Below are 144,179 nucleotides of genomic sequence, written 5' to 3'. Positions count from 1 at the left end.
TGTTATACAAGGTTTGCATTACTTTGTCATGACAATTTTATTATTTTAAGAATGTATAAAATCAATATCCTATATATAAATCACTCCAAACCCACCCCCCAATGAAAACACTGGGATTTTCTTGTGTTAGAACACTACTAATAATGTGGTGCAAAGCTTTGTATTTTGTGAAAAAAATAAAATCACAATTATTTAGTGCAAAAGTTGGAGTCTACAAGGTGTACGCTTGAATAATAATTAATGGGTGATAAAAATTACTTTTCTCACATCCAATCATCTCTCCTAGCATCTGAATCCTAACGTTAATATTCACTCTTCATGATGCTTGTAGAGCTTGTTTACCCCCTTTCCTCCCGCCTTTCCTCCCTTTTCCCCCCGAGGCCCCAGCCTTGTAGCAAATCAGAAGGTGCAGCAAACATTTTAGTCCTGCTTATTAAGGGAAGGAATGGTGCTATCTAATCAATAGGCTCCTTTAGATTGAGTAAGACTTTGGCAATTATGTTTTTAATCTCCTTCCCTTTGTCCCTTAGGCCTCTCATGTGGTCTTTAGTGTTTTTCCCAAATGTCTTGGCTGGAATTCCTACCTTCCCAAATTGCCTGTGGTCTTAACGTTGCATCTTGGTCTGAGACTATCCAGTAGATCAGGAAGCAGAGCGCTAATTGAATAGAATACTGAAGTGGTTTGGCCTTTGGAGAGTAGCATGAGTCATGCTTCAGAACATGCCTAAAATGTTGTGTCAGGACTGGCAAAGGAACAGCTGAATTTCAAAATTAAAATAGCAGTCACAGCTGTCAGTGGAGGCAGGTCACAGGTAAAATTCCAAGGATTCAGAAGTCCTCTAAGCAAGTGGAAATGGGCGCTCTTTCCCCTACCTCAGGCTGTCTCAAAGATGAGACACCCTTTATTTTCCTATTTTCCAGTCTTCATCAAAGCCTGCATACTGCTTTCCCTCCCTTTTGATTGTCCTTAAACATATACAAAATAAGCGATGATGGCAGATTTGCAACATTCGCTCATGTGTGTAACTGATCATCTGACAGATGTTCCTGGATGCTCCCACAAAATTAGGCTCTTCATTTACGGCCTGTGTACCCCCTTCTGCCCAATGGGCCCATTGTTGCTTCTGGCACAGTGCTCCTAGGTCCTCCCTGCCCTGGCTAAACAGCCCCTTCCTCTTTTCATCTACCCCCAGCTAAATTTTACTGCCACATCTAGTTTTATTATTTTCCCCAAATCTTTGGTTATACCACTCCAGAAATTACCTGAGCAGAACTTTCAAAGAAGGTGACTTGTAGGGAGAAAGGAAAAGTCAGTAATGGTGGGCTGCATTTCTGCTGAGGATAAAGTTCAAGGACAGATGAAAATTTGGAAAGAATGGCCCAGGAAAGGAAGGAGAAAGGACTTCAGAGAATAGGAAGAATAAGAAAATGCTATGTACGTGTCCACTGCATTGGGTGACATGAACTTATCAAGAAAAATGAATATAGTGAAATTCCTATACGTGGTATAAGAATTTTAATGTCTTTTCTATGTTAAGATAAAATATGTACATTATTCATTTTAGATGCCTTTCTATATGTATGTGTTTATATGTAGGGATATTGTGTGTATGTGTGTGCGCGCACATACAAGAGAGCATATCTTAGCAGTGTTTCACCCACTGCGGACAATCAGATGCCTTGCTGTGGACGTAGGAATGAGGAGGTGACCTTTGTGGAGCAGTGGTCCTAGTGGGCTGCCTGAGCCTGCAGGAAACTCCACGTCCTGAGAGCTGCTGTAGTTACCAAAAGCCAAACTATGCCCAACAATTCAACTTCTGGAATGATTAGTGTTGTCAGGTAGCCTCATCATGAGAGGTTTTAGAAGATCATGAGCAGTTTTTAAAGTCTGTGCTGTGGACAGAAAGGAGGCATGAATGGATGCGGCACAAGAGGGTAGGATTTTGTTTGAATTGTAAATTGGAAAAGAGCAATTTGGAAAGCGAGGTGCCTGAGAGCCTAAGGGAACCAAGAAGATGTATCTTTTTTTTTTTTAAGAGATATCTTTTTATTTATTTATTTATTTATTTATTTATTTATGGCTGTGTTGGGTCTTCGTTTCTCTGCGAGGGCTTTCTCTAGTTGCAGCAAGCGGGGGCCACTCTTCATCGTGGTGTGTGGGCCTCTCACTGTCACGGCCTCTCTTGTTGCAGAGCACAAGCTCCAGATGCGCAGGCTCAGTAGTTGTGGCTCACGGGCTCTAGAGCACAGGCTCAGTAGTTGTGGCTCACGGGCCTAGTTGCTCCACGGCATGTGGGATCTTCCCAGACCAGAGCTCGAACCTGTGTCCCCTGCATTGGCAGGCAGACTCTCAACCACTGCACCACCAGGGAAGCCCTAGAAGATGTATCTTAATCTCTGTGAATCTTAGTTTACCTGTAAAAACATTTGAAGTATCTCTGATGTTTCTTCCAACTCTTGTGTCATATTTGTAAGAGCTTCAATTTGAACAAAACAACTAGGAAGGAGCAGAAGTAGCTCTAAGCTTGGTCATGTGATTGAAATAACATTTGAGGGAGATTCTCAGTGTCCAGTGAATGGGAGGACAGAGATAGGTTAGTGATGGAGAAACCAGCCAAGCAACTACAAAGTGGTTAGTTAAGCCAGATGTGTGCCCAAGACAAGGAAGAAAAAACAGATGGGCCAGATCTGATAAATATTGCAGAGGGAGAGCCAAAGAGATTAGAAAAACTCAATATGACTCACGAATGAGTCTGTGGAACTGAAAGGTGACAGATGCTAGTGGTTGTGACATCAGAATGTGGGGTGCCATGGACTGAGCGGGAGGTTGGAGAGTAGGCAGCTCTTAGGGGACGTCGTGGATGAGACGGAAAAGGGGGAAGTAAGGTCTGGGGTCTTTTGCCATGAATGAGGAAAGAGAAGGTATGGTAGTGGAAGGGCAGAATGGAGCCTGTGGTGGGTGTCACATAACGGCAACGTGAAGAATTCAATCTGGGAGAAAGAAAATGTCTCTCAAAGTGCCTCACTGTCACTGTGTGGTTTCAACTGCTTTTCTCATTTCGGACCCACAGTCTTGCCTTGACCCCTCGTGTCTGTGTTCCAGGTTCCTGACTGGTTCCTGATTCAGGCTCTCCACTCCATCCTCATGAATCATTACTCCCCATGGTGTCTGCCCAGTGCCATCCAGAGTTTGGGAAAGGTCTAGAGATGATGGTAAGGGGCCCAAAGAACAAGGCCCTTCTATGGAGTCTGGCTGCAGGTCCCTGGAGAGGGTGCAGCCTTGCAATGGGATTGACTCCTCAGGTGAGCTGGTCTTTGGATGGTGAGAGGAGGGGCAGAAGTTCCAAGGGTGTAGCAGAAGCTGGTGTGTCCTGGAGCAGGGGCAGGGAGGCTGCAGTGATTGTGCTAGGGCTCCAGTCTTAGTTCATGAATCGCCAAGGGGTTCCCTCCCGGACTGCCGTAGTCTCCTGATTGGTCTCTTCCACTCCACGCTCTCCCTGCTCATTCATCACCCCTGCTACTGACCAACACATTTAAAAACACAGCTTCAATTTGTGTCACAGCCCTCCTCTACTCCCAAGTCTAAATTCCTTAAACCAACTTCCAGGATTTCAGGGATTTTACCCGACTCCATCTACTCAAGCCCCACCAGCTGGATACCATGACCAGCACCCGCTCGTCCAGACACAAGCCTTTGCACTTGCTGTGCCTCTTTCCGCTCACACATCTGTCGTCTACTCATGCTCGAGACACGTATTAAGAGTACTGGTTCTGGGCTTCCCTGGTGGCGCAGTGGTTGAGAGTCCGCCTGCCGATGTAGGGGACATGGGTTCATGCCCCGGTCCGGGAGGATCCCACATGCCGCAGAGCGGCTGGGCCCGTGAGCCATGGCCGCTGAGCCTGCGCGTCCGGAGCCTGTGCTCCGCAACGGGAGAGGCCACGACAGTGAGAGGCCCGAGTACCGCAAAGAAAAAAAAAAAAAAAGTACTGGTTCTTTTTTTACCAACACAAAACAAAACAGACAAATGAGTTCAGGTAGAACTGAGAGGAATAAGCTCATCGAATCATTTTAATATTTATTAAGCGCTGGCTAGATTGCGAAGTGGGTTCCTGGAACAACCGGGGTGAAGAAGCCCATTCTCGCCTGCATCTGGATCTCAGAACTTCCTATCCTGAGTAAGCCTCTGAGCCACAGCCAAGCTGTTATGTTTTCTCTCAGCCTAAAGGTCAAAATTAGTTCACCCACCTCCACTGATTGGGCAAGTTGTGGGGGCTCAGCCCTCTTCAGCCTCCTGCACAGACTTTGATGTTTTTGAGTAACGTGGAGGAAGGACTTCATCTGGGAGCCTGGAAAACTGCATCCCAGTTCTGGCTCTACCACCACTAGCCATCTTAGCCAAGTGCTTTCACCTCACTGGGCATTTGTTTTTTCATCTGTAAAGTGAGGAGTTGAATTGGGAATTGAAGGCCCCTTTTCTTTTGAATTCTATGATAATGGTAATTAGAATCAGGGTTAGGGTTTAGCCCAGGGTATGGCAGACCCGGCAGACTGCAATTCTAGTATATTGGTTTAAGTTGTGTAAGTTTTGGGGAGCCGGCTTAGATTCTACTTTTGATCGTGACTGTATGCCCTTGAGTGAGGCCCCTTGTTTATGATTCTACCTTCCTCACTTGCAAGAGGAGATGGTATCACTTGCAATCAATGAAGCTAGCCAGAAAGGCTGAGTATCATATTTGCTGAGTGCTTCAGCATTTTTAGGGGAAAGAGATAAAGTTTTAATGATGTTCTTTCCCACTATATTTCAAGCCAATTTTTAAAGTGCTTTTCCTAGTGTTAACCTTTGGAAGATGTAAACATCTTGATTGTGGTATCCAAATATGGAACCCACTTTCTTTGTTTCCTACAATGAAATATCAGAAAGGAAAATAGGTGACTGATGAAAATGTAAATAGTAAGTTATTTATTTCTTTCTCTCTAAAACAAAAAATCTGAAAATCTGAATCCAATTATTTTGAGGAGCCAGTTACCATCAATGGGTCAATTACCTTGATTGACTCCGTATTGTGTAATCAAACTTTCCATAAGATTTCTGTGTTCTTAGTGACCCTGAGTGTGGGCTGCTGGAGTTGTTTGGTGGACTTTGTGCAGAGGCCAGGATGAACTGGGGTGGGGGAATTATGCTGACAGTGTTTATTGTCTGTGACTTGGTTGGGTAGTATACTTGTTTCCTGCAACTTGATTGGTCTTATCTGACTGGTGATGGAATTATCTATAGTAAAGAACCACTCCAGATTTTTCAATCAGTAGATGGATTCTCTAAGGCACTGTATCATGAAGAAAGGAATGTAAGAAGTAGCTCTGCATTGCTCTAGGGGAAAATGTGAATGATTTCTTAGCATTGTAATGAGCTAATTGTAAACACTAATTAGAATTTATATTCTAAAGAATGGAAGAGCCGGGAAGATGGCGGAAGAGTAAGACGCGGAGATCACCTTCCTCCCCACAGATACACCAGAAATACATCTACGCGTGGAACAACTCCTACGGAGCACCTACTGAACGCTGGCAGAAGACCTCAGACCTCCCAAAAGGCAAGGAACCCCCCACGTACCTGGTTAGGGCAAAAGAAAAAACTAAACAGAGACAAAAGGATAGGGACGGGTCCTGCACCAGCGGGAGAGAGCTGTGAAGGAGGAAAAGTGTCCACACACTAGGAAGCCCCTTCGCGGGTGGAGACTTCGGGAGGCGGAGTGGGGGAGCTTGGGAGCCGCGGAGGAGAGCACAGCAACAGGGGTGCGGAGGGCAAAGCGGACAGATTCCAGCGCAGAGGATCGGGCCGACCGGAACTCACCAGCCGAGAGGCTTTTCTGCTCGCCCGCCGGGGCGGGCGGGACTGGGAGCTGAGGCTCCGGCTTTTGTTGGAGCGCCGGGAGAGGACTGAGGTTGGCGGCGTGAACACAGCCTGCAGGGCGTTAGTGCACCGCGGCTAGCCGGGAGAGAGTCCGGGGAAAAGTCTGGACCTGCCGAAGAGGTCCCTCTTTGTTTCCTGGTGCACGAGGAGAGGGGATTAAGAACGCTGCTTGAGAGAGCTCCAGGGACGGGCGCGAGCCGCGGCTAAAAGTGCGGAGCCCAGAGACAGACATGAGACGCTAAGGCCGCTGCTGCCGCCACCAGGAGGCCTGTGTGCGAACACAGGTCACTAGCCACACGCCCTTCCGGGGAGCCTGTGCAGCCCGCCACTGCCAGGGTCCCGGGATCCAGGGACAACTCGCCCGGGAGATCGCACGGCGCGCCTCAGGCTGCAACGTCACGCCGGCCTCTGCCGCTGCAGGCCCGCCCCACACTCCGTGACCCTCCCTACCCCCCGGCCTGAGTGAGCCAGAGCCTCCAAATCAGCGGCTCATTTAACCCCGTCCTGTCTGAGCAAAGAACAGACGCCCTCCGGCGACCTACACGCACAGGCGGGGCCAAATCCAAAGCTGAGCCCCTGGGAGCTGTGAGAACAAAGAAGAGAAAGGGAAATCTCTCCCAGCAGCCTCAGAAGCAGCGGATTAAAGCTCCACAATCAACTTGATATACCCTGCATCTGTGGAATACCTGAATAGTCAACGAATCATCCCAAATTAAGGAGCCCTGTGGATGAAAGGCTCTTGGTGCTGCAGCCAGGAGTCAGTGCTGTGCCTCTGAGGTGGGAGAGCCAACTTCAGGACACTGGTCCACAAGAGGCCTCCCAGCTGCACATAATATCAAACAGCAAAAATCTCCGAGAGATCTCCATCTCAACGCCAGCACCCATCTCAACGCCAGCACCCAGCTTCATCTCAACGCCAGCACCCAGCTTCACTCAACGACCAGCAAGCTACAGTGCTGGACATCCTATGCCAAACAACTAGCAAGACAGGAACACAACCCCACCCATTAGCAGAGAGGCTGCCCAAAATCATAATAAGTCTACAGACACCCCAAAACACACCACCAGACGTGGACCTGCCCACCAGAAAGACAAGATCCAGCCTCATCCACCAGAACACAGGCACTAGTACCCTCCACCAGGAAGCCGACACAACCCACTGAACCAACCTTAGCCACTGGGGACAGACACAAAAAACAACAGGAACTACGAACCTTCAGCCTGCAAAAAAGGAGACCACAAACACAGTAAGATAAGCAAAATGAAAAGACAGAAAAACACACAGCAGATGAAGGAGCAAGATAAAAACCCACCAGACCTAACAAATGAAGAGGAAATAGGCAGTCTACCGGAAAAAGAATTCAGAATAATGATAGTAAGGTTGATCCGAAATCTTGGAGATAGAATGGACAATAGAATGGACAAAATGCAAGAATCAGTTAACAAGGACCTAGAAGAACTAAAGATGAAACAAGCAACGATGAACAACACAATAAATGAAATTAAAAGTACTCTAGATGGGATCAATAGCAGAATAACTGAGGCAGAAGAACGGATAAGTGACCTGGAAGATAAAATAGTGGAAATAACTACTGCAGAGCAGAATAAAGAAAAAAGAATGAAAAGAACTGAGGACAGTCTCAGAGACCTCTGGGACAACATTAAACGCACCAACATTCGAATTATAGGGGTTCCAGAAGAAGAAGAGAAAAAGAAAGGGACTGAGAAAATATTTGAAGACATTATAGTTGAAAACTTCCCTAATATGGGAAAGGAAATAGTTAATCAAGTCCAGGAAGCACAGAGAGTCCCATACAGGATAAATCCAAGGAGAAATACGCCAAGACACATATTAATCAAACTGTCAAAAATTAAATACAAAGAAAACATATTAAAAGCAGCAAGGGAAAAACAACAAATAACACACAAGGGAATCCCCATAAGGTTAACAGCTGATCTTTCAGCAGAAACTCTGCAAGCCAGAAGGGAGTGGCAGGACATATTTAAAGTGATGACACGGAAAAACCTACAACCAAGATTACTCTACCCAGCAAGGATCTCACTCAGATTCAATGGAGAAATTAAAAACTTTACAGACAAGCAAAAGCTAAGAGAATTCAGCACCACCAAACCAGCTTTACAACAAACGCTAAAGGAACTTCTCTAGGCAGGAAACACAAGAGAAGGAAAAGACCTACAATAACAAACCCAAAACAATTAAGAAAATGGTCACAGGAACATACATCTAGATAATTACCTTAAATGTAAACTGATTAAATGTTCCCACTAAAAGACACAGACTGGCTGAATGGATACAAAAACAAGACCCATATATTTGCTGTCTACAAGAGACCCACTTCAGACCTAGAGACACATACAGACTGAAAGTAAGGGGATGGAAAAAGGTATTTCATGCAAATGGAAACCAAAAGAAAGCTGGAGTAGCAATTCTCATATAAGTTATATATATATATATATATATATATATATGTAGTTTGCTTGAGTGCAGTGTTTTTTGTTTTCTGTACTGAATTCATTAGCATGGGTCGGTATAAAATTTAGCATAGGTCAATATGTAATTTGTAAACTAATAAGGTCTTAAAAGTGAGGAATTAAGTCTTTTAAATTTAATTATTTATTGTAAAGAGCAGAATAGCATACATAAACAGGTGCCTAAGGAAAACTTGTATTCTAATATGGAACTCTCATGAACACCTTTTTTTTTCTTCTAACGGTATGATAGTAGGCCATTTGATTATTTTTATGGCTTTAACTTTACAACAATGAAATATTCGTAAATTTTAAAAAGTATTTTTCTTTATTTGATGCGGGTGGGATACTGGAGAAATGAAAGGTCAAACATCTATTGAGGAATCCATACTTGTCTATATATTGTGTACTTTTATTTCAAGAACTGATTTAAAATTCCTAAAAGGATGCTATAATAAGTTATTATGCCATTTTACAGACTGAATTAAGTGAATTTCAGGGAGGTATGAAACTTGCCTAAGGCTATCCAGCTACCAAGCGGTAGAAGTGAGAATTAAATCCAGGTATACCTATAAAAAAAAAAATAAAAAAAAAATAAAAAAAATAAAAAAAAAGAAGGCGAGGGCAGCACCAGGGTATGGGGTTGTTAGTTTTATAGGGGTGAGTAATTTCATATGCTGATGAGTGGGAGGAGTATTCCAGCTATTTTGGGGAAGGGGTGGGGATTTCTAGGAATTGAGCCACCGCCCACTTTTTGACCTTTATGGTCATCCTTGGAACTGTCGTGGCACCTGTGGGTGTGTCGCTTAGCTTGCTGATGTGTTACAATGAGTGTATACTGAGGCTCAAGGTCTAGTGGAAGTAGACTCGTCCGCCATCTTGGACCTATTTTGTTCTAATCAGTTTATGTTGTGTCCTCGGGCTATGTAATTCTTTTAAAGGTTGTGCCCTGCCCCCTTTCCTCCTGTTTCATATTGAATATATAATATTTACCAGAAAAAAAAAAAATCAATATAAATTTTATTATTTCACCTATCTTTCCTTCTATAGAACTATTTTAACAAATATAATTTATTCTTTATTTAATGATTAGATTAGATTAGCTTCTCCAAAAAGCAGCCCTTGAGACAAGGATTTCAGTGTGAGTACTTCATCTGAGAGATGATTCCAAGAATTACTGGTGGGAGAATGGAAAATAGAGACAGAAAAAGAAAGTCAGTTTAGGGTGTGTAATTGAGCAGATGTGTACTGTAAGCAACTGAGGTTTGATTCTTCTGGAGACTTTTAAAAATTGGTAATAGGACTTAAAGTTCTAAGAGTATTTAAGAATCCTGAGGGACCATTGTAACATTTGCTACAATGATTGAGGATATTTTAATATTATTCAGTTTCTTTGTACTTAATAATAGCAATTATTCAATAAATCAGTTGATTTAGAAACTTCAAAAAAAAAAAAAAAAGAATGGAAGAGAAAATGGATGTGACATTATGTTAGTTTTTTTCTTTAAAAATGACTAAAAGGAAAACTTTCATAACCTGGGACCATTCTTTTTAGAAAGGGACCTCAGGTTTTTATTAAAAATGCGAAGCCAGAAGGAAGATGTTTACACTTCATTGTCTGTCCCTTTCATGACTCTCCAATCATTAGTTTCAACTCTTGAATATCCTTATCCCGGATCTAACCAAATATGTACATTTTTGGTGCTTAACCAATGCTTCAGAGACCTGCTGGAAAATCATTCAATCCTGTGTAATTGGAGCCGTCACAAATTCATGATCTCGGTCATGAATAAATAAAAAACATTTATTCTGTAGGTACCAGACACCATGCAAGGCAGAGGATATAGACAGTGAACAACGCTGTTGGGGGCCTTGCCCACAGAGAGCTGGACGGGAGTAGAGAGGTAAGGAACAGGAAAGCATATGGTATGTCAAGCGACTCTGTAGGGCGTGCTTTCCCTCTTCGATCCCAGATCTCGCATAGTGTTTCACACATAGTGATTCACACAATCAAAAAACATTTCACCAGCACTTACTATGTACCAGGATTTATTTCAGGCTTTGGAGATACATCAGGGAACAGGCAGGCAAGGAAGTCTGCTACCTTAGAACTTACATTCTAGCAGCTGGAAAATGGCAGTAAACAAGTCTGAAGAAAAGAAATAAATATACAAGGTAATTTCAGGTAGTCAAAAGTGCTAAGAAAGAAATAAAAGACAGGGGAGATTTGGGGCATTTTAGAAAGTCCACTCTGTGGAGGTGACCCTTGCACTAAGACCAGGCAGAATCTGCAAGTATTGTGAAGAGTATTCTAGGCAGAGGAAAACAGCAGGTGCAAATTCCCTGAGGTGGGGATACTTTGGTGTGTTCAATAAAAAGGCAGCCAGTGTGACTGGGGCACTGTTAGGAGGAGGAGAGAGATAAGACATGGGGAGAGATAAATAGGCAGCAGACCACATTGGGCCTTTAGGCCATTGTGAAATGGTTGGCTTCTCATCATGCTTAGAATAAACATTCCAGGTTTTAAGCAATCCTGGTGAGAAATGAGGGGGGCTCATGAAGGCTTTCAAACATTTTTTTTACTACAGTCCACAAGAAGAAACATATTTTTTATGGTAACTCATTACATAAACACATATTCATAAACAAAAATTTCATGAGACAATACTCTTACCATGAGTGATGCATCCTGAGATTTTCTATTCGATTTCACTGTAAAAGAAGAAATACTGGTTGTTTGTTACCTATTAAACTGATTTCATAACTCACCAGTGGGTTGCAACTCACAGTTTGCAAAATGCTGGTTCAGACTAAAGTGCTGACAGTAGAGAAGGAGAGAAAAGAACATATTCAGGATGTATTTTTTTTTAATTAATTTATTTTTATTTTTGTCTGCGTTGGGTCTTTGTTGCTGCACGTAGGCTTTCTCTAGTTGCGCTGAGCGGGGGCTACTCTTCGTTGTGGTGCGTGGGCTTCTCATAGCAGTGGCTTCTCTTGTTGCAGAGCACGGGCTCTAGGTGCGTGGGCTTCAGTAGTTGTGGCACGTGGGCTCAGTAGTTGTGGCTCGTGGGCTGTAGAGTGCAGGCTCAGTAGTTGTGGCACACGGGCTTTGTTGCTCCTTGGCATGTGGGATCCTCCCAGACCAGGGCTCGAACCCGTGTCTTCTGCGTTGGCAGGCAGATTCTTAACCACTGCGCCACCAGGGAAGACCTCAAGGTTTATTTTAGAAGCAGAGTTGACAGTGGTCATTGATAGACTTGAGGGAAAGTAAAGGGAAAAGCCTGATAAATGATGATTTTCTATGATTTTGGCTTGAACAAATGGGAGAATGGTAGTCCTGTATCATAAGATGGGGAAGACCAAGGAAGGAACATGTTTGAGGAGTAGAGGGGAAATCGAGAAATCTTCACTTAAACACTTCAAAAAACTCTGATTGTAAATGTTCTTGTGCATAAAGATCTGCAATATTAATTGCTCAAATTACAAGCTGACAATAAAACAATCTTTTTATGTAAACTCTTAAAATTAAAAACACTTTTTAAATGTTAATTTTATTTTTATCATAGAAATAAAATCTGCTTACTAAACTAAACATGAAAGAAATGTGATCCATGGTCTACCCACAAAAAAATGACCATGGTTAATTTTTTAATGTTTCCTTAATGTAATTTTCTCCATGCGTATTTTTTTGGTCATTGTCTAATCTTTCATAAAGATAATTGTTTAGGATTGGCATTATATAAGCAGTTTAGAGATAATCAATGGTTTTGGAGGCAGAGAAATTTATGATCATTGATGTTTAATGAGTAGCCTTACTTTTGTAATAAAATCATTTTAATGAGGAACCCAATATTCACTCCAATGTTTTTTCAAACTTTAAAAATCCATATACATGATCACATCATAATTTATAACCAGTTTTGGATATGTGCCGATATTTGCACATCTATACTCATCCTTCCGTATCCTCAGGGGACTGGTTCCAGGACCCGCTTCAGATACCAAAATCTGAGGATGCTCATGTCCCTTATATAAAATGGCATAGTATTTGCATATAACCTACAGACACCCTCCCATATACTTTAAATCATCTATTACTCATAGTACCTAATACAATGTAAATGCTATGTAAATAGTTGCTGGCCCACAGGCAAATTCAAGTTTTGCTTTTGGGGACTTTCTGGAATCCTTTTTTCTATATATTTTCAGGCTGCAGTTGGTTGGATCCACAGATGCGGCACCTGTGGATATGAAGGGCCGACTACTACTTCACACACTCTCCAACATCCATCTTTGTTCCCACTGAGAATCCTGGCTACACAGGCTTCCAAATTTTTCAATTATAAAATAATTAAATATGCTTGTCTGAATTACCTGTGCTCTTTCTGGCCTCTTTCACTTCCCATCTGATGCATCCCTTAAAAAACTACATGCTTGGGACTTCCCTGGTGGCACAGTGGTTAAGACCCCGCCTGCCAATGCAGGGGACACAGGTTTGAGCCCTGGTCTGGGAAGATCCCACATGCCAAGGAGCAACAAGTCCATGTGCCACAACTACTGAGCCTGCGCTCTAGAGCCTGCATGCCACAACTACTGAGCCCACACGCCACAACTACTGAAGCCCGGGCGCCCTAGAGCCTGTGCTCTGCAAGAAGAGAAACCACTGCAACGAGAAGCCCACGCACAGCAACTAGAGAAAGCCCACGTGCAGCAACGAAGACCAATGCAGCCAAAAATAAATAATAAATAAATAAATTTTAAAAAGCTACATGCTTCTCAGCCTCCTCCAAGGCTCCATTCCTCTATGACACGTGATTACATCAAGCCCAGCTGGGCTTTCATACAACAAAGTGTATTTCACAGTTCTCATAAGACTGTCAGATACTGTGGTTGTGGTCATCTGAAATCCACAAAAATATTTTCTCTCAGACTCAACCGTCTGTGAAGCGTTGTCCTAGGCTTTATATAAACCAATATGAGGGCGAACAAGGCCTCTGCCCTCAAGGGGCTTATAATCTGATCTCATTGCCAAGCAGCTTTTTGAAAAGAAATTTTTTGTTTTAGAGCAATTTAACATTTACTTTAAAATTATGAAGATAATACAGAGTGCCCATATACGCCAAACCGTTTCCCCTATTATTAACTTTCATATTAGTATGGTGCATAATTTTACAGTCAGTTTAAATCATATCATTGATAAAATTTTGAATTCTGACCTTTTCACATTACAGAATATCCTAAACATTGTTTCCACTTAAAATGAACATAAATGTTGGCCAGATACTCTAGATATTACCTGTGCCAGCCACTCCCTTTATTAGACGAGGAAACAGAGGCATGGAGAGATCTTACGTGTTTTGGCAAAGGCCAGAGCAGTGTATAAAACCACAGCTGCAGGTCCTTCAGTGTCACGTGGCTGCTCCTCACCTCGCAGGGAGAAGACGTGAGGATGTAGGGGATACTTCGTGCATTCCTTCAACCAAGTCACTGAGTGCCCACGGAGTATCAGAGATTATTCAGGCGGTGGGGAAAAGGTAACAAAGCTGTTCAATCCCTACCCTCCAGGAGCTGACGTTGTAAACATCTTCGAATTGAGATCACAGGGTACGAGGATATTGAGTGTCTGCTTTACTTCAGTCAAGTGGCCAGGGGAAAAGTGTACTGGGAAATGGAAGCCGAACATAATTTCAGAGGGTTTGTGTGGTAGGATGACTAATGGTCCCCCAAAGACGTCCATGTCCTAATCCCTGGAATCTGTGAATGTGTTACCTTACATGGCAAAAGGGACTTTGCAGATGTGATTAAGGCTCTTGATTATCCAGGTGGGCCCAATGTAATCACAAAAGTCCTTCTAATGGAGGGAAAGAGAGAGGCATGAGAATCAGAGAAGGGACAAGAGATGCAGCTGGCAGTGATGGGCCTCACCGGCTGGAGGCCAGGAGATGAGGAACATGGGCAGCCTCTAGAGGCTGGAAAAGGCAGAAAACAGACCCCCCCTAGAGCCTCCAGGCCTAGGCAGGAAGGCAGGCCTGCCAAAGCTTTGATTTTAGCTCTTTAAGACCCATTCTAGACTCTGACCTCCAGAACTATAAGAGAACAAATTGTGTTGCTTTAAGCCCTATATTTGTGGTAATTTGTTACAGCATCAATAGAAACTAATACAGTTGCTAACTTGGCTATGTAGAGGCTACTTTTTATACAAAGAAAGGTTATTAAGATTATAGATTATTAGACTCTAAGTTTCATCTCTGCTCTATCTAATCCAATAACCTCATCTTTATAATGGAAAATAATGATGAGAAAAAAAAGTATTACCAAACATTTATTTATTCAAACTGATTATATAACTTTTGATTAGAAACTATAATGTAGGGCTTCCCTGGTGGCGCAGCGGTTGAGAGTCCACCTGCCGATGCAGGGGACACGGGTTCATGCCCCGGTCCGGGAAGATCCCACACGCCGCAGAGCAGCTGAACCCGTGAGCCATGGCCGCTGAGCCTGCGCGTCCGGAGCCTGTGCTCCGCAACGGGAGAGGCCACAACAGTGAGAGGCCCGCGTACCGCAAAAAAAAAGAAAAAAAGAAAAAAAGAAACTATAATGTAGCAGCACGATTCATAATAGCCTTAAACTGGAAACAACCCAAATGTCATCAATAATAGAATGGAAAACCAACTGTTATATATTCCCATAATGGAATATTACACAGCAATGAGAATGTATGAACTACAATTACAAGCAAATATGGATGAATTACATGAACTCATGCTATTTTTGAGCAAAAGAAGTTCAATACAAATAGTGAATACCATATGATTCTGTTTACATAAAGTTCAAAAACAGGCAAAAGTGATCTGTGATGTTAAAAGTTACATTGATCCCAATCTGTTACTGAAACTCTAACACCTCTGTGAAAATTATATAATTCAAACTTACAGCAATAGTTTCAAAAATATATATCAAAAACATGACAGTTGTAATCATTGTATCCAAAACAAATATCAAAAAATATTGACAAGACAAATGGTTAACATGGTAAGGTGCAAAAGTATTAAATGATGAGCGAAATTTAAAAAAAACAGTTACACTGGAGAAGGGTGAGGGTAATGACGAGGCAGGGCAGGATGGAGGCTCCTGGGACGCTGGCCATGTTCTGTTTCTTGATCTCAGTGCTGGTTACATGAATGAGTTTGCTTTGTGAAACCTCATATGATTTGTACAAACTTCTGTATGCTGCACATCAATGAAAAGATTACTCAAAATAAAACTATATGAGTGTGTGGCCCCAATGGTTGTTTTAACATTGGGGTTGTGGCCCCAATGGTTGTTTAGCTTGATATAAAGACTAAGAGCCTTTAGAGGGAAAATAATGAGCAAACTCCGCCTCTGGGCCCTTCTTGGATTCATTGCCCAAAAACAAAGCCAACAGCCCTCCCTGGCTTTAGAATATTAGATTTAAGATTTGTCCTAAAACATTTGAAACACTTGCTTTTTGCTGCACTTATTAAACTCTCTCCCCAACTTCCCCCAGAACACTTTATTTCCAAGCTGGTGTTTAAAAATATTATTTAATTATTGGTAAGTAGGCTGGAAGGAAAGTCTTTAATAAGTTAATGATAAATAACAATTGCCTAATTATGATTCTGTGGAAGAACGAGGCTTTCTGGTGTGCTTGGAATTTTATCTACTCTGGGCACCCCTTATTTTGAGCAGGCTGCTGGTGGAATGCTAAGCCTGGAGTCTGACTAAATGACCCTTCACGCTCAGTATCGTGGGGGAAGAATTTGTACAAGGCTGTTGAGTTCATTTAAAGAATGGTGAACAATTTAAATTTAAATACTAAACCATCTGTAAATTAAATGGTTTAAATAATAAGCATTTAAATAATAGATACCCTTTAGATGCCATGGAAAAAGATAATTTCCTATAACAAATATGATTTCTAAGATGTGTGGTCCTGACATAATTTTTGATTGCCTGTAAGAATCAAAATTTTGTAGTTAATAGTTGAATATCTTGGGGGAACTTCTTGCTCTTCAGCAAACATTAAGGAGAACGGCAATTAAATTTAAGTAAGTCTTTACCCCTCCAGGCTAGTGTTCCTTGTTTATTCTGTTCTTGAGGTTGCTGCAGTGTGAGTGCTTCCAACATTCTCTTATCTTTGCTAAGGAGGAGGAGAGCCAGTGTTTGGAATTCTCGAAGTACTTATAGCAACAAGACTATTTCTGCACAAGGTTCATTATCAAATGCCATTGTGACCTCCAACATTAATTTTACCTAAAGCTGAAAGAAATTTTGGAGGGTGCTTGTAATTTTATGTCACAATTTTAAGGGAGCCCAAATCCTAAAGTTGAATATGGACTTAATGCAGTTTATTTTTGGTAACTAACTTCCTACCAAAAAAAAAAAAAAGAAATGAGTGAAAGTTGGTGCTCAATTCTGGTGGAGAATACTAACAACAACAAGGGCAACAACCACATCACCTTAAAAACATAAATCAAAAGAAAATAATATATAAAAACCACAGTGCTATCTGGGTAGCTAAAAAAGAGAAAATATCGATGCCCTTAATTTTAATTCAAAGCTGGCAACATTTTTATGTCAAATTAGTCAAGTAATAAAAAATATGATTTAATGTACTACTTTATCCATACTAGTACTTACGTTAAAAAATTAGTTGGGAGAAATTTGTGACAATGATGTGAGATATTAGAGAACAAAGGAGACAAACGAATACAGGAACATATCATGGACTGCATAAAATTTATACATTTTAATTTAAAAAATATTTTCCTATCTTCTCCTCATTGTTAAAGTCCTAAAATACTCATCGATAATCTAGTGTAAGAGCTTTTGAAATAAGATTGATTTCCTTCCTTCTATCCTTTCTCTCCTTCAACAGTGAATGAGGTATAGTACCTGACTCAGGTTCTTCTCAATTTGCATACAAAATATCAAGGATTTTATTCAAATGCAGATTTTCATTCAGTAGGTCTGGGGTTGATCCTGGGTTGGTCCTGGGGTTGATTAGAATCTGTGCTTCTAATAAGCTTCTAGGTGATGCCAATGCTGTTGCACCTTGTACCACAATTTGAGTACCAAGGATTGGAGAGAACAGCCAATCCTCAAAGAGTTCATAGTCTAGTTACAGCCATTTCCATTTTCCACTACAGTTCAAAAAGTTTTAGCTTATTTTTCAGATTATGTATACAGTCCAGATGGCATCAAGGAGCTTCTTCCTCCTCTCAAGATCTAGATAAAATTAGATCAAAACACATCCCTAATTCTCTAGCCTCTGAAAACCCGAAGACTTTCCCACAATTTATGGAATGAGCCCAGAGACGAAACTTGGACCTTTTCCAATTTCCACAAAAAATCCACCTGCACAAGAATGTTGTCATTCGTAGAGAACATTTTTTAGGCATTGTCCGTTTATAGAGACGGGAGAAGACAAAGGGAGAGTTGACCTAACACTAGTACAAACACTCTGAAAGGGACTACTGGCTCCTGCTTCCACAGGATTAGTTCTGCGTCTGGATCGTCTCACTACTTGAAGTGCCGTGTTCATCCTGCACTGTGTGCTGTAAGTGTCACCCATAAGCTCATGCTTCATGAGGGAGGGAGCCGGTATTTGAGCTGTATCTGATCAGACACCTATTTAGAACTCTCCTTTAAACAAACAAACTAAAAACTTCCTTCTGTTTGGATGGATTCAGGAAGCTCCATTGTTTAGTATAAATGTTTAATATGTAATAAAATTAAATACAGGCACATCTTGTTTTATTGTGCTTAACTTTTTTTGCACTTGCAGATACTGCGTTTTTTACAAATTGAAAGTTTCTGGAAACCCTGTGTCAAGCAATTTTCTATCGGTACCATTTTTCCAACAGCATTTGCTCACTTTGTGTCTCTGTGTCCCATTTTGGTAATTCTCACAATATTTCAAACTTTTTCCTCGTTATAGTTGTTATAGTGATCTTTGATGTTTGATGTGATCTTTGATGTTCCTATTGCAAAAAGATTATGACTCACTGAAGGCTCAAATAATGGTTTAGCATTTTTTAGCAATAAAGTATTTTTAAATTAAGATATGTACATTTTTTACACATAATGCTATTGCACACTTAATAGACTACAGCATGGTATAAACATAACTTTTATATGCACTGAGAAATGAAAAAAATTTGTGTGACTCGCTTTATTGCAATATTTATTTCATTATGATGGTCTGGAACTGAACTGACAATATCTCCAAGATATGCTGTTAATATTAAAAAAACAGTGAAATGATAAGACATGATAATAGACAACATAAAGCAATGCTTAATTAGTTGGTAAATGCTGGATCTATACCAATGGACAGGTCAAACATCAGGTGTTCGTAACTTCTTGTCATTCTTAGAGTCACATAAGCAATAATATAAATACGTTTAGTATTTTACTTAGATATAGGACAAAATATTGCCAATGCCCTCCAGCCAAAGACCACCAGGAACATACTTGTGGTTGAACAAGGAAGGTGGGTTTATTACTCATGGCAGAAAGGAAGAATGTACACCACGGGGAACTGTGCATCTCAGTAAGATGGTGTTAGAAAGGGTTTATTGTAGGATTGGGGTTCGGGTTAAGTGACTTCAGGAGAGTTTGAGGAAGTGGGGCTTTGCTTAGCATTAAATGTTGTCAGAAAACAAGTAATTCTATGATTGAGTATGATTAATAAATCTTAACTCAAAGGAGAGAAGACTAGTTGGAGGCTAGCCTGTAATGGGTAAAGAAGCAGCAGTCACTCATATCAGCCAGGATAGGAGGATGTTTGGCCATTTTTGTGGTTTGGACACTGTTCATGTTATGTCTCTGTGCAGACATGGTTATGGAGTGGCCTTGTTTTTGTCCTGACCCATCACAGTCAAAGAGCAGCCTTGTCTCTTGCTGATGGTCTATGAAACTGTTTGTGTTCAACAGTAGAATCTTAAGGCATAGCTGATAGTAGCAGGCCAGCTCCTGGAGGTTGAGGGCCGCTTTTCTTTTTCTCAATAAATTTTAGAAGCAAAATATCATTAGCCTTGCTTTTTTTCTCAGAGCAGTGGAACATGGAACACTGTTTCAGATACACTACTTTGAACAATAGGAAAATAAATGATGAGTTTTAAGCTGTAGAGTAACATGATGTTTTAGAATCACATGTGGAGAATGGACTGTGGCGGATGGACTGGAGGGGGAAGACTAAAAGGCAGGAGCAAAAGTTAATGTTTATTCATTTATTTATTCATCAAATTATTAGATACCTACTGAGTGCTAGGCACTGTGCTGGATTTTGGGGCTGCCATGGTGAATGAGACAACCCCTCCCTCAGGAGCCCACAGTTTCCCAAGGACGATAAACAAGAACCGGGTACAGCGTGATAAGCACTGTGATAGGGCATCTCACAAGAGAGGCCGCTAATCCTGACTTGGGAAGTGAAGGAAGCCTTCTGGAGAAACCAATTATGAGTTGGAAAAGACAGGTGCACACAGTGGGAAAATGGGAAGCATGTTTCAAATTGAGGAATTAGCATGCTTGGGGAAGTGTAAGACATCAAGAGGCAATTGCAAAGTCCAGGCAAGAAGCAGTGAGGGTCTGGATTAGTGCAAAGAAGGTGGCAAACAAGAGAAGGTAGTAAGAAGAGGAGAGATTAGATGTGGGAGGTGATGGAAAGGAGGCAACTAAGAAGAATCCCATATTTCTGTTTGGGGTAATGCCACTAGTAAGGGTAGGGGAATATGTTTTTTGTGGGTGTGTGGGTGCACTTTGGGGAAATACAATCATTTGTGGACAGGCTGCATTTGCAGTCCTATGGAACACCCAGATGAAGTTAAGAAGGCAGTTGGAGGTAATACATAGCTCAGAATCCTTTTTTCTAGATAGAGATATGGGAGACATTGGATAAAGGAGGTAATAAAGATACAGACTGGATGGAATTATCCAGGTGGAGTACAAAATTTTCAAAAATAGCAATATTTAAGGGTTAGGTAGAGTGAGCAGAACTTGTGTGGCTGGTGTGAACTTCAGAAATTTAGGGTACAAATATGATCACATCTTTTGTTTAACAAATTGACTGAGTCTGTATTAGCAAGGTTTCATAATTTCCTTCCTCAAAAATGTCCATTAATGGCAGGTACTGATTCAGCCCAAGGATTGGGAGCTTTGTTGGTCAGTCTTCTTCCAAGCGTCAGCTGGAGAGAGCACTGGAGTCTGGTAAGTCCATTGCCTTTGTTTCTTGAGTCCACAGGGTATTACCATTGAAGACAAATCCTGCAGTTTGATGGATGGTGTTGGGATGCCCTTGCTGGCCTGTTAGATGACTGTGCAGACCACAGCGGTGGGTATTAGGGTCACAGCTACCCTTAATTCACACTTATGTGCAGCAATTTTCCCCCAACATGCAACAGCAATGGCAGGATGGTTGGGGAGGTAATTCTGCCACTGTGTGCTGAAAACAATGTACCCACCTTCCACCCCCATGAATTCTGTGGTCTTTGTGCTGCTGTATCTTATTTTCCTGGTATATTCAGCTCTTGGACTCCTTGGTCACTTCTCCCCTAGCAGACTCTACTCAGGACTCCTTGATGGATCCTTAACAGGCTTCCCTGACTTTGAACCATGGAGTCTGGAGTTTGGGGTTCTGATGGCTTTTCCTCAAGCAGGCCTTCAGTTCCTTGTAGGGACTGAGTCACCTCCTCCCCAGTGTCTAGCTCCGCACACCAATGGGAGAGACAGTTTTTGCTAAGACAAAAAAGTAAGTCATGCATGTCTACTTGCCCTATATCTGCACAACTAAATGACCCTTCTCCAGACCAAGAAGCTCAAGTTCTATCAGATTTAAAAAGAGATCAGCTTGGTGCTTTGTGACCACCTAGAGGGGTGGGATAGGGAGGGTGGAAGGGAGATGCAAGAGGGAGGGGATATGGGGATATATGTATATGTATAGCTGATTCACTTTGTTGTACAGCAGAAACTAACACACCATTGCAAAGCAATTATAGTCCAATAAAGATGTTAAAAAAAAAAATAGTGGAGGGTGGATAGGCAGCTTTTTTAGCCAAGGAGAAGGAAAGTTAAGAGAACAGGAGAGACTGTGGCAAGGAAACTGGGAGTTTTAAAGAAGTGAGTGATCAATACTTTCAATCTTTATCAGATTAAATAAGTGAAAACTGAGAAGGATCCACTGGATTTCGACTTGGAGTTATGGCTGGCTAGTCACATGACTGCAGTGGTTTGAAGAGTGAATGAAAGGTGGAGTAGAGGCGGTAAGTCTACACTCTTCTTACAAGAACCTTGGCTGTGAAACCAAAGTAGGATAAAGTAGGGGTGGTGGTGATGTAGGAGGTGGGCTTCCTGAGAACCAGCAAGGGTAGCTCCGAGGAATTCCAGCCTCATCTTATCTGCTTCTTTAGGAATTTTGAATTAACTGAAGGCCTGGTGTAGTGCGATCACCTACTGAAATATCAAAATGATAAATGAGTTATTTTCTTAAAATAAACTTCATTCTTTAGAACAATTTCAGATTGATAAAAAAAAAAAGATTGCAAAGATAGTACAGAAGTTTTCCATGTACCTCACAAGATTTCCCCTATTATTAACATCTTTCGTTAGTATTGGTATATTTGTTACAATTAATGAACCAGTGTTCATACATTATTATTAACTAAAGTTCCTACAATATTCAGATTTCCTTAGCGTCTACCTGATATTTTTTTGTTGTTACAGGCTCCCATCCAAGATACATAACATTTAGTCATCATGTCTCCTTAGACTTCTCTTGGCTTTGACAATTTCTCAGACTTCCCTAGATTTTGATGACCGCAACCATTTTGAGCAGTACTGGTCAGGGTATTTTTTTGTAGAATGCCCCTCAACTGGGATTTGTCTAACGCTTTTCATGATTAGACTAGGGTTGTGAGTTTTGGAGGGTAAAACCCCAGAATGCCGGTTTTTGTTTTTCTTTTTTTTAAGGCAAGTAAAGCCGGCAGACAGAGAAGATGGCAGACTGGTGCCTCTGAGAAACCATCTTATCGGGGTTTGGATGCCAGTTTCTTTTATAGCACAGAGAGGGGGAGGAGATGAGGAAGTAAAGTAAAAAGGCCAGAAGTTTTGCAAATATCCCCTGGAATGGCCAGCCTCAGGGAGGGGATGTGTTAATTTCTTCTTTCTTGAAGCCATCCACAGGTGGGTGGGGTCGGATCCTCTCCCTGTGAGCTGAACAAAGGCACTTTAACATTCAGGCAGAGGGGCAGGGTTCCCTGAGGCAGGCCATTATGTATGATTAAAATAACAAGAGCAACGAAAAGGAAAGGTTAAAGTCAAAGAAACAGATTGAACATGGAGTCTGATTTAGCTCTTTCCTGTTACAATTCCCCACTGTCAATGTCCATTCCACAATCTTGTGGAAAAAGGGGTGACAACGTTTTAACTCTTCCGTCTGATGGATCTTTCTGGGAGTGTCCACCGTCGGGTGTCAGTGATCCAAATGTTGAGATTCGTGTTACACTTTGGAAGTGTCTACTTTATGCCTGTAGAGTTGAAAATATTTATAACCTAAAAGTTGAGAGTTATCAGGAATTTTGAGGTCTTCAAGCCCAGGAGGCCACATCTCAAGTTAAGGAATTTAGCATTTTTCTATGTATGGGAAGATGCAAGAGTCTGGGCTCACTGAAATCATTTCTTTGATATGCACCACAGCTATCTGGGGCCTGTATCCTGGATTTTCATATCTTGAGTTTCCTCAGAGCTCACCATAGGGAGTGGCTGCAGTCTGATGGCTGCTAGATGGCAGGTATTCTTCTCCTTCCTGCGTTTCCTCAGGGCTCACCGGCTCAGGTTGGAGGGCTGCGATCGCTGATGACTGATCCTCTCCTCTTGGTCACGAATTTGACCAATAGTTGAGAGACATTTCATGATCAAATTTTGTCCCACTGTGCTGGGAGGCTCATCGCAGGTCAGGCGAAAATTCTTGATATGCCACTCCAAGTGCTAATTTTTGGATTAGGCCCTATTGATAATTAAAGATTCTCTGGATCCTCTGTTTAATTATGATCCAGGAGACATTTTCCCTTGTTGCTTCTTCCCATACCTAGAATCGCATTATTACAATTATGTTATAAAAGTGATCTATTTCCTTAAGATGTTTAGCCATAGAAGTTTTGTTGGAGGCCTGGTTACACACTTGGTACTGCAAGAGACAACACTCATAAAATAGACAGGATATAAGTAATGCAGCTAGTAACATTGACAAAGACACAGTGCAGCAGGGAGATACAAAGCACAAACAATTTGGAAATAAAGAACTAATTAAAACAATGATTAGCATAGTATGAAGTCCACAGGAGAGCCAGCTGGAGAAAACAAATTCTGGCAGGGTCAGGTAGAGAGAAAAAGATAAACATTTCCTCTTTGTTTACAAAGGCATACTTTATCAACTGTTGTAGGTCACAGCATAAGAGAAAAGATTTTTCCGAAAAACAAAGATTAAAGCCAGAATATTTCCCAAAGTCATAAAATTATAAATCATGTTTACCAGTTCATTCATTCCCACGTAATTAATTCCCATTGATCTGGATGAAATAATCAGGTTTCCCTTTAGTTTTGTCATTTGTTACCCAGTCCAGTGATATTATCTAAAGGCTATCAGAAACTTATATTTGTTAAAAAGTTCCTTTTTATCAGTCTTCTTGAAGAATTTTCATTTTGTAAAAGCATCAGGACAAAAAACTTAAAATAGCATGGTTAAAGATTTGAGTACAATGTAATTTTGGATATAACATTTTAGAATAACTAGTATTATGATTGATAACATATCAGGACATATCAGATGTTAGGGATTCCATATAAAATTTGGAATATCTATATAAATGACATTTATCCATACTCTGTAATCTAAGGTTCATCTCCAGTCACTTGACAATGTTTTTGAAGTAATTTAACATACGAAATAAACTTAGTTTGACATCTCTCTCTGAGATGTTTCAGAGATGTTCTTTCGAAGTATACCAGAGTCAGATGGAGGCTAAAAAGCTTTAGTCAGATTTTGATATTTGGGAATTTTGTTAAAAATATCAGAAAGGTTTTAAAATACAACAGGATCGTAGGTCACTGTGAAAGAGTACTTATTCATTTAACCAAAGTCACAAAACGATTAAAAGAAAACAAATATGGATCACTTAAGGGCACAGAAACTTATATAATCTGTTATCGAAAGAAGCACTTCTAACACAGAGAGATCAAACTCCAGTCTTGTATTAGCTTATCTAAAAAAAGAAAAAAAATCCATTTACTTAGTTAACATCAATCTTAGTTAATCCTGATCATGTACAAAACTTTCTCAGCAAAATGTAATTCCATTCCTCATACATTCTTAACTGAAAACACACATTCTACCATACTGAAATGTTTTATTATTTTCAGTAGCTTTAATTATATATTTAAATTAGAATCCCCAACTCTTGAAAACCTTAATTTCTAGTGACAACCAAGAGGCAAGTAATAGTTACCAAAATCTGGAGAACCTATTTTAGATGATTTTTAGAACACAATTATTCTTATAGTTTACCTAAAATCTCTTATTTTTATTTACTTTAAAGTTTCATCATATCAAGTTATTTTTCTTGCTGACAAATTTGCAACAAATCTAACAAGATTTCATTTAACTTCTATTAAACCTAGGTGCAGTGAAAGTACTATACTTAATGTTGATGGCTCTAAAGACATGTCTCTATTAATTAGATCAACAAACTTAAACATGAATACCAGGCATTAATTTAATACTAAATATTTCCCAGTTCACATGAACCTGAAACTCATTTAGCTTAATTTCTCTTGTATTTAGAATTGTTTGGTTTGTAAGCACTTTTCTTTAAGCCAATTAAATAGAGCTCATTTACAGACTAACCTCAGCAATGTTACCCAAAGACAAAAACACATACAAACACACAAACAGACATCATAGTTCTCATTTCAAAATTCCAGCCCAAGTCAGGTACAGCAATGTAAACCCCATCAGTTTACAAAAGAGGTTGGATTAAAGTTGGGTTTCTGGCAGATGGAAAAAATTAAGCTCACTTGTTCAGATGGTTAAACCCTTTCTACTAATACTTATGGAAAACAAGTCAAGTTCTAAATTACTTTTTATTTAGTACGCTCTTTTTCAAAATTTGCATTTTAAAAAGATGGCAGAAATAAGTGTTTTTGAGAAGACCAGTTAGGACATTGTATCTCAAAGATATAGGCAAGTTTCTCCTAGGATGACTTTGTTTCCCCTTTGTTTAATATTTATAAGTCTCTTAAGATCACCCGTATTTATTAGAAAATCAATCACCTTGTTCCCCACTGTCAATGTTACCTGGGGCTCCTGTGGGGAAATCAGAATCGGACGCCTTAAGTCCAAGGGAGTCCCCTGGCCTTTTACAGGATATCGGGGCACGGGAAATTGCCCTGCTGCAGAAGTGGCTCCGGTCCAAATTGGGTGCCCTGTTGGGTCTTAGATGGTGATACTAAACCAGGTCCCTGTGTCCTGGGGGTTACCATAGAAACTTGTATTTGATCCCCACAGGTAGGGGAAACAGGAGGTGGTGAATCTGTTGGCGGCACGGGGTGGGAGGGGGCGGGGTCAGTTGGAACAGCTGCCCGTGCAGCCTACTCGGCCACTGGGGAGATGAACAGGCTGGGTTGGGGGGTTAAGTTTTGAAATAACATGTCCCCACTCGCATTTTCTTTTTCTTTTCCCTTGTAGAACAGGTTTCCCTTTGTGTTTCCTTTCAGACCACTGCACCATAAGGTGGCAGCCCTCTGACTCCTTTTCCTCCTGATGCAATAGCATAAATGCTCCTACATATGGAATCTTACCTCTTTTCCCTGCTCTTTTGCAGAACATTTCTAACTGCGAGATTGTATAATAATTGAGTGAGCCATTCAGGGGCCATCGTTCTTCTGATCCTAACATATATTGGGTCCACATCTTATTACAATAGTATATCATGTCTTTCTTAGTTATAGGCTCACGGCTATGTTTTGCCCATTTATCTAATATATTCCCCAAAGGCCTCTCCTTAGGGATAGATGGAGTATTTTCCACCTTTAAAAGTTTGATAACACCAAGACACAAAAGACGCAGACAAATTCCAACACAAAAGGCACAAATTCTAGCCTCGATGCACACAAAACCAAGACAAAACCAATGAACTAGTTCCCAGATCGGGTAGACTTACCCTACAAAACCAACGAACTAGTTCCCAGCGAACCAGTTCCCGGGATCAGGTAGAGTCCAACAATTACCCCCTCCAACAGGGTACCCCAACCAGATTGGTTTGGTCCGTAAAGGAAAAGCCCAGATTATGGGGGGAATATGTTCCCGGCATGCACGCCGGTTCGACTTACCCTCCAGAATCAAATCGAGTCCATCGACTCATAGCCACAAACTGAAGTTTGTCGGTTCCTTGCTTCAACTGCCAAGCTCTGGGGTAGCCAGTGCCGCTACAGGGAACTTTGGAGGGAAGATCCTCAGGACAAATGGTCCTGGCAGCTGCTAGGGCCTTGCCCCAGTATTCCCCTGACCGGGGCCAGTTAGCCAGGAGCAGCAAGGCTCCTGGCTGGCTAAGCCGAATTTGTTACTGAGTCCAAGCTCCCTCTGCTGGCCGCACGATAGACCAGTGAATCGGAGACAAGGTGTTGAGGCAAGGAGTAGGACTTTATTTGGAAAGCTGGCCGACCGGGAAGATCTGCGAGTCTCTGAAAAACCATCTTGCAGAATGCCATGTTAATCACATCATGTCAAAGGTACATACCATTAATGTGACTTATCACTTTTTTTTAATACATTTATTTATTTTATTTATTTATTTATTTTTGGCTGTGTTGGGTCTTTGTTGCTGCGCGCGGGCTTCCTCTAGTTGCAGCGAGCAGGGCCTACTCTTCTTTGCAGCCTTCTCACTGCGGTGGCTTCTCTCGTTGTGGAACATGGGCTCCAGGTGTGTGGGCTTCAGTAGTTGTGGCACGCAGGCTCAGTAGTTGTGTCTCATGGGCTCTCGAGCACAGGCTCAGTAGCTGTGGTGCATGGGCTTAGTTGCTCCGCGACCTGTGGGATCTTCCCAGACCAGGGATCGAACCCGTGTCCCCTGCATTGGCAGGCAGATTCTCAACCACCGGGCCACCAGAGAAGCCTGACTTATCACTTTTGATTTTGACCTTGATCACCCGGATGAAATATAATTTGTCAGGTTTCTCCACTGTAAAGTTACTCCCTGCACACCGGCCTCCCCCATTCTGCCCTCTTTGGATGGAAATCACTATGCACTGCCTACACTCAAGGAATCAGGACACAGGCTTCGCCTCTGTGAGGGTGGAGTATCTACATAGTTTATGTTGAAGTCTTCTGAACCACAGCCTTTTCTTTCTAGGGTAAGTGAATTTTTAATCCTCCTATAAAAGACTCAATGACTTCATGCCTTGCTTTCTAAGATTAAACCTGTAGCATAAATTTCATCCAGGAAGTTAGCTATTTGGTTCATATTTTTCAATACAGATTAACATGCTGACAGTAGCAGAAGATGAGAGCAGTGAAGAAGAGCCTCACAAAAATATCACTGAAAGTGTCTTATGCACGTATTTCTTGTACTAGTCGTTAACATTTCCATAGGCCAAGAAAAAAGTCATTTAATAAGAACTGCTGATAACTGAGTGACTTGAATAACATGAAGCTGAAGTACCGAATCAACATTTTTTGTCACTTTTTATTTTCTAATTTCTCAATAGATAGAACAGCTTAAAAAAAGTCAATGTTAGTGAGTTTCATGTCCTTATAATTAGCCCTAAGAATGAAAGAGAAACCACAGAATAAAACAAACTGGTTGTGTTAAGCAGCCATAGGTAGTTTATCTAGGCTCTTTCCCTTACTAGTTGTGTGAGCTATGGCAAATTACTTAACTTCTGTAAGCCTCAATTTTCTAACCTATAAGTTAGAATGATAGTAATGCCTACATAACATAATTTTTGAGGATTAAGTGACATAATGTATTTCAAACTATATTTGTAACCTATAAAGCTGCACTAGTCACTCAAGCTACCATTCCTGGGGTGACACTCAGCCAGGGTGCACTGCTGCAGCCAGTATAGATCTTTATGCCTAATGTTCGTTAGATTGGTCAGAGCCCAAGCTGCATTAGTGTTTAACATTTTGATGATCACTGCTGCTAGCTGCTTGTGAGCTGCACGGAGAGCCTGCTTCCTCCTGGCCCTCACAGTCATTTACTTATGTACTGTTGGGACTAGCACAGTACCTGGGCCTCTCTACATGTGAATAATTAAGATGCTGTGATGCTTGGAGATCTGGGGTTGGGGAATTTGAAAGGCAATCTTTCCTCTTGCAGAACGTGTGCTTGCGATGGCTGAGTCAGCAAGCCAGGTTGGTACAGCCCTTCCCAGTATGTGGTCCTGTGGACCCCCATCTGTCGCTGTGAACATTTAAGGCTGTGTAGATTTAGTATTTAGTAAAGGTAGGTTTGTTCTTTCCTTGATTTCTTTTATTAAAATGCTACCCAAAGTACTGATCAAATGAGAGAAATTATGCCCCTGAATAATTTCTTGAGTATAAGAAAGTTAGGTATCATAGAAAGCAATAAAAAATTCCAAACCATAGTTGAACTGAGTTAGGAAATAGCTGCTCCAGGGAATTACATGACACCAGTAAATAAGAATAATATTGAGGAGTATCTCCTCAAATACATTATATATAACTTGAAGTTACTTTATTGAATCACTTCCACTTTTGCTGCAAAAAAAATGCTTAGTGCTTTTGGAAGAAATATTTAATAATATAATTTTCCAATCACATTTCATGTTTTGTTTTTCCAAGTCACAGTTTTGACTAAAGAATTTAATTTTTGATTTATAAAATTGTACTGATTGTCTGAGATTGAATACACAAATATTTTTTAACAATTGCAAATCACTTATTAATATGTTTTTGTCCTGGCAGTGAAAGCTCCGAGTCCTAACCATTGGACCACCAGGAAATTCCCTTAATGTGCTTTTTTAAGGGCATCACTTTGGGAAAAAAGTCATTATATATTGTATTTTGTGCACATAATTGAAGGAAGAACTGTATCACCAGATCAAGGATGAAGCTGTCTTCAAGAACAACCTGAACAGAAACTGAGTGATGCCCGGATTCTCATCTCTCTCTCTCTCCACCTTCTGTAAGCTTTCACTTTGAACTTACGGTGATGGTGGGGTGGGGGGAGAGGCAGGGGAAGAATCTACTATACAAAGATCAAGAACTTTGGGGGTCATTCAAAACTAGGTTCAGATTCGGTTTTGCAAACTTAACTTGGACATGTTATTTAATGGCTCAGAAGGGATAAAGGTCTGCTCAGTAACAACTCTCTCTCAGGCTTTTTGGGGAGAATTACGTGTAATGATATACATAGGCACTTCGCATAGCAGCTGCCCTTAGTAGCCACTCAGTACAAAGTATTGGTATTATTATAAATTTAAGATATTATTTGATGACAAGGCTTTCTTGCCTGCTCTTCTACCATCCCCCTGGCTGAAAAGCAAGCATGCAAAAAGTGCAAAGATCAGCTTTAATAGATTCTAAGACGCCATCAGTTGTAAGATGGGTCATTATTTTATGTACCACTGCAAAACAAAACAAAATATGCTGCCAATTGTACTGTGGCTCACTTTCTTATCACTTGATGTTTCTATTTTACACTTCTTGAAAAAGCTTTTTTAGACTTATGTAGATGTACATTATCAAATATCACTCTTGTGCACACATAAACAGGAAGATATAACCAAAATAACTAAAGTAGTCCTAAAACAACTTCACATTCTGTGTCTGTCGACTGTGAATCATACAGCAACTCGGAGGCACTGGTGTCTGTTTTTTCACTGGTGTCTGTTTTTGTCATCCTTTGTTCCAACGAAAGCATCAGTGAGACAGTATTTCTTAAAAAAAAAAGATGCTCCACTAATGCTAGAATTCTAGAACTTTTTCCAAGTTGCTGATACCCATTCTGCCATTCTGCAAATTTTGATGCTGCTATTTTCATGATCTCACCAGAAATCAAGTCATCAAGGAAAACAACCAAATTAATGCACGTGCAAGCCACATCAGTCTTCTCTGCTGCCTGGCCAATGGCCAATAGAAGGTACCATCCATGGTATAAAGCTTTTCAATTCCAGAGATGTTAAAATGTAAAAAACTATGTGCATCTAAGAATTGATGTACAAATGGTAGACGGTCTATGTCATTACACATTCCTCACCTAGCAGAAAAGTCATCATAAAATTATTTGTAATAGTGAGCTCATCTAGTGCATTAATAATATTTGAATAATTGCTCTTTAGTTTGTATAAAATGAGGTGTACTTGTATCGGTCTTTTTTTTTTTTTTTTTTTTTTACATCAACAGACAATGGTAGGCTGAGCTTTTAGGCGAAAAACAACTTGCCCTGAGTGAAGGGATGGTCTTCTTCATTTGTATTAACATCTTACTCACAGAGAGACAAGTTGGTGCCATTTGAAGATACTTGAAACCTGCAGCTTTTTCTTGCCAAGATTTGTTGTTATACATAAAAATCAAGCAGCAGCAAGGTTTCAATATTTCAGTTATTTCAAGAATAATTCCCTTCAGCTTTCAAGTCGAGGGCATACTCAGGTCAAATTCAGAAAAATGAAGAAATCTTATAAAAATATTATACACTTTCTGTTCCCACCAATACTCTTTTTAAAAAATTGAGATATATTATACATAAAATAAAATGCACAGTTCTTAAAAGTATGGTTAAATGGCATAAACTCATGCAACTACCACCCCAATCAAGAAATAGAATGTTTCTATCGTGACAAAAAGTTCCCTGGGCCTCTCTCCCATCAATCCCCCGTCCCTTCAACATAATCTATCTTTTAACTTAAATCATGGGTCAACAACATGTTGAAGTATCAGAAAAAGAAAAGAGAAAAGAAAAGAATCTTTTTAAATGATCATGAGTTACACAGTGGAAAATCTGAGTCCCATAACTTCGAATTAATTACTACAGCTGCATTGTTATATATAATATCCTGTTGTCAAGTGACATTTTTATTTTTAAAATAATGAGTATTGGGCTTTCCTGGTGGCGCAGTGGTTGAGGGTCCGCCTGCTGATGCAGGGGACACGGCTTCGTGCCCCGGTCCAGGAAGATCCCACATGCCACGGAGCAGCTGGGCCCGTGAGCCATGGCCGCTGAGCCTGCGCGTCCAGAGCCTGTGCTCCGCAACGGGAGAGGCCACAACAGTGAGAGGCCCGTGTACCGCAAAAAACAAAAAAACAAAAAACAAAAAAACTAAGGCTTAAAATGATGAGTATTAACCTGAATAATAAATAAAATATATACCCCAGTCACATATTCAGGTGGAAATACGATATATTTCTAGCCAGACTGGATCATGTACCATGTGGGCTCCCATTTCAGTTTGGGACATAGACACTATATAGATTTACCTACCACGTGACTTCCCGACTTAGTATTGTGTATTAGCTGTAATAATTACTTTAAAATTCATTTTTTCTTTGTTCATAATATAGTCAAGCAAAATGGTAACCGTGGACTACTGTTACTCACAGGTTAAAAGTTACTGTAAATGTGACAATATACTTCATCTCCCTTTTCACTCCCCTGTATGAAACTGTGGGGCTTCGTTAGGAGTAATCCACTCTTTCCTTTGCCCATTCATGCTTTCTTCATTCCTCTGAATGTGATTCAAGTAAAGACATGGGTAGTAATCTGCTTGCTTGATGTTGATGTGTATCAACATATTCAAGGGTGAAAAAAACTGGTGGGAATCAGAGTAGAGGTAACAAGAAAAACAAAGCACAGTCTATTTACTTTGACACTATGACCATGCATTCACTCATTTTCGATTTATTCTACAAATATCGAGTTCCTTTTGTATGCCAGTCACTGTGCTAAGAGTCGGAGATACTTTCAAAGATGGAAGAGAGACATCCCCTCCTCTCATGAAAGTCATACCCTACCAGGATTGTAGACGCATGAGCAACTATAATGCAGCCTGACAGGTGTGTAAATATGATAGGTGGAGGGGAAGTAGAGGAGGGGTCTTCAACTCAGACTCAGAAGGATGGGTGGGATTCAGACATGAAGAATGAATAAGAATTCACCAGGCAAAGATGTGGGAAAATATCTTACGAAAAAGGAGAATTGGAGCTAAGGACAAAGTATTTGGTAATATGATCCCAATAGTAGGAACCCTGGTTCTGCCTATTCCAGAAGTATAATGTTCCTTTTAAAAGTAATGAAGCTATCAATGAAGAAATTTCTGGCCAATTAATGTTTCAAAGGGCACTAAGAATCACATAAATATAGCAGGATTTTATCTGAAACAACAATAGACAAAGTATTCTAGCCCAGTGTTTTATTCTCAGATAGCTTTTATATTCCAAAGGAGAGAGAGACAGAGACAAGAGACAGAGACCCTTCCAAGTGCTAATAGTGCCACAAAGGAAACTTTTTTCTGTTTTCTCGGCTTGATTTTTCTCCTCACTAAACACAGAGTAAAACAAATAAATGAAAACAACGGGGAAATACATAGACACTACCACAAAGCAACTATCGTTCTGACGCAGATTGTGTTAGAAACTGGCAAACCAGTGTTTCTCTGTTCCAACTGCTGAGAAATAACATCACCTTCATTGTGAAATTCTTGAGATGTGGGCAGGCAATCTCATCTACTCCATGATTTCAACAGGCTGCCCATTGCCAAATGTGTGGTCTTTTAAGACCTGTCTCCCTCACTTCACTGCAACCACAGTTTCACCAGGACCCAGTGTAATACTCAGCACATAGTAAGGCGCTCAATAAAGGCTTGTTAAGAATGAAAGCGGAGATCTCTCTCCAGCCATCTTTCCCTGTAGTTTTCCTCCTCCTCCCCTGGCCCTGTGATGGGGAACCTCTAACACAATAGCCAAACCAGGCTTTTCCTGGGCCTCCTCTGATGGCCTTCCGTTCACCTGGCAGGACACTCATCACCCCACCCCAGGAAAGGTTGATGTCTCCTAGACGATTTGGAGCTCCTGGAGGGCAGTGATGTCTTATTTAATAGTCTTGAATGCCTGAGTCCTCACGAAGTCACTAGCATATGGTAGGCACTGCGTGATCCAGTTGAATACGCAATTGTTATGAAGAGTTTATAAATTTTGCAGTGAGTTTATTTGTATTAAAATATATGTTTAGTTCATTCCTGATTTGCCAGGTGCTGTTTTAGACGTGGAGGATACCGAGGTGATAGGGCTCCTGGCTTCATGGGAGTTAGAATGCTAGTGGAGATAGACAGTAGACATGCCTGACTCTGTTTTTGATGTTAGACTGCCCACAGCTTTCAAGGCCCCCCCCCCCACCTTTCCCCTCTGTCTCACCTCTGGGAAAGTGGGTAAGAAAGTCTGGGCACTCCCTCTCTCCTTCAGACCACAGAAACCCCTGTGGTGCCGAGGAGAGCTCCAGCCCAGCCCCGCCCTTAACCAGATGAACCCCAGAGCCAATGGCCCCTGCCTTCATTCAGGCCCTGCTCTTCCCAGAAAATCTCAGCTTGTGAGTAACAGACCCTCTCAGACCCTTTTGGGGCCTGTGTGTCCTCGTCACTCTGGACATCTGAACCAATTTGGTGGTACTGGTGGGAGGCCATCCTGCTCTCTCTGGGGCAACCATGAGATGCTTGTCAGCAAATAAACGAGATTTCAGGTAATGGTAAATGTTGTGGGAAAAATAGAATGGGACAGTGAGACAAGGAGTAAAGGTGGGGGTCGAGGGACACGGAAAGGGTGAGCTCTACAGAATTATGGTATGTGACTACTTAACCTCTTGGTCAAAACTTGACTTCATGCGGGGACTGCCAGCTGTCTCCTGGTGCTGTTTTCCCTCTCTCCATAATAAGAAAGAAATAATGACGAGAATACTTCATTTCTTCCTCCACCTTTAGCTGGGTACATGGCCTCCAAGAATAAAAATGACATTTCCTGGCCCCCCTTTTAGCTGGGAGCACTCATGCGACTAAATTTCAGCCAGTGGGGTGTGCCTGAGCCCCATTCTCCTGACCACATGTAGACTTGGTGGTTGGGGCCCCAGTGGCCACCCCAGACCATGGCATGACCGAGGGGGTCCCAGCTGTGGGGAGCAGAGCCACAGAAGAAGAGTTTGGACAAATGAACTTATTTACAAAACAGGAGTCACAGATGTAGAAAACAAACTTATGGTTACCAGGGGATGGGCAGGGGGAGGGATAAGTTGGGAGATTGGGACTGACATATACACACTACTATATATAAAATAGATCACTAACCAGGACCTACTGTATAGCACAGGGAACTCTACTCAATACTCTGTAATGGCCAAATGGGAAAAGAATCTAAAGAAAGAGTGGATATATGTATATGTGTGACTGATTCACTTTGCTGTACACCTCAAACTAACACAACATTGTAAATCAAATATACTCCAATAAAAATTAAAAAACATTAAAATTAAGTCAATCCAAAAACAAGAGGAGTTTGGAGCCTCACACGGAGGGGCCCAGCAGCTCTGCCTGCCTCCCTCTATTTGAAGGTCTAAGAGAAAACCACTTGTATCTTGTGAAAGACACCGAAGTTTTAGGTTCTGTGCTTCTCTCACCTGAACAAATTCTGAAGTCATGCATTTGTTGAACATATCACTTTAGAACCTGTTATCTTCTCTCTTCATGTCCTTCACCAACTCTGTTCTCTCTACTTAGCTCCAGTTCTTTTCTTCTTTTCCCTTCGCTCCTATTTATCCCTTTTACTTCTGTCCTTTTTTCCTTAATTGAGTACTGTGCAAATTTCAAGTATCTTGATATATTATCTACCAATCACATTTTAAAAATTAACTTTTATTATAGAGAGTATAAAATATACAAAAATAGAATAAAATGCCAAATCCTGTACCCACAACTCTGCCTCAACAATTATTTACCTACGGTCAAGTCAGCTCCATCCATTCCCCAGCTTCTTCCCCCTTCCTATGTTATTATTTTATTTTATTTTATTTATTTATTCTTGGCTGCATTGGGTCTTTGTTGCTGCGCGCAGGCTTTCTCTAGTTGCAGTGAGCGGGGGCTACTCTTCGTTGTGGTGTGTGGGCTTCTCATTGTGGTGGCTTCTCTTGTTGCGGAGCACAGGGTCTAGGCACGTGGGCTTCCATAGTTGTGGCGTGCGGGCTCAGTAGTTGTGGCTCGCGGGCTCTAGAGCACAGGCTCAGTATTTGTGGTGCATGGGCTTAGTTGCTCCGCGGCATGTGGGATCTTCCTGGACCAGGGCTCAAACCCGTGTCCCCTGCATTAGCAGGGAGATTCTTAACCACTGCGCCACCAGGGAGCCCCTTCCTACGTTATTTTGAAGCAAACCTCAGGCCTTGTATTATTACTGAATAAAGTTTCAGGTCTCTCTATGTGTAAAAAGCTGATAAATCAATCTTCTTCTAGAAATAAAGTCGAATTCCTAAATCCTGGTTTCCTTCACTTCATAAAAATCATCCTTTTCACATCACCTTCTAAAGCGTTCATCTTCCTAGTTCTCCTCTTTGCCCCTCCCCCTTCCTTCTTTTTTCCCTTTCTCTCTCCCTTTTCCCCTCCCTCTCTCTGCAGCTAATACATCTTCTGCTTATGGGGCCCCCACTCTTTTTTTTTTTAAGGAGATCCAGGTCTAATTTTCCCAGTCACAGTTTTGATTTTTTGATATACTCCCTTTTAATTGTCAACCACTGAGAATCTATTTTGCCAAAATGGCAGCATTTACTCATTTATAGTCCCTTTACGAGTTTGGAGAAAAAGATTTTTTATAAAATTCACATAGTCCCCAGCCCTGCGGACCCCCTCCCCCCATCCCGCCAGATAATAAAAACTCGCTAAACTAGTAATATGCACTGGCAAAATACAATGAATAAAAAGGATACACTTACAGTAGTAATCAAAATTAACTATTGGGCATTAGACAAAGTCTAAATCCCTAATGATACTGAAGACTTGTTTTTATAACATTGATAAGGCATTGAACTTTTATGTCAGTGAACCTGGGCCATGTGGATGTTTTCCCACAAAGCAAGCTGAAACTGTTTTGGTATCACTCATGTGTGAGAATCAAGCATGTTTCTCCCAGGCAGAATGTGACCAATTTTTTGGAGGGAGTACAGATTACTTGGACAAGGTGGAGGCAGATCTTTCCACAAAAGGGTATGATTACAGTGTCAGTATCAAATTCTTACACATTTGACTTGCTTTTATTTTGTTATCTGGGTGAAAAATAAATTTGTGACTCGCACACGGTAACGGAACACAAATAACTAGGACCAATCAACACCACTGACTTTTTTGTCCTTTTGGAAACCTACTATGCTCCTGAGCATTACAGACATATTTCTCCTCTGGGAAGTTGTCAGAGTTACATGTCACGCAGCACCCCTTCGCTTTCACCTCTACCATGATAGTGAGCGTCACACCAGTCAGGGAATGTGGAAATTCTTGTAGCCTCAGCAGGATGAAAGAACTTGCAATTGCTGCACGTTGGGTTTACTTGTCTAGACCAAAGACTGAAGAGAGCAAAGGCTTGCTGCTTTCCTCTCTGTATCTTTTTTTTTTTTTTTTTTGCGTTACGCGGGCCTCTCTCTGTTGCAGCCTCTACCGTTGCGGAGCACAGGCTCCACACGCGCAGGCTCAGCGGCCATGGCCCACGGGCCCAGCCGCTATGCGGCATGTGGGATCTTCCCGGACCGGGGCACGAACCCGTGTCCCCTGCATCAGCAGGCGGACTCTCAACCACTGCGCCACCAGGGAAGCCCCTCCTCTCTGTATCTTAAAACAGCTTGTCGAGCCGACCAACAGTCAACGAGCGCCCAAGAGCACTTATGAAGTGAGTAAATACAGAAAGCCTTTAGACAAAACCAGTAGCACACAGCTTATTGGAGTTCAGGTTCATTTGGCAAATGGGCATTTAATGCCTTTCTTGTTCTTTACTCTTAGTGGTTCTTATTTATTTATTTATTTTTGGCTGTGTCGGGTCTTAGCTGTGGCATGCGGGATCTTTTCGTGGCGGGGCTTTTTGTTGTGGCGCAGGGGCTTCTCTCTAGCTGTGGTGCATGGGCTCCAGAGCACGCAGGCTCAGTACTTGCGGCACGTGGGCTTAGTTGCCCCACAGCATGTGGGATCTCAGCTCTTCAACCAGGGATCGAACCCACGTCCCCTGCACTGGAAGGCAGATTCTCAACCACTGGACCACCAGGGAAGTCCCCTACTCGTAGTGGTTCCCCCCCCCAGTTTATTTATTTATTTATTTTTGGCTGCGTTGGGTCTTCGTTGCTGCGTGTGGGCTTTCTCTAGCTGCGGCGAGCAGGGGGGCTACTCTTCGTTGTGGTGCGTGGGCTTTCATGGCGGTGGCTTCTTTTGTTGCAGACCACGGGCTATAGGCACTCGGGCTTCAGTAGTTGTGGTGCACGGGCTTAGTTGCTCTGCAGCATGTGGGATCTTCCTGGCCCAGGGCTCGAACCCGTGTCCCCTGCACTGGGATTCTTTTTTTTTTTTTTTGTGGTACGCGGGCCTCTCACTGTTGTGGCCTCTCCCGCCGTGGAGCACAGGCTCCGGACACGCAGGCCCAGTAGCTATGGCTCACGGGCCCAGCCGCTCTGCGGCATGTGGGATCTTCCAGGACCGGGGCACGAACCAGTGTCCCCTGCATCGGCAGGCGGACTCTCAACCACTGCGCCACCAGGGAAGCCCTGCACTGGGATTCTTAACCACTGGGATTCTTAACCACTGTGCCACCAGGGAAGCCCTCTTAGTGGTTCTTGAAGGCATTTTTACTTGCCTCATGGTCTTAATATGATCACTTTTCTTATCACACCCCCACTCACTTCAGAATTAGGATTCTCAGCTTTTTTGACATGATACTAACACTTAACCTCTCTTAATACTCTTAAAATTGTGTGTTCTCATGTCTATGCCCAATTCTACAAGGTTTGACTTAAAATTGCAGACAGAGTTGAATATTTAAGTCTACATACTACACATGATAAAGTGAGTAGAAACGTTTTCCTAGAAAAGTTAAAATAACTCTCTTGGGCAAGTGATTTTAACTGGAGGTGAGAGATTTAAAGCTACTCCTTTGTATGGTCTTGGGAAAGCAACTATTTAGAAAAGTTGCATGTATAAATAATATTGTTCTAGGAAACCATACACTACTGGGGGCAGGTGAGTGGAGAGAGAAAGAGAAATGTTCTAACCAGACATTCATCCACATGTCTAGACATCATAGCACATTTAGATATTTAGAATTTTCAGTAGCTTATGAATACAAGAAAACTTATTGCTTTAAGGTAGGCTTTAGATATTTGACATGTAGCTGATATTTTCATAGTGTGAGAAATATCAAGCTGACATTATGCTTTCTCTGTGTTGATTACTTCCAAATGTCAGAGAGTAGTAACTTATTCATGGGACTTCAGGGCCTTAGGATAGTATCAATTTAAAAGACATTCATATCGACTTCTTTTTTATTTAAACATACTAAATGGAGTATGAGAAGCAGGTTAAGAAATCAATGAAGAAAGGAAGAGCAAAGAAGAAACCTACTGACAAGAAAATTTTAAATAGATTGAGGTACTCTTACATCACCTTGGTGACAGCAGGCTTTAGGGACTGCCTCCAAATATTTCTGACGGCTGTAGTCTTACTGTTCACATTATTTCACTCATACCACTTATACTGAATTTGGGAAATTAAAAATAAGAAATGAACTACTTGATTTTTGGTCAATCTTTAAAATTTGGTCAATCAACAACTAAATTAATATTTTCCTACCACTTTTTTTTTTTTTTTTTTTTGCAGTACGCGGGCCTCTCACTGTTGCGGCCTCTCCCGTTGCGGAGCACAGGCTCCGGACGCACAGGCTCAGCGGCCATGGCTCACGGGCCCAGCCGCTCCGCGGCATGTGGGATCTTCCCGGACCGGGGCATGAACCCTTGTCCCCTGCATCGGCAGGCGGACTCTCAACCACTGCGCCACCAGGGAAGCCCTTTCCTACCACTTTTAATACTAACATTGGACTTCAAGCTAAAATCAAAAAGAATTTAATGATATTTTAAATTAAAAATTTATTCTTTTGTTCACCAAACTCTTTAGCAGCTAATTATGAACCTACTGAACTGCTATTTTGGAAATAACTCAAAGGAGTTATTATTATTATTAAACAAAAATTGGCCACATCAGAGACAATTATGCGTTTAAATAAACCTTTGTCTTTCCAGTTATGTACACAGCAGTGCTCTTAATTGCTTGGGGTCACTGAAATCCCATGGCATCCTCTGAGAAGCATTTCTCCTGCAGTTTATCTTGTTGGATTTCCTTTCTGTTCTCGGAAGCCAGTATCTTTTCCTTTTTAAAACCTCTTTTTAGTAACAGTGGGAATGATGCTGATGATGGTAACATGAATCCAGTCTTCAAATCAGCCCCGTTTTCCTGACTTCTGTAGGTCAATGTCAGGAGTCACTGTGTAGCCATCTACATCCCTTATTTATCTCAGAAAATGTTATCTCTGATACAAACAAAAAATTGTAGGACCTCCATGAGCTAGACCAGCTACTATCTGAGGCTGCAAAATTTTAAATTGTTACCTGACAAACAAAAGGACAAGCCAAAGATGCTGACTGACAGAACTATCACACACAATCACTGTAACCTTGTTCACGAAATCAAAGTTGAAACAGAATGGATTGATAATTCTGTTACCCTATTGGAACTGCAAACAATCTTACATTTAAGTGCTGAGTTCAAGGATGAGCATTTCATTATTGAACTTCAAGAATCACATTGCTTTGTATGCATCAAATATCACAAAATAAGTAATACTGAAAAGCTAGCGTTTGCTACATTTTCATACTTTTTGTACCCCTAAAGGCCCAGGAGTTCTCCTGGCCGATTTCAGCAGGTCTGTCCCCTGTGAAGGCGGGAGACAAATGGGAAATTACGTCGTTGCTCCCAGCACCCGGGTGCATAGCTCCTCCAAAGGTTCTGGGTCACCCCAGTCACATCCTTAGAATGCCAGAGGTGGTAGGTCCAACCCTCCCCTTCTGCAACCGTTGTTAGGAGAAGGACGTCCCAGAAACCCGGTTCTGGTCCAGAGTCCGAGCTCCAGTTGCCTCTCAGCATCTGGAGGTTGCTCCTACCCCGGACGTTTTCTGGGTGTCCCAGACCGCCTGGGTCGCTAGTGCCTCCAGGAGGGCGGAGAATCTCGTCTGTTCTGTTAACTGCAGTACCCCCAACACCTAGTTTAGTTCTGAGCCAGACAGAGGCTAACCTCTTCTGGTCACTTCGCTGCTTGTTTTCTCCTCTTAACCTCCAAGTTCCTTTCAAGGCCAAGTCTGGGCGGGAAGGGCTAGTGTTCAAAGCCCGAGCTAAAGTTAGAGAATTTCGGGCTTTGCTGGGAGGCCTCCCTCCGTCAGGAAAGCAGCGGGTGAGCTGCACGGTGACCTCTGGCAGACACCACGGGGCCTTCCCCCTCGGACAGAAACCCCCCGAGAAGGCGCGGAGCCTCGCGTCTGGAGTAAGTGAGCGGGAGCTTGTGGGCGGGGCTTCTCGGGGCCTCCCGCCCGCCGCGCGCTGCGGAGACGCGGGGCGCCCCCCGGTGGCAGCCCTGCAGCGCTGCTCGGGGCCGGCGGGGGCGGCGGCGGCGGAAGGCGGAAGGGGAGGTGTTGAGCCAGCCGAGCGGCGCGGCCATGGCGGAGCCGGTGCGGGAGGAGCTCTCGGCCCTGGGTGCGATTTTCTGCGGGCCCGGCGAGTGGGAAGTGCTGAGTCGCTCAGGTGACTACCCCCGCGCCAGACGGACTGGGCGCCCTCTGCTCCCCACCACCAAGGCTGGGCTCCCCGCCCCGGGCCCACACTTGGGGGCCGGGGTAGTTGAATGAGGGAACGACACGCCCCGGGACTGGGCGTGTGTGGAAGCTAGCGGGAGAGTGCGGCGACCCCCAAAACGTGAATAGTATCGCGCCCCTGCTCGCTCCTCTGCAGTGAACGGACAGCATAATGCTCAGGCTCTTGCGGCCCGTGGACCGGTTCCTGCATCCCGCGCCGCTCCACCCACTCGTCCGTCCCACCCTCCACTCTCCCGTCGCACTCGCACTCGCCCTTCCCCCTCCATCCGCCGTTACCCCCCGTCGCCACTCTGCCGTTGCACCCTCTGACTCGCCTGTCTCCTCAACTCGCTGAGCGCTACGAGCCAGCCGCGCCCTCCTGGAAAGCGTCCCCCCCCGCCACGCTTTCCCTGGCCGTCCTGTACTTACCCGTCAGATCTGACCGTGAAAAGAGGTTTCTCCTGACACCCCTAGTTTAAATCCAGCTTCCCCAAATTGAACTACGTGCTTTGTAAGCACCACGCATTATGTCCTTCAGGGCACCCACCACAGTTTAACTATATGGGTATTTGGTTGTTTCAAGTTGCAAGAGGGCAGGGACCCTGTCCGTTTTGTAATCACAAAACTCCAGGAACCTACGACAGTGCCAGGCACGTGGTAGGTATGCAGTAAATGTTTGTTAAATGAATTTTTGAATTCGACCAGTGCTCAGTCAGGACTCTCAGTTTGATTGCTTTTCTCCTGCTTTTTCTAGTCGGCTGAAAGGTGGTTGCCAATTACAGGCTCTTGGGGGCGCATTAATCATTCAACTCATTTATTGAGTCCCCGGAAGCGCTGACAGGGTTTCAAAGACACTGACTGCTCAGGGCCTCTAGGAGCTTACAGTCTAGAACGGTTCTTTTGGCTATATTTTCATGATAGTGAAAACTTCTTCTCTGCCTGTCTATGGCGTCTATTAAGTAAAAACCAAAACTTCAGTTTATGAAAAAGTGCAGTGATGCACATAATTTTCAGTTTTTACTTAGCTTTCAAATACATTCTGTGAATTTTTTGGCATAAGATTTAAACTTCTGTTATGTTTCAGCTACTATTAAAATTGTCCTTCTGACCATAAATTGGTTGACCTTTAAGAAGGTAGTCTAAAATGTTCTGAATGTTGTGAGAAAGCCATCAAGGGTTAGGATCCATTCCTGGTATCTACGTGGTGTGTTATTCACGTACAGAGCAGGAGTTGGCTCCTTTTCATTTATTCTTTCTTGATCACCCGTGTCTATACGTTCATTGAGCACTGTTATGTTCTGGGCACTGTGAACCAATTCATGTAATGAAGCCGCTTTCTTTTCAGTGCCTAGCCTGTCTTGTAGCTTTCTGAAACAATTGTTTAAAATCCATATGAAAGGATTTACTCACTTTTAGTATTTTCTCGTCACCTCTCTTCTGATTGGATAGCATTTGTTATTCTTCATCATCTTACTTTGCTGTCTCTGGCTCTCTTTATTGATAATTACTTCTGCTTGAGGCAGGCTGTTTGAAGAGATCATCAGTTTTCTTAAATTCCTTTATTATGGCTCAACTAGGAATATCCTGGGAAAATGAACCTATGATTTCCCATTACACCTGAAAGAGGATGGAATGGTGGTGGTCTGGGTCATGAGTATGGTTGAGCATACGACACTGCTGACAGGTCAGAGAAAACCCAAAAAAGTAAGCATAGAAAGAAAGAAAGAGCAATTTCTTAATATGAAGAGCACTGTGGACCCTTTATCTGCTGTTAAATTGAGCATGACTTTCAAGCCATGCCTCCTAATTAATTTAATTCAGTGTTTTGGCATCATTAAGTAATTGAATTATAAAAGAATTCAGTGTAACAACTTAGGACATTTTGTTGCTGAAAGGTTCATTGGAGAATAGAACAATTCAGTGATTGAAATTGGGACGTTTGATGTTCACAACTGGGAATTAAGGGTAAGGTAAGGACTTCTTTAATAGACCTCAGTAAATATACAGTGGGCTGCTGGCTACCACTGTCATGGTCACTGTCAGCTTGGGTTGGAGGATGTAAGAACATTCTGAACACCATCAGTTCCTTCCTGGCCTTCCCCTCAAATAAGCTGCTCCTTGTTGCCACTGGAATCAGGTTAACATTGGGTAGGATTGCACTTCTGGTACGAGATAGCCCAGGCAGGCTCAGGCTGCTAACCCTAGGGTCATCTACGAAGGTCATAAGATTGAAGAGTTTGAATAGTTGGATTCTTTTAGCTGGACTAATTTGTGCTGAGAATTTCAGGGGACTTACATACACTGTGGCCTCTTTGTGATGGTTGTAGAAAGCTCATAAGAGGCATCAGGTGTAACTGTCTCTGATGGGTGCAAGTTATGTAAGCTATTCCTGTCCACTAGGGAGGGCTGTGGGCAGATCAAACCAGGGGTATTCTGCTTCTCCCTGTGCAGTGCAGTCAGACAGGGTGCCAGGTTTAATGGGGTCACCTACCACAGACCTGATACTTTAAATGCATCTTACTTGATGAGGGGTATTCTTTTTTTTTTTTTTTTTTTGCGGTATGCAGGCCTCTCACTGCTGTGGCCTCTCCCGTTGCGGAGCACAGGCTACGGACACGCAGGCTCAGCGGCCATGGCTCACGGGCCCAGCCGCTCCGCGGCATGTGGGATCTTCCCGGACCGGGTCACGGACCCGTGTCCCCTGCATCGGCAGGCAGACTCTCAACCACTGAGCCACCAGGGAAGCCCGATGAGGGGTATTCTTAACTTTATTTTATAAAGAAGGTAACAGATGCTCAGGCTGGTTGAGTAACCACCAGGCTCCAGAGTATATGGACTCTTGCATTGCGTCATGCTGCTTAACAGAGATGCAGCCATTGCGTCAGGAAAACAGTTCTTGGAGAGCAAGGATGACACCTGTCCAGGAAGAAGAGAGCAAGAAGAGCACCCAGAGCAGAGAAACGGGGATGACCCCACTTATGTTCAGAATAGTTCTGAAGGGGAGTGTGTGTGCATGCCTGTGTAGGTACCTATGAGGTAGATGGGATTTGGTATTGTTATAAATCTTCATTTTCCTGATGAGGTAATTGAAGGTCACAGAGATTATATTGCTATAGTTAGTGCTCATTATATGTGGAGTTGTGTTTCTGGAAATCATCTTACAGATAAAACAGTTATAAAATGGGAGGTGTGTAAGACTCAATATCATATGATATGTTCGCACAGTAGCTTCAGAGTAGCTTTTTGTATTCTGCTAACACTAATGTTCAGATTGGATTGGGCCGTCTTGCAAAATGAACCATGACTGTCACCCACTGACCCCTCTGAATCTGCTCAGCCCTGTGTCCTGCTGATGGTCAGTACTGAGGTCGTCTCTAAAAACAAATCAGCCTTGAACTTCACGTCTAAAGGATGGGATTGCCACTTTTAGCTTCACTTATTTTTTTTTTTTCTGTAACCACGTTTAACATGTATAAAATTCCAGCTGTAACATAAAAAGAAGCACTGGTGGATGTATACTTGTGGGGAGCCACCTGAGAGCGAGAGGGAAAAAATCCTGTGAGGTGAGGTAAGAGAGGGTGTTGGGGGCTTTTTAGTGGTTTTCTGAACAAAGTCTTACCCTGAGGACATATAAAACTGCAAAAAAGAAAAAAAAAAAAGCAAGTATAGGGAAATTCAGTTGTATATGGTATATAAATGATTTCTTAATGGGCTCTAAATGAATCTTGAAGAACTCATCCTCTTAAATTTTGTTTACATTTTCCACTATCTTCTGTTATTGGACAGCATTTATTGAATTTTTATTGTGTGTGATTATGAAGTAGAGTGAAGTCTTAAAAATAACAGTATGGAATTTGGGGTTCAGTTCAGTTTCTCTCGTTTGAATTTCTGTTGTTTGGAGTGTGGTTAGGAGCATAATTTCCTTCATGTACTTGTAAGGAAGAATAAGGTTTGAAACTAACCTATTTTAGTTATGAAATTGATATACTTATTTTAAGGTACAATGACTTATTTAAAAAAACCAAAAAAACCCAAACTAAGAAATATGTATGCAAGCTTCAACCAGAGGCAAAACTTACATCTTTTGGTAGGATCTTTAGAACAGATGAAAATAGTCTTGGAACTCATGAAAATTTTAGATTTGTAGGGCAGGCATAAATTTTCTAGGGCATAGATTTTATTGAGAATGATGAGTTTGTGAGTTAAACTTAATGACTAGAGTTTTTTGGTGCCAGGGAAGGCCAGAGATTAGCATTAGATGTAGAACACCATTATTTTTCTGTTAATCACTCTGTTTCTAAGCTGTTAATAAAGTAGATAGGGACAACCTTGTTTTCTTTTTTTAATGGAAAAAAACCCCCCAAAATCAGACTGACAGTACATGTGATTACATGAAAAATTCTGAGGAAAAAAGAGCCAGTTTAATTGCATGTACAAACCAAGGCAGATGAGAAATGGAAGGGTAATATACATACTTCTAGAGTTTTAGGGAGAAAATGAGTTTTTAAAAGAATACGTAATTTTATTCCTGCATTAAGTATCAGCAGAATGGGGTATGTTGTTGGGATTTTCATTTTCTTACAGAGATGGCATCATTTTGTGTAATTTCAGCTTGCAGCTCCTGTGTGTGTGTGTGTGTGTGTGTGTGTGTGTGTGTGTGTCTGTGTGTGTGTGTGTGTAGCTACGGAGGGAGTCAAAGAGAAGACCAAGTAGGAAGGTTGTTAATCCTTTCCAATTCTTGATAAAATTAAAGCAGTTTTCCTTCTAAGCTTATAACTAATAATTTCACGGTTTTCTAAGGCGGAAGTCAGGATTTTCTCCTGTTGCTTTTCTCGTTGCTGACTAGGGCCAGAAAATCACTAAGAGAGAAGAATGAAAGTTGGTAAGGATTTGAAGAGCCAGCTCAGTAGGCTTTCCAGACCTTCTCCCTGGACTGCCTGTTTCTGTCAGTTAGGTCACTGCCCTGGGGAGGAATAGGTGGCTGTTTAGGTGGCAGAGATTGGAGAACACTCTAGGTTTCAGGGTTTTTACCAGAAAGGGAGCCTTGCTTGCGGGGAAAACCTTGCTTTGTGAGCACAGATACTGTGTTAGTTTCTTGTGGCTGCTGTGACAAATAACCACGAATGTGGTGTCTTAGAACAACACATATTTATTCTCTTACAGTTCTGGAGGTCAGAAGTCTGAAATCATTTTCACGGGGCTGTAGTCAAGTTGTCAGCAGGAAGGCACCTTTTGTTCAGAAAACATTAAAAAATGCTATTCCCATGGAGAGTTATCTCCATGGAAATAAAAAAAATATATAAAATACAGGTTTATAGAAATTATATGTATGTATGTTTATAAGTAAAGACATTTTTAGGTGTAGAAGAGAAGTTGAGGAAGATCACTTTGGCTCTGTCCACTATTTCATGTTATTAAACTGGATTGACTTAAGAGGACAGGATCTGTGTCTTACCCGTTGTTTTCTCTCAGACTAGAACAGTGCCTTGGGCCTAGTAGGTACTCAGTGAATGTTTGTTGAATGATGAATGAAGAACTTTAAAAGTTATACCTCCCCCTTGAGAGGGAAAGTGGACCCTCTAGATGATTTCTGGAGGGTTTTTTTAGCCTAGTGGTCACATGTCTGTAGGTCTATTTATAATGCCCATTTTATCTAGTGAAGTGCAGTGATCTAACTGACATCTAGGGAGCTTACTTTAATAATAAAATATTTTTTACAAAGGATAAGTAACAGGATAGAAGAAAGAAGGGTTTTGAGAAGCTGGTGATGGATTTTAGAGGAATGTACTAAGTTGTTTGGAAAATCTTCCTTTATGCAGCATATATTTTACTTATGTAATACAAATTTAAGTTACATCACTTTAATATGATCTTTTTTTTAAAATAAACTTATTTATTTTATTTATTTATTTTTGGCTGTGTTGGATCTTCGTTGCTGCGCGCGGGCTTTCTCTAGTTGCGGCGAGCGGGGGCTACTCTTCGTTGCGGTGCACGGGTTTCTCATTGCGGTGGCTTCTCATTGCAGAGCACAGGCTCTAGGCACGCGGGCTTCAGTAGTTGTGGCACACGGGCTCAGTAGTTGTGGCTTGCGAGTTCTAGAGCGCAGGCTCAGTAGTTGTGGCGCACGGGCTTAGTTGCTCCACGGCACGTGGGACCTTCCCGGACCAGGGCTCGAACCCGTGTCCCCTGCATTGGCAGGTGGATTCTTAACCCCTGCGCCACCAGGGAAGCCCTAATGTGATTTTTTTTTTTTTTTTTGTGGTATGCAGGCCTCTCGCTGTTGTGGCCTCTCCCGTTGCAGAGCACAGGCTCCGGACGCACAGGCTCCGCGGCCATGGCTCACAGGCCCAGCCACTCCGCGGCATGTGGGATCTTCCCGGACTGGGGCACAAACCCTTGTCCCCTGCATCGGCAGGCGGACTCTCAACCACTGCGCCACCAGGGAAGCCGCCTAATGTGATCTTTATAATGGTTACTGCCTGGGTTTCGGGGTGGTGTCCTAAAACGGCAGTGCTTTGCAGCTGATACTGAAGGTTCTATTAAACAAAAACCTGGTGTAATGGATGTGTTTGGTCCTATATGAATCCATGTCTGTAACAACAGCTTCTATAAATGGAATTGGATGGCTAGAGAGCCATTTTAATGTTCTGTTAGGTTCTTTAAAATGGGAATGCACTCAGGTTTCCATTGTTGAGGGTGTTGAGCAGCGATCCAGGTATGAAAATTAGAACAATCTGACTGCCTGTCTTGTGAAGGAGAATGAAACAAGGGCTGTGGAGAAAGAAGTAGGGTAGATGGAGGCAAGTTAGCTTCAAAGAGCCTCGTCAGCACCCAGTTCGGTTCTACTCTGCTCTTCTGATCTGTGTGCTTCTGCCCCCTGCAGAATGAATCAGCCTGACGTTTTATCAACTTTTGAAAAGTGGGGTGAAGTGGTGTGGAACACATCAGAGGGGTGAAGTGGAGCAAATCTGAAAGAGAGCAGAGTGTTTCATCTCGTATCCTGTGTGCGCTTTCCCCTTTCCCCCTCCTCCTTATGGAGCCAGAAACAGCTGAACTGATGTCTGCCCAATTTTAGTTCCTCCCGCTGCCTTCATGTTACACTGATACGAATATATTTGAAGTGAAAAAGAGCGGGTCCAGGCAGTTACTGTGTATGCACAGTCATGGTTTGCTCTGTACTCCTGCAACCACATGGGATCCAGTATTTGGTTTGATTCAGACTCACTGCAACATGACTTTCACCGGATTTAGTGTATAACTTTTAAACTAATCACTGATTTTATAAATACACAATACTGTTTCTTTGAATGTTCATATGAGTTTATTAGGAATTTCTGAATTATCAACTAAGTCTGGGGAGGAAGAACATCATATGATGAGAAACCTTTCTGGTAACCTTAATAAAAATGGGATAATGGCAATTATAAATGCCAGTGAAATCCTGGGTGCTGGTGAGCATGATTCTATGACTATATATGTATGGCTGAAAGTAAGAATCTGTAAATCATGGCTTTCTTAGTGTGATGTATCTCTTCATAAAATAACTTAGTTTTCACATGAAAAATAAATTGATACTTGAAACAAAAATTCTAACTTGTTAGTGTTCCATTCAGATTGAATTAGGTACAGCTAATCATTATTTTTGGATGCTTTCCAGAGACAGATGGAACTGTGTTCAGAATTCTCACAAGAGCCGAAGGATTTATGGATGCGGATATACCCTTACGATTGGTGTTCCATTTACCGGTTAATTACCCGTCGTGTCTGCCTGGTATTGTGGTTAACTCCGAACACCTGACCAGGGCTGAGTGTGAGATTGTGAAGGAGAAGTTACTGGAGCAAGCAGAGACCCTTTTGTCGGAACCTATGGTTCATGAGCTAGTTCTCTGGATTCAGCAGAATCTCAGGCACATCCTCAGGCGGCCAGAAGCTGGAGGTGGCAGTGAAAAGTGCACTTCTGCAGCAAGCACGACTGTGGATGATGGATTGTGGATGACTCTTTTGCATTTAGACCATATGAGAGCAAAGACCAAATATGTCAAAAGTGTGGAGAAGTGGGCTTCCGATTTAAGGCTGACAGGAAGACTGATGTTCATGGGTAAAGTAATACTGATTTTACTGCAGGGAGACAGAAACAACATCAAGGTGCCAAAAAATTTTAATGTTGAATATGAATTTGGCTATTTTCTGCTAAAATGGTGTGTCTATAAGTGTGTTTGATAACAATGGGACAGATTAATCATTAAGATGTTTCTGCTTTCACTCTTACCATGTTAATGGATCTTTCTTTTTAAAGACTGTCTTTAACTTCTAATTACAACTACAGACTTGAAAAGCTTGAAGAATAAGTAGAAGATTATGTTTTAAAAATCATGCCACTTAATGAAAGTGGTAGGTTATTAAAAAAATCTCTGGTACATGAGTGTTTGTTTCTGTAATCAGCTTTGAGCCTAAATTTTATAAATTTGCACTAAAAGTTTGTGTGTATTTATAGTTCTTTCCTTAGTTAGGCACACAGCAAGGTGTATATTTGTGGGTAGCCTGCAAAAATTTTTAACTTTTTGGAAGTTAAAGATACATTCTGACGCTTGAACTTGGTATCTGTTATACCTGAAAAGAGGAGCTGTTCCCTCCTAACCAGGATTTAGTGTGAGTGGAAGTAGAATCGTTAGGGCTGTCAGCTTGTCACCTCCTCCCTAACTTTTGCTTTCCACCTGACTTGTCTCAGCAGCTGCTTTCAAAATCATCGTCTTCTTCAGAGTTTTCAAGTTCTCATTCTAAACTCATCTAACCTGCTTTATGTGGGACCAGACAAAGAAAGCTGCTTATTATATTTTAAATCTTAAAAGAGCTGCAAATCACTTAATAGGTTTTATGCTTTCAAGTGGGTTGGGTCAAGAATAATTACAATGGAATTTATTTGAAACAGATTTATATTGCATAACCTATCATCTTAAAGGTTTGTAGGATAACTACCTAGCTTTTTGTCATGGGCTCTTATCCCAAAACTTGTTGGTTAATAACTTCAGTTGACCAGAGTAGTGCTGGGTTATAGTGTATAGGTACAACAGATTTTCAGATTTAATAAAGATATTGGGTTGGGGTCTGACCAAGGAACCACATATATTTTTAAAAATTTAATTAATTAATTAATTTATTTTTGGCTGCATTGGGTCTTTGTTGCTGTGTGTGGGCTATCTCTAGTTGCGGTGAGCGGGGGCTGCGCTTTGTTATGGTGTGTGGGCTTCTCATTGCTATGGCTTCTCTTGTTGCGGACCACGGGCTCTAGGCGCGCGGGCTCAGTAGTTGTGGCACACGGGCTTAGTTGCTCCTTGGCATGCGGGATCTTCCCGGACCAGGGCTCGAACCTGTGTCCCCTGCATTGGCAGGCAGATTCTTAACCACTGTGCCACCAGGGAAGCCCCGGAACCACAAATTTTAAGGTGATTTACAGTATATCTATAAAGTTTGATCCTTTTGGATAAAATACTGGCTGACAAAATGAATACAAATTAATTTCTTTGCTCATATATCCCCAAAAGGCTCAGATTTTTCTTTAAGCCAGCTCAGGCATATTAGGCTAAGTGTAGCTGTTTTGCAGATGTTGTTTCTCAGATTGGATCCATCAGTTAATTAATTTATTTAATCATATGGCTTGACCTCTGGTAATGTAGAGTACTTTTCAAGGAGTTCTTTCTTTTTTATTAGCTGTCCCTAAAATGTCATTTAATGTAAATATCCCTTAAATTTTTATAAGACTGTATATCAGGATTGAGAACTACAGGTACATATTTATAGATGCCATCAATTTGGAATGTTCGGTACTGTGTGCCTGTTAACTTCATTCCGACCTTGAGGAAGTGATAATAATGACAGTAGCTGGTACTATATTAAGCACTATTGTGCCAAGCACTCCTCTAAGTGCTTTATATGTATGAACTCATTTAATTATCACAACTTCCCCATAAGGTAGATGTTATGAGTACCATTTTATGGAATAGGTTACTGAGGCACAGAAGATCTAGATAACTAACCCCAGAATCAGATCTAGTTTAGATTTAAGCCTACGTAGTTCGATTAGACCCTTCTTTACTCCAGCATTCACCAGAATGTTATGCTTCAAAGTATGTGAAAACACTGTGTAACTCTCTAACTGCTTGATTCAGAAAGTGAGTACTCTGTAAGCGTGGAAATAAGCCTATAGGTTTATGGCTCCTTTTAAACTAGGACTTTGAGATTCAGAGTAAGATATGTATTTAACGTACTGATTTTATCATTTAGGAGTACCTGATTCTTCAGAAAACCTGCAAAGTAGATGTGGACTCAAGTGGAAAGAAATGCAAAGAGAAAATGATTAGTGTACTGTTTGAAGCAAAAGTACAGACAGAACACAAAAGGTATAATTTAGTACTATTGCAGATGGAAAAGCAACTGAATCGATAATTATACTCTGACAAATTTAGGCATATTCATGAGTTTCTCCTGTATAATGCAGGTTTCTGGCATTTGAAGTCAAAGAGTATTCATCGTTGGATGAGTTACAAAAGGAATTTGAAACTGCAGGACTTAAGAAGCTTTTCTCCGAATTTGTACTTAGGCTGATAAAATGAAGTGGAAGACAGGTATCTTTTAGTGAAACAACAGCGTTTTTTGTTTTGTTTTGTTTTTGTTTTTTGCATTGGATTTTGAGAGTGGCTGATTGAAATACTCATAAGGGAACAATTTGAGTTTTCTCTGAAGCAAAATGACAGATACCATCATAACTTAAGGACAAAAGCCAATTCTGTTTATGGAATATTAAACAGTAAAAATATCCATGTATTCTAATTTTGCCAGTATAGGCTGGGTTCAATAGATGGAATGTTATTTGAGAGATAAATACAAAAAGATGATGGTGAATGAGCCCTTGTGTTTATACAGAGGATTTGTTTGGAACTGTGCAATTTTCTGCCTAATTTTCTTGTAATTAAATGAATTTTTAAAAAGAGATTTGTTTTCATGTTTACTTCCTTCATGTTTACATTTTTAGCATTTGATAATGATTTTTCCCCCATTCAGATTATTCTGTCTAATGTTTTAAGTTAAATGTTAAGAAAATTATAACACTGATTTCATTGTGGAATTGGATAAATGGTTAGTTTAAATACAAACTAAAGAAGTTCTACAGAACTTGATTTACAATTGTTTTCTTTGGGGTCCCAGAATTACATGATACTTACTAGTGATAGGACTGGAGAGTCAAATTAAAATAAAATTCTTCAATTTAAATTAAAACTTACAAGGGAAGAAGTGTTTTACACAAAATGAACTTGGCTTACCAGAGGGAAGAAATCATATGGAGATACTATTTTTTATTTCTGATGAAATTTGTTAAAGTCTGATAATCTCAGAATATATTTATTATGACATAAGGAGAGAAGCCATAAAATAAAAGCTTATGTTAAAATTTGTACCAAAAGTATAGACAGGCATTTATGTTTGAGAAAGGATATTTGTGTTCCTGAAGCCACCTGTGCTCCTAAAATAAGGGGCCAAGTAATAGAAGAAAGGCCAGGCAAATCTCCCTCACTGTAATCTGAGGTACAGTGATGTCATTATAAATTATAACTGATGGGAGAGAGAAATAAGGAGATGCTGTGGCACGCCCAGTAGCGCTTCTTGAAAGTGCTGCTCTGTGACTGTGGCAGTACCGTCTGATTGTCTCATTTTCAGACACCCTTGTAATTAAATTAGACCTACCTCTTGATCATTCCATTAATTAGAGGGGATTTTTTTGTTCGTTTTATGTCATTCTAGGGTGTTGATAATTTTTTCCTGGAGAACTGGTAAATGTAGTTAGGTTGTTCTATGGGAGGGTGATATTCTCAGAGTTCAGAAACTGCTAGGAGCCTGTACCCGCCGCTGCACTATTGGAGACTGTTGTAATTGATCCTAGATCTGCTCAAGTGGTACTGCCTGGACCAGAGCTAAGGTTGCTGATATGTACTATCTGTGGTGTGTTGGCATTCACAGTCACTCCACCCCTGCTGATTGCCAACAACTACCATGGTGCCAGAACCTCTGCTGCCTCTGACTTCCCGGTGGTGCCTCCTATTGACCAAACCTAACAGGAGTCCAGTTGGCAGAGAAGTCGGGAAATGTAGTTTGCATGTGTCCCAACCCCAGGAAAACAGAGCAGAATACAGGAGGGTGGGTGTGTCAGTGAGGGAGAGGGAGCTGAGTGCCTATGGCGAGTAACAAGCGCGACCTTCCCTTTTAGCTATTAAGCAGCCACGCACAGCCTTCTACCCATATTTAAGTTTCTGTACAACAGCAACAGTTTACTTCAGTCTATGCAGATTTTACTATCTTTTGTACAACGGAAAAACTCTCACCTCTCCCCCAAAAGGGGAAAAAGTAAAGTTCCATCAGTTACTATTATCCTTAGCGGTGTTACTTATCCTGGTTCAGTCACAATCCCACCTCAATTAAACTGTCAAGTGCACTACGACCAACATTTCTTATGTAACTTGATAGGGGGTAGGGGAGGGAAAAAATAGTTAATATGTACAAAAATATCCGTAAACGATGAAGTAGATTTGCTTAAGTACTTGTTTCTATAACTGGTCTTGAAGCTGTAGTTGATATTTATAACTTCTTCCTCTGCTCCATTTGGCTTTGCTCGTGGCTGCCTCTTTACCTAGTAGGGTGGGCGAATCTTCATTCTGGAAGGTCTGAGTCCTTAGGAGTTGGTTGTTTATTAACTTTCACTCTTGAATAAGAGAATATTAAGAGGCAACTCAGAGAACCCCTGGGCTCCTGACATAGTTCTTATTGACCCCATTGTGTAGCAGTAGATCAATTTCCCTGTAATAATGTGGTCAACCACCCCAGCCATTATAGGAACCTCTTTTGTTGCTTGTTGGTTTAGTGTCATAGGGACCCTAATATATTCAGGTGTCAGTCTCAACTTCAAATTCACTTGAACCATTTTGTGTGCCCTGGTAGAAATATTTTTTTTCCATGGGAGCTAAGACCACCAAATCAACATAGCCCCTTTATAGGGATGGTAATAAAAAATTCTGTGAGTGGGTTATTACACATAATACTGAGAGAAATCCATCCTATTTTTATTCTGCGATTCCTGGACCCATGTATTCCGGCAGTGGGAGAAATAACATCATATATTGATGACTGGTTCAAAGTCTTAATAGGTCATTATATTATTCTATCAAGCCAGCTACTTCTGGGTGATTTGGTACATGGAAAGACCTATGAATTTCATAGCTATGAGCCCATTGCTACATTTCTTTTGTTGTGAAATGAATTTCTCATTTAGAATTTATGTTGTGAGACATAACCATGTCTGTAAGATTATGGTTGGTAGTCTTACAGGAAGAGACTTAGGATTCATATCCAGAATTAATATTTTCATGAGAACAGTTGCTGACCCTTCCACTAGAGAAGAGATCCAATGTAATTAATTAGCCACCAGGTGGCTGGTGTCTCCCAGGAAGTGGGGCCCTACTGGTGGCTCAGGATTCGTCTCTGTTCTTAGCAGGTTAGGCACTCAGCAGTGACAGTAGTAAGATCAGTATTGGTGAGAAGAATTTCATGTTGCTGAGTCCGTGTATAAGGTCTGTCCCTGCTGCCACAGTTACTTTGTACATGAGACCGCTGAGCCAGCACTGGGATGCTAGGGAAAGAGGATGACCACATCCAGAGGATGAGTCAGCCTGTCCGTTTGAAAAAGGAAGACATTCACTGCAGTGGTTGCCCTGTGAACATCACATGGGACACGAATATCCTCACATTTTGTGCTCATCCTGAGAGGTCCATTCACACACTCCTGCCCCAGATTTCCTTGTCATTAGGCTTCTGATCTTATTCTTTCAAAATCCCTGACTACCTGGCCAACCCATTAGCCACTGCCCGTGAAATACTGTAGATCTACGCCTGTGGACATCTCTTTACCTAGATAAGTAGACAGCCAGAAGTACTGCTCAAAGTTCTGCCCACTGAGAAAATTTCTCTTCACTACCTTTCAGAGACACTCTAGATTGCAGGGATAATTACCAAAGCACATTGTGAAGAACCATCCCTATACCAGGCCTGAGTTCTTCCTTCCGCAGTAAATAAGTTATGGGTATCCCCATGACAGCATCGATGTGGACTAAGGAAGAAGCAGCAGTGCATGAGTAGTCGCTATTGGCATTTGAGCCACTTGATCATGCAGCTTCATGATCAGGACCTGCTTGAGCCTGATCTTGTACATATCACTTCACTTGTACATGTCCAACTTCATGATTTCATGGATGAAATAATACCTCATTAGTAATCAGGAGAAATGCAAATTAAAACCACAATGACACCTCTAGCCACCCACTAGAATACCTAAAATTTAAAAGATGGACAGTAGCAAGAGCTGACAAAGAAGTAGAGTAATGGCAACACTGATACACCATTGGCAGGACTATAAATCGACCCAAATGCTTTGAACAAGCAGTTTGGCATAATCTAGAAAAACTGACAATTCCATACCTTATAAGCCAGTATTTCTGCTTCTAGGCATATACCCTACAGATGTGTGCATGTATGTGTGAGGTTACCTGTACAAGAATGTTCATAACAATATTATTTTTAATAGCCCAAAGGAAGCAACCCAAACACCCATCAACATAGAATGGACAAGTAAGTTGTGGTATATTCATGCAATGAAATACTGCACAGCAAACTAAATAAGTGAACTATAGCCAACATGCATTCATCTTTAAAAAAGCAATATTGAACAAATGAAGTAAACACAAAAGGTACCCTATGATTGTAAAAGTTCAAAAGCAAGCAAAATGATATTAAATTATGGATGCATACTCAAGTGCTGAAACTAAAAGACAAGAAAAGAAGTTGGTATAATAAAAGTCAGGATGGCAGTTACCTATAGGGTGAAAGGATGGGGTTGTGGTTGGAAAGAGGTTTTTTTCTGGGGGGTGGGTAGGGAATGGCTATGTTCTACTTCCTGACCAGGGTGCTGTTTCTCAGATGCTTCTTTTATAATAATTCATTATTTTTTATTTCTATTTCTTTGATATATTTATTTATTTTTGGCTGCATTGGATCTTCGTTGCTGCACGTTGCCTTTCTCTAGTTGTGGCTAGCAGGGGCTACTCTTTGCTACAGTGTGTGGGCTTCTTACTGCAGTGGTTTCTCTTGTTGTGGAGCACGGGCTCCAGGCATGCGGGCTTCAGTAGTTGTGGTGCACGGGACTAGTTGTTCCGCGGCATGTGGGATCTTCTGGACCAGGACTCGAACCCGTGTCCCCTGTGTTAGCAGGTGGATTCTTAACCACTGTGCCACCAGGGAAGTCCCTATAATAATTCATTAAGCTATAAGTTACTTTAATGCATATTTCTGTATTTCTTTCCCTATAAAAGTAGGCTTGGCTTAAAAAACGCCAGTTATTATATTTTTGGTAAATAAGAAAAATATTGAGGGTAATTCTTAAATCTTTGTAATTAATAGCAATTTCTCTAATCCTGAAGTTTGGTTCAGACAAAATTGTAAGTTACGTGGAGAAGGTAGGTTATTTCAAGCAGAGTGGTTAGGGAAATCTTCTGTAAGGGGATGCCATTGGAACCAATAGCCGAATGAAAGGGACCAACCACAGGAGAAGGAGGCAGCAGGAATTCCAGGCAGTAGGAACAATAAGTGTGAAAGGGCTGAGGCCTGAAGGAGCATGGCCTGTTTGAAATAGTCAAAAACAAGAGTGACCTGTATGGGAAAGAATGATGTATGAGGTGACATCTACAATCTACATGCACAGTGATAAGTTTGGAGAGAGACAGATACAGGAGCCTGATCCTGTTGAGTCTTAAAACCCAATATAAGCCTTTTTCTGTTTTGCTAACTGCAGTGGGAGTCAGTTGCACTGGAAACAGGTGTGATATGTAATTTACACTTTAATAAGATCATCTGGCTGTTACAGAGCAAATGAGTAATAGGAGAGCAATAATGGAAAAAAGAAGGCCAGTTAGGAACCTGTTGCAGTGGTCTAGCTGAGGGATGATGGTGGCTTGGTTGTGATGGCATTGGAGAAAAGTGGTCAGATATTAGATACATTTTTGGAGATAGAGCTGAGTATATTTGATGCCAGATTGGATGTAGAAGATGAAGGAGAAAGAAATGAAAGACAATATTTAGGTTTTTGTCTTTCGTAGCTGGGTGAATGATGGTACCACTGACTTGTGAATTAAGGAAGTCTGAGGAAGGAGCCTATTTGAGAGATATATTAGAAAAAGTCATTATATTTCCTTGCCTCCTCTTTGCTGCCATTATAGGTCTATTGGGAAAAAGGATTTTAAAAAATGAATTCAACTAGTGTTGGAGGAGGTCATTGAGAGAATATGAACTGCCGGTTGACCCAAGAGCTGGACCTGGGCAATCAGAGGCTCCTCACCCCTCCCCTGTCCTTGGAACGTATATTCTGCCCACCGTTCCTACACTAGGAGCCATTCAGGGATGCAGCCTTGAGACAGTAAGGTGGTTGAGAGCACCTGGACTGAATATGTGACTGAACCCACTTAAGGCCTCTATGTAAACTTTTAAGATTCTGGTGGGGTGCAGAGATTTACTCATATTATGGCCATCCAACACAAGCCTCGTCTGTAAGTTCACTTGCTTATTAAAACCACCACCTCCCAATCTGGAGTGATCTGCCTCTTTCTTGGGTCTCTCCTTGCCCTCCATGTATGGGGGCAAGCTACGAGCCAGCAACAAGTTAACAAATGGAAGTTTTGGCAGCAAATGAAATAATTTAAAATAATTTTTCCAAAAGCAGATTGGTTAAAAAAATTGGTTTAAAATCAGTTGTTTCGATTGAGTAATATCAGTTACTGGTTTTTCATCTAGTGGTACTTTTGGTGAACCATGGGCGGAGTAATTTTTGCAATGTTTGTATGCACCTTTGAGTGTGAGTCTCCTGTAACCATGCCGCTCATGGTGTGGTTCACAGACACAATCTCATACACTACCCCAGACCTACGGAACTAGAATCTACAATTTAACAAGCCCCCAAGGTGATTTGTATGCACATTGAAGTTTGAGAAGCACTATCCTGTCAACATATCTATGTTCTTAAAATATGTGAGGGGGTCATATGTGAAAAGTTGAATAATAGACATACATGTTGTAAGGGGCATTCCAGTCCTGGAAAGCTAAAAATATTATAAAATTCCTAATTACCTCTGTCTATCAAACAATATTTGATCATCTAAATGTGGCATTTCTTACATATTCTTAATTTTGTTCTCTGTCTCATAATTAACATGCAGTTGAGTAAAGATTAACAATTGTATGACAGAAGCTGTACGTCCACCTTTCTTTGCATGCCAAGTGATCTCCATCTTGTCACAATTGTGCTAACTTTATGAGACCTTTGCTTGCTAGCATTATTTTTGGCCCTTTAATTTGCTGTTTTCCATTTATTTTTAAACAAAAGGGAAAATGTAACATTTAAATGCTTGTACAAATCCAGCTGTATAAAAAGGTGCTGTTGAAATCTTGGAATTGTCATAGGATAGCTGACTCCTTTGTCACTTGATGCACAAAAGTCTGAATTTGATTGGTCAGGAAAATGAATTTAAAATTAAAAAAAAATAGGAGCAAATCCCTCATCTTGTGAAAAAGACAAAAATGTCTAAAGGTTGCAAAACTGCCAGTGATGTATAAAAATTATCAAGAAATAAAAAAGTGGGGGAGTGGCATCTTTATTTTTGATCAGTTTGCCATTTTAACGAATCTAATGCCCCAATCAGTTTGCTTTTCACCATTTGGTTTTTGACTACATTGCTTTTTTCCAGACAACCCGGATCACAGATTTCAGTTTCTCCAGTTTCTTCAGATCACCTGATGTTATGTAGCTTTATTCCTTCTATCCTTCTTGTATTAGGATTCTCCAGAGAAACAGAACCGATAGGATATATATTTATTTATTTTAAGGAATTGGCTCAAGCGATTATGGAGATTGGCAAATCCAAACTTTGCAGTGGGCCAGCAGGCTCAGGAAGAGTCCATGTTGTAGTTAAAGTCCCAGAGCCGTCAGACAGGAGACCCAGGAAAGAGTCAATGCTGCAGTTCAGGTCTGGAGGCCGAGGCTGGAAGAATGCACTCTTGGTCAGGGGAGGTCAGTCTTTTGTTCAATTCACGTTTTCAACTGATTACATGAGGTCCACCCACGTTATGGAGGGCAATCTACCATAAAGTCTACAAATTTAAATGTAACTCTCACCTCAAAACACCCTCACAGAAACATCCAGAATAATGTCTGACCACATCTCTGGGTAATGTGGTCCAGCCAAGCTGACACCTAAAATTAGCCATCACACCTCTAGAGAACTATCCCATCTGTAGCTTTGCTTTTAGAGGTGAGGAATGTGGCTTTCCATTGTATCTGCTTAACTCATTGCAGTATATTCCTACCATGTTTTCACTGCTACAAAACATTAAATACTGATATGAATCTGTAGCAGCATTGGTAAGAAAGATACCATTTTCACATAAGTTAACAACTTGACAAATTGTAGTTTACCTTGGCTTGAATGACCCTCTTGAGACAGGACTGGCCCCAATAATACACTCCACAGAAAGCTACATTTCTACTAGCCTGGGAGTATAAAAAAATGTAGACTCAATGACATATATTGATTTTAGAAAAAAGTGAACCCATCTGCTTTGGGGCATCTCAAAATGATGTTTGCTCAGTTCTTTGTTGGCAGCAGATACCCTGAAGTGTTATTAGGAGGGAATTCTGGAATTGTGCTCCTTCCTATAAGAACCTGGTGTATTTCTGATACGTCTGACAATGCTGCTTCTCCATCATTAAGAGATGATTAACCTCTGCTAATGTTCAGCAGTAGACCTTTCGTGCAACTAAGAGAACTATGTAGTAAAGTGCTAGTGATTTCCCAAAATCCTGTGCATGTGTTTTTTCACTTCTATGTTTCTTGGGAATTTCATCCATTTCCATAGGTTTCATTATCCCCTCTATGTGGTTGTCTCAGATTTACACCTCAGGTACTGATCTCTCTCCTGAACTCTAAAACACTCATTTCTAACTGTGTGTAATATCACAACTTAGATGACAACTTAGATGTTCCGCCAACGCCTTAAATCCAATATGATTAGAACAAACTCATTAACGATTCCATTTTCATTGTTGTTGATACTGAAACTATCACCAGGCTCCCAGGATTTTCCTTTGACTATTTCCTCACTCCCTTGCATCCAATCAGCTGCCAGATCTAATTCTCAGTGATTCTTACATTCACCCATCTTTTCCATTCTCACGGCCACCATACTTTACTTGTTTTTCCTAGCCAGGACTATTGGAAGTGTCCAAACTAGTCTTCTCACCTCAGTTCCCCCCTGTCCCATCTTATACATAGCTACAGTTCCTAATATCTAATATTAAAAAATTGGGGTCAGATCTACTTTATTTTAATTAATTGATTTATTTTAGATATATTTTAGAATACAGACTTTTCTTGTTAATTCTTGGAGTTTTAGAAAGGTAATATGGAGAAAATACTGTATATTATAAAATCCCCCTAATGGAGACTGAGGCAGCATCCTGTAATCAAACACTGTTATTTCTTCAGTGAAATGTATGAATACTCACATTAAGTAATATAAATAATGATATAATTGGTATAAGTAAATGGTGTCTCATTGTTCATGTTAAACTTTAATACCTAATGTGTTCAGATCAGATTGGCTTTTGTCTCCACATACATTATTAAAAAACCACATATTTTTGATTTTTAGAACTTTTGGACTTTGGAATTGTGGATAAGGATTGGTAGACCTGAACTAGATAAATCTTCCTCAAATAACCGTATCCTGTTTCCTACTGGATTAGTTGCAAACTCTTCACTCTGCTATTTTCATATGCCTTCTCAATTTGATTACAATCCATTATTTCTAGATTTATCTTCCACTCATCCTCTATATATCCTTTTGCCCTAGCTAAACTGGATAAATACTCTTTTTTTTTTTTTTCCTGCATATGCTCAGGTTCATCCTTCTTGCTGAAAGGTCCTTTCCTCTTGTCCATTTTTCTGTCAGCTACCTGTTGACATTTTTTTCTGTTTCCAGAACTTTTTCCTCTGATCCCCATTTTGGGATCAGTAGTTGTTTTCTGGTCTAAATTCTTGTAGCAAGCTTCAGTTGTCCCATATGTAAAGTAAGAATAATACCACTTTCTTACCTCTTAGACTTGTCACTGGATTAAATAATGTACAAATGCACCTAGCACGGTGTAAGATACATGATAGGAGCTTAATTGAGGTTAGTTCTTTCCTTTTCCTCTCCTCCTCCTCCCTTCCTTTTTCTTAGTACATACTGTACTTTATGTTACAGTTTTTAAAGTACTTTTATTGTCCACACTTCTAGATAAAAGGTTTTTGAGATAGAACCTTGCTTATTGGAAGCTCAGTAAATATTCAGTTATGTGAAATGAATACAAATGGTGTTACTGGAGGAATTTCAACTCCCCCTCTGGATTCTGGAAAGACTGGTTTGTGTACATAGGAATATATATTTAAAAACTTAAAACAAAACAAAATGAAAAAAAAACTATGATCACAGGACCCATCTTGATGCTAAATAGCATAATTTCTGCTTCAGTGGTCCTCTGGATGTCCTAAGCCATTGTAAGGGAGATCGCTCACCCAGACCATAGCAAGTCTCAGAGCCTAGAGGAGCACATTTATTTTTGGTGCATTAATAGGCCATTGAGCTCTTGGGAAGCTCTTGCCAGAAACCAGTGGGCAGGATGACTAACACAGCTCCTCTGCACTCATGAGTTTGGCGCTCACGTGCATGGAACCTGGATAGTGAGAAAGCACTGACCATGCTCCCACATTGTTCCCTGGGGCTCACTGGTCTGTTCCTGGGCTCACTCTGGGGGGGTCTCTGAACACCACTTTTGCTTTCGCCCACTTGGTCCTTTCAGGTTGGTTCCATTTATCTCTAGGCTCTGCTCTCTCTCTCTCTCACTCAAAACATCTCCTCTAAAGCCCCTTTAACCCCAAGCCCAGAGAATATTATGTCCTCCAGAGAGAGAAAAGCTAGTGGTGTTAGAGATCACTAAGTGTTTACCTAATTTCTATTCTAGCTTGCTTTCTTAGTAGTTTTTCGTTAGTAATTTTCCAAGTAATTTCTTACCTGGGTACATTGCTATCTAGAATAAAAACTATATTTTACAGCTTTCCTTGAAGCTCAGTATGACCATAAGACTAAATTCTGGGTAAATGGAGGGACCATATGTGGTTTCCAGAAGGGCTTCTTGAAGGCGTTGACTCACTGGGAGCTGCTGCCTTTTCCTCCCTTCTACTGCCTGGAATGTGGACAGGAGGGCTGAAACTCCAATGGCAATCTTGGGTTATAAGGTGAGCATGAGGGTGAAGGTGGAGCAGAGAATAGGAGCTACCTTCTGAACATGTTTTATGTGAAAGAATATACCTTTGTGGCTTTAAGCCACATTGGAAGTTTTCTATCGTATGTCATCAAATCCCGTCCTGATGGATATGAAGTTTGATACCTAGTATAAATAATAGAAGCTAAAATGTGACTGATTATGAATTATTTGAACTCTGTTATTTAAGGCTTAAACTTTTGCTTGGAGCTCTTAGAATTCTAGATTTTCTTAATTCAAAGTAAGCTTTCGAAACATGTTGTCTAAGAATTGAATTATTTTGTTTACCTGTGTCCAGCTTCAACAGCCATTCTCTATAGCAGAGAAAGTGGGACACTCTGATTTTGGGGCTGAGGAAAGGATACAAGAAAATTCCAGGGGAGAAGACATGTAAGTTAGTATTTCTAAATACCATCTCACATCATATCCTATAGATAAATATTCCTTTGACTCTTTGTAGGGGAATAGCAACTTATCACATTCTTAGTTTATGTTCCAGTGTTTCTAATTAAGTACGAGCTAATTTGGCATGCTTTTATTTTTATTATAATCTTTCTGTTTCCCAGAATTATTACTAATAATTATTGGAAATCTGCATGGTGCTAAGATAGCCAGTAGAGCTAGGATGACTTCAAGCTCTTTGCTTAGAGTTCTCCTGAAAACACAGATTCCTATGAAAATAACACACAGGGGAAAAAATGGAGAAATCTGCTGTGAGTTTAATTTATGTGCACTTCATGGTTTTCATTAAGCCCATTGCTGGATTTACATCGTCAGCCCACACAAATGTGAATTCCCAAGAAATCCAAGTAGAAAGAGGAGAGAGAGAAGGGCAAAGTGTATTTGAGTTCTTTATGGCTAGAGCTTTGTTCTAAGCCCTCAAGGATGAAGTTATTTATATCTGTTTATAAATCATCCATGTATATATATCCATAAATTCACTCCACGTACCAGGGAGCATCTCAGTTACCTTTGGATGGATGAGGTTCCTCACAATCCAAAGGTCAGTGCCTTAATTCACAAGACTCTTTTGGAAACATTCTAGAGATGAAAACGTTTTAAAGTTGTTGTACGCTCATCTGATAAGCAGACCGGATCGAACACATACTAAGCTCAGTGTGTCAGGGTTGTCATCAACACCACGACTTCACTCTGCTGCGGTGGAAGGAAGCCCTCTCCTGGTCTGTGGAGGTGAATGAGCCTCAGCTTCCACCTCTACTAAGGGAACCCTGTTGTTTCATGCTCCAGCAAGTGTTTGTTCCTTTCTTTTTGCTCTCTCTGCTCTGTTTCTCTTCTCTCTCTCTCTCTTTTTCTTGCTCACCATTTCTGATGCTTTTTTTAAGTCCTGCCATTGAAGAGATTGGCTGCTTATTGATTTCTTTCCTCTCCTTTCTTCCCTTTGTTTTGCTTTTTTTCTTCTTTGTGGTCTCTTCTCTCCCTTTCTTTCCACTTCTTCCAAATTTTATGACTTTAGGGTCACAGGGCTTAGCTTTTATAGCCGTCATCACCCAGTGAGAGTGCATTTTCTTTCCATCAGTCTGCCAACTGATCACAATGTGTCCTCTTAGACTTTATCTCTTTTTCCTTTATGTTATTTCCATTGGTACTCACAATTTCAGGCTTTAAACATTGTTATTAGGTTTATAGTTTGTTCCTGAAGGTCGACAGTGCTTGACTGCATAAGTGGGGCATCATATATGCAGAAGTAATAGAGCTTAGAACCAGAAAGAGCTAAAATGATTTTAATCCAACTGCTTTTTTTTTTTTTTTTTTTAAAGTGTGATACTGAAGTAAGTTACTTACCCAAGGCCATGTATCTGGTAGCAAAACTGGGACTAGGACCTAGGTCTATAAATCTACTTTGAAAGAGAATTGTATTAGCTCTTTCATCTTATGTATGATCAAAGAGGACTCAGGGAGCCAAGTGAACAATTGTTGTCCAATTGTTACAGTCTCCTAGGAAAACATCTGCTCCCTTCTGTTCTGGCATGTTAGAGAGGAGAGAGAATTTCCTTTATTCTTGATTCGAAAAATTATACTTAAGTTTACACTTACTCATAGTCAATTTTATATGGCTTCCTCACAAATAAAAGATATTTTCTTATGATTGCATTAATTTATGTGTGAATAGGACATACAGGGCCTGTTGCCTGAAACTTGTTATACTTCTTGTTTCATACATTGGATGTTTTAAAGACCAAGTGATTCTTTTTGGTTGGAAGTAAGCATTCTGTGTATCACAGAATCTTATATTTATTTTTAAAAATGTAATTGAAGATATTTAGCTGTTAGAGAAATGAGCATATAATAAAAATCTCATTTTGTACTGTGTTTATGTATTTCATTTTATCAAGAAAATTAGAATCTGAGATTTAGAAAGAAACTTAGAGATTTTTAGCCTAATTCTCCACCTGGTATAGTAATTTTTAAAAATTATAACTCTGACAGGCATCCACTTCTGCTTGAAAACCTCCAGAGATTTGTACTGCCCTCATGAGACTGGTGTTATTTTTATTGGACGGTACAAGCAGATTAAAAGTTCTTTCTTGCATTCAGTCGGAATCTGCCTTCCTTTACTTCCAGCTTTTTATCCTAATTCTAGCCTCTGGAGCAACACAGAATTAGTATACTCATCTCTCCATGACAGCCCTTTGAATATTTGAAAGCTGATATTATGCCTTTCCTTATTCTTCACTTCCCAATTTGCTTGAATAATTTCTCAAAAATTATAGCTTCTGGGCTTCCCTGGTGGCGCAGTGGTTGGGGGTCCGCCTGCCGATGCAGGGGACGTGGGTTCGTGCCTCGGTCCGGGAAGATCCCACATGCCGCAGAGCGGCTGGGCCCGTGAGCCGTGGCTGCTGGGCCTGCGCGTCTGGAGCCTGTGCTCTGCGGCGGGAGAGGCCACAACGGTGAGAGGCCCGCGTACCGCAAAAAAAAAAAAAATTATAGCTTCACCTATTCACCTGGACATTTGCTTTTTTTTAAAAAAATTATTCTTGACTGCGTTGGGTCTTGGTTGCTGCGCGTGGGCTTTCTCTAGTTGCAGCGAGTGGGGGCTACTCTTTGTTGTGGTGCGCGGGCTTCTCATTACGATGGCTTCCCTTGTTGCGGAGCACAGGCTCTAGGCGCACGGGTTTCAGTAGTTTTGGCGTGCGGGCTCAGTAGTTGTGGCTCGCGGGCTCTAGAGTGCAGGCTCAGTAGTTGTGGCGCACAGGCGTAATTGCTCCGCGGCATGTGGGATCTTACAAGACCAGGGCTCGAACCCGTCTCCCCTACATTGACAGGTGGATTCTTAACCACTGAGCCACCAGGGATGCCCCTGGACCTTTGCTTTTCATTACACTCTAATTGGTCAATGTCCCTCTGAAAATGTGGCACCTAGAATTGAATTCTATATTACAGATGTGGTTTAACCAGCTGGAAATACAATAGAACTGTCAGTGATCTGTGGGTAGTAATTTCTCAGGGAAGCCTCTTTTAAATCCCTTAAAAGAAGGTGGCTTGTATGAAAACACTTGGTAAACTGTAAAGTACTTTATAAGTGAAATACTTTGTTATATTGTATTTAAAAACTTTAAAAATGTAAAAAATAATGAAAGAATGTGTGTTTTTTTTCTTGTCAGTAACAATGCTGATTTCAACCTTTAGGTTAGCAAAATCAGTAGAGTGAGCAAAAAGGCTGATGTTTTTTCCTTGTGGCAAAAATATAAAAACAGTTTTAATCTCAGCCATTATGTTGGAGTACTGGGCCCTTTCTGAGTTGAACGAGTTTTAAATCATCTCGTCATTTTTGGAACATGCTTTTTGTTGACTCATATGATAAATGTAATGACATTTTATCATATAATAAATGTCTGTACATACTTATTTAATGAGGCAATAGCAGAGTCTCCTATTGACAACACAACTTAATAAGTAAAACCATTTTCACATTCAAAGTAGAGTTTTAAATATGTAATCTGTATTCCTTCCATTTCAAAGTATACTTTTAAACATTTCTGAATTTTATGAATTTTGAGTAGAATGGGAATATGGTTTAATATTGTCATCTAACCATTCACTTATTCTCAATTGCTTATTGAGTATCAATTACATGTTAAGGACTTGAAAAAGACATTGATGAATTGTGTATCCTTCTTTCTTCACTAACTCTAGAAGAGTTTTTGAAAAGAGTAACTTTTTACCTAGTGTGTTTGGCATGAGTTTATAGTCTGAACATTCTGACTAAGAATTTAACACACTGCTAGATAGAATAATCTCAATACTAGCTGTATCAGGTTATAGTTGGTGAATATGAATGTGAAATATAAATATGAGGCCCAAATGGGATAATGGTAATGCTGGGAAGCCCAGCACACTCCCTGGCACATACTAGATTCTTAATCAGTACTTGCCATATGAATACTGCATATTAAGAGAGTATTACTCCTAATCAGGTAGTGAACCTGGTGTTACAGCTGGAGGTTGAGTTCCATATACTGACGTGCCATTGTTCAAATGAATGAGACACATTTGGGACTGCACTGAATTTTAAGACCTCATATCTCTTTTTAAGAAACATTTCTTGGTCGAAAGAAATTACTACATTTTCTCGAACTTGACAGTGTGTTGTGGTGGTTATAGTTTGATTTGCAACATGGGTCAGATACTCTAAAGAACATAAATTATTTTAAATTATTTAAATATTCAGAATAAAAATCAGTTGTTCTGTACTGTCCACACTGGAAAGAAATTTATTAAAGAAGATAACCCAGTAAATCACTTCCAAGGATTAAAGTATTCTGATATTTATTTAGAGAAAAATAAGAAAAAATTAGAATTCTGGAGAATCATTTATTTGTTGACGTACTTTTTAACTTTATTTAAACTTTATTATTGTTTTCTTGTTACAAGTCTTTGGTGACTGGGGCCATGTAAATTGGAGGGAGCCTGCTTTGTAAATTTAGATTTGGAGTCAGATAATTTAAATTTATACTACTAGATCCAGAATTTCTCTTTTTATTGGATTTTCTTTCTTTTAGATAGTTTTAAAAAGTTACTATACAAATAGGTAAACCTTTCTAGAGAAAGACAGTGTTTTCCCTTTTTATTTTGTACACTTAATCTTCCTAAGCTAGATATTATTTGGTTAAACATACAATTTATAGTCATGCGCAGACTGAAGAAATATAAATATTCTAATAGCACCTAGTTGTTATTGTTTTTGGCTATATAGATGTGTGGGCTTTTATATCAATATTAGTTAGTGTTTTCTAAACTTCATAGTATTTTCCTCCAGGAAAGAACTGTCTCTTTTCTGAGAGGGGGAAAAAAAACCCTGCTTATGAAATGAGGCTATTTTGCATATTAATCAGGAGGTCTTTGAACTCTAACAATAAAATCCGTCAGTGCTTTGGGTACGGAACAATTATGCATTCAAGGACTTTAATTTTATGCTAATAATGCAACAAGCTTTACATTTTTCTTTTTTTTGTTTGCATTTCCTAAAGATAATTTAATGCAAATAATCCATCCATATACTGCATAGAGCACGTAGGATGGTTTCCCTATAGTTAAGATTGTATCAGCACTCCCATTATAAATCTCTATTACCCATGGTTTATAATTTAATTGAAAAAAACCCACTGCAGGCAAAGCTCAATACTTAGGGTTTCAGGCTAAAAGTAATATTTCTCTTTTAAAAATTGCCTCCTCTATTTAATTTCATAGTTAATGGAAATATAAGAAGGATCATCCTGGAGCTGATTTTGAACAAAGCCAAACAGATCATTGTCTGTAACTAAAATAATTTCTAAGTTAAAGTAGTTGATATGTTAGAATTGGCCTAATACTACAACGTTTAACAAAATGAGAAAAGACAATGGGATCTGTTTATCCTTTCTCTACACAAAAATATACATAAGGAGAACAGGAAAATTCTGTAAGACCAGACATTTATAAAGTATACATTTGACAATATTGTGTGAAGTGTTATGCTTTATTTTATTTCAAAGTGCACACCTCACTCCTCTCAGTGGATCTGGGCTCAGGCTGTGGAATCTGCTTTTTGTCAAACTGAGATAGGAAGGGGCATAGGGTGGGAGAAGCATGCTCTGGGTTCTTTACTTTATCTACGTATAAATCTTATCTTAAATTTATGCTTCAATTACCTTGAGGGGATTGAGGGGTTAATTAACAGGCATAGCAGTCTCAACCTGCTTACACAGTAGAATTGAAAAGATCAGTTTTTAGACACATGGTGGTTTTGTCATCATCTTTTGAACCCAAATCCTGTAGAAGAGAAAGGTTAACCTGCCAGGTAATATGCAATCTCCAGTCAAGACTTCACTGTAGCTTTATGAAGCCCAATGAGACAAAGAACATATGAGTGAGTTAGAACAAAATGTTCTCTATTTCTCTCAAACCATCAACCTTTTCCTGTTTAATTCCTACCTGTAATGCTGTTCATGAAATATATGCTATGCTTTCTTAACCCTAAGCAGTCCTCAGAAGCTTAAAAATGATCTGGCTCTATGTATGAAATGTACTGTGTTTCTAAATCAGTGGTCTTTGAGATCCTAGGGACAATTATTTAGGACAATAATACAAACTCACATTTCTTACAGCACTTAGTAGTGTGCAGAGGGCTTTAAGAGACATTAATACACACAACCACTCAACAGTAAAGAAAGTGGAGGCTAAGAGATTAAGTAATTTGCCAAAGCATGCAGCTAACAAGTGGTGGTCACCCCTCTCATTGTGTCTTCAGTCTAGTCCTCCTTCGCCAGTGGCTCAGTGGCTCCTTAGTTCTTTTAGGGGAACTCAGATTTTTAACCTTGAGAAATAGCGTCTAGTGATACCATGATGAGAATGCCTTGTACTTACTTGACATCTGTTGTCAGAAACTGTAAGGGAATTCATAAAATTTGTAAGCCTAAGTCTTTAAATATTCCATATTAGCTTAGATTCATAAGTAAAGAACTTAGAGCCTGGGTAAGAGTCATATATATCTAAGCTGCACAGTAGATCAGTGAAGAAGTAAAAGGAAGTCATGGATTTACTATTCCATCTCTGAAAAATTATTCTCAATGGTGATGTTTTGATTATATCAGAAACATCGCTTATGTATAAAGGTTATGAGAAAAGATTGTGTGAACACATGTGGTCGTACAGCCTGAAGAGATTTTTTGAGAAAATAGTAGACAATTATTTTCCAAGGATGGTGTAAATGTAGCAATGGTATAATGAAGCAGGGAATATATTAGAAAACCCCCTAGGATCGCTTTGAATCTGGAAGTCCATATTTTTTATGTATAGTGAAAAGCAGACTATCTTCTGATATTTACAAACTGATTAAAAGTTTTTTAGTTTTGATTATAAGAATTTTAATAGGTCACTTCTTACCCCCATCCCTTTTATTTTTGTTGCTTTTGGGTGGTGTAAATGTATAATAGTGCAGGGTTTACGTCTAAATTTTTTATTACAAAAAAGTTTCCTACCCCACTAGGTGTTGTGAATAATATGTGATATTGAGTTCAGGCATTCAACTTGACAGCGTGCTGTCAGTGGATGGTCGCTCCATGTGGGAACCGGTAACCTTGTTTCTTTCCCCTACTCTGTCCTGAGCAGATGTCATCATTTGGTGCAGTTTACCTCCCATCCAAGTACTAACAGGCCCCAACCTTGCTTAGTTTTGTTTTTTTTTAAATTTATTTATTTATTGATTGATTGATTTATGGCTGCATTGGGTCTTCGTTCCTGCATACGGGCTTTCTCTACTTGCAGCGAGCGGGGGCTACTCTTCATTGCGGTGCGCGGGCTTCTCATTGTGGTGGCTTCTCTTGTTGCGGAGCATGAGCTCTAGGCACGCGGACTTTGGTAGTTGCAGCACGCGGGCTCGGTAATTGTGCCGCACGCGCTTAGTTGCTCCTTGGTGTGTGGGATCTTCCCGGACCAGGGATCGAACCTGTGTCCCCTGCATTGGCAGGCAGATTCTTAACCACTGCGCTACCAGGGAGGCCCCCCTTGCTTAGCTTTTGAGAACTGGTGCATTTAGGGTGGTATGGCTGCAGACGCTTTTTTGCCTCCTTTTTCTCTCTGCATTCCCCACAAGATGAATTGCTCATGCTCTTCTGTTTTCTTGCACTGAAATTCTCTTGTTTGGGCCACCAGAGATTCCTAATGACAGCATCCAACAGATAATTTTTAGGCACTATCAAGGAGAGGCAGTGAGATGTACTTGAAAGACAGTGGATTTTGGATTTCGACCAGGGTTGGCACACTTTTTCTGTAAAGGACCAGATAGTAAATATTTTAGGCTTTGTGGGCCGTGTGATCTCTGTCCCAGCTACTTCCTTCTGCCACTGCAGCACTAGAGCAGCCATAGAGAGATGAGAACAAATGGGTGTGACTGTGTTCCACCACAACATTACTTATGGACACTGAAATTTGAAGTTCATTTAATGTTCATATGTCACAAAGTATTTATTTCATTTGTTTTGACAGTTAAAAAGTGGAAAAGCCATTCTTAGTTCATGGGCCATAGAAAAACAGGTGGCAGGTGGGATTTGGCCCACAGGCTGTAGTTTGCAGACCCCTTTAGACAATCCTGAGTTTACCCAGCAGCTCTGTTAATTACTGGTCTGTGTCCTTGGTGTATGGTCAGACCACTCAAGATGGCAGTCCTCTTGCTTTCTGTGCATCCCCTGCCTGACCAGTGCCTGCTGCGCCTACACCCTATGCACCTGACTGACCTTCCTGAGTACTTGCCCCAGGCCCCAGTGAGTGATTGTTCTTATCAAAGTGGGGGTGAGGGGCGTGCCCCTCTGCTGGTTTCCCTGGTAACTGATGAGCCAACCTGACATCAACTGCCCCTATAACTGGTAACCTCTCCTTCCCCAAAGACTGCCACCATATCCTGACAACAGTCTGCTGCACACGATGGGGTGTTGCTCCAGGACCTTGCTTCAGACGTGTAAGCTCCCCCATCCTTTAAACCACTGATGTCTCTGTCGCTGACTCCCCACTCTTTCTTCCATCTTGAAGCTGGGCAAGTACAAGCCTTGTAGGCCGGAGGGGTGCAGCCCAACACTTGGGTAAGTTACTTCTTTGAGTTTCAGTTTGGTCACTAAAATGGGAATTGTACCTACTTCATGGAGTGATTGTGAGAATTAAACTTGATAATGTAAAACACAGAATGTGGTAACTGTAATGACAGTTACATTGTAAATGGTAGATATAAAACGCAAATTTTAAATAATTAATGATTAACTTGCCTGTTGGCTTTTCCTTAATTATATTGTTGAACTCTCTTCTCAAAATGGAAATAGCTTTCTTATTCATAAATAAAAGTACTACATGTTCTTTTAAAAAATAAAATAATATGGAAATACAAAGATAAAGAGAATGATAAAGTAATAAGAATAAAATTAACCCACAATGTTAATCCCACAACAAACCTATGATATAGGTACCATCACCTCCTTCATTTTATCCATACATATGAGGAAACTGAGGTTCAGAGATGTTAAGTAATTTGTCCAAGGTTACTACGTATGTAGTGTTTATTTACCTTTTTATTGTCCAGAAGAATATTTCTCTTTTGGGGAGATCGTGTTTCCTCTATCTGATACCTGTAGTTGCGGTGAGGGCCAAACAGAATGCTTCCGTCCTTTGGCCACAGAGTTGACACTGTGCCAGACAGGGCCAGTCGTCACGCCCTGTTGCCCTGGCTTGCCGTATGATTCATTCTTTTCTTTTTAAAATTTATTTATTTTTGGCTGCATTGGGTCTTGGTGGCTGCGCGCGGGCTTTCTCTAGTCGCGGTGAGCGGGGGCTACTCTTTGTTGCGATGCGCGGGCTTCTCATTGCGGTGGCTTCCCTCGTTGTGGAGCACGGGCTCTAGGCGTGCGGGCTTCAGTAGTTGCGGCATGCGGGCTTCAGTAGTTGTGGCATGCGGGCTCAGTAGTTGTGGCTCACGGGCTCTAGAGCGCAGGCTCAGTAGTTGTCGCGCACAGGCTTAGCAGCTCCGTGGTATGTGGGATCTTCCCGGACCAGGGATCGAACCCGTGTCTCCTGCATTGGCAGGCGGATTCTCAACCACTGCGCCACCAGGGAGGGAAGCCCTGATGATTCATTTTTGGTTGGCCATGTGATCCAGGCTTGTCTGACCAGTGCCATTTCCTGAGACAGTTTCAATTGAAGCACCAGGAAGCTCTTTTCTCTCTGGCCATGAAACTTGAAGAATATATTTTTAGTATTGCCAGTGACCATGGATTGAACTTGTGGGAACAGAGGGCCTGAGAGAATGAAACCAACTCTAAGGAGCAGAGCTGGTAGACTCTGGGAGGGGACAGTCAGTAGGTGGGGGGAAGAGAAAGAAAGAACCTGATGAGGTTCCATTCTCTGGATCCAGGTGTTTCTGAAGGCTTGCTCATGGTTTGGTGGTGTGAGTCTTGACGAAAACATTTTTCTCAGGTCAGTTTGATTTTCTTTCTGTTTTTTGCAGTCAAAAGAACACTGACTGAGCAAGTCAATGGGATACAAACCCAGACCTGGCTGACCCTGGAGCCCTGAGCTTTCTTCCCAATCCTCCTCATAGAGAAACACAGCTAATAGTTTGAATTTTTTGTACCAACGTCTTTTCTTTTTTTAAACGACTAAACCAATATTATAGTATATGTGAATATTTATATATATATTAATTTTTTTAATTGAAGTGTAGTGAATGTACAATATTATATAAGTTATAGGTGTACAACATAGTGATTCACAATTTTTAAAGGTTTTACTTCATTTTTCGGTATTATAAAATATTGGCTATATTCCCTGTGTTGTACAATATATCCATGTAGCTTATTTTATACGTAACAGTTTGTACCTCTTAATCCCCTACCCCTATCTTGCTCCCCCTCACCCCCCACTGGTAACCACTAGTTTTGTTCTCTATATCTGTGAGTCTGTTTCTTTTTTTGTTATATTCACTAGTTTGTTGTATTTTTTAGATTCCACATATAAGTGATACTGTACAGTGTTTGCCTTTCTCTGTCTTATTTCACTTAGCATAATACCCTCCAAGTCCATCCATGTTGTTGCAAATGGCAAAATTTCATTCTTTGTAATGGCTGAGTAATATTCCATCGTATATATATATACCACATCTTCGTTATCCATTCATCTGTTGGATAAACACTTAGGTTGCTTCCCTATCTTGGCAATTGTAAATAAAGCTACTATGAACATTGGGGTGCATTAGTGTTTTTGTTTTTTTTGGATATATCCCCAGGAGTAGAATTGCTGGGTCATGTGGTGGTTCCATTTGTAGTTTTCTGAGAAACTTCCATACTGGTTTTCCACAGTGGCTGCACCAACTTACATTCCCACCAAGAGAGTACGAGGATTCCCTTTTCTCCACATCCTCACCAAAATTTGTTATTTGTGTTCTTTTTGATGACAGCCATTCTGACAGGTGTAAGGTGATATCTCATTGTGGTTTTGATTTGTATTTCCCTGGTGATTAGCAATGTTGAGTCTTTTTATGTGTCTGTTGGTCATGTGCATGTCCTCTTGGGACAAATGTCTATTTAGGTCTTCTGCCCATTTTTTAAATCAGGTTTTTTTTGATGTTAAGTTGTATGAACTGTTTATGTATTTTGGATATTAACCCCTTATCGGTCATATTATTTGCAAATATTTTCTCCCATTCAGTAGGTTGTCTGTTGGTTTTGTTGATGGTTTCCTTTGCTTTTTAGTTTAATTAGGTCCCATTTGTTTATTTTTGCTTTTATTTCCTTTGCTTTGGGAGACAGATCCAAAAAAAATATTGCTATGATTTATGTCAAAGAGTGTTCTATGTTTTTCTCTAGCAGTTTTATGGTTTCCAGCCTTACATTTAGGTCTTTAATCCACTTCGAATTTATTTTTGTACATGGTGTTAGAGAATGAGGCTGACTTGGGAGTACGGGTCCCTTGGCTTCTGGCTTTTGGTAGGGCTGGGTCGACTGATGGAAGGGTTGCAGGGTGGGGCCGTGGCAGGAGGTGAGAGGGAAGGAGAATTCAGCTGAGGTACTGCTTCTCCTGGTCCTCCCTGTGGGGTTGCTGAGGGATGGCTGCCTCCCTAGACCCAAGGTCACAGTTCTGGTAGGTGAGCCTCTCTGCTCAACTTCGTTGCTCCAGCCTTGGGGACTGCCTTATCCCTTTTGGGTTCCCTCCACCCTGCCCACACCCTTATGAATAATCCTTTTATTAAATGCTCTTCAAATTTCCCAATTTGAGCGTGCTGTTTATTTCCTGTGTGGATTCTGGGTAATACTACTTGTATAAGCGTGGCTCTTCCTTCCACATTTCATGTCAAGATAGGGTATTACCCGTGTTTTTAATCATTTCAGTCCTCATAAGGGGAAAATGATATCTTGTTTTAATTTATATATTTTTGATTATTATTGAGTTTGAACATCTGTTCACATGTTAATTGGCTATTTGCATATTTGTCTTAATTGCTTGTTAACATTCTTTGCCCATTTTTCTTTTGGGTGATCTCCTCCCTCCCTTTTAAATTCTTATTTTGAGTGGAATATTTTTTCTATTATATTTTCCAACTGATTGTTGTTAGTGTAAGTGAAAATTATTGCTTTCGTATTTTGCCATTCCTCTGAGCTCTTTTGTTTTAATGGATTTTAGCTGATTCTCTTGGATTTTCCAATAACATTTGCAAAGAATGATAATGCCATATCTTCCTTTCTGATTTATGCCGCATTTCTTTACCCTGTTTTACTACATTGGCTAGATCCTCCAAATCACTATTGAACAATAGTGGCGGTGGTGCTAATCTTTGTCTGATTCCTGACTCTAATCCAGAGTGTGTTTCACAGAACTCTAACACTGAGGGATACCCCTTGAGGAAAGTTCAGACTCATGCGGGAAGCATTGTACGCTCTTAGAGAGTCCCAGTGCATGTGAGTGTGTTAAGGGCTCTGCGTCTTTTTGTTTTTGGTTCTTGCTTAATATAGCTCTGGTACTGAATTTTATGCAGTTCATTATCAGCTCAATAATTTGCATAGGTCCTGGAGAGCCAAAACACAAACAAAATATTTTGTAACAATATAGTTAAACCACTGTGGTTTTATGTAAAAATTCTGAATTATTCTAAGGCTCAATGCTTATTAGTCTAGATACTTAAGCCACTATATTTTGTATTTAAGGGGTCATATGACTCATCCTCCACTTTGGCATGTTTTGCTCTCAGAAGAAACAATTGAGATTTAAAAAACTAACTTAAATGGAAGGACGGATATCAGGAAATCATACTGTTCTTTCTCCCTCTCTTTCTTCTCTGTGTATGTGTTTTATACACACATACACATATACACAAACAACCAAACAAATAAAAAATTCCAAGAACCAACAGACCTCAAGTTACTATTTTCTTACAATGTCCATGCTTCTTTATTGGCCCCTTACCCCTTCCCTCCAATTCTTTTTTTTTTTTTTTTTCCCAATACTTTTTCATTGTTCCTTACTCCCTCCTTTCCTTTCTTCCAATGTATGTTTAGTTATCTCCAGAAAAATCTTTCTCCATCATTGCTCTTTTTCCATTCCGATTATTAATTAAAAATTACTCTTACTGTTGATGAAAATCAAGTTAATATTAAAGAATACCTGCAACAAGAGAAGGGAAAGGCACTCGTTATTAAACTTATCTTAACTGTCCAAGTAATACATGTTGTTATGTGTTCACATGAAATTAAGCCCTGAAACAGAATTGATGACAACAACCTCCAAAGACCTTGAAAAAGCTCAGAAGTCACCTTCAGAATTCTGATAAATGTCTCATCTACATTTGCCTTCTCTTCAAATTAAATCTGTTATTCTCAGAGCATTTAAGAATAATAAACTATCTTTAATTCAATTTAACTTTCCATTTTCTTTAATTACGAGTATTGAAACAGTATTGCTTCCTGCTATATTTCATTGTAAGTCTTTCAGCTATGCTATAAGGCTAAATTAAGCTTTTATAGATTTTTTTAGGATAAACCTAATCTCTATTTATTGCTTCTAGGGTAATATTCATCCTTAGTTTTAAAAATACTGACATGTAAATAAAGTCTTAGAAAATAACTCACTTACAAATTGGCAATTCCTGTGTGGTGAATTAAAAAAAAAAAAAAAAGAACAAAACCGAAAGATGGACTCTCCTATTTTTACAGAATTTCTTTTGTTAGTTCAGTAAGGTCAAATTTTGGGGGTGTGAATCTAAATCATGTTGCTAGGTTAATACAGAATTAGAGAAATTCAGTGGTACTTCAACTTAATTGCTCTCCCATCATTTTAGTCATATGTTTATTTTTCATTTTTAATAAAATTTCTTTAATTTCTGAAGTTGGAATTCCAATGTTTAAGAGAATAGATCCATGATTTTATGCCAATGGAACGGCCTACTGGTTTTTGTTTTTTTGTTTTTTTGTTTTGACAGGGTAGGGGGTGGTGTCTGGCAAAATGCCTTTTCCATTAAATAGATCTATAAGGAAAAAAAGTCATTATTGCTAATGAATTCAGGGATTTTACTTACTGGAAGTAGTCAAGTAGTCTGGTACAAAAATGCACATTGCATTATGAACCATAACACTGCAAGGTTTGTAATATAAGAGCTGCTAAATATATTTTGAACATCACAAAGGCTGTGTTTCTTGCCTGGAGCTTGCTCTTTGTTATACTCTGCATCTCATATTCTTATCTTTTTCATGAGGAGTAGTGAATCTCAATAAAATCTATGGATTGTGTTATGTTTAAAGGCTACTCACTGAACCAATATTTTCACAGATAAGATCAATAATATATGTGTAAATCTTTGAAATTTAGATTGGAAAGGAAGCTGCCTAATAAAACTCTGCTATTGAATTTTATACAACATCTTACCAGCCTTTTAATTTTATATTCAGGTCCCAAAGGACCAAAAGACAAACTGAACACATCTGCAATTATCTGGATTAAACCATGATGGTTTTATGCAAAAACTCTGAATGCATTTAAGGTTTATGTATTGTGAAGGCATTGTGTAATGGTTATTCATTTCGTTTCTTTGTTAAGAACACTTGCCTAATGTTAAAATTTTGAATTACAAGTTTTACGTTTATACCTATTTAGTTGGACCATTAGTTCAAGATGCAGACTAAGGAAGCACTATAGTTGTAAAGTATGCTTCATCCAAAGATTTATTTTTTCATAGAGTTGGTTATCTAATGCTATATTTGTAAGGCCATCAGTTATCAAACCGTGTAAGTGCTAAATTCCTTTTGAAGATTTCAAGAGGTATTTTAATTAAGTTTTCAAAATTGCTTTTGGATCATCTTCACAATTCTTTAGTGCTTTATTTCCATTAACAAAATAGTAATTAAAATTAAATTTTAAAGGAAATAACCACAGTAGGTCATACTTCTATTAACTTGAGGTAGATAATGAACCTGTCCTATATAAAGACTGAGCTAAATCTGCTGAGAGGCTGGGGATAGTGTATTTTAATTAAGGAAATCCTTATTTGCATCTAACAAACAGCATTGCTACTTATAAATTTAAGATCTTAGTGATGCATATTAGTACATTACCTTGACAAATCTAATAGAGATTTAATACTTGTGTTTTAAGGAGCAATTTGTCATAAATTAAGAGCATTTGCATAGTAAATTTCAAGGATGTTATTCTTTGCAGAGTTTTCTATAATTAAGGAACACATCAAACATTAAAATTGTATAATATTTGTAGTACTAGGAAAGCTTGCTTTGTTATTAAACTGAGGCTCATATTCAGCTGCACATAACCCTATGGAAAAGTCTCTCTTTAATAAAGACATAATGAATGTACCGTCACTAAGATTTTTTTTCTCTCTTAAATCTTGAGCAAGGCTTATGTGTTTAAAGAAGGTTTTAGCATGCAAAATGCAACTCCGAAGTCATCTATTCACTTGGATGGAGAGTATTTAATCATTTAAAAAGTAGACCAAAGAGCTAACCCCAGCCACACTGCTAAATACTTATAAGCTGCCTCATGTATAAATTAAGTGTTCTCTAACTGGGGGTGTGGGTAGAATCCTTCTTTAGTCAGTTAAGTGTTTATAGTATTCATATCTACTTTAGTTATTTAGAGTAAAGAAATTAGAAAGCTCATTTTAATTAAGAATGACAACTTAATTCTCAAGTTTCTTTTTATTTTGATGGTACTACAAGATAATTTTAGCATTTGCATTTCATTGATCCAGGGAGAGTATTTTTATGAAATATAGCTTAGGATAAGGCTCAACAAGCCCAGTTCACCTTGTGGTCATATGGCTTTTTGACTTGTGGTCAGAGTGTCACTTAGACATTTTCACCTGGGGGTGACTTAGGATATGAAGAGCTGGGCTTCTCAGGAAAGAATGAATGTATACTTTATTCAGTTTACGTTAGATTGCTGTGTATCCTTATTATCTTCTTCTATAAACTAAGTCCCCTTGCTTTTTCCAACCAAGAGGAGAGCATCAAGAGAGTGATCGCCAGCCGTTATCTACAGAGTTCATGGGTTCCTCTAGCTTGTAGTAATTTTAAAGTTTCCCCTTGGCAGGGAATGCAAGTGTTTATTCAACATTCATTCAATGAATATCATGTTTCAAAGGACTACTTCAGGTTATATGGGTGTGGGCACTGAATGACTCATGATTTTTAATTCAGCATTGCATCAGTTCTAATAAAAACTATAAAATACTTGGGTACTTAGTTTTATCATATTGGAGCCCATATGGAAGGTGGCGTTTCAAGCTAGTCTCAGAATTTAGATATTTCTATGCTGTCAATATTTTTTATTATTATTATATAATCGGCTAAAAGAGTCAAATAGTTATAATGTGTTAAAACGAGTTGTATCTAAGAAATAATAGCAATGAAAGAGGATGTTTGAATTCTTCTTTTATTAGAAGGGCAGGTTAAAGCTATAGAAATAGCAGTCATCTGTTGTGGGTTCAAATCTCAAAATTGTAATTACTGCCTGGGTGATCTGGGTTGCAAGGTTAAGTATGAGGTCCCTATTTCCTCAATGTTAAAAGAATAGATTAATTTGAAAGCTTTAGTGATTTTATAGACAAAATTTATGAAAACGATTCCCTCTTATTCTGTTTTCACTACCACTTGCTCATCTGTGGGGTATGGAACACAGCGTTATACCACAGGGACTTAGGGAGGACTTGCCAAATTGTCCATTATGTCAAAGAATTTACAACCTAATGTCTTGGATGAGAACTACTTTCAGGCTCTTTTGTTGTTTAGGTTGCAATGTATTAGATGCTCAATAAAACTTGGTGTTTGGAAGCTGGTCAACTAACTTGCTGAATTGTGGATATGCAATGTCCAAATGTCCATTGCATTATGGCCAAAAGAACTAAAAATAACAGCCAACTTTATTCAGCACTTTATGTGTGCCAGGCAGCAAGCACTTCACATGTATTAACTCATTTAATTATCACTATAACCTCACAATATTGGCATTATTACCACTTCCGTTTTATTTAGAAGAAAACCAAGGCACAAAGAAGTAAGAAAATGGCCTGTGCAAGGAAGGTATAGAACAGGGAAGCTAATCTAAGCCATCCATGCCATGGCCTACACTGTTAACTTCTTTGCTATTCTGCCACTTACATTTTGTGGCCTGTCTAAGGAGAATTGGTACAAGGATATGTATGGGACTCAGATCTTTTCTTCAGTGATTAATTTTTAGGTTTGAGATGGTGCTAGTGGAGGGCACACAAGGGAAAATGTCTGAGAGAAGAGCGGCAGCACAGAGCATAGTCATGTCCCAGGGGCTTTGGAGCCAGACATGATTTTTCGCGTTGGCTCAGTGACTCCCTGGCGTGACCTCAGGTGAGCTGCTGAAGTGCTTTGAATTTCCTGCTCAGTAAAGTGGTGATGCTAATGTCTACATGATGGGATTGTTGTTTCATTCCACCCACAAAGCAGATGCCTGTTCCCGAGCACGGGCTTTCTACACTGTAGTTATTATTACAATTTTCCCACTTACTTCACCTTAGAGAAGTATGGTGTCTCAGCAGAACTCTTCTGCCCAAAGTGCTTCCACTCAGAAGTTAAGCTCTGCTCCATTTTTGTTAATCTTGGTGGCCTACAATGTCCCTAGTTTCTATGATATGAGTTTTACAATTGTGTTTTCAAATAAATATCGCTTTCTCTGCAGGTGTATCCATTTTCCCACGTGAGAGAGTAATAAGCATCTGCATGACATTGGAGGCTCACTGCAAAAATAAAAAATATTTTGATCAGGCACTTATTTGTAGTTAATCTCTATGATAACACTTCGTGGGGATTAGTGGTGGTTAAATTGATTTTGGAAAAACAGCCCTAACATAGCATGTTTTCATTTGGAAAGAGGAGAGGGAGTTTCATTTTTTCATTTCAGCAAATACTTACGGAGTCCTTACTATGTGCCAGGTACTGTACCTGGGTAGAGGGAATAGATTTCATTTTAAGTGATCACTGAGTGATTGATGGAGGCCGTTTGTAATGCTGTGTTAAGATGGATTGTGATCTTGAGCTGGCAGAAAAGATTGCCAGGGATTGAGAGAGGGGGACGACAAAATTGGAACGTGTACGTGCTGCTTAGGATGTAACTACAACAACACAAGCAAAATCCACACTTGAGTCGCTGCGTTAGACACTCCCTGTATTTATAAAGTGTTTTGAATATGTTGACTCTTTTGGACTTTATTATATATGTGTATAATAATGTATTATACATGTATGATCATTTGGTATATTTTGTCTCACCCATAACATCATTCTGTACCATCTTGGTATAACTTCAAAGAGAAGTTATTCATTATCTTCAGATATACAACAAAGACATAGTCCCTTCCCTTTAGGAATTTACAGTTTAAAATAGACACTACTAAGACCAAAACACCCTATAAATATCAAACGGGTACCTACATTGAATAAAACATTTTGTATTTCCAGAAATGTTACTTACCTACCTTAATCAGCATGTGTGCTAGTAATTTTTGCTTCTGTTTCTGCAAAAACAGAAAGAACTAATGGTTCAGTCCTAATGGGTAACGAGAATAGATGTCACAAAATCATACAGTTCTTTAAATGAGTTTTCCCCATCCTTCTTATTATTGTTATGCTCTTTATCTATGTTTGCTGCTCTAAAATATTAACCTTTAAAAAAAATTCATTGCACAGTTGGTTGCAGCACTGTGATCTGCCAAATTAGAGCATTCTGAATGTTTATGTCTTTGGGAATCCCCAGCAGGTCTGCCTAAATTCCCTGAAGAGAGAGAAAAATTCAAATCATTGTTTCCCCCTTCTTGCTTTTGTTCACAGAACGGACCTGCTCATGAAAAGCAAGAGCACAGAGGTGAGGGATCAGGAAATTGTAGGACAAGGCAGCTGAGTTCTGCTTTGTGGAGCATTATCAGAAGTGAGCCCTACTGTCAGTCACCATGAGGTGTCTCGGTGACTGAGGCGGATTTGTGTGAACTGTCAGTTGAAAGCATTGACAGTGTTCCATTAGTAATGAATTATGGGAGTAATTTCATTAATTTCTTTACCTCAGTCAGTAGATGTTAGTGTAAGTTGCTCAACCAAACATCAAAAGAACCATTGCATTTTAACCTTTGAGTCTTTTACTGTGTAACCAGGAACAGCAAAGAAATAAATTAGCGTAACATTCCTTAAAAAAAAAAACAAAAAACGACTGAAGATAAGCAGTGGACATAATTTTTCCTGTTTTTAATTTAATAGCAAGTTTATGGTTTTATGCAAAACCATTCACATTACATTTGACCCTCTGGGAGCTGCCTTTTTTTTCTGTGAGTATAATTTTGATCTTTAATAATCTGTTGTTAAATCCAGTCTGAGTTTGATTAATGAATTGTGATGAGCCGGTGCATTAATTTGCAGGTTTGGTCTAATGCCCTAAAAGGCTGCTTTGTTGTGGATGTTATTAATGCTAAACTCTTCAGGAGGAGCCATGGGATGGCAGTGTGCTCCAGATAATGGACTAGCTACTTCTTTGGGAAATCCCAGTGATGGAGCCGAAGCTCTAGAAGTGACCATGGAGCCATGTGATTGAAAGCAGAAATCCTGATTTAGCTTTATGTTCCAGAACAGGGGGCTGCAGCCTGCAAGGGGTCTCTGGATGGAATTCAGGGGAGTCTGTGAATTCAGATAGTAAAAAAATTCTGTACTTTCATTAACCGCTACTGAAATTTAACATTCTGTTCAATTATAAACATAGGCAACAGACCACAGTATTATTAATAGTAGCTGTGACTTTGTCATCAATAGAAACCACAGGTATTTTCATAACACATTATAAGGTTGTAAGTACCTCAACATGTCATTTATGCTCCCCGCTGCTTCAAAGTTACCAGTCGTTATTATGACAGCCACTCCATCTGGTTATTTACTGTGTTAGTAAAGAAGCAGACATACATTACTATATCACAAATTTTACAATTGATAACTGTATTTTAATATAATTGGTTTCATTTATAATCTTATTTTAGACATGATTCAGAGAAGGGGTCTATGGCCCCCAAACGGTTAAGAAAACCCCCTTTTTTGAGTGACTGTGTCTGTGCTGCCATCTTTCCCCCTGGTAAGTCCATCCTTCTATTCCTCAGACTCTGTTGTCAGGAATAGGTCTAAGGTTCAAACATGTTACCCACATGGCCAGATGCTAGCAGTGACTGAGGTGTGCTAACATTATCAACTTCTCAGTTACTCCCCTGCTTTTCTACCCTAGACTCCTGGAAGCTGTGAACTGTTTGTCTTATTCACTGATAATTTCCCAAGCACATATGGTACTTTTTGACACACAGTAGGCACTTAGTAACTGCCTAATGAACGAATGATAGTTCAAAAGGAGATAGTTTTTTGCCCCATTTGAATGAATCTGGGTTTTAAAATCTTTTTTTTTCCACATGAAATAAAATCTAGTATCCACATTCTAAAGAGTTTATGGCATTATAAAAGGTATTTACAAGGCATTAGGAATGTTTATAGGAACTGATATTGACCAGTTTATTGTCCAGCAGCTCAGCTTATCAGGGAACTGTACACTCTTGTAGCCGATTTTTAAAAGGATTGTTATAATTAAACAAAGAGAACTGTTAATCTCCAAAGGCGAATATAGCTGCAGAGAGATAGGAAAATTAGATTATCGAAATAGATTAACATGTGTGTTGGGAGTATGAAGAAGTGTATGGATATGTTTTATGTGTGTTTCTGTGTGTAAAGAGACCCAGCCCAGGTGAGAGAGTCTTTAGAGCTGTAAGTTGCCTTGGAGATTATTTTTCAATTTAATTTAACAAGTATTGAAACTGAAGTGCAAAGAGGTTAAATGATCAGTGACCTCCTAATTGCTAAATCCAATAAAGCCTGCCCGGACCTTATCTTACTCGGCCACTCTATTGCATTTTGTGTTGCTCACCTTTTCCTTTTACTCGAAGCCTGTGCATATGCTGTTTCCACCAACCCAGAATGCTTTCCTTTTTGCTCCTTTCTATCCCTGCCCCCTACTCTTTCTTATTCCAGAAGAACACATCGTTTAAACCTTCCTGGTCTCCATCTCTCAAGTAGAGCTTCGTTCTAGTTAAGTGCTTATCCTTAAAAAAAAAAAAAATTCCAACCTTCCTAAGTAGCCTTTCCTGCCGTGGAGCACAGGCTCCGGACGCGCAGGCTCAGCGGCCACGGCTCACGGGTCCAGCCGCTCCGCGGCATGTGGGATCTTCCCGGACCGGGGCATGAACCCGTGTCCCCTGCATCAGCAGGCGGACTCTCAACCACTGCGCCACCAGGGAAGCCCCCGAAGTAGCCTTTTTAGACACTTTTAAAACTCTCCTGGCTGTTCCCCGTGCCCACTCTCCATCCTCTGGTGTACTTTTAGTACCATAGATAGACTGTACATCTGTTTATGTATTACAGCCTTTGGAGGGCAACAAACCATTATAATACCTAAGATATTTTCACCCCAAGAACCAATTTCACCTCCCTGGGGGTAAGATCACCCCTGTTGAGAATGCATGCTCTTGTAGAACTTGAATGTCACCAGACTCTCCCTGTCTTCTGTGGGTTCAAACAAAGTTACAAATGGCACCAACCTCCCATTCTGTGAACAGAAATTCCAGTCTTTTCTATGCAGTTTCTTCCCTCCTCAAACTCCTCAGGAGTGTTTACCTGTTTTTATGAAATTAGTCTTTGTCCCGTCTTCCTGTTTCTGCCTGCAGGCGAACTGGGAACACAGACACTACCTTCAAGGATGAACTGTAGAGGAACTGACCTCCATTTTGCCCTTGGTCTTGATGGTCAAGCCTGACGAAGTGCTATTGGTGCGTAGTGAATCTCGGAACCCTCTGCTGTTGCTGCCACCGCAGCTGTCTTGTGGGTGGGGAGGATGGTGGCCATCGCTGCCTTTGCTGCTGGCTGCAGGTGCCTGTGTTTGCTGGCCTTGGCTGGGATCTCTGGTAGAGTAATTGCTCAGCCAAGTGTGTTTTTTGGTGACATGACTCCTTCAATTCCCATCTGACACAGATATGTTCTCTAGGGTACAGCTAAGATACCAGGTGAATTTGCAACTTCCTGGGTAGTGCACGGTCCCTCTGACCTCCAAGCTTGGGTCATGCTGTTCCGTCTTCCTGAAATGCTCTTCTCCTTTTCAAGTAGATAACTTGACTCTTGGTTACAATATTACAATACCACTTCTTTCAGGAAGCTTCTCGAATTCCCCTTCAGAGTCTATGTGTGATACCCCTCCTGCACACTCCCATGGTGTCCTGGATTCCTAGAGTTATTGTATGCAGACTGTTTATTTGTCTGTATATCCCATTATACTCTAAGCTCCTTACAGGTAGAAAACATACAGGGTCTAGCCTAGCACGGTTCCAGTCATCTAGAAGGCACTCCATAAATGCTTATGGAACAGATAAATTGATTCTAGATACCTGCGATATAGCGGTGAACAAAATAAACAAGTCTTTGCCCTCTTGGAGGTTACATTCCAGTGGGTAAACAGAGATAATAAACAAGTAAATATGTACAATGTATAGTATGTCAATGTTGATAAGAGCTATGGAGGAAAATTAAGCAGAAAATGCCTAATGCGGAACTGATTTTTTTTCTTCTTTGAACCTGCTGTATGTTCAGTCTCTCTTATCCTAGCAGATGGCAACTCCATTCTTCTAGTTGTTTGGATCAAAACTCTGGAAGTCATCCTTCATCTTTCTCTTACACTTGTTCAATCTGTTATTGTCTCCTCCTGCTAGAATGTAAGTCCCATGAGGGCAGGAATCATGCCTATTTTGTTTACTAATTTGTCCTCGGCACTGGACCAGTACCTGCTCATATTGACACTGGATTCATGTTTGGTGAATTGAACTGAAGAGGAATTGGAAGTTGTTGGTGGAGGGAATTGCAATGATAATGGTCAGGGACAAAGGTGATTTTTATGCAGAGACCTGAGTAAATGAGCTTTGTGAAGCTAGGGGGAGAAACATGCAAGCAGAGGACACAGCGAGTGCAAATGTCATGGGGCAGGAATGTCCCTGGTGTGTTCTGTGAAGAGTAAAGAGGCGGTTAAGACTGGAGTAGAGTGAATCAGGGGTGGGGTGGGGGTGGGTAGGAGATGAAGTAAGGGGATGGTAGTCCAGATCATTCAGAGATGAAGGTCATGACAATTATTTGGCTTTTATTGTGAATGAAATGAGAAGGCAGTTGGACAATTTTGTGGAGTAGTAAGATGATCTGATTCAGCTTGAACAGTTCACTGTGGTGACTGAATTGACAATAGACTATAGGGAGCGAGGGCAGAAGCAGGAAGACTGACATAAAACTCTGAAATAAATCAAGAAAGAGATGCTGTTGGTTTACACAAGATTAGCAGTTGGGAGGTAGTGAGAAATGGCCAGATTTTGTATTAATTTTGAATTAAAGCCAACAGGACATGCTGATGATCTAGATGTGAGGTGTGAGAAAAAGAGAAGCCAGGAATAATTTCTGTTTATTTTTTAAGTAAAATTTTTTTACAATATAACAGGCATGTAGAAAAATGCCCAAATCATAAATGTACAGCTTGGTGAATTTTTCACAGAGGGACAAGACTCAAGTAGTCACCTTCTCCAGTAAGACCTAGAACATTACCAGCCCCCAAGAGGCCCCTACTAGGCTGCTTCTCAGTCATTTTCCCTCATTCTCAGTGTAACCACTGTCATTGAGTTTTCCCACTAAGCACCGCTGAACCTGTATTCACAAGTTTTGATAGATCATATTTTCATTATTATTTAGTTCAAAATATTTTCTAATTTCCATTTTGATTTCTTCTTTAACCAATTTCCAAATATTTGGTGGATGTTCTAGTTATTTTGTTACTGATTTCTAGCTTAATTCCACTGGGGTCAGAGAATACATTAATGCTTTCAATATTTTGAAATTTTGGGGAACGTGGGGACTTGTTTTAGGGTCCAGCATATAGTCAGTTTTGGTAAATGTCTTATGTCCCTTTAATACATTAGAGGCAGAATTTTTTTTTTTTTTTCGCGGTACACGGGCCTCTAACTGTTGTGGCCTCTCCCGTTGCGGAGCACAGGTTCTGGACATGCAGGCTCAGTGGCCATGGCTCACGGGCCCAGCCGCTCTGCGGCATGTGGGATATTCCCAGACCGGGGCACGAACCCATGTCCCCTGCATTGGCAGGCGGACTCTCAACCACTGCGCCACCAGGGAAGCCCCTAGAGGCAGAATTTTATATATGCCAATTAAGGCAAGTTTATTAATATATAATGCTTTGTATTTCTGTGGTGTCTGTTGTAACTTCTCCTTTTTCATTTCTAATTTTATTGATTTGAGTCCTCTCTCTCTTTTTCTTGATGAGTCTGGCTAATGGTTTATCAGTTCTATTTATCTTCTCAAAGAACCAGCTTTTAGTTTTATTGATCTTTGCTATTGTTTCCTTTGTTCCTATTTCATTTATTTCTGCTCTGATCTTTATGATTTCTTTCCTTCTGCTAACTTTGGGTTTTGTTTGTTCTTCTTTCTCTAGTTCCTTTAAGTGTAAGGTTAGATTGTTTATTTGAGACTTTTCTTATTTCTTGAGGTAGGCTTGTATAGCTATAAACTTCCCTCTTAGAACTGCTTTTGCTGCATCCCATAGGTTTTTTTTTTTTTTTTTTTTGGCGGTACACGGGCCTCTCACTGCTGTGGCCTCTCCCGTTGCAGAGCACAGGCTCTGGATGCGCAGGCTCAGCGGCCATGGCTCATGGGCCCAGCCGCTCCACGGCATGTGGGATCTTCCTGGACCGGGGCACAAACCCGCGTCCCCTGCATCAGCAGGTGGACTCCCAACCACTGCGCCACCAGGGAAACCCCATCCCATAGGTTTTTGGATCATCGTGTTTTCATTGTCATTTGTCTCTAGGTATTTTTTGATTTTCTCTTTGATTTCTTCAGTGATCTCTTGGTTATTTTGTAGCGTATTGTTTAGCCTCCATGTGTTTGTGTTTTTTACATTTTTTTCCTTGTAATTCATTTCTAATCTCATAGCGTCCTGGTCAGATAAGATACTTGATATGATTTCAATTTTCTTAAATTTACTGAGGCTTGATTTGTGACCCAAGATGTGATCTATCCTGGAGAATGTTCCGTGTGCACTTGAGAAGAAAGTGTAATCTGCTGTTTTTGGATGTAATGTCCTATAAATATCTATTAAATCTCTGGTCTGTTGTGTCATTTAAAGCTTCTGTTTCCTTATTTATTTTCATTTTGGATGATCTGTCCATTGCTGTAAGTGAGGTGTTAAAGTCCCCCACTATTATTGTGTTACTGTTGATTTCCTCTTTTATAGCTGTTAGCAGTTGCCTTATGTATTGAGGTGCTCCTATGTTGGGTGCATATATATTTATAATTGTTATATCTTCTTCTTGGATTGATCCCTTGATCATTATGTAGTGTCCTTCCTTGTCTCTTGTAACATTCTTTCTTTCTTTCTTTCTTTCTTTTTTGTGGTACGCGGGCCTTTCACTGTTGTGGCCTCTCCCATCGTGGAGCACAGGCTCCAGACTCACAGGCTCAGCGGCCATGGCTCATGGGCCCAGCTGCTCCGTGGCATGTGGGATCTTCCCAGACCGGGGCACGGACCCGTGTCCCCTGCATCGGCAGGTGGACTCCCAACTACTCGCCACCAGGGAAGACCAACATTCTTTATTTTAAAGTCTATTTTATCTGATATGAGTATTGCTACTCCAGCTTTCTTTTGATTTCCATTTGCATGGAATATCTTTTTCCAACCCCTTACTTTCAGTCTGTATGTGTCCCTAGGTCTGAAGTTGGTCTTTTGTAGACAGCATATATATGGGTCTTGTTTTTGTATCCATTCAGCAAGCCTGTGTCTTTTGGTTGGAACATTTAATCCATTCACGTTTAAGGTAACTATCGATATGTATGTTCCTATGACCATTTTCTTAATTGTTTTGGGTTTGTTTTTGTAAGTCCTTTTGTGCTCTTGTGTTTCCCACTTAGAGAAGTTCCTTTAGCATTTGTTGTAGAGTTGGTTTGGTGGTGCTGAATTCTCTTAGCTTTTGCTTGTCTGTAAAGCTTTTGATTTCTCCATCGAATCTCCATGAATGAGATCCTTGCTGAGTAGAGTAATCTTGGTTGTAGGTTCTTCCCTTTCATCACTTTAAGTATGTCATGCCACTCCCTTCTGGCTTGTAGAGTTTCTGCTGAGAAATCAGCTGTTAACCTTATGGGAGTTCCCTTATATGTTGTTTGTTGTTTTTCCCTTGCTGCTTTCAATAATTTTTCTTTGTCTTTAATTTTTGCCAATTTGATTTCTATGTGTCTTAGCGTGGTTCTCCTTGGGTTTATCCTGTATGGGACTCTCTGCACTTCCTGGACTTGGGTGGCTATTTCCTTTCTCATGTTAGTGAAGTTTTTGACTATAATCTCTTCAAATATTTTCTCGGGTCCTTTCTCTCTCTCTTCTCCTTCTGGACCCCTATAATGCAAATGTTGTTGCATTTAATGTTGTCCCAGAGGTCTCTTAGGCTGTCTTCATTTCTTTTCATTCTTTTTTCTTTATTCTGTTCCACAGCAGTGAATTCCACCTTTCTGTCTTCCAGGTCACTTACCTGTTCTTCTGCCTCAGTTATTCTGCTATTTATTCCTTCTAGTGTGGTTTTCATTTCAGTCATTTTGTCGTTCATCTCTGTTTGTTTGTTCTTTAATTCTTCTAGGTCTTTGTTAAACATTTCTTGCATCTTCTCGATCTTTGCCTCCATTCTTTTTCCGAGGTCCTGGATCATCTTCACTATCATTATTCTGAATTCTTTTTCTGGAAGTTTGCCTATATCCACTTCATTTAGTTGTTTTTCTTGGGTTTTATCTTGTTCCTTCATCTGGTACATAGCCCTCTGCCTTTTCATCTTGTCTATCTTTCTGTGAATGTGGTTTTTGTTCCACAGGCTGCAGGATTATAGTTCTTGCTTCTGTTGTCTGCCCTCTGGTGGATGAGGCTATCTAAGAGGCTTGTTTTTTTTACTATTTAAAAAGTGATTTTATTATAACATAAAGCATACACTCCAAAGAGAGATAATGTATCACATATGTGTACAGTTTAAAGAATAATAGCAGCCGGCTGGGAGGAGCTGACAGGCGGCCCCAGGGAGGCCAAGGCGTCGGCCTGAGTGCAATGGCAGGGTGCATGGCCGAAGTGAGCTGGAAGGGCTTGGAGCGAAGAGCCCAGACCAATTGCTATAGTTTAGCCTGTGATGCTTATGATTAGAGTCAACAATTTGAAATGGCCAGCTCATCTGATGCAGTTGTCTCTTCTCTAACAGCTTTCTTAAGGTCTGGCTCAGTTTATGAACCTCTTAAAAGCATTAATCTTCCAAGACCTGATAATGAAACTGTGGGATAAACTGGGTCACTAGTACAGAATTGTCAAGTCAACACTGCTGCTGTATCGAAGCCCAACCGCAGGTCTCTTTCCCACAAAAACATGTGGTGATGATCAGGAGGCCAAGATCCATGACGGTCTACACTGCCCTGCTGTGCCCTGGGCTTTGGCTCTTGTATCAGTCGCATTGATGATGACAAGGGAAGGACCCGTGAGTCGGAGCACTTGGCTATAAAATGTATGAGAGGAATTGTCTACTGCTATATGCGTCAGGCCGATAAGGTCCAGCAGTTTAAGCAGGATCCATGCCCAACACGTCTTCACTCTGTTTTCAATGTACATACAGGGATGAGATTCTCTCCTATCAGGATTATGGTCATCTTCAGAGAAATGCAGCATCACTCTATCTCCTTTACCCTGTGGAAATGATTTCCTCAGGACTCCAGATTGTCTATAACACTGATGAGGTCTCTTTTATTCAGAACCTTGTATTTTGTGTGGAAAGAGTTTACTGTGTGCCTGACTTTGGTGTCTGGGAAGGAGGAAGCGAGTATAATAATGGCAGCACGGAGCTGCATTCGAGCTCTGTTGGCTTAGCAAAAGCAGCTGTAGAAGCAATTAATGGATTCAACCTCTTTGGCAACCAGGCCTGTTCTTGGTCGGTTATATTTGTGGATCTCGATGCTCACAATCGCAACTGGCAAACTTTGTGCTCACTGTTACCCAGAGGATCAAGATCTCATAACACAGATGTTGCCCTGCTCCCCTGCATCAGTTATCCTACATTTGCCTTGGACGATGAGGTTCTGTTTAGCCAGACACTCAATAAAGTGGTTAGAAAATTAAAAGGGAGATATGGATTTAAGCATTTCTTGAGAGATGGGTATAGAACATCATTGGAAGATCCTAATAGACGCTACTGCAGACCAGCTGAAATTAAGCTGTTTGATGGCATTGAATGTGAATTTCCCATATTTTTCCTTTACATGATGATTGATGGTGTTTTTAGAGGCAATCCCAAGCAAGTAAAAGAATATCAGGATCTTCTGACTCCAGTACTTCATCAGACCACAGAAGGTTATCCTGTCATACCAAAGTACTACTGTGTTCCAGCTGATTTTGTCGAATATGAAAAAAGAAACCCTGGTAGTCAGAAGGGATTTCCTAGCAACTGTGGCCATGATGGAAAACTATTACTTTGGGGACAAGCCCTTTATGTCATCACAAAACTCCTGGCTGATGAATTAATTAGTCCTAAAGACATTGATCCTGTTCAGCGTTATGTCCCACTACAGAATCAATGTAATGTAAGCATGAGGTTTTCCAATCAGGGCCCACTGGAAAATGATTTGGTTGTTTATGTAGCGCTTGTAGCAGAAAGCCAATGCCTTCCAGTTTTCCTCAACACATATGGTATTCAGACTCAAACTCCTCAACAGGTAGAACCCATTCAGATCTGGGCCCAGCAGGAGCTTGTGAAAGCTTATTTCCACCTGGGGGTCAATGAAAAATTGGGACTCTGCGGAAGGCCAGATAGGCCCATTGGCTGCCTCCATACATCAAAGATTTATTGCATTCTAGGAAAGACTGTGGTTTGTTACCCTATCATCTTTGACCTAAGTGATTTCTAAATGTCTCAAGATGTTTTACTGCTGATAGATGACATAAAGAATGCACTACAGTTTATTAAGCAATACTGGAAAATGCATGGACATCCACTTTTCCTTGTTCTCATCCAGGAAGACAGTATAAGAGGTAGCCAATTCAATCCCATATTAGATATGCTGGCAGCTTTTAAGAAAGGAGTGGTTGGAGGAGTTAAAGTTCACGTTGATCATCTACAGACACTAATATCTGGAGCTGTGGTAGAACAACTTCTTACGAATCAGTGACACAGAAGAGCTTCCAGAATTTAAGAGTTTTGAGGAACTAGAAGTTCCCAAACATTCAAAAGTCAAATGACAAAGCAGCACCTCCAGTGCTCCTGAACAAGAACAGCAGCCAGATGTTACCATTACTGAATGGAAAAACAAACCCACCCATTAAATTCTTCAAAAACTGAATGACTATAGTTGTCTGCCTAGCCAAGTCATCCTGCTGGGTATACTGCTCAAAAGAGAAGGACCCAACTTTATCACAAAGGAAGGTACTGTTTCTGATCACATTGAGAGAGTCTATAGAAGAGCTGGCAGCAAAAAATGTCGGTTGGTGGTGCGCCATACAGCAAGCCTTTTAAGTAAACTAGTGGACAGCCTGGCCCCATCCATTACTAATGCTTTAGTGCAGGACCAACAGGTAACTCTGGGTGCCTTTGGACATGAAGAAGAGGTTATCTCTAATCCTTTGTCTTCAAGAGTGATTAAGAACATCATCTATTACAAGTGTAATACCCATGATGAGAGGGAGGTGGTCATTCAGCAAGAACTGGTCATTCATATTGGCTGGATCATCTCCAATAACCCGGAGTTATTCCGTGGCATGCTGAAAATACGAATTGGCATTGTGTGAGGCAGTGCAGTAAGGCACATGACCAGGCTCTAGCATCCAGCGGAACTGAGTGCAAGTGCTGACCGCCACTCATCATCTCAGTGGCCTGAGGCCAGTGGCTGAACCTCCCTTCTGCTTTCATACCAGCCTCATTGTTTTGTGTGAGATGAAACAAGATAATATGTTTAAAAGGCCTGCCACAACTGAGTAAAGTATAAGTGCTTCTTTTCATTTTTTTAAACATATTTTTGATTGTATTGAATACAGGTATCACGTAAATATGTTCTAATTGTAAAAAAGTCAACAAAAAACAATAATTGAGCATATAGAGTAACCTAATATGTGGCCAATTTGGGGGATGTTCAAGTGTTTGAAAAGAATATGTAGCCTGTCAGGTGCAAATACATGTGAATGTGTGTGAGTGTGAATAAGTGTTTAGCTTGCTAATTGTATAATTAGATCATCGGTATCTTTACTATTTCTGTCCTACTTGACCTTCGATTGCTGATAAATTGTAAAATGTTCTCCTGATTATGAATTTGTCAATTTCTCCTTGCATTTTTATCCATTTTGCTTTATATATTTTAAAGCTTTGTTTTTGTCCATGTTACCATGTTTTAACAATATATCTTTCCTTATGTCATTTATTTTGTAATTGAATTATTTTTAAAAAATTATTTTTAGTTTCAAACATCTACAAAAGTATAGAAAATAGTATAATAAAGCCCATACTATTACTCAGCTTCAACAATAATAAAAAAAAAGAATAATAGAAAAACAAGCACTGTACAACTTAAAGATACAGAAGCCCCTTAATCTCCTCATTTGTGTTGCTACCTAGTACACTCTCATACTTCTGTCCTGAATTTTTTGTTACTCGCCCTTGCTTTTAATAACTTCTTCATTAATATAAGCATCGCTAAATTATTGTTTAGTTTTACCAGTTTTCATCTCCATATCTAGTAGATTAACTTTTAAGCATCAGTTTTAAATGTCCTTTTTTATGTTTAATCATGGTATTTACATGATATATCTTCATTCTTTTACTGTCAACCTTTCTGTATCCTTATATTTAAGATGTCCTTATTTAGGCAACATATAATTAAATTTTTATTTTTTCATCTAGTTGGACAAACTTTGTCTTTCAATCGAAGTATTTAGTCCATGTACATTTAATATAATTACTGATATATTTGGAATTCTATTTACTGGATATAACAACAGCCTTAACCTAATAAAATCTAATGTAAATTATAGTTTTACCACTTCCCAGACAATGCTAGGATTTAAGAACACATTAAATCCATTTATCCCTTTCTGCTGTTTGATTTACTACTGTCGTACATTTATTTTAATTTTATATGTATGTAAACTTCACCACATGTTATTATTGTCATTTATATATTTGACTCCTGTTGCTCTTCATTCTTTCCTGCATTTCTGTCTTTCCATCTGGGATCATTTTCCTCTTGCCTAAACTCCTTCAGCATTTCTTTTAATAGGGATCTGCTGACAACAAACTTTTTTTGATGCCTTTATGTTTGAAGGATATTTTCATTGTGTATAGACTTCTAAGTCATCAATAATTTCTTCCAGCACTTCACGATATCATTCTGTTTTCTTCTGGCTCCTATGGTTTCTGTTGAGAACTTAGTTATCATTGTTGTAGTTTCTTTGAAGGTACTATGCTTTTTTGTCTGGCTGTTCTTATGGCTTATTCTTTGTCTTTGTCATTTGGCAGTTTTACTATGATGAGACTAGTAATGTCTGTATCCTTCTTGGGATTTGATATTGTTCATCTGTTTTGGAAATTTCTCAGACATTACCTATTCGAACAATGCTTTTGCCTCCATTTCTCCTCTAATCTATTTCTATACTTCTGGAGCTCCAGTTACACTTAGAACTTTGCCATCTCCCATGTGTCTCTTTCACTTTTTTCTATATTTCCTTTTTTTTTTTTTTTGTCCTTTGGTCTGAATATTCTCTGCCAACAGAGAATACTAGTATTTAGTATCTTACAGTACTAATCCTGTTCTTATTTGTGTTTAATCTGCTAGTAAGCTCATCTGTTGAGTTCTTAGTTTTAATTACTGTATTTTTCAGTTTTAGAATTTCCACTCGATTCTCTTCTTATGGACTCTATTTCTCTGGTAAGGGTATATTTTCATTTATTTTTTAAAAACATATTAATCCATGTTTCTGGATCATCTATGGCCTATTTTTACTTTCTTTCTTTCTTTTTTTTTTGATCTGATTTCTTGGTATATCTGGTAATTTTTTTATTGAATGCCAGACATTTTGCATGAAAAATTGTAGCGGCTCTGGATGACGCTATTTTTCTCTAGAGGAAAATACATTTTATAAAATGATAGGCAGCTGGAATAGGAACAGAACAACTCAGTCCAATCAGTATATGACTGAAAAGTCTGGGTTTCAGAATTTTTAAGGTTCTAGAGTCATCTGCCTGGGTTCAACTTGCAGGCTGGATAATCTTGGGCAAGTTTTATAATATTTTTGTTCATCAATTTTCTCATTGATAGCACAGGGTAAAATAATAGTACTTTCCTCACAGCATAGTTAAGAAGATTAAATGAGTTAATATATAAAAAGTACTTAAACTAGTACCCAACACATAGAAAGTGTCCATTAAGTGTTTGCTAGTGTAGGTATTAATTTTTGCCTAAGGCCAAAATCATCTCCTTCTGTTACTGCATTTAACAAATATTAATTGGAGTGGCTACTGGTAGAACTCAAAATGTGGAGAAAGATTAGACCTTGTTAGAGGATAGGATCAGGAAATAGGGTAGAATTAAAAGCTCTTGCTATATTGAAAACAGAGTCAAAGAGGTAATGTAAGCATCAGTGTTGGTCTATGGTTAGCTCAGATCATTTCCTACATGTAATTCAGTCAGTTCCCACAGTGCTAGGTGAAGTTTCAAGGTGCAAGTCTATTTCAAGAACTGGTCAGTTTTTTACCTGTTGTCTCTGGAGTGGACTTCAGGGGTGGTTAGAGTCAGCAAAGCTCAGGAAGAGGGAGTGAATAGCCTCTAATATTCTCCCCATTCTACCTGTCAGGCTTTGACTTCATTTCCTTTTGGAGTGGTGCATTGTTGATCTAGGAACTAGGAAAAATGTTCTATCAAACCACAAATTAGACAGAATTTCATCAGAGAAGTTCCTAACTGATGTGTCGTCCTTGCTTTTACAAGAATCATCCTAGTAGGATCATTCCAGTTTGATCGGATTCAGGGTACATGATTATGCCACAGACACTGTACCTGAAGCAATCTGTGTTGTTTTTGTTTTTGTTTTCAATCTGTGTTTTGACTGGCGATAAATTGATAATCGCCTAGCCGGCTAAGCCAGTCCAGAGAGGCAGTTAATATGGTGAAACTTCAATAAAGTCGGCTGTCAATGCGATAGATGTTACAGGTGAACTACTTGATCTCTCACTGCAATCCTTTGAATCTCTGTTATCCATCACTCTATAATACATGTGTTTAGCAGGGAAATAGGCTTCTCAAATCTCACCATCCAAGTAAGCCTCCACAGTAACATTTCTAAGTCTGACACGCAAGTCTCAACAACACTGTCAGAACGCTAGTTAGCTCTCAAATTTAGTGAGGTGACGTAAATTTACAGAAGGGTGGCAAGAAACTGAAGAGTGTTCCTCTTTGTGCTCTTGGACAGTAAAAAAATTTTAGAAGCATAGCCTCCCCAGTCCCCTTACCAGTCGGACTTTTGAGTAGCAGGTTTTGGTACAAAGTTTCTGAGATTTTCCTTTTGCTAAGTCTTAAGTGGTACAAAGTGGAGTAAATGAGGTTACAGAAGGTACAGCTTTATTTCATGAATAGAAGCAAAACTTTGACGAAGCAAATAATACTGAAAGATATTTTTTATTTAGGAAAAAGGATTTTATTTTTTTTAGTTATCCTGTACTTGGTTTCATTGTCAAAATGAGTTATCACCTCAGTAATTCTTCCTGGAGAACTTGTAACACACAAAGGCCAAAACTCAAGACTAAAAACCAGTCATGGCCCTCCTTAGCATTTCTAGGGTGTTACTTTTTATGAAGAAGACACTCTTCCTGTGGCATATTTTGAATTTATATGAACATTCTAATGAATGATCTTATTGTGTGTGGTTCAATTTCCTGAGGAAAGAATTTTCTTCTGTTTAATCTCAGGAAATAGGATCAGCTCTGCCAAAGTTATTATAGAGCCCAAGGAAACATTTCCTATATTTAAATTAAGCAACTTTAAAATTGCTTAAAGGGGTCTTACTAATTAGAATTCCAGTGGAGAAAGCTTGGGAAGGTTTCAGAGTGCTGTATCTGAATCCACTTCTCTTCTACTCCTGATGGGAATTTTGAAGGGATTTTGCATAGTTTCCCTAGGTGGTCAGTTACAGACCTACTTTACCCAATAATTTTTTTTTTCCGGTACGCGGACCTCTCTCTCACTGTTGTGGCCTCTCCCGTTGCAGAGCACAGGCTCCGGACGCGCAGGCTCAGCGGCCATGGCTCACGGGCCCAGCCGCTCCGCGGCATGTGGGATCCTCCCGGACCGGGGCACGAACTCCTGTCCCCTGTGTCGGCAGGCGGACTCTCAACCACTGTGCCACCAGGGAAGCCCCCCCAATAATTTTTGAATTCATTGTTCTCAAATATCAAAATGCACGAAGGAAAATATATTCTTTAAGCTACGGTATACGACAGTGATTCAACCAAAGGTTTCTTACAGTTTAGAAAAAAAAAAAATTGGCTCTCCTCATCTTTATTCAGAATAGTCTGGAAGAAGTGTGTAATCAAAACCTTCTGAAGAAGTGAACTCTTTATGACCGCAAGCTCCATGAGGACAGGCACCCGCATGGTACTTCCTAACTTCTCTCAGAGCAACATGCATGATATTTTGTGCAAAATTAATGTTCATTGAATGTGTGATTAAATCTACTGATTTCTATTTCTTAGAGAAATACTTCTCAGGTATTCCAGAGCATTCTGATGATTTTGAAAAAGATGGATTGTTTCACGCAATCTTTAGGCTGATCGACTTGTAGTTGACTTCTCATAACAGTAGGACTTTCCTAGTGTCAGTAGAATGCAGCTAGCTAACAGACTGTTTGCTTTGGTTTCTGACCCTATCCTAACTAAATTTAATATAAGGTCTGAGAAGCAGGGGAGGCAAGAATAGATTAAAAAAATTGGGCTTAAAGGGATATTTAAACCATTTTAAACCTCTTTGTATGAAAAAGCTGATAGACAAGTTTATTGGATTTGGGGAAGAAATGTGGTTCCTGCATCATGACTGCACAGTGACAAAGTGGTGAGCAGATAAGCAAGAGAGCAAAAGAATGCTCTTTCTTCATACTATCTAGGGCTGGTGCACAGTGAGCTTCCAGTAACTTTTGTTGAGTGAATGAAAGCAATTTCTATGAAGGGAGACGTTTTAGGACACTAGACCAAAATACCATAAACACGATTATCTCAGAAGACCATTAACTCTGGATTTACTTGTGCAAATGAGAAGTGAGAGGTCAAAGGGGATAAGCGATAACCAAATGTTTGCTCTGTCTGGATTCAGTGTGTACACCCACTAGCAGACTTTACAACATGAAGGAGGCTGGTATAAATGGGTGCCTGTAGAGCCAATTAGGCTTTTGTTTGATCCTTAACACTGTTTTGTTTGTCCTATACCCAGTAATACCACTATATGGGGACAGTCACGTGGCATAATCTCAGACAAGTCACTTGACTTGGATTTTTCACCTGGAAAGAAACGGGGTTGTAACAGGTGAGCCTTGAAATCTTTTTGAGCTATAATCTTGGATTTTCTCCTTTCTTTCCCCTTTTCTGTTGCTTGCAACCCACCTCCACTAACTGGGTTTTGTGTATGTTGGTGTATACAGAGTTTCTGATTTTTTTTTTTTTTTTTGCGGTACGTGGACCTCTCACCGCTGTGGCCTCTCCCGTTGCGGAGCACAGGCTCCGGACGCGCAGGCTCAGCGGCCATGGCTCACGGGCCCAGCCGCTCCGCGGCATGTGGGGTCCTCCCGGACCGGGGCACGAACCCGTGTCCCCTGCATCGGCAGGCGGACTCTCAACCACTGTGCCACCAGGGAAGCCCCAGAGTTTCTGATTTTAAAATGATCTGCAAATGGAAGGAGTAGAGAAAGAAAATGAGAGATCGATTTGGGTTAGGTGGTGAAGTATAAAGGGGCAGTTGAAGGAAGACTGATTCCCTGTTCCCTTATTTTAAGGAGTTTAATAAAGTGGAGAATAGATTCCCCAACAGGAAAGACAGAGCAATGGTTTCCTTTCTGCCTCCAGGATCTTACATAATGTTTCTGGAAAGGCCTGTGTGCATCTCATCTCTGGCAGCCCTTGAGCGGGAGGGCATTCCCCAGCTGGTTCCTGTTCCCCACCTGGACTCACACACTTGACAAAGGGGCCGCCCACTGCTCTCTTCTAGGAGGCCTGGGACAAATTTTTTAAGATGGGATGATCTTTGAGAAAGGGAACAGTACGCTGCTGTAACCCCTCAGCTAACATTTGCCTCTATTTATTTATTCCTCTAGGTTAAACAAAGATTTGCTTTTCCTTATTTTACGAATTACCCTATTGGTTCCGAGTTAGTATGACAGGGAAGAGGGGTTATTGAGTTTATTGGCTTGAATTCTCACTTTTTGAAAGCAATCTATCCTGTAATTATTTCATATATCAGTGAGTTTTTTGCATCATTATTTCCAGTGAACACTGGAATGTGTATGGAAAAATTAGTGTACATCTGAAAACTAATTCTTTAAAAATTATGACTAGCACCTTACTGTACTTTAGGAGCTTCATGGATTTTAAAAAGTGGATTTTTAAAAATTAGATTAAAAATGTAAATTAGCTATAACCTCCAGTAAATTAGGAAACCCATGCCTCTGATAATACTGTTTACTTGGGACTAAAATAAAGCCTAGTATACCTATCTACTTCTTGGGTCATAAGACATCCAGTCACAGTCGAGTACCAATTGCGGACACCATTAGAACTCTACTAAAGAATCAAAAACTATAACTGGGGATCCAATAAAAATGCACAGGTGATCTCAGTAATAGAAGTCTTGGCATGTGGAAGATGGTCAATAAATATTAACTGACAGAATAAAACTGAAGAAACTGATAACTGCGTGCTGGGGATAAGGTTTGTGATGCTAACTCTGTAAAGCACAGCAAAAAGTAGACAAATACTTGTTTAGGAAACCACAGTGTAGAGAACATGTGGACTTGAACTAAGTGTCATAGATTGGCTCAGCCTCTGCTACAGACGTGTGTCTGTAGACAAGTTATTTCACCTCCGTGGGTTTCATTTTCCTCTCTGTAAAAGGAAGAGGTTGTCTGGTTTTCAACCTGTGGTTTTCTTTTTTCAAATTACGTCTTCTGAAGAATTCTAATATACACAGTAGGTAAAAGCAGACTCTCTTGGGTTGAATCAGGGAAGTCAGCCTGGAGCCCTGCCTGCTCTGCCCCCCATCCCACCAAGACCCCCACCACACACAGTTTGAAAGCGATTGGGCTTAAAGACCTGTCCTCTCCAGCTGGGACATTTGTGTGTTAATAATCAGTGTTACAAATAACGTCTGGAGGCCAGTGGAGGGTATTTGAGGGCATACTTTGAGAAGTACTTCTTTAGCGTGTCGTCTTCGACCCTCAAACTTATCCTGGCCCCGGTGTCTGTAACTCACTTGGTGGCCTCAGTCTACGTTGTCTCCTACACCTGAACCCTGGGAGTGATGCAAGCCCCCCCCTCACTGCCCATATCCAATGTCACTAATTGCTCTCTGTTGGTGCCTCTGACTATTTCTGACCCTTTCCTCTTCAACCCCATTTCCACCACCAGGATTCAGGTCCTTATCCTCTTTCTCTTGGACAATCACAACAAATCCCTGACCAGTCTCATTCTTCCCCCAGCTGTGTCAGGCCTTAAATAAGTCTTTTCATTGTTCCCCGTGGCCTATAGGACCATTCCAGTCTCCTTAGGAGGGCAGACAAGGCTCTCCATGGCTGTCCTTACCCTCCTCTCCAGCCTCTACTCTGTCATTCACCACCTTGTACTTTATGCTCTGGCAATATCAAGCTGCCTGTAGTTCTTTGACTACACCTCGGAGTTTTACACTTTCACCCTTGGGTCAGTGCTTCTCCTCCAACATTGCCCTCTAACCCTCTTTTCTGTAGCTAATTTCTAATATTTCTGTAAGATTTCATGCAAGAGTCACTGCTATAGAAAGCCAGCTAAGTGCCCCACTGTGTCTTTTAGGACTCTGCACGCTGCTACCACAATATGTTAAAATTATCTAGGCAGATCTATCTCCGTCACTAGATTGTAGCTCATTGGAGACCAAGTATTATTTCTTCTTATACCTCTTATTCCCCAGTGTCAAATACAGTGCTTGGAGTCCATTAGGTAGTCATTAAGTGACCTACATGGGATGATCTATGGTCTTAACACATTAACACTCATTCAGTTTCACCTGAGATCAGCCGAGAGATCCAAGTGACCTCAGGGACAAGTGACAGGCTACTGTGAAGTACAATACTTTCAATATTTAAAAACCACTTTTTCATATAAATTCATATTTATCTATTCCAGTATTTATCATAGAGCTATTTTAAGCTTTAATAATACCATTTGCTTTTCCTTTTAATAAACTGCATCATTTAAGAAAAGTCAAAAGACACAAGTGACAGATGTTGACTAAATTTACTCAAGTAAACTTTTGGGTCTTTTGAGTTAATTTCCAATTGTTCCTTTGTCCTAACATGAGCCTCATGCAGGGTGAATGCTCACCAGGTCCCCCAGCCCTGGCACACTTGAGAATCTCAGCCAGGAATGCAAACTTCTTCAGGATATCGTTCTCCCTCTGCTTGCCTAGCACCAGGGCCACCTGGAGCCGTTACGGCATCTTTGTGTGAATTAGGAAAAAGCAACCTCTCTGCAGTGATGCAGCCCCAAAGGCACAGGGCTTTAGCAACAGAGCCATGCCTTTGCGCTAAGAAAAGGTGACTGTGTTCTAGGCAGAGGGCCCCACAGGAAGGGGAGCCGGATTTGAGCCCCTCTATCAGGTACCTTTGTGAAGCAAAGACTTACCCTGCCTATGCAAGGAGCCACCTGGCTCCCCTTGGCCCCCAAGTGATAATCTGTGGCTGCCAACTAAGCAGGAAAAGGAATATCACGGTCTCTCTGAAGGGCATTTTCTGGGCTCTCTTGTTAAGTCCAGCTTGCATTTTGATGGGACCAGACAGTGGCTTTATGAGCTCCTACCAAGAGAACTCCTTCCTTTGCACACAATTGTCACTTTGTATAGCTCATTTTGCTAAGTGACAAGGCTGAATCTGTCACAACAGGAGCCAAACAAAATGGTGATCGCCGGCTTGCGTGTGTGGAGCCTCCTCGTTTCACGCACGCACTGTGTGGTAAGCATTCTTCACGAGCAGTTAATTATTGGTCTTCTTGCATAAAATGAATGTGACATTTGAGACAGATGTTTATTGTTTGTGACATATGTATATTTTTCAAAACTCCAGCTACTGAAATTGGCCTAAATTACCATCATAAAACACAGCATTTGTACATTCAGGGTCTTTTCTGATCTCTGACCCGTGGGAACAGCATGCAGATGTGGTAATATACACATGGATATACTTTTCTTTTTATTGACAGAATGGATGGAGTTTCTTTAACAACTGTGCTCAGGCTGAAACAACTGCTGAGTTCCACCAGGGGCTGCTGTTGAACTTCTAAAAAAACCCCATATTTTGGAGGAGAAGGGGGGTGGTAGTGGATGGGGAGGGAGGGATGGGAATGGGGGAAGAGAAATAGGAAAAAAAAAAAGAAGTCTTGGAAGAAAACCTGACATTTCTGTCTGAGGTGGAGCATGCTTTGCTGATGCCACACATGGAATGTTTCGGAAGTGTCAGTAATAAATACTTCTCTCAGAAATCTTCATATTCTAAATCTCTGCATATCATACCCCAAGGAGAGTCATACAAAGACATAGCTGTCAGGGTCTAATTTTGGATCTGAAAACTATGGCGGTTGTCAGGCATCTTTTCCCATGAGTGATATTTATCTTCTCTCACAAACAAACTGAGTGCAGCGTTTTTAATTAATTTCCAGTGTGTCCCGTGATAATTTCCCCCCCCCTACTATATTAATATGATGATTTAAACCTTCATTCAGAGGCAGACTTTCAGTTGAAAATCACTAAAGGTTTAGTGTTATCAATAAGCTACATGTACATTGGTTTGTAGGGAATCAATAAAGTTGCCCTTTCCTTCATTTTTATTTTTAGAGGCATCTGTGGGATTTTATCTCTTTTAAGTATATTAAGGAAATCATGAGTGAGCTGATTTTGTAATTTTTCTTCTTTTGATTGGAGGCAGTACTTAGGCTGTTTCTCTTATTGCGTGTGGAAGACTTACTTTAAGAAAACTTCTCAATTTGATGATGAGGAGTGAATTTTCTTCTTTAAAGTATTCCCATCAGAGAAACTTAATTTCTTTTTTATATAAAGGAACCAGAAATAGACCATTGAAAGGGGCATATCCCTGAAATATACAAATCAGATGGGGACAGCAAGTGAATAAATCTCTTCTTTCCTTGTCCAATATCCCTCCTAATAGAAAATGTGGAATAAAAAGCATGCCATCATAAAAATTCTAAGGATAGGAGTAAGATGAAGTTATGATGCATGTTTCTTAAATAGCATATTTTTTAAACAAATGGAAATGAAAGTTATGTCTTCCATAATAAGAAGTCATGTTGGGAAGAATTTTATTTATTTTTGGCGATGCTTATATCTTTATTCAATATTATTATACTCTTAGATTAAAGGTTGCCTCAAATTTCATAACAATTTTTTTCTCAATTCACCTTTAAGATATTTGATAACTGGGGTGATAGGGCAGTTCTTGAAGAAATATTTATCTTTCTCTGTAAAGGACATTCAAACACCATTGGAAAATCATGGCAATAAAAGTTAAATTCCTACAGTATTATATAAGGCTTTTAATTATTGGCAATCAGAATATTAAATCCTTGGAAATGCATGAAACTCCTTATAGGACTGGAGCTTACATTTGTGACTTTTTTTTTTAATGTATTTGGATGTGTTTCTTGCCTTCTCTCTCCAAATCCCAGCATCCACTATATAAATGCTTTTCCTAGATCCATTAGGAACATTTAATAACCAAATATCTATGTAGTGAGAATGGAATTTTTAAGGTTCAATTGTTCTGTTAATAATCTGTATTTTTTTCCTGTCTTGCAACTTGCCTTTAAGCACCACAAAAATCAACCTTTAAACACAGATTGATTCTGACAGCTTTTATTTTACTTGATTTCCAAGAATTGTTATAGAAATGCTTCTTAATTGAAATAGTTCTCCTTTTTGGCTTTTATTTTATTGTCCTTTACTTCTTGACATCTTGTACATTAAATCAGAGGCTGTTTTAGAGACATGAAATGACAGCTTTTTCAGAGCCCGATTCTGGATCCTGATAGATCTGCACTTCTCAAAGCAGACAGGCTGCTCTCGACAGCCTCCGAGAAGATTCCTGCATGATGGGCACGTCACCTGGAAACACAACCATAAACTGCAGGTTAATCACTAAGGACCAACTTGTGTCAATTCCCCATTGCCCTGCTCCCCGTCTAAGAGGAATAAAGCCAAGAACTATTTTTTCTTTGCTATTTAATTTAACAGAATCTGGACTCAACTTTAGTTTGAAATTATATTTTCATCCAGGATGGAAAGGCTACTCACGTAATTTAGTAGTGTGTTGTAAAGAAAAATCAAAGCGTCCTCATGGAATATTTTCCCCCATTGTATCTCCTGTGACGAGAGAACACATAAAGTGAATGAGATGTGACACAGGCGTGCACGGAGAGCACATTTCTTACACTGAAATTCTGAGGAAAATGCTATTTGTGTTACTGTTGTTTTGGAGTTAGAAAAGGGTTATTTGGGAAAAGATATATATTCATATCAGTCAGTAGGAATAAAATGAGACAAGATGCAAAAATATGAGAGTGCAGGGAAGAGCCGTGCAACAGACCAGACCAGTCCTCTTTCGAGATAGAAAGCAAACATTTGATAATGGGAACGCTAACAAGATGAGTATTCTAGATTTGTTTTTTAGTTCTACCTAACTCTTTGTAACTTTACAATGTAAGAGTCAGAAATTGGAGCCAATTACCATAATATGTGGTGGTTTGGTGGGAGCATGTTCTACATCAGACAGTTAAAAGGTTTTATTGCTATTAGGAGCATGTTAATGCTCTTGATAATGTCTCTACTTGCATTGTAATGTCTCTTGTTGAAGTATGGAATTCTTTTATCTTCTTATTACATTATGCAAAAACTTGAATTGAAAAGATATTTGTAGGAACATTTAAAGTAGTGCATCAATCAGCTTCAAAGAAGAGCAAATGTTCTCGGAATAGCTTATAAAAGGATAACTGTCAATTTTATTTTGGATGAACAAAGGCGGCAACGTAAAAAGCACTTTATTGTAAAAGCATACTGTGCAATTCAATAAATATGCAATATAAATATAAGAGAGAAGAAAGTTCATAGTTATTAGATGACTTAAATGTAATTTAAGTAATACTTTTAAAATGCAACTAGCAGTGAAGTACTCTTTTTCTACTGGTTCCGAGTTCTAGCCTCTGAGGCCCCATTAGGTGATAACTTAACTCTCTCTGATAACGTAAGAATTGGAATGGATTAGTCATGGTCCTGTTTTTAATATATCTTGGGAAGATACAGAAAAGAGCGTGTGTGGAAAGGGTTAGAAAAAATTTTAACAACTACTTAATGATGCAGGCTTTTCAAAATGATTTGTTCTTATCTGCATGGTGTTCAGTTGTTTCTCATTCTGTCTTTGCTGCTATAAGACAATTTTGCATTTGAACGTAATGCTATCGTGACTTGAAATAGCATTTCCAAGTGTTTTATGTTTGTTAGGAAAATCCTTTAGCAGACTAATTTCTGGACTTTCTAAATTAGGGGTGCTTTGTTACCTTTTATATAAGGGTGCTTACATCTTTTCTTATAATTAGAAATATTTTTCTTATTTTAGATAGATGGATTTTTAACTGTAAGCTCTAAACATATAACCTTGTTTTCAAACGTGTTTCTCAGGTAATAAACTTTAGCCTGATAAGTGCTGCAGAGATGACTCTTTTTGATAAGGTTTAAGAATCTTCAAAATGAACTATTCAAAGAAAATAGATCCAGCATACAGAAAACATTACATAAGCTTTCAGAGTAGAAAAAAATCATCTACAGAGGGCTTCCCTGGTAGCACAGTGGTTGAGAGTCCGCCTGCCGATGCAGGGGACACGGGTTCGTGCCCCGGTCCGGGAGGATACCACATGGCGTGGAGCGGCTGGGCCCGTGAGCCATGGCTGCTGAGCTTGCGCGTCTGGAGCCTGTGCTCCGCAACGGGAGAGGCCACAGTAGTGAGAGGCCCTAGTACCGCAAAAAAAAAAAAAAAAAAAAAATCATCTGAAGAACTCAGTTTTTCTATGATTTCTGTTTAGATACATACCTATACGCACCTAAGTATGGACAGGCAGCTCCTTGCACGTGGAAGGCACTTGATAGATATTTGTTGATTAAGGTTAAAATTTAAAGAGAAAAAATTCCAATCATCAAGTATGTCTTTTATTTTGTAACCTGACAAAGGGATGCTAATTCCTTGTTAAATACAGCAATATAAAATTTCTCCCAGACTCAGGCCTTTTTGAGATTCAGAAAACTTCATTTGAAGTCAAGTAACCAGGTGAATTCACTCCCCGCACCATTGTAGCTTGTAAAATTATATTAATGATTGTTATATTTCTAAGAAATAATCTTCATTTTTTTTTTTTTTTTTTTTTTTTTTTGTGGTACGCGGGCCTCTCACTGCTGTGGCCTCTCCCGCCACGGAGCACAGGCTCCGGACGCGCAGGCCCAGCGGCCATGGCTCACGGACCCAGCCGCACGTGGGATCCTCCCGGACTGGGGCACGAACCCGCGTCCCCTGCATCGGCAGGCGGACTCCCAACCACTGTGCCACCAAGGAAGCTCGATCTTCATTTATTTTAAAACTGCAAATATGGCACCTTGTAATAAGAAATCAGTTCATAACTTTATTTGTAACATCATTTTACTAGTGACTTATTTCTCATTGCTGTTGTACGTGACGCCTAATTAATTCAAATAATTTTCTCCTCATTTCAGTGGGTTTCATCCAGACTCTTTGTAGAAAACTGTACTTAGTCTGCTGCTACTTTCTGATATGCCCCGTTTTCTCATGCTTCCATTCTCTTGGCCTGTTTGGGAACACTCTCATTTTGAAAGTACAAGGAAAATTATCTCATAAAATTATCTCATAAAAAATTATCTCATAAAAGGAGAATTATCTCATAAAGAAATTTAATAACAACAGAACTTCGGAGATTTCGAAAATGTAGAATTCTTAAGTTACTGAACTATGGGAAAAGCTGTAATTTATAACCAGCAAGTTAGTATGTTGTACACATCTGTGTACTGTTTCAGAAAATAAAGGTTGTTACCATAGCAACGCCACATAATATGGAACATACGTTATTTGTGAGATGCCAGGCTTCGTGTTGCAAAAAAAAAGAAATCTCCCTCCTCATGGCTGCTCTCTGATGTTTCAGGGGTTTCTACCTTTTCTTTACCATTACAAGGGATTCTCTTCTTTCATGTCCTGTTATTTTAAATATTATTGTTATTTTCAGTTTCCCATACTTTTAGAGTTTGTCAGCTAAATTGATAAGTTTGCAGAGTACTGCTATGATTTGGTGACCACCACTAAGATATTTTGTCATCTAGTCTTATTTTAATTTTAAAGAAATTCTGGTTAATTTTTTAGATATAGCAACAAGTGCATATTAAAGACACATGTAGCTACTGTGAATACAACAGGTAATGTAACATTTAGTTTGAGTTGACCCATTTAGGGTTTTATAATTTTGTATTGCAAAACCATTATGGTATTTAATCTCTTTTAAAAAAATAAAAATGTCACAAAATATGTACCTACTTATGGATGTCATATTTCATTTGAAAATTTGCATGTCATATTTAATTTCATTTGAAATAATTGTTTAGACAGTATTGATCATTTTATGATGAGAAAATTGAACTCCTTTATGAAGGGGAGGTTTCCAGTCTTTCTTGTTAAGTGGTAGTGTCGAAGAATAAGAGAGTTGCAAAAATTTCTGAAATCTCAATTATAGGTAGAATAGTGAATCAATAAAAGAAACAAGGTAATAATAAAAAATAGGGTACCCTTCAATATGGCTGGACAAGGGATCAGAATGTCCAACTAGTTAGAAATAAATGTCTAAAAACAACTTAACACTTTCAAACAATCCAGAGATTTTTTTATATGTAGACGCATCTGACATGATTGAATTTCTTGTGCGTGGTGACTTTTTAGTCTAGATTTAATATATAATCGCGATCACTGACATATTTTATCAGGTTAGAGGTTTCCTGGGGAGCAGCATCTGAGTTTACCTTTGCAACAGACAGGATGCAGGGTACTAGCTCTCCTTAGATACAACTACCTCTGTATCTTCAGAATAACGTGTCATAAAAATGTTCCATATCAATCCTAAAAACAAAACACTTCTGGTGAAAAATAGCAGAATGAATAATGCCTTTCCTTTCTTCAAAAAAACCTTAATAGTTAAATCAATACAAATTTATTAAACATCTGCCATGTGCCAGGCACAGTTTTGGGGATGTAAAGATGAATAAATACTTCCCTGTCTCCAGGGAATGTGCCAATCTGGTCAGAGAGAGAAGGGCACCACCGACCCAGTGCAGCATGTGCTGTGACCTAGTTCTCCGTGGGCCTCACCTGTCAACAACAACCAACAGCAGCAACAATAACAGCCAACATTTATTGAACACATTTTTTGACAGGTACCTCGGGTGCATTTTGTAATTTAATCCACACAATAGTGCTCTGAGGGTTTTACTCACAAGGAACTGAGGCTTAAAGAATTTGAGTAGTAACTTGCCTTAGGTTATACAGTTGAGTTGGGATCCTTGAACCTGTTATACCTGAGATAATACATCTTGACTACTTGTCCCCATCTGCACCGCTGCCATCCTCAGCCACGGCACCTTCCTCTCTCCCTGGGCTCTACGGCATCTGTCTAGTTGGTTTCCCTGCTGCCACGTCAACCCTATGGTCCATCTCCACACAGCTCCCAGAGTGGAGAATATAAATCAGATCTCACGTCTCCCTTGCTTGGACAATGGCTTTCCATTACACGTCGAATATAACCCAAGTTCTTTGCCATGGTTTGTGGTGTCCTACAGTTTGCTGCCCCTCAGCACCTCTTAACTTTAGTTCCCACTGCTCTCTCTCAAGCTCATTGGCTAGGCTGTAGACCGGCAATCAGCACACTTTTTCTGGAAAGGGCCAGATAGTAAATATTATAGGTTTTTCAGGCCATACAGTTTGTGTTGTAACTACTCAACTTTGCTATTACAGCACAAACGCAGCTGCAGATAATAGATGAACAAATGTTCCAATAAAACTTTATTTATATAAACAGGCAGCAGGCTGGATTTGGCCCACAGACCGGAGTTCGCTGACCCCAGTTTGGGACTTACTCTGCTACTTTTTCTTCCTCCAATATGCCAAGTCTCCAAACCTTAGGGTCCCACTCTCTGTCTCCATATCTCCCCTGAACTGCCATCAGCCCTCACTCTGAACGAAAGGTTTTACTTGACTGCCATATTTAAGGAGCTCCCTCTACCCCACCTGTACGCCAGATTATCTGTTTCACTGCCTTCACAGCTCTCAAACAGGAAAGATCTCATTAACTTGATTTCTTACTTGTTTACTGTCTACATTCCCTCTATAAGGTAGACTGTGTGTGAGGAGGAATTTTTTGGCCTTGCTCACTGTGGTGCTTCCACCAACGAGAGCAGAGCCTGAGGCACAAATAGATGCTCAGTAAATATCTTCAGTTGCATGGAGCAAAAGCCTGTCTGAAACCAAAGCTTGTGCTTTTCATGTTGTCTCAGTATTCCCCTTCTGAAAAAAAGTGGTCATGCCAATGACAATTTGACTCATTACATTGGACTCCTAGAGGGTCTCTGCACCCTGGCAAAGCACCCCTCTGCCCCCATATTCCTGGTCAACCTCAGGGAATGTGTTCCACAGACATCAGCTCAAGGTGTCCACTGAATATGACTCCTCTTATGCTATCATCACTGCCTTTGCTGACACTGTTACCGTGTCCACTGGATGTCCTCACTTCAACCAGGCTCCTCTGTCACATCTACTGCATTGCTCTGCACCCTCCAGACACCTTGGATGTCTTGTAACACCACTTCTGGGTACCACGGAGACCACACGGCGACAGCCATTGCTCATGCCTGGCCCTGCTGCCGTCCCTGCCGAGGATGGACCTCTCTGAGCGCTGCTGCCTCAGTCAAGCACCCAAGCCTTCTGCTGGGGCTACAGTTGCTTCTAGTCCCTCTAGATGCCACCACACTGCCTCTGCTCCATGGTGGAGTTGGGAAGAACACCCTCTTTTTGTTTTCTCTCAACTCAGAGGTTCTGAATTTGTGCTGCATGTGCCCCAAGGCCTTACAGCATTTTCAGTTTTTACTTAACTGCCATCTCTCTTCCTAAGTATAATAGCTGGCGCTGTTATATGATGCTTTATTGTGTGACACTTACTTGTGTAATCCCTATGATAGACACATGAGATAGGAATTCTGTTATTATCATCTCCACTGAGGCTGGAGAGGTTAACTAACTCGTTCAAGGCAACTAGTAAGCGACAGAACTGAGATTTGAATCCAGGCACTGAATTTTAGAATTCATGCTCTTAATCATCAGTCTATAAACATCTGGACATGTGTCCATGGGGTTAGACTGGGGACAAATGCAAGAGACCAATACCACATGGTACTCCAAATCTCCCTTCCCCTGTCATGGGGGGCTTGTTACCCAGTCAGCTCAGTGCCCTGTGTGCAGAGATTCCTGGATGCACACCATTGGTTTTCTAGATCTGTGCATATATGTCTGACCTCAGACTCAGGGGAGAACTGCTTTCCCCACATCGTTCCCCAAGTAAGATGCTAAAGTAGATGCTCGAACAGTGTCTGTAACACAAAGGAGGAGTCATGAATCCATCAGGGAAGGAGGTGAGATTTGAACTGGGTTCTGAAAGATGAATGTGATTTTGCCATTCAGAGAATTTGGAAAAAAGGACATACCTAAACCAACGGGCCAGTACAGACTGGCCTGTAAGATGGAACAGGCTAAGTTGTGGGGAGAGGTAAGGCTGGGAAAGGAGAATGGGTTGGATCTTGAAGGGCCTTGATGCATGTTAAGGAATTTGGATGTTTTTTGTAGGCGAGGGTAGGGGCGAAAGTGTAGGGGAAACTAGCAGCAGCTTAAACATGTGAGTGCTAGACAGCAAAGAGCATTCTAATATTCCTGTCAAGTGGAGATTTGCAACCTGTTGTTCAAAGTCTACTTGATGTCTGCTTAGCCTCTGGGTATTTTGCTGACTAACTTCTTATAATATTGATGGGGACAGGACTCAGTCTTCATGGTTCTAATATGAACTAAATACCTATAATGCCCTATATTAAAATGTTTCATTTTCCTCATTCCTTTTTTTTTTTTTTTTTTTTGCGGTGCGCGGGCCTCTCACTGTCGTGGCCTCTCCCGTTGCGGAGCACAGGCTCCGGACGCGCAGGCTCAGCGGCCATGGCTCACGGGCCCAGCTGCTCCGCGGCATGTGGGATCTTCCCGGACCGGGGCACGAACCCATGTCTCCTGCATCGGCAGGCGGACTCTCAACCACTGTGCCACCAGGGAAGCCCCTTCATTCCTTTTTTTGAAATTGAAGTATAGTTGATTTACAATATTAATTTCAGATGTATAGCATAGTGATCCAGTATTTTTACAGATACTCTACTGAAAGTTCTTACAAGATAATGGCTATAATTCCCTCTGCTATACAATATATCTTTGTTGCATATCTATTTTATACATAGTAGTTTGTATCTCTTAATCCCATACACCTAATTTGCCCCTCCCCCTTCCGTAACGAGTAGCTTGTTTTATACATCTGTGAGCCTGTTTCTGTGTTGTATATACATTCATTTGTATTATTTTTTAGATTTCACATATAAGTGATATACAGTATTCGTTTTTCTCAGTCTGACATTTTACAATAAGCATAATATTTTCTAGGTCCATCCACATTGCTGCAAATGGCAGAATTTCATTCCTTCTTACAGCTGAGTAACATTCCATTTATATATATATATATTACACTTGGGTTGCTTCCATATCTTGGCTATTGTAAATAGTGCTGCTATGAACATTGGGATGCATGTATCTTTTCGAATTAGTGGGGTTTTTTGGGGATATATCCCTAGAAGTGGAATTGCTAGGTCATATGGAGTTCTATTTTTAGTGTTTTGGGGAACCTCCATACTGTTTTTCATAGTGGTTGCACCAATTTACATTCCCACCAACAGTACAGGAAGGGTCCATTTTCTCCGCATCCTCTTCAACATCTGTTATTTGCAGACTTTTGGTTGATAGCCACTCTGACAGGTGTGAGGAGGTATTTCATTGTTTTGGTTTGCATTTCTTTAGTCATTAACGATGTTGAGCATCTTTTCATGTGCTTCTTAGCCATCTGTATGTCTTCTTTGGAAAAACATCTGTTCAGGTCTTCTGCCCATTTTTTGATTGGGTTGTTCTGGTTTTTTTGATATTGGGTTGTATGAGCTGTTTATTTATATGACCTTGTAGGTCATAGTGTTTTCTCTCATTCTGTAGGTTGCCTTTTTGTTTCGGTGATGGTTTCTTTTGCTGTGCAAAAGCTTTAAAGTTTAATTAAGTTCCATTTGTTTATTTTTATTTCTTTTGCCTTTGGAGACAGATCCAAAAAATATTGCTGCGATTTATGTCAAACAGTGTTCTGCTTATGTTCTCTTCTACTTTTATGGTTTCAGGTCTTACATCCACTCTGAGTTTATTTTGGTATATGATGTGAGGGAATGTTCTAATCTCATTGTTGTATATGTAGCTGTCCAGTTTCCTCACTCCTTCTGATAAAGTTTTCTCTCTCTATGCCTGCTCCCACCCCTTGCCTCAGCAGTAGAGGTGATTCCTAAATATTTTGTTCTACTGGAGTGGCCCCAAGAAGTTCTGGAACTACTGCTCTAGAGGACCCCAACCATGTGGACGAAGTTACACCTAGTTGTCTTGAATGCTTCATCCAGGTCAACCTGTCTTCTGGGGACCTATGTGGAGTCTCCCAGCCGCCTTCCAGCTGTTATGGAAGGTTATGACAGCACTAACCCTCAGTCTAAGGAGCTGCCAGCCAAGCATGCTCATATCTAACGACTTTGGAGACTCTCCAGTTTCCATGCACACCTAATTAAGCAGTTATTTACATTTCATTTTACTTAACTCTCATGACTCCTTTCTAGTTGGCAGACTAATGAAGTTCCTCTGTGACATCACAATGCTCCGACTGATGATGTATGTCTTCCCTTTGGGACTCAAACGCCTGTTTGAAATTAATGAGTCTCTTTCACCCAAACTACTTTTGAATTTTGTCAGCTCTGTCTGTGAGAAGTGTTTAGACTTACCTGGCTCTTGTCAGGACAGAGATCTTAGTTATTTGACAAATTTACATAAAACTGTAGAGGGAGAGTAACCCAATCAATCTGATCTTTGTGATTCCCTCCCCACCACAAGGAGTAGGAGGTAGGAGGAGTAGGGAGTACTTTCCAAGGTCACAGAAGAGCAGGATATAACTTAATGAGTCTTTTGAAGAATTAAAAAGAAACTGTTAGTCTGAAGAAGCGTTCACCATCTTTATACCCTTTTCCATTTTCCCAGGGTCAATGCAGGCACATGAATTTTTTTATTCCCATGACTTTCCAAATTTTAAGAACAGTGGAATCCTTTTTATGTTTTTTTTAGGTGAAATCTTCAATGATTCCCATATATAAAACAGGTAACAGCAGAGCTGCTGTAGGTGAAGGGGGTGGAGGAGCCTGGAGAACTTTCCACATAATGTTCCTTCCCTTCCCCCTCAGCTCCTCACCCTGCACCCCAGCCCTGCAGGGCTCTGAGGAATTTAGTGTGAAAACCCCTGCTCCATCCCACTTATTCATTCTGACATTTGCTCTAGGAGGTATAGTTTACATGAAAAAGGGTATAAAGAAACATTTTTAAAGCATGATCTATTTTCTCTTAATAGTGAATTACACTAGACTTCCCTTGATTACTGTTCAAAATGGCATGGCTTCTTCAGGATACTACAAAGAGCAACAAAACACAATGGTTCTTCCACCCCATTAGTTATTCTTAAGTTACATGTATTACTCTTCCTACCAAGAGGGGAAAATTGGTCCCTTTGCTTCAGCTCTGATTATCGCTCTACTTTCAATCTTGGTGGTGGGAGTGGGCACTGAATCATACAAGCTATCTATCTTAGAACCACATACAAGTGAAAACCAACCTAGGGCTATTTTTTTAAGTCTGATTCTAGGCTTTTTGGGGAACTGGAAATATAAAACTTTGAAATCACACACATTTAAAACTCAAGAGAAACCAAAAAGGTGTATATAAAGACATTCAATAATGAAAAAACAGATTTCCATGCTGTTAATAGTTAGTTCAGTTGGTGAAAGAGAGAAGAGGAAGAAAGAAGGGCAGGGAAGGTGCAGGGGGAAGGGAGGGGAGAGCAAGAGATGTGGAGCGGCCAGAGCTGGGGAGGGAAGGGGGGCTCCGAGGCTCCAGTGTTTGCCTCCACCTCTGGGAGCTCCGTTCAGGGTCTCTTTCTGGGGCAGCCCTCACCTGCTGGTGAGCATCACTGCGTTCCTGCCCTGCTGTGGCCTGAGCCTCGAGGAGCAACCCGCACCATGTCCGCAGCTCGGCATAGGCTCTTCTTTATCCCGTCAGGTCTTGGCTTGTGGTGAGGTCCCTTCGGGAAAATTCCCACATTTTCCTGAGAGTGCCTGTTCTGAATTTACTCTCTGCATTCAAGGAAAGCCACTGTGCTGGGGTGTTTTTACTCTATTTGAGAAATGTCTTCCATAAATCAAGGAGAAGAGTAAAAATTAAAAATAATTCTCTCTTCCTTGGGGTTTTAATTTCCTTCCAAAAATTTTTTTGGGAAATTCTTTTTTTTTTTTCTTAAAAAAATTAAGAACTCAGTCCCTGATGGAAAGGTGATTTTTTTTCCCCCAGATTTTTATTCATATGATGACAGGGGTCAGAAAGACAAACATTTGAGTAGAATTTCAATCAGCCAGGCATCTCAGCTATGAGTTCTGTGTACAGTCACTTAATCACTATAATAACCCTGTTGCATAATCTGAGGCTCAAAGACTTGGCTTATGTAACAAGTGGAGAGTCATACCTAGATCTGTCTCACTTCAAAGTTACAGGTCAGGTTACTTGTACCGACTTCAGAAATTACTAACCTTAAAGGTTGGATGATTAAAAAGCATTTTCCAGTGTTATTTCCTAATACTGGTTCCTACTACGTACCTTGGACACCTAGAATAAGTCATGAACCCCTGCTTTAGTACTTTTTTTTTTTTGCGCTATGTGGGCCTCTCACTGTTGTGGCCTCGCCCACTGCGGAGCACAGGCTCCGGACGCGCAGGATCAGCGGCCATGGCTCACGGGCTCAGCTGCTCCACGGCATGTGGGATCATCCCGGACCGGGGCACGAACCCGTGTCCCCTGTATCGACAGGCGGACGCTTAACCACTGCGCCACCAGGGAAGCCCAAGTTCTTTTGAACCAGTTGTTCTCACTGCTTGCAATTCCCATCCTCCACAGAGTTGCTCATTAAGACCCTAAAAGCCCATTACAAATCCACCTGTTTACTTATATAAGCCATGATAGGATTGGCCTTTCATCTTAAAGGTTTTTCCAGTTCAAAGGTTTAGTGGTTCTGTAACTGAAAACATGAGCCAAGGAGTGTTATTCTCTACTGCAAATGGTTAACAACTGTAGTCGCAAAGAGTAGAAAAACTTGTTTCTTAAGATTTTTACTTCAATACCTAAAATATGTTTAAACACCAATATAAGGAATGAGACAGATGATAATATATTATTTCATGTTTATTTTGATCTTTGTTTATATCATCCCTACCAGTTTTTTTTTTTTTTTTTTTTTTTTTTTTTTTTGCGGTACGCGGGCCTCTCACTGTTGTGGCCTCTCCCGTTGAGGAGCACAGGCTCCGGACGCGCAGGCCCAGCGGCCATGGCTCACGGGCCCAGCCACTCCGCGGCATGTGGGATCTTCCCGGACCCGGGCACGAACCCGTGTCCCCTGCATCGGCAGGTGGACTCCCAACCACTGAGCCACCAGGGAAGCCCCCTACCAGTTTTTGAACCTCTTTAGTTACTATCCTGTTTAATTGGTAAGATATCTAAGGCATTAAAGTAATATTACCATTTAAAATAACTTCATAATTGAAGGAACTAAATTATTCATGATTTCCAGTCACACTTGTTCAGATCTACAGTGATCATATAATAGGAAACATTTGCATAGTACTTACTAAGTGTTAGACACCTGTCTAAATGTTTCACCTATATTAACTACAATGAGGTATTACCTCACACCAGTCAGAACGGCCATCATCAAAAAATCTACAAACAATAAATGCTGGAGAGGGTGTGGAGAAAAGGGAACCCTCTTGCACTGTTGGTGGGAACGTAAATTGATACAGCCACTATGGAGAACAGTACGGAGGTTCCTCAAAAAACTAAAAATAGAGCTACCATATGATCCAGCAATCCCACTCCTGGGCATATATACCCAGAGAAAACCATAATTCAAAAAGATACATGCACCCCAGTGTTCATTGCAGCACTATTTACAATAGCCAGGACATAGAAGCAACCTAGATGTCCATCAACAGATGAATGGAAAAAGATGTGGTACATATATACAATGGAATATTACTCAGCCATAAAAAGGAATGAAATAGTGCCATTTGCAGAGACATGGATGGACCTAGAGACTGTCATGCAGGGTGAAATAAGTCAGAAAGAGAAAAACAAATATCATATAATAGTGCTTATATGTGGAATCTAGAAAAATGGTACAGATGAGCTTATTTGCAAAGCAGAAATAGAGTCACAGATGTAGAGAACAAACTTATGGATACCAAGCGGGGAAGGGGGGTGGGATGAATTGGGAGATTGGGATTGACATATATACACTACTATGTATAAGGTAGATAACTAATGAGAACCTATTGTATAGCACAGGGAACTCTACTCAGTGCTCCGTGGTGACCTAAATGGGAAGGAAATCTAAAAAAGAGTTATACATGTGTATGTATAACTGATTCACTTTGCTGTACAGCAGAAACTAACACAACACTGTAGAGCAACTATAATCCTATAAACATTTAAAAAAAAAATCTCACACCGCTACTGTGAGGATATGTTAATATAGAGAAGTGATTTTTTTTAGGATACTCTTTCCTAAACTTTAGTCATTTCTGTACCTCTTTCATGACTTTGCTATGCCTGCATACCATCTGTGATATTTTTCCTCAATATAATTCTAAGTAATAAAATTGGTGAGAATACAAGTTTGATGTAATATTCTATTTTTTAAAATAAATAGATAGCAATGAGAATATTTGGAATATGGCAACTAAAATTATCTCACCAGTGGTAAAAATGTTCCACCGTTTGGGAAATACCATTTATTCTAGGAAATGGTCTGCTTCTGGCTTATGACTCTGAATGTAAACTTAGGGTCTGATACAGTTATCCACAGTGCATCAAAGAGAAAAGAAATGAGCACGCTGGTGGGCCAGGAGGTTGACAGGTGCCTATAGGCCCCAGGATAAAGCTTATTAAAATCTTGGAAGTTTTTCAATAAAAATAAAATGTATATGTATTTATCATATATATGTATTCAATTTATATCCCAGTTTTGAATGATGAAGTTATTGTAGGCTTGTTGCACAAAAGATGACTATCCACAGGGCCATCATTTAAGTAGTTTCCTTGTTAGTTTCAGCAAGTCATTCTAAGCAGCAGTGCATTTTCCTGAAGGTGGTGTGGTGCTGCTGTCATTGTCCTGTATTTTTATTCCATAAATAAACAGGGTTTCTGTGATTTAAAAAAATGATGCTACGTACTAACACTCTCAATCAGATGACCACCTTTGTGGTTTCTCAGGAAAAAGGTGAAATGAGGTTATATTATTACTTTATATTTTTCTGTTTCCCACAGAATTTCCTTTTCAGATTCCAGGGCAAATAGAACAAAGGATCAGTTTTTACAATTGAGTTTTTTCCCAAGAGTATGTTCTGATGTCTCATTATGTGGAGATAGCTGTGGAAAGAAGGATCAGGAAAATAGAAAGGCATAGTTAATTGTGTAATTCAAAATAATAGCAATTTTTTTCATTTATGTGTCTTTTTCGATCCATTTTTTTTTTCTGAGAAAGATTGAATGGAGTCATTTTCTCTTTTTGTCTCTTTTTCAAAACTCATTGATGCCACACAATGCACGTTACATAATAATCACATTTATCATGACTTTGGGGAAGCAGGGTTTCAAGTAAACATGCTGTACAAAATATTTTATGAAAAGTTTGATTCTCGTGTTTGAGGATAATAAAAGGATTCCTTTGTTTCTTAGAAAAGAAATCCTGAAAACAAATGAACAAATGGACTTGGTGCATGGACACCTAGCCGAGCCTGTGTCTGAGAAGAATGACATGCCTTCAGCATGAAGTCGCTACAAGAAAAAGACATGTAATTAACGGGGGAAAAAAAAATCAGAAGCTGGAGCCATTAAAGAGACTGTGATATGAGGAAAACATTATACAGGAGATGTGACCAAAGATCTCAGATCTGAGAGCTGAAAGGGAATGAAACTAGTTAAAATTCCACTGCTCATTCGCTCCATGGGAGAAATAACATTACTGTTGGATGTCACTTGCCACTTCATTTTTAGAAACAATTAAAAGATGCAAATATTTATGAATTGCTGTGTATGTTGTAATCCTATTCAAAACAAACAGTGCCTTGTACCTTAGATTCTCAATGCTGGTTAGTGTTGGGATTCAGGGGTTAAAGCAAACCATTCAAAATGAGTTCACTACTGATACTCAGACAAAGGGATGCAACTCCGAGAGCGTGTTCTGTTTCCCTGCAAGCTGTTGCCTATGCCAAATGAGTATTTTAAAAACCATTCAAATTAAGTTGAAAATTTGTAATTATATTTTCTCTTTTAATTGTAACTTATGCAAATGTTATATTCCAGCTGTACAAATAATTTTCGCTTCAGACTACAACATCCACATTAAATCTAGCACGTAATGCCCTGATACGAGATTCTTCCCAAGCTTGCAGATTTAGAAGGCTGGGGCTGTTAGTTATGGCTTCTGTTGCTGTTACTCTGCAGTTAAGTATAGATCGCAGAGTGGCAATAGAGAAGGGAGACACCTTTGCTATAATTTGCTGGAGACAATTGATGAATAAAACAGGTAGAAAGAAAAGAGAAATGCAAACAAACGAAAAAGGCACAAAGTCTAGGAAACCTGGGTGTTTGGTAAAGTGGATATTCTATCCTTGCTGTAATTGATGAATCCAGCTTGCAGTGCATTAGTTACAGGAAGAGGCTGCCTGTGACTCATTTGTTAATTGTCATGTGTTTTAAACCACTTAGTGAAAACAGAAATTGAGTATTTTCCATTTTCAATAAAAATTTCACTTGGGGAAATCATGTACAAAACCATTACAATTTTTAATCAAGAGTGAAAGCAGCATGGATTATTTTAAATACACACACATACACATACACACACACAAGGGAGCACACATGTGTGAGAAATAAAAGAGAAGGAAAAAAACACCAAATACAGCATGTTGTTTTGATTATTGAAGTGTTTCTTTACATACATTTGGAAAGGTTTTCATGTTGATAGTTTTTGGAAGGCAAACGTGGGGAACCTTGATTTACTTCAATCCAGTTGACTGCTGATTAGCTTTTTGTGTTTAACAGTGTCTGGAAGCAATGGAAGAGATGAAAGAAGAAAGTTTATGACACATCCTCAAGTAACTCACAACCTCAATGATAAACAAGGTGAACTTATGGAATAAGATAGACTATAATAAATGTCATGTGTGTGTTTATAGATCTAGCAGAGAGTTCAACACTTCATTTTTCAATGGGACAAACAGATCCAGTGTGACAGTGATTTACTCAAGTTCACACATCTAATAGTGGTGAAAACATGTTTCAAACCTAGGAGGTCTAACTTCTTGTCCTTTTTGTTTTTTCCATCATGAAGGCATCTGTCGATTGAAAGCTGCAATAAATAGAAAGACTCTGTTTATTAAATGTGAGTCCTTCCTATGTTTGCCCATGAAATGAACTTCAACTCAGCTGGAAAACTGTACGGTTTTTTTTTTTTTTTTAATACTTTCATGGCCCCTGGATAGAGGTTGGAAGGTTTTGTTGATCTCAAATTAGCTCCAGTTAGTTAAGATTAAACTTTAAACAATGGAAAATCCGAGACAAAGATCCCATAGCTCTGAAAAGTGTGCTGTAAATCCATATACTTTAGGTCAAAGAGCAAGTGATTAAAAGTTCAGATTGATTCTTGTAGTAAAAGGGCAGTGCAAAGAAATGCTAAAAAATAATGGCCATGGACAGAAACCCTGGTGCTGTGTGAGTCGTCAGCCTGGAAATGCTCATGGCCTGAGTCTCATTTATTTACTGCTTTTGCCACAGTCTGTTACATAAGCAGCTGTGACTATGACTATACCCTCTTTACTTGTACAGAAGCTTGGGGACCAATGTCTGGCAAAAAGGATTGATGATGGTGGGGTTGCTGTGCTGGTCTGTGTGCAATGATTTTCTACAAGTGAATATGGGGATGCGTATTTCTTTGAACACTGATTCATCCATTCACCAGTTCATATATTTATTTACTCATTCATCAGGCATTTACTGGGCACTTACCATATGCCAGGCAATACTGTGTTTACACTGGGAATACAGATTGACAAAGTCAAAATTAAATAATTAATTGAATGAATATCCATTGTCTACGTATAAGTCTGATGGAACCAGGAATTCTTTTTTTTATAAATTTACTGTTTTAAATTTATTGGCTGCATTGGGTCTTGTTGCTGCACGCAGGCTTTCTCTAGTTGCAGCGAGCTGGGGCTACTCTTCATTGTGGTGCGCGTGCTTCTCACTGCGGTGGCTTATCTTGTTGCAGAGCCCGGGCTCTAGGCGCGCGGGCTTCAGTAGTTGTGGTGCATGGACTTAGTTACTCTGCAGCATGTGGGAATCTTCCCGGACCAGGGCTCGAACACATGTCCCCTGCATTGGCAGGTGGATTCTTAACCACTGCACCACCAGGGAAGTCCCAGGAATTCTTGACTTCTGATCTCATCCCTCATCCAGAAAGTCAACTGTGCTGCCATGTCCAAAGCCATGTTAGTTTCCTTATACCTCGCAGCGTTTCTCATTTAGCCAAATTGAGTGTAGATTCACAGATGCAGACTCTTCCTCCTGTGTATCTTACCAGAATGGCAGCTTTCAAGCCTATACCACTAAAGGGATCCAGCGTCTTTCATAGTAGGATTGTGGTTTAAAGCATGGACCTTGGAGTTAGATGTGTATCCTGCCTGGCTCCACTACTCCCTAGATGAGTGTCCTTATTACATATTTAGTTTCCTCATCAGTAAAATGAGTGTCATCTGGAAAGGTTGCAGTGAGGATTAAATTTAAATAAATAAATGCTTGACAATAAAGCCTGGCACATGGTGGCTACTTTTGCTCTACTTTAGTAACACTTTGCTAAAATTTGCTCTTCTCTCAATACCCGTTTCCATTTGCAAGTGACGCCCCTTGTCTGCCATGTATTAGCCCCGTGTGCCCATGACATTTTGAGCAGTAATTTAGGCATCTGGAGTTTGCAAGAATCCTCCGGCTCCCTGTGATTACTTCGATATGCTGCTAATTGTTTGATTTTCTAGTGGTAACCATGGGTAGGGCTACTGAGCTTATCTGTGGAAACTTTCTGGAGGAAGACCTGAGGTGCAGCCTGGGAGAAAGCCAGGCCAGGCTGGCTTCCCTCCACTGCAGCAGAATGGTTTCTGGGATGTAAATTGAGTCAGAGTTCCTTGGTATTTTCTCCTGGTCCCCTCCCCCACCTTCATTATCTACCTTCATGGGTCCCTCCCTACCTCCTCTTTCCATCTAGTCTTGAGACATTTACAAATATACATTAACTCCACAGTTCCTGACTAGGGCATTATCTTTATTAATGTTTGCAATTTGTGTGGATTATAGATCTCTTCGTGACCTCTGCAATGCCTCAGGATATGCCACCGCCATTTATTTGTATAGTCTTCTACTTTGATGAAATGCAGATAAATTGAAAAATCTACCAAGAATCATTGTCCTTGGGATATTGGGAAACAAGCACTTCCACGGTTAATTGTGTGTGTGTTTTTAATCATAGCCTAATAAATTGGCTTTTCTTTTTTATTCCTTTAGATTTGCTCTCAGAAAAATCTCAGAATATTAACGTTCCTGCTTCACACGTGGTCAACTGCTCATCCTCAGAGTGCACGCTGAATTGGGCAGAGCAACAAAAGCAGCAAAATCAGGTGGAGGAGGATGAGATTTTTTTTGTAATTTAGAAGTAGGAGGAATTCTTTCCTTCAAGTCTTGGAACCATATTGGGCACGTGAGGTAAGGAAAATCCACACACAAAGTGATAGAGTTCTAGTGGACTAGGATTCACAACATAATATTTTCCCCATCTTGCTGACTTTTTTTCTGGGCAAGAGGTCTGCATCCAGAGCTTCTCAGTCTTTAGGGCGCATAGGAAACACTGGGATGCCCATCAAAATGCTGATTCCCAGGTGCCACCATCCAGGGATTCTGATTCACTAGATGAGCTGGAGCCTGGCATCTTGCATTTAAAACCATCGCGATGCATGGAGTCTGCTTTGGTTTCTACTCTTGGCTCTGCCTATTTTTCCGGGCTTGGCTAAGAAAGCTGGTGCAAGAGGAGGTGCCTGGCAAAAACAGATGGAGCTGTGTCAGAGCGTTTTATTCAGAGCTCACAGTACTGCCTAATACACAGTGCCAGCAGTTTGTTGCTGAGGGAGACACCTATGATTCCATTAATTATTTAGGGATCCAAAGTAGTCATCATTAATGAATCTGAATGTATTACAATGATCCTAATCAGAGTAACAGATGCAAAATGACAATACGATACACACAATTTTCCCCCAGCGAGTTACACACTATTAAGGTCTGTTGCAGTCAATGAATCCAGATGCTTCCTCACTCTTACTGACCATGAAAGATCCTGGTTTCATTATATGAAAGAAAATAAGTTCATTCTGTCATCTTGCAGAGTTAAAGCGGGATCCAGTTCAGCAGCTGGTAAGGCATCGTAAGTTGGTTTGCAATAATCCTGCTTCCATTTCAGGATTGACTGAGTGGAAGAATTCTGTTGCAACTGGGCTTATCATTCCCTTTACATTATTTTTCTGCTTTCCCAGATGAGATGGTTTACTCTTGCTCAGAAAGCCTCAGTGTGTGTATAAAACTAAGCACGTTTTATACACACACTGAGTGAGAAGAAAGCGAACTGTTTTTATAGAGGGTAAATTCATTAAAATCAGAGTAACAAAACCAAAGTCAACCACGATAAAATGGGAGGCATAAAGCTTCTCAAGAGTGTCTCCCTAATAACGTCGTCAGACTTCTGGTATGCATGAGGCTGTGCATGACAGCATTTGCCCTCTTCGTGTCCTAGGGATCATACAAAAGGAAAAAAAGAAAAGGAAGAATCTCTGCCATTTTCAGAAAAACCAGGAGACAAATATAAACCACAGGCTCTGTAACACCTGTAAGAACTGCCAAGAGAAGCTGAACCTGTGTAGCAGCTGCAGAGGAGGAAACAAAAAGAAGTAGCACAGAGAGTGCAAAGAGTCAGGGATGGCCGATCACAGCAAGTGTCCGTGAAAATACCATCCTGAAGGGGAAGGGTTCACTCGAAGTGCTAAAGTGAACACAGTTGCCTAGGAATTCAGGTTAGCAGGGCTGGTGCAGGAGTGTGCCTTTCCTGGTTTGGCGCCAAGAAATACAGTAACCAGCTGAACCAAGAATCCGAAGATGAGCTGTATTTGCAGGGAACAATCTAATTCGTGGGGCAGCAGAGGAGAATGTAGCCTGGAAGGCCACTCTGGCCACTCCCCAGTCAGAGAACTGCTTGAAAATAGCTGGTTTGGGAAAGTGCAACTCATTTTTTTTTTTTTTTTTTTTGCGGTACGCGGGCCTCTAACTGCTGTGGCCTCTCCCGTTGCGGAGCGCAGGCTCCGGACGCGCAGGCTCAGCGGCCATGGCTCGCGGGCCCAGCCGCTCCGCGGCATGTGGGATCTTCCCGGACCGGGGCTCGAGCCCGTGTCCCCTGCATCGGCAGGCGGACTCTCAACCATTGCGCCACCAGGGAAGCCCAGTGCAACTCATTTAATGATGACAAGTTGAAAAAAGAAGGCATTGATAGAAAGGTCCTATTGGAAAAAAACGTGGGAAAGAGCAGCAAAGCTACCCGGCAGATGGAGAACACTCCCAAGCAGATGAAAATCTCATCCTGACAATTCGCTATGAATTAAAATAAAAGTATACTCGATGAAGCAATTACCTTGATGAATGAAGACCACAAAGAAAAAATTGAAGAACACAGAGGAGAAGTGGGGGGGGTGAGTAAGTGGAAAATATAAAAGATGAGCTGAAATGCAGGGAATAAATAATTACAGAATGAAGACACAATTGGAAGAAACGTGAGGCAAAGAGCCACGATAAAAACAGTGATGGAAATAATGGACATAAAAGACAAGAAAAGGACATCCTGGATACATACAATTGAGTTCTAGGAGAAAAACATAAAGAATGAAAGAAAACCCAAACATTTAAAGATATAATTCAGGGAAACTCGCTGATAATAAAATGTGACTCTACAAACTGAAAAAACTGTGTGTATCAGGGAATATTGACCCAGCTCATCATAACCAGAAATCTCACCAGAAATATCCTGGTGAGAGTGAACTCTAAAAATGAAGGAAGAATACTTCCGGCAGTAAAAGGCTGAAGTACAATGACTTAGAGAGGTAAAAATATCAGGCTGACTTCATACTCGTATCCGCAGCCACACTGAGCACCAGGAGCCGGAGGCGCAGTACCTCTCAGATTCTCAGGGACAGAAAGTGTGAGCCAAGGATGTTATACCCACCTCAACAGCGTGCGGAAAATCTCAGGGATGACCGTTGCCACGAGCCTTTATTGAATAAACTACTCATGGGAGAAGTTCTGCCAATCAAGCGATGGCTGGCATGTCTGGGGCAAAAGTACTGGCAGTGAACTTTTTTTTTCTTTCTGAAACTGAAATTTTTTATTAGGAAAAATTTCAAAGTAAACAGAAGTAGAGAGAATAGTATAATGAACTCCCATGTACCCACTACCCAGCTTCAACAGTTATCATGGCCAATCTTGTCTCATCTATACCCCTAATCATTTTCTCCCTATCCTCCAGCTGGGAAATAATCCATTATGTCATTTCATCCATAAAAATTTTAGTAGTATCTCGGAAACAAAAGAGATGTAAGGAATATTTAAAATATACAACCCCAGTACCATTATCACACCAAAAAATAAATGACAATAATTCTTTAATGCCATCAAATATCTAGTGTTCATATTTTGTGATTATCTCATAGATATTTAGAAATAAATTTTAAAAGTAGTTGATTTGTTCAAATTGAGCTCCAGATAGGGGTTATACATTGCAGTTGATATGTCTTTGAGTTCCTTTTCATATACATGTTTTTTTCCTCTATTTTCAAACATTTTATTTTTAATTGCAGTAAAATACACATAACATAAAATGTACACCCTTAACCAATTTTTTAAGTGTACAGTTCAATAGTGTTAAGTGTGTTCACATTGTTGTACAACCAATCTCAAACTCTTTTCATCTTGCAGAACTAAAACTCTATACCCATTAAACAGCTCCCCATTTCTTTTGCCCTCATCCCTTGGCAACTACCATTCTATTTTGTATGAATTTGACTACTCTAAGTATCCTGTTTAAGTGGAATTGTACAGTATTTGTCTTTTTGTGACTGGCTTATTTCACTGAGCCTAGTAATTTTTTTGAACTTTAAATGCTTTGTTAAGCTTTATTGTAATAGACTAAATTTTTGATTTCATAGAGTCAGTGATACTAAATTGGCTATTGGATTTAGTGACTTCTTGCATCAGCTCCTGCAACTGTCCAATTTGTTCAGCACCAAAGTCATTACGTTTTTCTTCTGGGAGGATGGTTCCAAAACATGCTTTTTCAGTTGAATTTTGTGTTTTCTTTAGCTTGTTGCCATAGCACTGTGGCATATACCTCTCTTTCCTGCAAGAAACACTGAGCCTTGTCAGAACCAAAGGTCTTATGTCTCTTAAATTCATCCTTCACATACTCCTTGCCTAGGGCTCTCATGTCCAGGGGAAGAACCCCGTGCAGCAACAAGGTGCCCGATTAAGGTCGGGGAACAAAAAAAACGAGCTAGCCTAGCATAGCGCAGGCGTGGACCATAGACTGCACCTGTGCAAAGGTTCATTCATGTCATAGTATGTGTCAGAATTTCCTTCCTTTTTAAGTCTGAATAATAAGGGCATACCTTGTCTTATTCTGCTTCACAGATACTGCGTTTCTTACAGGTTGAAGGTTTGTGGCAACCGTGGGCTGAGTGAGTCCATGGGAGCCATTTTCCCAACAGCATTTGCTCATTCATGTCTTTGTGTGACTTTTCATCATTATTATTATATTTGTTATGGTGATCTGTGATCAGTGATTTTTGATATTACTTATTGTAATTGTTTTGGCATTTTTTAGCAGTATTTTTAAATTAAGGTAAGTACATTATTTTTTAGACGTATGTTATTGCATACTTAGTAGATTACAGTATGGTGTAAACATAACTTTATATACACTGGGAAACAAAAATTTCTTGTGCCTCGCTTACTGTGATGATATTCATTTCATTGCAGTGGTCTAGAACCGAACCTGCAACGTCTCCGAGGTATGTCTATATTTCATTGTATGTATATGACACACTTTGTTTACCCAGTCATCCATTGATGAGCATTTGGGTTATGTCCACCTTTTGGCTATCGTGAATAAAGCTGCTATGAACGTGGATATACAAATATCTCTAAGAGATGTGGCTTTCAATTCTTTGGGGTTATACCCAGAAGAGAAATTGCTGGATCGTGTGGTAGTTCTCTTTTTAATTTTTTGGGGACCAGTCACACTTTTTTCCACAGTGGCTTCACCATTTTACATTCCCACCAACAGTGCAACAAGGGTTCCAAATTCTCTGTATTCTCACCAGCACTTGCTATTTTCTGTTTATTTGCTAGTAGCCATCCTAATGTGTGTGATGTGGTATCTCGTGTGTTTTTTTTTTTTTTGCGGTACGCGGGCCTCCCACTGTTGCGGCCTCTCCCGTTGCGGAGCACAGGCTCTGGACGCGCAGGCCTAGCGGCCATGGCTCACAGGCCCAGCCTCTCCGCGGCATGTGGGATCTTCCTGGACCTGGGCACGAACCAGTGTCCCCTGCATCGGCAGGCGGACTCTCAACCACTGCGCCACCAGGGAAGCCCTCTCATGTGATTTTGATTTGCATTTCCTTAGTGATTAGTAATGTTGAGCACCTTTTCATGTGTGTCTTGAAAATTGACCAGCTGTATGTCTTTTTGGAGAATGTCTATCCAAATTCCCTGCCCATTTTAAAATTGAGCTTTTGTTGTTGTTTAGTTATTTAGTTGTTGTTGTTTAGGAGTTCTCTGTGTATCTGGTATCAACTCCTTATATGTGATGTGCAAATATTTTCTCTTATTCCGGTGGTTGTCTTCTTACATTATTATGTCTTCGATGCATTGTTTTAGATTTTGATATAGTCCGATTTATCTGTTGTATCCAATACAATAAATTATTGCTAAACCCAGTGTTGCTAAGCTTTCCCCCTATGTTTCCTTTTAAGAGTGTTATAGTTTTAGCTTTTACATTTAGGTCTTGATTCATTTTGAATTAATTTTTCTATGTGGTACAATGTAAGGGTCCTACTTCATTCTTTTGTGGTAGTGAGTTTAAATGTATTTAAAAATGGAGCCAAGACTAAGACAATTGTGGAAATTAGGATGAGAGAACAGAATGCAAGTATTATATGCATGACTATGCAGGAGTGACACGACTAACTACAGTGCAGAAAAGAAGGGGGAAAAGAAGGTAAGAGGTGGAATAAGTTTGCTGAATCCTCATTGGTAGTGACTGACAAACGATTTCATATAAAGCTGCCAAATGAAGTAATAAAAGTGAAATGCTTATTTAGCACTACAGAGATAAAAATTAGAAAGATAATAATATACCACTGGGTGGCGGAGGAGAGACAGAGTGGTGTGAAGAGGAGGAAGAAGAGGAGAGAGAGAAAGAGGAAGAAACTAATAGCTACTAATTAAAAACAGAAGACTGAGAGTATTTTATAAAGTTTTAATTATAGATGTAACTCATGGAATAAAAACATAAACTTTTCTGAAGAGCAGAATAACTACGCACACATAAACACACACCATCTTTCTTTCTCTCTCTCAAAGTTGACCACATGGTGGGCTTCCCTGGTGGCACAGTGGTTGAGAGTCCGCCTGCCGATGCAGGGGACACGGGTTCGTGCCCCGATCCGGGAAGATCCCACATGCCGCGGAGCGGCTGGGCCTGTGAGCCATGGCCGCTGGGCCTGCGTGTCCAGAGACTTGCTCCGCAACGGGAGAGGCCACAACAGTGAGAGGCCCACGTACCGCCAAAAAAAAAAAAAAAGAGAGATAGAGTAGCCATATATGTATGCCTGACTCTTCTGGCTCCTCTTTTCCTGTTTTACTTCTCTTAAGGATTCTCGAAATGTTTTCTTCTTCTTTAATCATACTTATACCTGGGTTTTTCCACTATAGGGGGCATTTTCAAGAAAAGATATTTGCAAAATTCCAATAAGAAACAGAAAAAAAATTGTAGAAACTTTATATGGCACAAGAACAGTTAATTTAAAAAAGATAGATTTACAAATTTGACAATTATACGAAAGAAGTATAGTCTTACTTAGGATAGCTAGCCTTGGTTGAGATGATGTGGCTTGTCACCAGTGCAGTGAGTGTGGGAATAGTGAAGTAAGGAGAGATTTGTGAGATACTTATTGGAGGTGGGGCTGTGATTCATTGGCTAGGCCGATGAAGGCCAGGGAGAAGCTGGAGATGACTCCAAGGTGACTCACTTGGGCAACTGAGTGAATGGTGATGATATTAATCAAAATGAAGGATGTAGTAAAAGGAATTCATGTTGTAGGGAGGGTAATGAGTTTGATTTGGGACATTTTGAGTTTAAGCTACTAATAGGATATTTGGAAATATGAGTATGGGGACCATGTTATTGGTTTGGCCCAAAAGTTCATTTGGATTTTTCATTAACATTGTACAGGAAACCCGAACGAACTTTTTGGCCAGCCCAATATTAAAAGGGGTCTTGGCATTTTTTCCTCATTGACAATAGAATAAGACCTCACCCATCTTCTTGGCTTTAACTATTGTCTTCATGACTGTGATTCCTATGGCCATCATTAGTGCTGTTCAACCAATACTTTGGATTCTGCTTCCCAGCCACATCATAGGATTGTCCTTGCTGCCTTTTTGAAGTTAGATGTGACCACATGGTTTGCTTTGCTAATGAAACATGGGAAATGACATGTGTAACTTCAATGTGGCAGCTTAAGAGACAATAAAATATGTTCCATGTTCCCTCCTCAGTGTCATAGTGATTGTGAAAGTACTTTTCCAGGCAGAGCCAGGGGCCCTAGTGAGTATGACACAGAACACCTGAACTTGCACGGTTTTGAGAAATAAACCTTTGTGATTTTAGGCTAGGTGTTTGTTACCACACCATCGCCTACTATTCTAACTGATATAATTCCTAAAAGCTTATCTCTAGCCCTCTCCTCTACATAGTGATCATAAAAACACTAAATTTTCAGGACAGAACTGATTTTGGGTAATTTTATTATTTAAAAAAGGGTCAGTTACTGGATGTAAAACTAAATGTGATTTGCTTTTTTATATACCTTTATAAGATCTCAGAACAATGGCTTTAAAACTCTTCAACCATGATATATAGTAAGAAATAATTTTACACTGGGACCCAGTAGACACATAAATCAGAAAAGCCTCATGAAATAATATTTAGTGTTACTGTAGGTGAAGGATGATCGTTTATTCTATTTAATCTTATTTCACTTAAAAGTAATTATTATAAGCTGCTAATTGGATGTTATGATTCAATAACGGGTCTTAACCTACAGTTTGCAAAACCACAACTTAGGGTATGAGCTTTGGGGTTGGAATGCCTAGTTTAGTCCTGGCTCCTCCACCTACTACTGCTATGTAACATTCAGTAAGATGTGTAATCACCGAGTCTGTTACCTCTTCTATAAAGTGGGATACTAATTCCTACCTAATTTCTTATTTTGTAATTGAATAATGAGATTAAAAATAATTGGATTGAATATTAATCTAAAATTAATTTATATTTATATATAGGCTTTCACTCTCTCTCTATATATATTTATTTTTTTTGGTTGGGAAGATAAGAACTGGCATAACTGAAAGATCAGAGTATCTAACTTTTCAGGAGCTGTGGTGGAACAGATACATCATTCACTGATGTATCAAAGCTCCCTGGCCTACCTGTCCCCATGGCCCTGTGACCTCCCCACCACAGCCTCACCTGGGACATTCTTTCTACGCAAGCTCCCTATGGGTGTGAGGCTTGGACACAGGGATCCTGTGCATGATGGGAACAGAATTTGTAGTGCATTTGGGAACAGTCTGCTCTTATTATCATATTATATTGTTTCTCAGCCTTCTTCTTGCCTATCTGAGTGACTTTGTTATGGAAGAGCACTGCCTTGCCTCAGTACCCAGTTCACATGATTAACCCTGATACCAGTCAACATCGCGTGTGCTCTTACTGATGGCCTGTTGTCTTGTCTTTGCAAACGATTATAAGCTTGTAGCGGTTGCTCAATAAATATTTATTGATGGAGTCTGCCTATAATGCACTTTACCCTTTTTGTTTTCCTGGACATCTTCTATTAATCTTTCAGTTCTCTGCTTAAAAATCACTTCCCTTGTGTGCTCCTATCCTGAGTGCCTAAGGTATTCCTTTGTTTTCTCATTTTAATATTTCCAACTTAATACTTTCTAAGCAGTTATGAAATTTCTTATATAATTTTTTGTCTTTCCTGCTACAGTACGAGCTCTGAGAGGGCAGGAACTGTTCTGACTGGTTGTAACCTAGGACCATTCACAGTACTTTTTTAAAAAGAGCATTTCAGTATGCCATTTTAGGCCAGACGTCACACACCTGAATGTTTGTATGAACCAGACAGCTCACATAGGTGAGTCAAGCCAGCCAGCTGAGATTTGGGCAAGTAGAGATTGCAGGCCTTAATAAGGGGGCAGCTGCTACTTAGCCTCACTAGGACATTACCCAAAGGAAGTGGCCTCTCATTGCTAAAGCTTCTTTTTTTTTTTTCTTTAATTTGAAATCTCCTGGGTTTTAAATACTGACAACTAAAGCTTTTTTTTTTAATTAAAAAAACCTATAGGGGGCTTCCCTGGTGGCGCAGTGGCTGAGAGTCCGCCTGCCGATGCAGGGGACACGGGTTCGTGCCCCGGTCCGGGAAGATCCCCCATGCCGCGGAGCAGCTGGGCCCGTGAGCCATGGCCGTTGACCCTGCGCGTCCGGAGCCTGTGCTCCGCAATGGGAGAGGCCACAACAGTGAGAGGCCCGCATACCGAAAAAACAAACAAAAATAAAAAACCTATAGGGACTTCCCTGGTGGTACAGTGGTTAAGAATCCGCCTGCCAATGCAGGGATCACGGGTTCTATCCCTGGTCCGGGAAGATCCCACATGCCGCGGAGCAACTAAGCCCGTGTGCCACAACTACCGAGCCTGCACTCTAGAGCCCACAAGCCACAACTGCTGAGCCTGTGTGACGCAACTCCTGAAGCCCGCAGGCCTAGAGCCCGTGCTCCGTAACAAGAGAAGCCACTGCAATGAGAAGCCCGCGCACCGCAACGAAGAGTCGCCCCCGCTTGCTGCAACTAGAGAAAGCCCGCGCGCAGCAACAAAGACCCAAAGCAGCCAAAAATAAATAAATAAAATATAAATAAATTTGCTTAAAAAAACACACAAAAAACCTATAGCCTGCTAGTTAACAATCTTTATTCTAGACTATATATAATAAACATATGCATATATTTATAATCTGATTTTTTTCACTTATTTGTGAGCTTCTTTCTCAGTCAATTTTACATATATTTTTCAGTTCCCTTATCTGTTAGATGGGGATAACAAGATATTATTTCACAGGATTGTTGTGAAGATTAAATGAAATTGTACATGAAAGCCCAGAGAGCAAAGCTAGGCCCCACAGCAGGTGATCCATGAATGGAGTCCCTCTTCCCTCTCTCTTGTTTAACCTTCATTTCAGAGAATCAGTAGCCCTAGAAATGGCTAAAGAGAGTGTGTTCCCTAGAATGCTTTGTGAGGTGTTAATAGATATGGGGAGGGTCCTCTGGGCAAATAAATCTGGAGATTATGACTTAAACCAGTTTAAGCATACATCTTTACAAAAAACTTCTTAGAGACTTTAATATGCTAATATGCCTTGTGACTCTTCAAAAAGGGAATAAAGATGCAATATTTCTAAAATTTAATTGACCTGAATGAGTATCTCATAAAGCACACTTTGGAAAATGCCTGAATCCTAATGTCTGAATCCACTGAACTCTGGCTTTAAGGTGTCCTTGGAAGCAGTGGTCAGAGCCCAGGAAACAAGCTCCTGCCATGAGGGCCTGCATTTCCATGCTGTCTACCTCACCAGCCCACATGGGGCTGGTACTAGTAGCTGTACAGGTTAAGAAATCTGGGGCAACTTCATTGATCCTGCAATGCTTTAGTAGCAAAGCCATAAACAAATGCACCCACTGAACAGCAATAAGTTGATCCTTGCTAACAAAACGACCCCTCTTGCTAGCATTGATTTTTATCTTTAACTAGCTATTCTCCCAGAAGAACCAAAAGAGGCAATTTTATTTCTGTTGATTCCATTCTTGAGATCGTTATGTTGATTATGTGTATTCTCTTTTCTTGTGTAGATGTTTGAAATTTCCCTAGGAAACATTTTCTTCTGCCTAAGATTGCATAGGACATCATTTTAACACACAGTAAATGTTGCTGGGTAGAAAAATGCATGCATTACCACGTATTTTTGCAAAGTAAGAGATTTATATCTTTGTAATTATTTTCAATGTGTGTTTATTGATTTTTATAATACAGGGATATTAACTTGAAAGGGAACAAATTACATACAACAAATTAAGCACTTGCATGGATTAGAAAATCGAGGTAGTGCACTCAAGGCATGACTAATACGAGAGTGCTGCACGATAGAACTATGTGGTTTTACATCACATCTGGGAGAATTTCATCCAGCCACTTGTCTGAAAGAATGTTTAACTGAAATGCAGGTGCGGGATGACATGCATTTGTAGAACTGTAGGATTTTAGAGAAGGGAACCTTATACGAGGAAACCAAGGACCAAAAGAATTAAGAATCGTAGTCAAGGTCATTGAACTTTAGTAGCATGGCCAGGGCTAGAACCTAGCTTCCTAGACACCAGTCCAGACACCAGTCGGTTGACTTCCCAACCACATCCAGCGTCTTCCTGAGTTCCAGTGTCACTATTTATCAGCTTTGCGTCCTTGGGCAAGTAACTCTTTCCTCATTCATAAAGTAAGAATGACTCCAAACTGATGCGCTAATGCGCATGGGCACATCATTGGGTTTGGCGCTAATTAACGCTCTCTAAATAACACTTCATTCATTCATTTGAAATGTATTTATTCAGTCCCTCCTAAATTTCAGGCACTTATTTCTTTGAGAACGGATTCTTCCTTCCAGTACATATATTTACTGTAAGTTTCAACATAATTTATATGGCATATTTTTAAGTCTGTAGGCGTAATGCTTCACAACTGAATTAAAAACAAACAAACCGGGCTTCCCTGGTGGTGCAGTGGTTGAGAGTCCGCCTGCCGATGCAGAGGACGTGGGTTCGTGCCCCGGTCCGGGAGGATCCCACATGCCACGGAGCAGCTGGGCCCGTGAGCCATGGCCGCTGAGCCTGCGCGTCCGGAGCCTGTGCTCTGCAACGGGAGAGGCCACAGCAGTGAGAGGCCCGCGTACCGCAAAAAACAAAACAAAACAAAACAAACCCCCCCTCCACAAAGCCGGCGCTGCAGGAGCGTCAGGGCAGGCGGGCGGCGGGCGCAGACACGCGACCCCTGGCTAGCTCCTCGTGTGTGTGGGGGGCGGTGGGGGGGCACCGCCGGATCGCACTTCCGGACTTCCGCTCCCAGGTGGCGCTGCGGGCCGGAGAACTGGTCGCGCGAAGGCTCCTGGGTACGGGCCTGGTTGGCGGTGGAGAGGCGGGCCCGAGTAAGCGGGCGGCCTCGGGCTCCTAGGGAGAGGATGCGCTAGGAGGGTGCAGTGGGTGGCGGCCCCAGCCGGGTGAGTGGGTGGGTGGAGGGAGGCTTGCGGGCCGGAGGAGTGTGGAGAGGGGTTGTCGCAGGGGCGTGGGCTTTGGGCCCGGGGTGTCCTCTCCGAGCTCCAGAAGCTGGCCCTTCTGAGATCCACCTGGGGAACTCCCGCCTCCTCCTTCCCCCGCGCCACCGGGTGTACGGCTTGAAGTAATAGTCTGAGAACGCTTGGCAGTGTCTTGTCACAGTATGATTATGGTGTATTGGGGCTGGGAGGGCGGGAGTTAATGCCATGCTCAGCATAACATTAAAAATGCACCACAATTTTTGTAAAAAACAAACCCCCAACCCAAACACACAAAGGGTAAAATCAATAATCCCCAAACTCTAAAATCCAGTGACTTGTAGTATGATCCTGGAGCTCATTGGACTAAAGTGGCTATATAAATTAACTTCTTATTGTTATTACCATGACCACCCCCTGATGTCCTTTTTTAAAAGGGCAGTGGTAAGTGATTCTCACCGTCTTGAGTAATGGATCAAAAGCTCCAGGAAGGTGGCAATGCAGCTAGTCCAGTGGGGCAGGGCTTACAAATGATGGAGTAGCTGAAAGGGTTTGGGCATCTCCTGCTTGTCCTGCATCACAGGCTTTTTCTTTTGATTTGTTTTCTTCCCAGTTCAGTGACCTTGTTTGATTTATATATGAGGCTTTTGGGAAAGATGATTTCAAAATGGGTGATGATAATTCGTCAGGATCCTGGGAAGATTCAGTTCGTCGTGCCCATACCCTGGTTCTGCTTCTCTCTAGATGTTGGAGTTGAAGTTTGCAGGAATAGAAAGCATGGTGAGTAGCGATCATGTATCATTTGTTGATCAGGGCTGGACACTTCCTCCAAAGACGTCTTTAGATACGCTAGTAGTTTTTAAAAACTTGAAAGTGGGGTTGGAAGGAGTAGGGTAATAAACAGTAATAGATTTATTTGAACATCCTCTTCAGCAGGACCTGATGTGTCCTTTAGTTTTCTAGTGTGACAGGTGGTCTGTGACATATCTTGGCTAGCTCTGGGCAGGGGAAGGTCTGCTCCAGGACTGCAAGAGTCCTTGGAATTGCCTTATCATTTCAGATTAAGAACTGGGGGTTTTTGAGCAGAACACATCTTCTCTTTAGGGGAAAGTCATCTCTAGATCTCTGTGGTTGCTTTCTTGTATCTTTCCTTTTGGTTGGTTTTCCTTGGTTCTAAATGTTACAGAAATAGTGTTGGTTCCTAGAATATATTTTTTAAAAAGTTGTTTTGAATGAGTGTCAACTTTTCTAAGAAGTAGGATAGATTTATTCAATTCATATTTGGAAACCCTGGCATTACAATGAAGTTTTCCTCTTTCATGTAGAATCCAATAATTATACATTGGTACTTGCTGTCATCTGACCCTTGTGTATCTCTCTCTCCCCCTTTGTAAAAATTTCTAAATTTAATTATATTGCCTCAAATCTTAAATATTATGTTGGTAAATGTGATGTCTTTTGCAGGATAGTCACCAACTTACAGGTAATTTCTTCCCTATAAGTTTATTTTTCAAAAAAATTGCTTATTTGGACCTCATAAAGCACTTTTCCCAAAGAAATATTATGAAATGGTTAGTTTCCCACACAACTCTTTTCATCCATAATGCGCCTGAAATGTTGTATATTTATATTGAAAAGTAAAGAGAAAAACAATTGCTAAAATAGCAAATAAGACTAAATATGTGAAGACTGAAAAATAAGCCAATATTTATTTATAATATATTAATTGCTAGATGTTGGGAAAAACAGTTTTAATTAGCAGAATTTTTTTTTTTTTTTTTTTTTTTTTTTGCGGTACGCGGGCCTCTCACTGTTGTGGCCTCTCCCGTTGCGGAGCACAGGCTCCGGACAAGCAGGCTCAGTGGCCATGGCTCACAGGCCCAGCTGCTCCGCAGCATGTGGGATCTTCCCGGACCGGGGCACGAACCCGTGTCCCCTGCATCGGCAGGGGGACTCCCAACCACTGTGCCACCAGGGAAGCCCAGCAGAGAATTTTTAAAACTTTAGGGGAACACTTGAAGGGGTTTTCAGGATCATTAAAAGGGTTTGTTATATGGGCTCTTTAATACATCAGCTTTTGTTTTTCTGTTCTTTTATACAGGTGTATGGTAACATTATTCTTATATATATGATCTCAGCTATTACCAGGGCAATTCTTTGGCTTTATATATAAAGTCTTGTCTTGTCACAGGGGGTATGACAAGACTGAGTGAAAGAATTGCTGTTGAGCACTGCTGAGGATATACATCAAATGTTAGAAATGGGGCTGCTGCGGACTCAGTTGTGCAAAGCCCCCCCACCCCACCACCAAATTCGTATGTTGAAGCCCCAACCTCCAATGTGATGGTATTTAGAGATGGGGCCTTTTGGAGATGATTAGATTTAGATGAGGTCATGAGGGTAGGGCCCTCATGATAGGATTAGTGCCATTATAAGAAGATGAAGCGACTCCAGAGGTGTCTCCTCCATGTGAGGACAAAGTGAGAAGGGAGCTATCTGAAAACCAGGAAGAGGACCCTCACCTGAAACTGAATTGTCCAGCACCTTGACCTTGGACTTCCCAGCTTCCAGATCTGTGAGAAATAAATGTCTGTTGTGTAAGCCACTCAATCTGTGCTGTTTTGTTACAGCAGCATGAGCAGACTAATACAGGGGCCAATTTATGCATTTCTGTGATCTTTTTCACAGGTGAAAACTGTGGATTGTGGCATGGCTCCACGGTTGAGTTTTCATCATATGGTAAAAGGGAAGGACAAGTGTACTATGAAGTTGAAGGCAGGAGAGAGACAATGATTTAGATATCAAATTTGGAGTCCAAGCTACGGGGGAGGGAAAGAGTCAAGAAGAGCTCGTCTTGGGAGGGCGTGGAGTTTTGAGAGAACTGGAGGCTGGTTATTGGATGTTCATGTCTGGGAGAGCGCGGTATTGAGCAGGTTAAGGCTGTTATTGTGTAGCATTGTGAGTAAATGTGGCTTTACTGTGATATTCAGATATGGAATTTGAAGCTTTATGTGGTTTTTTTTTTTCTAAGTAATACCCAAGGATTTTCAATTTCTTTATTTTTTACATTAGAACATTATGAACTATTTTTTAAGACCTCATAATTGGACACTGTTCTTTGGTTTCATGGTATTTACAAGCTTTGGTTCATCTCTCTGAATAGTTTTCATGTTTGGTGCATCACAGAGTCTTGTGCAATCATCTAATAAACTAGCTTAATTTAATTAATTTAATAAACTAGCCTATTTGTATTAAAAGAAAAAAAGTCAAAGACAGGGAATATTTATTGTGGTCAAATGCATATATGTTGGGTTTAGGGCAAGATATTGCTGAAACACATCCCTCCCACGACTCCACTCTAATTTTGAAAGGGAGTGGATGTGGATGGGTGTTCAGACTTTTTCTCAACATTTTACAGATGTTTCCAAATGTCCTTTTGCTGCTGTAACACAGGAATGCTTTTCTCCATTTATCTCCTGAGGTTCCTTTAAGGATCAAGTGAGATATTGCTCCTGTAAGCACCTTGTAAACAGTCAGGTTCTATGCATGTGTTAATTCTTCTCTGCCTTGTACTTAGATACAATGGCTGTACTCAAAGAAATGCATTGAGGACAACTTCCAGGACCACGAGTTACAACTTTGCACTCTTCCCTGCTGCACTGCTTACTTCTTAGTGAATGCTAAATGCATGTGGCAGGACCCTGACCCCAAATCATTACAATGGATAGACTGTGTGCGCGAAGCTTAAACCATATGTGTGCTTGCTGCAACATGATGGATATAACTGCTTGCTGAGAATTTGATTTATTTTCCAATAGTTTAGCATCCCTCTGCTTTTATCTGATATGACCATTTTACAAGCATGTGTACCAAGCATGGCTTCAAAATTGCAGGTTATGAAATACAGAAAATGGAACAATTGCCATGCATAGCAGAAATCTTCCTGTTCAGTCTGTGTGCTCTATATTTTAAAGTAAGATGGACTGCTGAATGGTGATGGGGGCTTGCCTTGGGTTTCATCATTTTTTCCCCTACAGGTGAAAGGAAATGCAAGACTTTCTTCATTTTCAACTTCATATTGTTAATTGGTTTTTCACAGGCTGGTTTGTGGTGATGGGTTTTTGCCTTATCATTTGTTGGCATAATAAAAATGACATGATGATGGGGAAGAGAGTAGTTCCCCTTTAGGATGGAACAGAGCAGCTGATACTAGTGATGAAAACATAGCAGGCTCATGGGGATGCCTCCCCCTTTCCCATTTCATCTCAACCCAAATCTCTATTTTTTCAGTAATACACTTGCTCGCTGAGAAATGCCCATCAGAAACTCACTGCTATTGTATACATGCATATGTTTGTATGTAGAATAGACTGGCTAGTCGACAGTCTGTGTCACTTATGTACCAGCATAGGAACACAGTTCCTAGAATGACAGCTTGCTTCCTTGGTGGGTATATTTATTTTAGCATTCTTACCTGAAATATCTCTCTTTCCCCCTGGTCAAAATTGACTCTGGGTTGTGAGTAATTGACATCTAAGAACAGAGCAAATCGAGGGCTGGTTTGACTCTGATAACACCCCTACTCTGCTGGGGGTTTCCTTTAGCTCAGCTATGCGGAAGGGATTGCTGGGCAGTGTGGAACCTTGATTGTCATTCCGAGCAGACTTAGGCAGAAGCCAAGTGTGACAGATCTGGGAAACTTGTGCTTGCATAGCTGAGAGAAAGCATGTTTTTTTTTTTTTCTTAATTAATTAATTAATTTAATTTTGGCTGAGTTGGGTCTTCGTTGCTGCATGTGGGCTTCCTCTAGTTGCAGCGAGTGGGGGCTACTCTTCGTTGCAGTGTGCGGGCTTCTCATTGTGGTGGCTTGTCTTTATTGCAGAACACGGGCTCTAGGCGCGTGGGCTTCAGTAGTTGTGGCATGAGGGCTCAGTAGTTGTGGCACACGGGCTTAGTTGCTCTGCGGCATGTGGGATCTTCCCGGACCAGGGATCAAACCCATGTCCCCTGCATTGGCAGGCGGATTCTTAACCACTGCGCCACCAGGGAATTCCAAGAGAAAGCATGTTAGTGGGCAGTGCAGAGAAGATATGGTGATGAAATGTGCACCTGTTCATCGAGTGTATCCAGGATGGGGTGTCAGTCATCTGGGACCTTCACCTGGGCTAAGCATTCACCATTGTGTTAAAATGCTTGCTGAAAACTCAGCTTGAGACCTTATGAATAACTATTGCATGTGCATAGTTCAATAGCATCCTGTCAACTTACGTTCCTTACGTGCCTTGGCATTCCTGAGGGTTTCCATTTTGGGGACACTCTGCATTATATGTCTCTTTCCATTGATCCACTGTTTATCTTGGATAATTGATTGGTTATTTTAAGTAAGTTAAGTCCATACAAACAGAGAATTTAGCAATTACCTCAGAAAAGCAGATGTTTTTCTATTTCTTCTTGATAATGGTTCCTTAAGTGACTTTCCATACAGGATGAATACCTAAAATGTAGTGAGCATTTACTATATTTCATGTGCTGTGCTAAGCACTTTACATGGTCCTCATGACACTCCTATGAAGTAGATGCAATAATGATCTCCATTTTATTGAATGGAAACTAATGTATAGAGAGGCTAAGTGACCTGTCTAAGGTCACACAGCTGCCGGTGGTAGAGAGGGATTTAAATCCAAGCATTTCGATCCTGGAGTCTGAGTTCTTATCCTCTACTCAATGTTCCTTGGCTTGGCACTTATCAGGCACAACAAATGTTTTTCAAATGCTTCCAATGCACTAGATTCTGATTTAGGTGTTAGAGTTATAGCTAAAATAGGTAAAGTATCTCATGGAACCTTCATTCTATTGATATGGAAGAGGTCAGACATCATCAAACAAGCAAAAAAAAAAAAAAAAGATGGTTTTAAATAGGAATAAGAAAGTATAAAGAACCAGGATCACGTACTTTAGTGACTGGTGGGAAACAGAAAGAGTAGGTCGGGTGGTTAGAGAATGTCTCTCTCAGGAGATGGTATTTGAACTTGGACCTTAATAAGAAGGAGCTGGAAATTTTGTGGGAAGAAAGAGCTAACTGCAAAGGCAGAGGCCATGAGTGGGGATATGTGTGCTGTGTTCAAAGACCACAAAGCAGGTCACTGTGCCAGTGTGCGGAGTAGAGGGGAAGTGACGAGAGCCGAGAGCCGGGGGATGAGTGGGAGCAAATCACACAGGGCTTTGTGGCATAGAAGTGTCTTCAGGAAGGACATGAAAGTGTCCCATCTCTCCTGCCTCCATATGCGGTGCTTTGCACTTGACACGATGCTTAACTGCTTGTGATTCCCCAGACCCCATGCAGTGTCACTCCTCTGTGCCTGGGCCTTTGCTTCTCCTGCCTGGAGCATCCTTTCCCAACATTGGTACCTGGCCAACTTTTAGTCCTCCTTTGAGACTCAGCTCAGGGGTCATTTCCTGTGGTAGAACTTCTCAAATTGTCTGCTTGGACCCAATTTTTGCCCCTCCTCTGGACTTCCCTTGGTCCCTGTCTGAATACTTACCATGCCTTTATAATTTTTCGTTTGTATGCCACCCTGAAAGACCACGAGCTACTTGAGAGCAAGGAGTGTGTGGTGCTCGTCCTTGTATCCCCAGTGCCCAGGCCCGCGTGCGCCTTATAGAAGGTAATATATGTGTGTTGAACTCACCCAAAGGCAAATTAAACGAAAGAATAAGAATATGCCAGGGCAAACGAAAGCAGAGCAAATTCAGCAGAACTTGGAGTTCCCAGACTTGGGTGTTAGATATGTTTGTTATTCTTCTATCCATGCTCCATTCTAAGGGTTGGTTGGGGGTTCCTACCTTCTTCATAACAACAGATAGTCTATTAATAATACTAATCATATGGCTAATACAACATCTGCATTATCTCATTTAATTCTCATGATAACCCATGGGAAAAGTACTCTTGTTTTTACATTTGACTATTGAGGAAACTACAGTTTAAAGAGATTTGGTAATTTCCCCAAGGACACACAGCCATTTAGAGGTGGGGCTGGGGTTCAAGCTGAGGTCTGACTCCCAAGCCCATGCTGTTGACTGTGATGTGACGGTAGCCATTCTAGACAAAAGCTGATTCAGTTAGTGTTTTCATCATCAGTTCCCTAAGATCACCTGGAGGGTTCATGTGGAGGCAGCTGTGTTCAATAGCAGCCATCAGAGAACCCTGAAGGGCAAAGGATTTTGGTCCCCTGGCTGCCCCTTCCCTGCAGCCAGATCACCATCCTCCTGATTTTCCACACTCTCCGGAATGCCTCCCTTCCACTTGCCTCCCCAAAGTCCCCTTCCTCCTCCAAGGCGTTGCTCACTGGTTAATTGAACTTCATGTGATTAATGAATAGAGATAATGATGATAGCAACAATTAAAAAGAAGCTGAAATTTATGGAATTCTTACTACATACAAGATATTATCTCGTTTAATTCTCCAGTACTTTGGGAGGTTGGTAGTATGATTATCTCTGTGTTACAGAGGTGGAAAAAGTAAACAGGGAGGTTATGGAGTAGGAATAAAGGACTACATATGCTGCAGGGTTTTCCCCCTCCCCTCCTCCTCTCCCTCCCTCCCTCCCTCCCTCCCTTCTCCCCTCCCTCCCTTCCTTTTCTCTCTCTTTTTCTGCTGAGCACCACTGCCCTTTTCTTCAGCTAATAGTTCTCTGATGGCGTTCTGGAATTATCTTTTCCACATTGGGTGCAGTCTTGGTGGAAAAGCTAATCTAGAGGTCTTCCACCCCTCCCCCCCATACTACCACCCCCTTGTAGCCGGGTAGTGACATGTGACCCAATCAGGGCTAATCAGTTTTTCTCTTGAGACACTAAACTTGAGCAGAATAGCACCTGGATTGAAAAGCAGCTGGAGATGATTCACCCAAGCTGTGCCCTGTCAGGATATCAATTTGCTGCTGCTGCCTTGATCCCTGGAGCAATCTTTATTCTTGCCCCTTCTGCATCCATTTTTTAGCTACTCTTTCAATTCTGTGAGCAGCTTTTCTATGAATCCTCTTTCTGGTTAAGCAAGCCAGAGCGAATTTCAATAGTTTATAACGAAAGAATCCTATCAGATGTAACTAATGACACTGACACTCATCCCATATTGTGTGACAGACCTTCCTGGATCACTTTGAGGATCCCTAAAATAACTCTTCCTTCATCGACTGCCTAAGGTTCCTAGAATAGTCACCGTAATTGTCAACTCTATTTTTCTATCAGTTTAGGTTTTGGATCTCTTAATAACCATTCACCACGTATATGATTGGAACCATATCTTTCGGTTCTTTTTTGTTCAATGCAGTTGTGGACATGGGGGCCATCCCCCACCGAGTGTGTGGGACCTAAATGTCATCTTTAAGGAGATGTAACATCTGGGGCAAATTGCAGTGTTTGTTTCTGCCTCCTTCAGTTTTATACAGTGAGAAATCTGGATTATCAGTTGATTTTTTTTTTTTTTTTTGCTGTACGCGGGCCTCTCACTGCTGTGGCCTCCCCCGTTGTGGAGCACAGGCTCCGGATGCGCAGGCTCAGCGGCCAAGGCTCACGGGCCCAGCCACTCCGCGGCATGTGGGATCTTCCCGGACCGGGGCACGAACCCGTGTCCCCTGCATTGGCAGGTGGACTCTCAACCACTGTGCCACCAGGGAAGCCCTATCAGTTGATTTTTGATCTTTGCTCTGGTGCTGTTGACTTTGTTTTGACGTGACTGGTTTCAGGTGTTTATTCTATAGTTCTGAATTTAAAATTCTGTTAGTTATTGGTATAGCTGAACTTGCCCGTGGTCTTGTTGCTTGACCCACCATCAATAAAGAGGGGATTTACTTTAAAAGAGTGTTAGATAATGATCAAGGACAACTTGGAAGGGAAAAGAAAATAGCAATAAAAAAGCTCTATTCTGCAGTCTCAGGATGAACAGGGGTGGCTGGAAGAGGGAGAGTAGTCATTCCACTTGGTTTTCTACGAAAGGTGGTAGACTTCGGGCTGGGTGTATGTGCTCCTCAACAAAGAATGTTCTTTCTCTTCTAACATTGTTCCCTTCCCCTTGTTACCGTCTGGTTCTGCGCATCGTCCAAAACCCTGAGTATGGGGCACTTGACAACTTCTAGGGTCAGCT

At 40.6% G+C, this 144,179-nt stretch overlaps 2 protein-coding genes, 1 long non-coding RNA gene and 1 pseudogene across 32 annotated transcripts in view; all 4 read left to right on the top strand.

The window, feature by feature from the left end:
* TLCD4 (TLC domain containing 4) overlaps positions 1–203 on the top strand; it is a 106,308-nt gene extending 106,105 nt beyond the window's left edge. For all 17 annotated transcript variants that reach the window (XM_049714898.1, XM_033433313.2, XM_049714887.1 and 14 more), the window contains one exon: positions 1–203. This exon is cut by the window's left edge and continues 5,822 nt beyond it. The gene's annotated coding sequence lies outside the window, so the exon portion shown is untranslated.
* Positions 204–20,528: 20,325 nt separating this feature from the next.
* LOC117202419 (uncharacterized) lies at positions 20,529–31,562 on the top strand. Of its 2 annotated transcripts, XR_004484758.2 has the most exons (5): positions 20,529–20,633; positions 21,574–21,685; positions 27,647–27,827; positions 28,796–28,921; positions 29,404–31,562. It is a non-coding gene; the product is annotated as an uncharacterized LOC117202419 (long non-coding RNA). The 2 variants fall into 2 exon arrangements; XR_004484755.2 differs by lacking the exon at positions 20,529–20,633 and having other exon boundaries at positions 20,893–21,685.
* A 9,565-nt stretch (positions 31,563–41,127) lies between these two features.
* On the top strand, positions 41,128–119,286 carry RWDD3 (RWD domain containing 3). Of its 13 annotated transcripts, none has more exons than XR_007479229.1 (8): positions 41,128–41,285; positions 48,993–49,480; positions 51,617–51,732; positions 51,831–51,957; positions 62,575–62,757; positions 63,107–63,173; positions 71,666–71,736; positions 118,932–119,286. XR_007479229.1 is itself a non-coding variant. In XM_049714840.1 (5 exons), exons 1-4 carry the CDS (start codon positions 41,201–41,203, stop codon positions 51,943–51,945), a joined length of 804 nt encoding a protein of 267 aa, XP_049570797.1. In that variant the 5' UTR covers positions 41,128–41,200; the 3' UTR covers positions 51,946–51,957; positions 118,932–119,281. The 13 variants fall into 13 exon arrangements, 6 of the variants coding, with proteins under 6 accessions (XP_049570797.1, XP_049570798.1, XP_049570789.1 ...); XR_007479228.1 differs by lacking the exon at positions 118,932–119,286 and adding an exon at positions 73,270–77,868; XR_007479227.1 differs by lacking the exon at positions 118,932–119,286 and adding an exon at positions 73,270–77,868 and having other exon boundaries at positions 71,666–71,857.
* On the top strand, positions 90,196–93,816 carry LOC101271399 (phosphorylase b kinase regulatory subunit beta-like; annotated as a pseudogene).
* Positions 119,287–144,179: the final 24,893 nt, after the last annotated feature.

This window comes from Orcinus orca, chromosome 1, assembly GCF_937001465.1.
Source record: "Orcinus orca chromosome 1, mOrcOrc1.1, whole genome shotgun sequence".
Classification (NCBI taxonomy): Eukaryota; Metazoa; Chordata; class Mammalia; order Artiodactyla; family Delphinidae; genus Orcinus; species Orcinus orca.
Note: the sequence above shows the minus strand (reverse complement) of the source record. Positions and strands in the feature narration are given on the sequence as shown.

Excerpts from the sequence above, each read along its gene's own strand:
- RWDD3 (XM_049714840.1), top strand. The coding sequence starts at position 41,201 with ATGGCGGAGCCGGTGCGGGAGGAGCTCTCGGCCCTGGGTGCGATTTTC. Across the intron at positions 41,286-48,992 it reads GGAAGTGCTGAGTCGCTCAG|AGACAGATGGAACTGTGTTC; the intron begins GTGACTACCCCC and ends GATGCTTTCCAG. Across the intron at positions 51,733-51,830 it reads GTACAGACAGAACACAAAAG|GTTTCTGGCATTTGAAGTCA; the intron begins GTATAATTTAGT and ends TGTATAATGCAG.